The sequence below is a fragment of the Argiope bruennichi genome, chromosome 9, assembly GCF_947563725.1.
Source record: "Argiope bruennichi chromosome 9, qqArgBrue1.1, whole genome shotgun sequence".
Taxonomy (NCBI): domain Eukaryota; kingdom Metazoa; phylum Arthropoda; class Arachnida; order Araneae; family Araneidae; genus Argiope; species Argiope bruennichi.
In genome coordinates this window covers 66,529,610-66,673,788 of record NC_079159.1, presented here as the reverse complement: position 1 = coordinate 66,673,788, position 144,179 = coordinate 66,529,610, and the positions used below count along the sequence as shown (strand labels likewise).

At 29.4% G+C, this 144,179-nt stretch overlaps 3 protein-coding genes across 7 annotated transcripts; 1 reads left to right on the top strand and 2 right to left on the bottom strand.

Annotated features, from left to right (window-relative positions):
* Window positions 1-62,774: 62,774 nt before the first annotated feature.
* On the bottom strand, window positions 62,775-68,664 carry LOC129985153 (N6-adenosine-methyltransferase TMT1A-like). 2 transcript variants are annotated; one of them, XM_056095074.1, is made up of 3 exons: window positions 68,181-68,402; window positions 66,461-67,044; window positions 62,775-65,207 (listed from the first exon to the last, which is right to left on the bottom strand). In XM_056095074.1, exons 2-3 carry the CDS (start codon window positions 66,977-66,979, stop codon window positions 64,971-64,973), a joined length of 756 nt encoding a protein of 251 aa, XP_055951049.1. In that variant the 5' UTR covers window positions 66,980-67,044; window positions 68,181-68,402; the 3' UTR covers window positions 62,775-64,970. The 2 variants fall into 2 exon arrangements, with proteins under 2 accessions (XP_055951049.1, XP_055951050.1); XM_056095075.1 differs by lacking the exon at window positions 68,181-68,402 and adding an exon at window positions 68,567-68,664 and having other exon boundaries at window positions 62,776-65,207.
* Window positions 68,665-75,453: 6,789 nt separating this feature from the next.
* On the bottom strand, window positions 75,454-100,195 carry LOC129983679 (N6-adenosine-methyltransferase TMT1A-like). Of its 4 annotated transcripts, none has more exons than XM_056093258.1 (3): window positions 99,948-100,195; window positions 80,192-80,787; window positions 75,454-75,794 (listed from the first exon to the last, which is right to left on the bottom strand). In XM_056093258.1, exons 2-3 carry the CDS (start codon window positions 80,720-80,722, stop codon window positions 75,558-75,560), a joined length of 768 nt encoding a protein of 255 aa, XP_055949233.1. In that variant the 5' UTR covers window positions 80,723-80,787; window positions 99,948-100,195; the 3' UTR covers window positions 75,454-75,557. The 4 variants fall into 4 exon arrangements, with proteins under 4 accessions (XP_055949233.1, XP_055949236.1, XP_055949232.1 ...); XM_056093261.1 differs by lacking the exon at window positions 99,948-100,195 and adding an exon at window positions 90,816-90,929; XM_056093257.1 differs by lacking the exon at window positions 99,948-100,195 and adding an exon at window positions 85,634-85,770.
* Window positions 100,196-108,782: 8,587 nt separating this feature from the next.
* On the top strand, window positions 108,783-111,375 carry LOC129984970 (thiol S-methyltransferase TMT1B-like). The gene is made up of 2 exons (XM_056094908.1): window positions 108,783-109,301; window positions 111,178-111,375. The coding sequence occupies exons 1-2, from the start codon at window positions 108,783-108,785 to the stop codon at window positions 111,373-111,375; spliced, it is 717 nt and encodes a 238-aa protein (XP_055950883.1).
* The last annotated feature ends 32,804 nt before the right edge of the window (window positions 111,376-144,179 follow it).

The window sequence follows — 144,179 nt, the reverse complement described above, 5'->3', positions numbered from 1 at the left end:
ATTATATTATATATAATTAACGCTTTGCCCGTGTTATCTTGTAAACAGGATAATTAGAGTAAATTTGGATTTTAATTGGCTCGGAATATGTTGTCAGAAATTCAAAACTCTCGGACGAGTTCGTAAATGGCCCATTTAATTCAAAGGATGTGGAATTCATTTCTCTATAACTTTCTTAATATTGAAGATAGAAAAATAAATCCAATTAGCGCCTCATTAAGACGGACAACTTTTATATTTAAAATTTTTCTATAATTGCAACATCTTAGAATTTAGGGGCTGAAAAGTGATTTTCACGTCCTACATTTGACTACAGTACACTCCCGAGTATCCGGCCTATTGTGGCGGAAGGGCAGGAGAGATAACAAAAATGCAGGATAAGCCAAATTTCTATGAACTTATTTCTTTGCCCATCAATACCAGAAAACAAAGTTTTTATACCAAAATTCACTGTTATAATTGTCGTATTTTGTCAATTCTTATTGAGTACTGAACCTTCCATTTATTTCAAGCCAAGTAGAATGTAAATTATAGAAGCAGTTGCCAGAGTTTTTGCTGTTACACTTGAATCTAGTCTCTGTAAAGTGCGTAATTTCTCCTCCATAGTCACTATAACTTTCTTTCTGTTATCAACATTTTGAAATCTTCACTGTGGTACATTTAAAAAACATTAAGCATACCCTAAGAACAATTTAATAATACTGAATGTACTGTGCAGATATAATCAGGAAATCGGCAATGATTGAGGTCCGTTACACATTGGCGAAACAATGAACAACGATCAAAATTCTGCTCTTTCCCTTTCACAATTGGTACTTTGCACACTATTACACATAGGTGGATCATAGCAGACACCCACTTCGAATACCTTGGCAATGCTGCCAATGCAACGTCTTGCCTTCCTCGTTTAATTAAGACAAAAGAAATTTATGCCGGATAGTACGGAAGTCGGGTATTCGAAAGCCAAATACTCGGAAGTATACTGTATTTCTAATATTTTTTATTGCCATATAGTAACTCAAATGTAAAGAAATTAACCTTTGCCTTCTAACTTGCCGAGAGGATTTTTTTTCTTCTAAAATATGACGCTATTAGAATAAAATATCTCAACGACTGCAGATCTCGCAAAGAATATAACACTTCGACAAGAGAGATTCGGGTACATATACTGCGGTATTATAACATACATAACTTTCCATTTTGAAAATTTCATTTATTTTTTCATTTAATCTATAAACAATCCATCGAAAATTTCTCTTTAAATGTCTTTAATCTTCGAGCGAAACTCAAAAGCTTAAAACCTTGCAGATATTTGTTTTTTCAAAGACAAAAATATCTAATTCGTTACACATGTTTCAATTTTGACTAATATTTCCACACTCTAGAGTTATTACTCAACATTCGTTCAAAAATGACAACGTCAGATGTGAAATGATATAATGCAACCATAACAAATGTGTTAAGAAAATAGAAAATAGATGCAACGGGGAAAGCGGATCTAATCAGTTTGGTCTCAGATTCTCGTTTCTTTCTTGCGAAACTAATTTAAGAAAAAGGCATGAGACAAGTTTCAAATTCATGCCAGCGAAGCTTTTTCAGATTTAATTGCGCTAGTTACTCTAAAAATAGATTTTCTTGGTTACTTTTCTGCACATTTAACTATTTTAAACGATTATTGCTTCAAATATTGCCATTTGAGATCATAGCATTGTGCTGAAGTTTGTTTGGTATTTTTGTGTTCAAAATCTTTTGCAGAATATAATATTTTAGTTAAATGCAAGATGATATAGTATTTTAAAGTTGAAACAATTCATGGAATGTCAGCTGTACACTTATTTATTTGATATATAAATTTCATATTTATTTAAAATCCTCTTATTAAACTATAGAGAATTTGACTAATTTAATTTTCAAAGAAATAATTAAAATTTTTTTGTGTCCCACACTTGTGCCTAAAAATGAATACAACAATAGAAAACAGCAGTTTCTAAATTAAAAATAACAAAAAAATACATTTTTCATATTAAATAATTTTATTAAATAATATTAAGAAATCATTATTAAATTATTATAATACGTAACTTTTATTAAGAAACATGTAATTGTTATTTAAAAATCAATATGTAAAGAAGCAATTAAAATAAGCAGGACATTGAAACGTCAAAATAAGCAAGGCAAAGCATATCCAACATATTCAAATAATTGTAAGGGATTTTTTTAGCATTTTTGAGAGAATACATTCTACAGCAATCAATCTTTTGAATGAAATAAGGACCTTAAAAAATCATGCATTTACGATCGCTAAAGATACGACAAAAATATATACGAAAACATTTAACTAAAGAAACAATTCTGAAATACAAACAGTTTTTATATATAAACTGTTTGTATTTCAGAATTGTTATATATGTTATATATGTTATGTTATGTTATATTTCAGAATATATAAGATTTTTATATAAAAATTTGACTTTAAAATAATCAAAATAAATTCGAATTATGCAAAATATAATAACTTTATAATGATATTTCGAGAACAGAAAAAGAATATTCGAATCATGGATTCACCGTACTAAAAAAAATTTCATTTTACATTCATTTAGCCTTTCTTTAACATGGATAATCTAATATGATACTAAAGATGTGCCACAAATTAAAAAATTGTTTTAATTTTCAAATAACCATAATATACCCTTTTGTATAAATATAACTTTTTAATAATTACATTTCAAACGGCTCCCTTTAGAAAAAAATATTAATGAGATTGAATAATGTTTTGTATTTACTAAAATAAATTTTATATACTTTAAAACTACAAAACTAAAAAAAACCAACATAAAACCACAAGATAAATGCTTTCAAATTATTCGTTACATATTCCAACAGTATATCAAAACAATTCCATTAAACAATGCATCCCTATATTTATGAATCAAATGAATAATGGCATTCTACGAAAAAGACCTTTAATTCACCGCTATATCTATCACAAATTGAAACGGTACAACTAAAAAAAAGAACGCCAAACGATATGCAACAGAAATAAAAGCAAATCACTCTTCCTCATAATAAATTTCCCCGCAACCGTAGTGTACGTTTTGCAAACGATTCATTAGAGATAATCTTTGCGGGATCCATTTACAAAAGTAGTATATTCGAAAGATGGTGGGGGGATCTTCATGCCAGACCCTCCCATGCCATTTATAATAAAGGGAGAATCACTTAAAAAATCATTTGTTATCTTTTTCTAACTACATTTTTCGGGAAGCGTAGAGAAAAAACTTTTTTTCCTCCTTGTTTCTTTCTTTCTTTCTTATATATATATAAGAGATACTTCCGAGTTAATGCGGTTTTATGATTAAAGTGGTTTCAACTTAGTATCAAATTTCTTTTAGGAGATTTTGTATTGCTGGTTATTATGTTTTGGCAGGTTTTCTGTTTCATTAGAATCACGATATTTTTTTTATGGTAAAGTAATGTTATTGATATTGTAAAAACAACGGAATGGCAAACTGCAACCTCATGTTGCGTTTTGGGTTGCGTGCATGTGGTTTTGAAATTAATCTGATAGCAATTATTACAGTTTCACATACAAAGCCCGCACAAAGTGAAGTATAATTGTGCTTTTAGTTGAATATGTTTATTCCAATGGACAAAACTCTGAAGCCGTTTTCAGCCGTACGCAGCTGCTTATGCAGCTAATCACATCACGACGGAATGGCTGGACATATGATCTTTTGGGATATATTAGCCAAATGCGGCAAGCGATCAATGGTGGGTTTAGATATTTTGAGGCCCTAGGGACATCTTAACATTTTTAAGAGACATCTTTCAATAATTCATTCTCACATTTCAACCCATTTTTAATATATACATGGTTTATTTTTATTAAACTTTTTCTTGTTTTCTTTTTTGTCTAGATCTCCCGATTGTCCTATATTCAAGTTTGCATACAATTTTATTAAAGCATAGATTTGATATTTATAAATAATTTAATAACACGAACATAAAACATACAAATATGACCAATTATAGTTGAAAAATATTAATAATATTTTTTTATCAATTGAATTTGTATATTTTACAGATTTATTTATTTTGAATTAGAAAAATAAAGATTTTTTAAACGATTTACTTGCGACTCCCCCTCTCTGCCTAGCGGTGATAGGCAGCTGCTTAATTTGCTTAGTCGATAATTTATCACAAGCAGGGATACAATCAAGTAACTACTGTTTGCACCATCTAAAAGAATAAACTGAAACGCTGAATATTTCGGACCCCTATTATAATTTATTGAATTTTAGGAAAATTTTCATAAATACTTTTCTAGAAAAATTTAGCATTTAAAAATAAAATTTTGGCATCCGTTAGTTTTTATTATCTTTTTTCAAGTTTCTTCAGGTAATTATTCGAACATCTTTTCTAATTCAAAAAAATATCGACCAAAATAATATCATTGATTGATTTTTTTATTAACTTTTTTAGCTGGATTGGACGTTTTTTTCCTCCGACGATCTAGTCAAGGAAGAAAAAACTTCTACAGCAAGAATGATTTAGCATATTACCAAATCAAACCCAGGAAATAAAGAATCATGAAAATTTATTTAAAAAAACGTTTATGTGAAAGAAAAATCCTGCCAAATTTGTAAATTGCAGTTTGGCAACATATAGCAATTTTGTATTATTTTTGTGTTTGAATAGGTGGAAATTTAAGGGAAATATTCCGTTCAGTTTCAAATATAAATTGAATTGAAAACCAAGATGCATTGAAATGTTATTTCAAAATTTAATTCCACATTCTTTCCGCTAATGTTGACCATGGAAGGAATTGTCTAACTGTACTCTGGGCGTTATTGCTGAGTTCTGTTTGCAGGCATTGAGAGGTTATACAAGTTCTGCTCTCAAATGTATTTTTTCCTACATGTGCTATGAATTTTCTTAAAGAAAAAGTCTTGATTTCTATTACCAGACTTGTTGGAATTTTTATACTATACTTTCATTGGATGAATTTATAAACAATAACATCAAATTTCGCTAAATTGTCCTCTAATCCATCGGTCACAATGTCAACGTGAACTCTTTCAGTTACGTTGATGAAAAACTAGTTCTTGCAATTTTAATGTATTATATATTATTTAAAAAGGCATTAATCATGTAATAATAACAAAAGAACTAAGAATTATCAGCAAAAGTTCAGATATATTCTAAAATAAAAAAATACGATTCCCTTTATAATAAGCTAACATTACAAAAAAAGTCGATTTTCCTTTTTTAAGGCAAATTGGGGAGAGTTAAATTACAAAACGTTATTCTCTAATGACTTAAAATTCGAATCGTCTCTTCAAATAGAACTCAATTTAAATGGGAAATTTTTAACAGGCCAATTACGACATCAACAACCCAACACTGTTGTGATTATTGCTATTTAAGATAATTGATGTCTAGACATAGTCTCGTAAAATGTAATTTGCTGTCTTGCACTGTACGCGTTGAGATCTTAAAATTTAAAAAAATAATTAGTTTTTATCCTAATACAAAAATCAAATCTTTGAATGCAAATTAGTGTTTTATCATTATCAAATCTATTACTATTCGAAGTCTTTTCACATTCAGTTTGAAGTAAGATTTTTTGTGCTGAAAATTTAATCAAACGGCTTTCATTTAATTCATGCTTAAAAATGAATTTTAATGTGAATTTTCTAGATTATGCAAAGGGAAGATTTGCAAAATTTTTGTGAAAAATTAATTATAAAGCAATTAAACTAATGAATTCATACTAATACTAAAAACGACTGCTGTAATAGAATTCTCCTTACATTTTACAAACGTAATCTTTGAAATTTGAATTTTTAGTTTAATTTTCTCTGAGATAATCAAATTCGGTATGTTTTATAATTCTTTGCTATGGAAATAATTTGATAATCAAATTATAAAACGCTTGCAAGGAAGTTAAATCATGAATGGGGCTTCAATATAAATTGTTTTATAAAACATTTCATCTAGATGTTTTTTTTTCAATACAAAAATATTTTTATTTAAAAATGAAAAATATAGCATTAAAAGCAAATCGCAATGAAATGTACTGAAAAATAAGCTGGTCTCCCAAGGCAGCTAGATAGATCATATAAATTCGTAACGGGCACAAGTATCAATGTTAAACTATTTTTAAAAAAATCTTTTTAATATAACTTTTAAAAAAAACGAATTTTACTAATTTCTTTTAAAAGATACATTTTATCGTAGAAAATCAGAATTAATAATGAAACTTATTATATGGATTTGCAAAACCCCAAATAAAGCAAAGTTTTCCAAAAAAAATTAAAGCAGTCTCCAAGTTAATATGATTAATGTATGCAATTTCAAAAAATTAAATTAGTCAAATTATTTTTTTCCACTTCATTTCTTCTTTAAATAAATCAGTAAATAAACCTTTTTAAAAATCATCAAATCAACATTTTTCTTAAAAAGAAATTAAAACTACACAGTTTGTAAAATGGAACATTCCATGTTTCACAGATCCATAACAATATCTAAAACAGCTTCAATTTTGTTATTTTAAAAGAACAAAAATTCTAGTAATGCTACTGTATCAAAAAAAAAAAAAAATGCAAGCATTGTTATTCATTAAAGTAAAATAACCACTCATTCTTTCAGCTGCGTTATTAAAGCAAGCTGTGTTCCAAATAATCTAACAATCTTAAATGAGAATTATAAAATATTTTCCATCGCTGAAATATTTTTAAAGTTGCGAATAAAATGAAAAATAAAAGAAAAGCAGCACAATTTTCTAGAAACTTCAGAAATCAGCGAGAAGGGGGATTAGATAAAAGAGTAAAATTGACTCTTCTCCATTGTGAAGAAGGAGCATTAAATATACTTATAATACTATCGTGACTGGAGATTTTCGAGAGAAATGATGTTTATACTCGATGTAATAAACTACGCTAGACTTAAGACAGAGTGTTGCAAAATTTCCTCTCTTTTAGAAAACTCGGCTTTTTTTTTCTTTTTTTTTTTTGCTACGTAATGAATGTTTTCGCTTTTAACAACCAGTGCTTCAAGTAGGTTCTCGAATTAATCACGCAAGAAAATATTTTCTCCGTGATTCTGGAAAATAGTTCTCCAGTCGTACTTTATCCTTTTGGGGGAAGTCATAGAGTGGAAAAATAAAAATGGAACCTGGCAATGGAACGCAATCTTTATAAGATTCATGGAAAATTAGCCCGTCAGAACTTCATTTTGCACAGTTAGATGTGTCTCTTAATTTGACGAAAATATTTCATTTATCTTTTCGGTAAAAATGGAACGAAATAAAGGGAAAAAAATAAAATTTAGAATGCTGGAAAATTCGAAATTGAGTTTCGTTGCTTGGTGGCTTAAGCGAAGAGAAGATATGTGTCCGTTTTTAAAAAATTCAAGCGGTTAAGACTTAATTAAGTTCCAAGTTATTTATTATCTTTAAAAATATAATTGTTTTTATTTTGTTCACTAAATAAATTCTGCATTATATATAAAATGAGTGAAATTAAAACTCAAAGGCATGTTTTAATTTTAATTCAGAAAATAAAAGTTTTTAACTCGTCTCGAATTTCTTATAATTATAAACAGTTAGGTTGCTAAATAATTTAAATCTCATTAAGTTTGTATTGCTACAATAAATATTCACGAAAAGAATGGCATTTAAAAAAAATGAATATCTAAACTTTAAATATATGTTAAAAAGTTGTTTAATTAAAAGTAATATATTTTTTTAATTTATGAAAGTATCAATATAGTCTAAATAAGCTAAGTTTAGAAAATAAAGAAATTCGTTCTTCTGTTACAAAACATTGTAACATAATAATGTATTACTTGCTTGATTGCATTAATGATTGTATTCTGCACATGAAAAATTTTATATAACACAATTTAGAAATTGTTCTCGGTGCGAATACATTATCAAATTAAAAAATAAACATGACTGTTTTATTTTAATTTTAAAACGTTTCTGTTTTATATACTCTGCATTTTTATGATTTTATTTCACCGCTGTTTCTAAAAATCTAGTTTACAATTTGTGTATCATATGTTAAAAACAACTTTTATTTTATCTTCTGTGTTATATTCTTTTAATTTAAACGTTATAATACAAAATTAGATTCCCAGTTAAACACATTAAACATGATAATGCGTTAATCTGTTGCTTTAGACGGTATGCTGCATTAGATGAAAAATTTTATATGACATAATTTACAAAATTATTCTCGGTACAAATCAAATTATAAATTAAAAACAATGATTGCTTTATTTTTTTATTTTAAAGCGTTTCTCTTTTATTCTCTGCAATTTTATGCTTTTATTTGGCAGCTGTTTTTAAAAATCTAGTTGACAATTTTGTAAAATTGTATATCTTAATATGTTAAAAGAATCTTATTTTATCGTCTGTGCTATATTGAATAATGTTTCGAAATTCTTTCTAAATAAAATTTATAAGTTCATAAAATTTTATAGAAATAATACAAAATGCGATATACTTTAACTTAAAACGAATATAATAAGGAAATCCTAAAAATTTAAAATTTATTTTTAAAAGATTAATTTAAATATTCTTTTCATTGAAAAATTGTAATATGAAATTAGATTCCAAGATTAAATAGATTGAGAATTTTAATAACAAATAAATGATAAAATACAATTCATTAAAAAATATTAAGTAAGTATATCATGACTATAAAAAATTGTATCTCTAGAAATCTAACATTTTAAACTTTAAAATGATCTAAAATTGTTTTTTTATCTAGTAGTATACTTCGAGTTTATTATGAGGAAAAAAGTTTTAAATAACTAAAAAAAAATTAATGGAAATTCTAATTTTGGAAAAAAAATTCTTAATAAATATTTACTTCTTAAGAAAAGGCCACATGCTATATTTGGTATTTTTTATTCCAAAATCGGACAAAAAAGATCAAATAGAGTTTTATGTAATTTTTTGCAATATACTAATTTACAGAAATATGCCAGAATAAAAAAAATTATCATAGCAGTATGTCAGTTTATTATTGAAAGAATACTTCATATGACTAAGTTTTATTTTAACAAAATATCATGATTGTGATACAAATATAGCAAAAAACAAGCACATTCAGTGTTTATTTTAAAATATAGCAATTCAAGTTATAAAAAAGCAGTCAGGAATGTTTTAAAATTAATATCAACAAAAACCAATAAAAAAACTGAAGTTACTGAAAAAGATCCGAGTCTTATTATTCGATAAATTTAAATGTTTTGTAAAGCATGAATGTGGAAATAAGTAATACTTTTTTATTATAAGTATCCTGTTTCAATAAAACAAATTCTTTATCTCATACAAAATATTTGCGCCATTTCATCTGCAACTAACTCAATATTTATTGATAACAAGAAGAAGAAAAACATATCTAGAAACTTGAGTTATATCAATATTTCAATTTTAAAATCCACATTCAGTATTAATAAAGAATTTTTCTTACAAAAACATTCAAAAATATGTACGATCTTATAAATATTTCTTCCTTATATAAAAGACAGCAAAATATGGAAGCAGTAATGGCGTCTACTTCATTTTCTAGTACTCCAGAGAATAAAAATGCACAAATATCGTCTGCGTTCAGACGGTATCATTTCAATTTAAAAACAAGTATATGTTTATTATGCTACTTATTTGTTTGTGGCCATCGATTTAACTAATGGCGACTGCGAAAATATGCTGCGAGTTTCTATAATATCGTCTGCTGAAAGTACCAAATAATAAAATGCCCTTCTTTTAAAAGCAAAAAGACCTTTTAGGATGGAAATTTGAAACCTTATGGAGCACAAATTCGTAAGTAAATCTTTCTAAGGTTTTAGAAATGAAGGAAATTGCAATAAAGTATTTATTTTCCTCTGGATTTCAAAGCATATTTGAAAAGGGAATAATTTTTATAATTTACTAATAAAAGGAGCATTATGAGATGTCTGCTACATTTTCGTTGATGTTACAATATTTATGTATTATCTTGAAAAGGAATTTATTTTATGCAGAAGACAAATGAATACTTTTTGCTCATTGAAAATATGGTGAATTAATAGAAAAAAATAGCGCAAGGACTAAAAAATTATTCCCATTTAATGCATATATGCACACTGCTACGTTATATAGTGTTGTTGTTTTATAAATTTAGTTATTTTACTTAGAATTTTACCATAATCAAGAAGTTAATACGACTCTAATGGAAATCTTTATGAAGCACAAGAATTTAAAACATTTTTTAACAATTTTAAACTAAGAAATAATATGCCATTGTTTAGGTTTTTTTTACAACCAAATTGAAATTAAAACACAGAGCTACAATTAATAACAACTTGGGCATTCTTAGTTTAAGGCTGATTTGTTATCAGCTGGCTATATTGTGACCTCGTGCTCATTGCACTAACATATGAAAGATGCAAGAGCGATGCTACATTGCACAAAATTTAAAAGATCGCGCATTTATTTGAAGAACAAAATACGTTCCAGGAATATTTTTTAGTAAAAAATTAGAATAGGTGTTTTTATGATGTTAGAAAATTGATTTACATTTTTTTTTCTTTTCAATGCCTAAGAGTCTATCTCATTTATATTTATTTCGAAGTAAAAACTGAAAAAAATCGCTTTACTTTGAATTTTATGAAGTATCGACAGAACAGAGCCTGTGACTTTCACGAATGTCCGAAATGGTTGATAATTGATTTGCCTAGCAATTTATGAAGTGGCATTACAAATTCGGACGCTCTCTTCCCAGTTTCTCTAGAAGAACATTCTCTAGACTCAGATTATCAGAGAAGGACTAGAAACCCTTATTCTTAAAGCCTTTTAAACATGCTCTATTGATTCTAATCGTATGATCACTTCATAAATTCCGCACTGAGCTTCGAAAACTTATCTCCATTAAGACGTGTTATGTGACATCGAACGTTGTGGTCTATTGAAATTAGCATTCATTAATTTCAAGAAATCTAAAACTAAAGGTTCCATGGTCTCTTCCTGGAACTGGATAGCAATTGCCATCAAATTACAATTATGCACAATATATATATTTGTAAGTCCACTAGCACTTCTTACCGCCAAACTATTTTTCTACAGTCTCCATTTTGTGACCTATAGATTCAGAACCATGGGTTTTCTTCATAATATTATCTTTCTGGAATATACAACTCTTCACTGATTTTAACAATATCCTGAAACACCTTTTTAAGAATACTTGATGACACTCTGTTTTAACCCAATAACAGTATCCGCACTCCACATTGTCTTACAGTTAAGGGAATAACTGTAGCAAAAGGTCTACATATATATAAATCATATTGTTCAAGGCGTTTTCACGCTGTTTTTTGGAACATATCTTGTCCTGTACACAGGAAGAAATTATGTTTGTAGATACAATATTACGTCATGTAATGAAGGATTTGGGGATACAATCCTCACAGTCTAAAATTAGCTGGTTCTTCTTTTAAGAAACTCGTAAATTTAATTTCACATTTCAATACATTTTTTACTTGTTAAGGATTTATTTTTTGGGTTACCTTTTTAATTTTCATAAATTTGTGGAAATACATTTGTTCCTATTAATTTATTCTCCATCATCCATGTTTGTACACAAAATTATTGAAGCAATCATTCGATATTTATAAATGTTCTTGCATCTACGTAAAATTGAAGCACAAGAACCTGACCAATAATATTTTATAACATATTATCTTAGTACTTTATAATTCATAGAATTTTGGATTTGTTACAAGTTTATTTTAAGTAGCCATCAGGAAGATGTATTTTAATCGATCAAGTTGTGCCCCCATCTAAATTTAGCGACCCTAGGCAAGAACCTAGTTGGAAATCTAAGAAAAATTTTATTCCCTTATATCTAGAATCATTACGACTTTATCTCTTTAGATTCATGTGAAATAGAAGTAAATCTTTTACAAATAAGTGGTATTTCTTGTTCTGTTTCAACTTTTTGTTTTGAACAAATAATGATAATCGCTCCGATTTTGTTTTTAAGTGTAAAAGACTATGACCTGATTTTCTGTAAGCATCTCCAATAATTCGAAATTATTTCCAAAATCAGCAAATTCTTTAATACACATAAACAGACAATTTCCACACCCCTTCAATGTAATCTTTTCCAGCAATTATTCAACAAGTTACCGATTCTAGTCAATGATGATTTTGAGACATTACTCCGCAAAAAACATCCCATACAAACCTATTATTGCACAAAGTAAACATCGTACTCTAATCTTCCAAGTATGTAGAGGATTTTTCTTTAATTTGACGACATGTTATATTTGACAACATATTTGACGACATTGTTATTTTCCATACATTTTTTAATACTAAATTGTTTTTGAAAAGCTATATGCGAACTATTCATTAGATGAGAATAATGCAGCAGAAACAATTTCTTTCTTTAGTTATTTTTTAGCAATATGAAAATGATATAGAATTCTTTGAACATGTACTGCTGAGAAAATTGCAATGTCTGCATTTTTGCACAATCCCCGATTTATTTTGTAAAATATTCTTGATGTATGAATATACTAAGCGAAAACGATTCCAAAAATCTGCAGCTAAAACTGACCGAGTTATGAATCTTTGAATTCTATTATTTTAGACCAATCAACGTGCACTTCCAGGAAACGTCATGCTTTGATTGACAGACCTTTTTTTAAACAGCCAATGAAATGGCTTAAAATGGTCCAAAATAGTGATATTCCAAGACTCACAACTAAGCCAGTTTTAAATGTAAACTTTTACTTGTTAAAGTATTAGAATGGCAAAAATATTTTACTGAAAACACCGGGAAACCGCAAGAAAATTCGGCTCACGTATTTTTAGAAAATAATAAATAACTCATGCAACACGATATAAAATTCTAAATATTATTAAGAACCTTTTTGCAATGAAAAATATGTCAATCGCGAAAATGATTTTAAAATTAGCTATTAGACTACAAATAGATTTGACATCTGTATAATAATAAGTTTTGAAATTTCTTATTAAATGCAAATTTCATTTGTATCAGAACATTTTATCACTTAGACATTTTTAATGCATTGCCACCCATAAAATTAGAAATTCGGCTTAATAAACAAAAAAAATTGTTCTTGCCCTTACTTTCTTTGAAGTTTTTATTTCAATAAAGTACACCGGATCAAGTCTTATCAAAGACATGACCGAAAAACTGCGCTAGCGAAACGAAGCTCATAATCGCACAGTCACAGTTTGAACGAAAGAAAAAAAAAGAAGAAAAAAGGAATTTTAAAATAGTTGTAGGAAAAATTCTGAATTAAATTGCCACTTTCAGCCCTTGAAATGAAAGAAAAGTAAAAGAGTTCCAAAAACAATTTTCATCTCAGAATAATGGATAGCCATTTATGGAGTTCTAAATTCAGTCGGAGGGAAAAGGGTTTGGGGGACCGGGAAGGAGGTCATATAAAGGTGAAATCCACTACCTTCGATTATGGGGCTTTTGGATTTATGGGAGACAGGATGCACTTCATTTTCTTTAAAGAATTGGGGGGAATGAAAAGTTCTATTGATAAGCATGGATCCTGTATAAAAATGCAAGACAGATATGCGTATATATGGTCTTAAGTTTTAGACATGAAAATTTCAGATTTTTCAATTACACTTCTCAGACTTTTATTTCAATCAAGAATTTCAGCCGACTCACTCGTATATTAATTTAGTATTGCGCGTTTTATATTTAGCATCAATGTATAGTCCGAAATTTGATATATATAATAATTCGATGCCAAGGTTATTTTTTCATTTTTCTAGCTTGCTGTGTCTCACGGGGGAGGGGGGACACACCACGTAATTCCCGGCATGATGGTTGGTTCTCGCCATCCTTGTGGGTACACAAAAAGGCTGGAATCTAGCTCCCCCCCCCCATTGCTGACGGCACGTACTTCCTTCGGGAAGGGTTGTACCGTGGCCGATGATAGCCCTTAGTTCTCAACCACAGTCCCCACCAGTGTTGCTGTTGTGGCAATCTGGTCATTCAAGTTTCTCCGGTGTCTTCGGGCAGGTCGGAGTAACCGATTAAGATTTTTAGCTTGCTGTGTTTTCGAGTTATCGCTTTCAAATGCACGAGTAAACACATTTTTCTTTTTATGAAATACATAGTTACAATCATCACATTCATGCATCCACTAATCACTCCCCCGCATCCATGTAAAATTAGTATTTTATCCTAATGTCTGATTACCAACTATGGAAATTGCATGAGTTTAATCAGTATAGTTGATCGGGGGGGGGGGGAATCAAGGCCATATAACCTTGTTACTAGGACCTTCTGTATTTAAATAGCATTTGCTATTTGACAAATATTGTTTGCCAACGGATTCTAAAACCCTCTAACCCATGCTTTTATGCATGCGTTAGGATGGGTTTAATTCGTCAAAATAGGGGTTAGAGGGAAAATGAAAGGAGATGTTTGCATTTATCAATAAGGTAAATTCGGATTACTCGCAGACTAAATTAAGATAAAAAATAACACCAGAAACGACACGATACTCACATACAGATGAAAGAAAAATTGAATGAAAAAGTATCTATTAGGGAGGGAATCAAGGTCCAAAAACGATGAAGAATTCCGGAAATGTGCTCATCCTTCCGCGTCTTACCCCATGGTGTGATAGAATCACCGAAAAGTGGTCGTCTCCGTACACTGAGACGAGCAGTGGATAGGTAGACAAATCCCATACATGGTGTTTTTGATTTTAAGGTGAACTGAAACAATGAGATTCATCAAAGCACCAAAGACAAATTTTTTGACTATTATAACACTTTTTCTTTGCATATGAGATTGTCAAAAAGTGCTTTTAAAATTTTTTCATAACCATTTTTTGCCTTCGAAGTGTGGGAGTTAAATGGAACGGTTTTTTTTGGTGGCATGTGTAAGAACTGATGCTTCCAGCTAATGGTAAAGAATAGCTGTAGTATTCAATCAGAAAGCTCTAAAGAATTTGTTATTATAAACTTTAATAATTCCAAAAAATAGAAAAAAAATAGTTTAGTTATATAAGCGCCTCGCTTTAAAGCTACACTAGGGCTTCTTTGGAATGGACCTCGTAATTTTGAACCGCAGTCAAATGTCGAAGACAACAACTGAGCTGGCACCCCCCTCTCCAAGCTTCTACACCATAGCAAAGGAAGTTTGTTTAGCCCCAACGGATTTAATGTTCACCAGACCCGCTTACACATCGGTTATTCGGTGTAATTGGGTCCCAAACCTGAAATCCTCCAGTTCCGAAGCCATGCTATCGGGCTCTCCCCCCCCCCAAAAAAAAAAACATTTGCAAAACAGTTTACTTTCGTTGTAACTGTGGAGGCTTTAATCGAAAAATCGATTTGTAGAGACTATTGATATATTGCAATATACATACATACAAATGCAGACATCCGTTTTATAAAGGTTTAAACCTGAGTGATTTGACTGATTCTAGAATATTTTTTAATGAAGTTATCCCAGAAAAATCCTAATTAAAAAACAGAATGAACATATGCATTAAACGTTTTCCAAGGCAGAAAAAATAAATAACCAGGCATGAAAATAATATATACCCACTATAAATTCAATGAGCCTATATAATTTTGAAATTCACAGATTTAATTCTATTTGCTGTTTGTAGAATTATATCACAGCTGAACGTAATAAAAAGTGCCATTAGATGATTAATGGCATCCGTAGTTACATGTGACAAGTCAATGTGAAATCACATGAATTCAAAATAACCTAGCAATTTTGAGAAAGTTTTAGAAAGGCCTTCATATTTGCCAAAAATAAACATAAAAACTCCTTTTAACTCTATTTTATTTTGCAAATAAGAAAAAAGAAAATCCCGGCGTTAACATATCATTTAAATTTTTGCCATAAAAAATTAAATAACTTCCAAATAAAATAATAAATTCCCTATAAAGCATATAAAATATTTCATCACTTAATTGTTTAAAGCGAGTTTAAATGAAAAACACACCCAGTCACAGTAGCCCAACAGTTGCCATAACGGAAACAAAACAAAAACACACAAAAAAATATAATAACCATTTTTCGTAGATTAAAATACGTAAGTTGGCGGCAGATGCTTTGGAGAGTAAAGGGTTAAGAGGATTAGGGCGAAAAGCAGCTGTTACTTCTAGAGTAATCATGCCAACTCCGCCATGTTTAATTATTTTTTGAAACACCATGTGCGGTTTGCTGTTGCACTTTCCGAGTCAGAGGGGGGGGGGTAGATTTAAAAAAAATTTTAATTATGAAGAGTGACATTTTTTCCCAACAGTTGTTTAATTTCTGAGCAAGCGCTTATTTGTTTTCACAGCTGGCCATAGAAAAGCTTCCAAATTAACCCATGTGTTCCCGATGTTTAAAGAAAGCGATTACTTTTAAAGCTGGGTTTTAAGGGTGGTGTAATTTTCAGAAGTTAAATAATAAGTGTTTTAAATAAAATGTATGATAAATTAATTTTTGAAAACACTTAATAAATTGCATTTTTATATGTAAATATACCATACATGTGAGGAAAGAATAACGCTAATATTTTCAAATCACTCCTGCCTATTTTCAAGAACTCGTGATTTTGAAATAAATTTCCAAAGCATTTTTTTTTTTTTAAAAAGTAAGTATTTAAAATAGTATAAATTTTTTTTTGTACTGTCAGTAAAGTTGCCGTAAACTTAATTATTCTAAATCAAATATCGCTAGAAATTTATTTTCAATATTGCATTCATTTCAGCATGTCATTTTTACTTTCTAGTACACATAGTATAGAAGAAGTGTTGTAAACCTTAAAAAAAAAAAAAAAAACTGAACTTTTGATTTTGACGAATTTCCACTTTTTAGACCTTAATGAGTTCAATAAACACAGTTTTGGAATATGTCAAACTATCCGTCTGCCTATGATAAAGATAACTCAAAAATGCTTTGAGCCGGTTGGATGAAATTTGGTATAAAGTCTTTACACTGAATTTGTAGATTTCTATCAAATTTTTAACAAAATCTATTAAGTGTAACTGTGTAGTCCGGCTATTCGAATATAAACTAACGTAATAACTATAAATAGATGATTAGCTAGATAGATAAGATTTAATACACATGTTTGACATCTAAAGCACAGGCATTTATCAAATTTTGAGCCAAATTCAACAAGGGAATGAACGTCTGTGTGTCTGTCTATACTTTCAGGAACATGTAAACTCAAAACAAAGAAACTTAACTATATCAAAATTTATATTTTGTGACTGCAACTGTAGTTCTATGTAGTATTTTTGTATCAATTGGTTGGTAAAAAATACGCCCAAATTCCAAATTCAATTTTTGGATCATTAACCGCATGCCAGGAATTAATCGGAAAAAAACTCCCCAAGGATCACCGAACAGATTCAGTAAAAATGATAAATTTATGCCAAATATTTCGTAACTATTGTCGACCAATGCCATGCAAAGCGTTCTCTGGACTAACGCCTTTATTAGAGTATGCGAGAAAGCTTTGGGGAGACAACACACGTTTTTCTTTTTGATTTTTTTCGATTTTGCGACAAAACGTATTGCGTAAACTTGATTTAGTTTTACACAAAAGGCATCACTTTTTCAAAAAAAAAAAAAAAAGAAAGAAATGTTAATGTTGCTTTTTTTTTTATTAAATCACATTTTTTTATTAATCTTAATTTCTTGATTGAATGCTTTATATATTTTAAACTATTTTCTGATAAAAATGTCGAAAGCATTATCTTTCTTATTTATATATTCAAAGTAATAATAATTCAATATTTTTTAATGCATATCGAATTTTATTCATTAAGAAATGGAAATTCAAAGGCAACAGAAAATACATGTGAAAATATATTACGTGAAAAAAAAGTTTTATTATACAATGTTTTACATTTGTTGATGCCATTTTGGCGAAATTTCTATTCAAAAAGTCTTCCATGCCCGGTTTTTATTCTAATAATATAGCATTTTTATTAAAATCTGTTTATAATAAAAAGAAAGAAAATTTAATAAGTATTTTATCGTGTAAAATCAGGAAAGCTCATATTAAGAATAATTGCTTGAATAATAATTGTTAGAATAATTGCTGTCAAAATGATATTATTGCAGGAACGTTATATAAAAAAATATTATAATCGTTTAAATTTTTATGTCAGCTATATATGAATTGCGCATGCATTTATATATTTTAAGAAAACATTGATTTTTATTAGATTTAAACGCAAATATGAAATAGTTCAAACAGAACAAAGACATCGTGTCAGCAAAAAACTGTGGGGAAAAAAACCTTAATTGCAGAATTTTTTTTTTAAAGTTTTATATAAAAAGATAGCAAAACTTCATCACATTTACTAATAATATTTATTTCTAGAATAGTAAATTATTCTTGGAATAAACTAGATATCTTTATAAATTTCCGTTAAATTTTAATTGCTAGAAAGGAAATTTTTTATGCATTAAGAAAGCCTCCAAAAATTAAATTTCGCTATTGAATGTTTTATAATTGTTGTCCAGACGTAAAAATTTCATCTAAAAATCATCCTCTAGTGCTTTCTTTTCCACGTCTTAATCATATTTTACAACCTTCCAGTCGTTTTTATTAACATTTGGTCATAAATAGAAAAGATTGTTCACTTCGAGGCTTTCTTTATGAATGCAACCCAGTTCATAAAGTATATTTTTTCACACAGCTTGTGTTTTTCACTGAAGACAGTAATACCACTCTGTGCCAATTAAAGTAACTGTTTTTCCTGAGATATTAGATACTTTATGATTATGAGATTTGAGACAAAATGGTTTCTCACATAAACGTTTCTCTCGCGGGAAAAGTATTTAGGATTAATTGTGTCATGCTGAATTTATGTGGAAGTGATTAAACAGTAAGAAATGACTGAAATACCACTAAATTAATAACTGTAAAGGACACACCAGAGGCAATAGGCTAGTGTATAAATGCGCTAGTAAATATGTAATTGCATTTAGAAGTTTATTTTAAAAACATTGCCTGCTTTTAATCTCGTAAAGAATTACAACATTTGTCCATTAGCACGGGGCGCTAGCGTGCCAAGGTAACGGAAAGATTTGCCAGTATTTTGTTCCTATGTTTGCACGTTACCTCTGGTTTTTGGTACAATGCTTTATTCAGCATACATGAATAGAAGTGGAGCCAATATTTTAACTTGGCGACCGCTAATTACGTGCTGTCTGTACCAACGTGTGTCTGTGCCGAGAGCAGAAATATACTTGTATTACTGATTGTGGCTATCTTCGCAATGAGCACCTACTTGCCTACACCTTTGCCTCTAGAGTTTTAAAAATTCACTATGCATGCATTGAAGCTTTATGACATGATGCAAGTACATTAGTTATACTCCCTCTTTGAACATTAGTTGGAGCTCAACAAACCAGGAATGTGGGAAATACAACTTTATCACTTTTTGACTCAAAAAGGAGAAAAAGTTGTTGTTTTTCCACCTTCAAAAATTGTTTAAGAGTGGTTTTTCATACTATCACTCAAATGTACGCAGTGAACAATTTTTTGCTGCTTTCTAGTATTGTTCGCAGAGCGACAGCAATCAGCTTTTTGTTTCCTACCAGTTGATTCTTTTAGTTTTTCTTTTCTCTCAATTTTATTTCTTCTTTTCCATTTTCATTGATCCTGGAATTCTTTGAATTGAAAGTGAACAAGATTGGATAGCATCTATATATTAAAAATGAAAATTGAAACCTAAAAAAGTAGCTTCAGGCCATGATGTAGGTCTACAACCCTAATGTGTTATTAATAAAGCTTGTGGTGAATAGCATATAAGCCAGTTAACAACTACGCTACACGAGCATATACTTTTGTATCCTGGTTATATTACTAGACTGCGAACAACAAGGTCCCAGGTTCTATCCTTACGCATCTCAAACCCCTTAATTGGTGACCCGGACGTAATTTGAACACGCAACCCCTAAAAGCTATTAAAAGTTAAACAATAGAATTTGTATGGTAAGAATATTGGATTTTGTCTGTAAATATTTGGATGACTTTCTATTAGCGAATTTAAAGTCTAGAGATACCCAAAATTTCAAATTGTTATTTATGATTATAGACGAGAAGCATATAGCAAGTGATAGATTACTTTGTGCTTGTAAGAATGTGGAAATTTTGTAGAGAAGCAAAGAATGTTAAAACCTGAAAGAAAAAAATTTAAATCTTTATTAAACTGATCTATTTTTTTTATCTTTAATCTATTTTTGACACCAATTTATTTGATATGCAATGTAAAAATGATCCTATACCAAATTTGATCCAACTATTCATTCGATTTTTGGATGAACGAGTTCAAAGACAAATCGAGAAGCATACAAACATTTTGAAAATGGGGTTTTTTTTGGAGGGAAGTTTAAATCTAGAAGTCATTTTTTTTTTCACATTTACTATACTTCATCATTCAAATTTGAGAGCGTAACAAAAATCAGACGCAGAATGTCTGAAATGTACGAAACAAAAAAATTAACTGCGAACTTTAAAATTAAAAACAAAAAAAAGAAGAAAACAATTAGTCACTTTAAAATCTTTACACATCTGTGGTATGTGACACTCGTCACTTTTTACCAGAGAAAAAACAACAGAATTTAAAAAAATCGTAACGGCGCGTGTATGATTAATATACCTTTTATGCAAAGTTATTAAAGTCACAATAGCAAAACACGCAGGAAATTCATGGTTGAAGAACCTCTAGAAAAAGGAATTTAAACCTCATTTTTTAAAGGAAAAAAAACTTTGAGAACGTTTTTCACACTATTATTCTGTCATTTTTTTCTGTAAGAGGGGTGCATATGATTAGGATCGCATTTTTTTTAATGGTGATGAAATCTCTTAAAAGAATTATCTGAATGTTGAGTGCTAAGTCATGCGTAACTCGTATTTGATCAATAGTAGAAATTCTGCTCTAGTCATTCATCATTGTGCTGCATATTGAAAATTTGAAGGTTGTTTATTGAAAACACGGTACGAAAGTAATGGGTGGAAGAAAATACTTGTTTGAGAAGTCATAATAGTTACGGTTATCAAATGAATTGAATATTGTTTTTCATATATGCAACAATAAATGTGAATATATATATCTTTTAAAAGAAAATATAAGAAATGTGGTGGAATGATTATCTTGGCTTTAAATCAGGACAGAATAAGCAGATTCATATTTTTTTTTCTCAATCCTGGCTTTTCGAAATATTACAAGATAACTATTATACATCATCTTTAGAATCAATAAATATTCGTTTTAATTCTGTTTTGAATTTTTGTAAGAAATGGTAGAGAAAGATTGCTGTATGTTTCTAAGTATGTTACATTTTAAAATGTTTCTTCATTAAAAAAATTTAAATCCGATACTGCTGTAATATGTTTCAGAAAGAAACTTTAGAAAAAATGTATAATATTATATTATATATATGTCAAAAGTAACTCCGAACAATCAAAGCGTACGAATATATATCGTCAAAAATTATAATTATCAAAAATACGCATGCGCACCAAATATCGAGAAAAGGATTAAGAAAAGCACCATTGTGTAATTAAAATATAATAGTGTACGTTTCATTTTACTGTTATTCCAACTCCCATGTTCCCCTAACCTCCGAAGGCCAAGTTCTAAATTTTCTGTGATAAGTGTATTTAATAATACTGCAATTTGGTTAACGGGACTATCGTCCCTGAAGGGACATACCATCTTCAAGAGATATTTATGCGTGGATTGCTCATAATGAAAGCTAGTTTAAGCAGATCACTTTAGCCCCATTGGTGTTTTCAATGTTTTGCTATTCGGCGAACCCTAAACGTTAGAGTAGGCAGTGCAAGACACTTTCTGATTATTCCAAAAACTAGAATATTTATTCACTTCATGTTTTGTGCAAGTTTATTTATTCACCTCACTTTGTGAGAATGAAAAAATCGTGTCTTAATTATATATATATATATATATATATATATATATATATGGAGTCCGCTAGGACTAAAAATCCATTATTAGTTTACAAAGAGAAAGGAATTCACGATTTTATAATAATTCGAATTACTTAAATTCTTTAAACTTTTTGCACTTGGGATTAGTAATGGTTGATTCCTCTGTTTTAATTTGTTAATTTTTTTACTGCAAAATATTAATTTCATTTTAAAAGTACAAAATAATTGAATCTGAAAATAAACTGAATCAGCTAAAGTTCAGAAAATACACAACTCATATTTAATTTTGAAATCAAATGCTCATATTTCAAGAAAAAATGCGTGACATGAGAGTACAACATAAATGAACATGCCGTTTGGTATCAAACAGAGTACGCATTAACATTTGTCATGAGATTATTAATGTATTACAAATGAATAGACAATTTGATGATTAGACAAAATGTTATATAAATCTGCCATTGAGTTGAACTAATTGTCTCTTAGAAATCAAAAATTTATTTCTACCGCCGAAATTTCTTTAACTATAAACTGCAAAATCCCTCAGAGAAGAAATAAGTAATTTTTAAGATAAAAAAACGTTTGTAGAATTGAAATAAGCACCTAATAATAAAGAAAACAAAACAATTCTGATTTCTCGAATATTTTCATAAAAATTTTGTCTATTCATCAAATGAAAGTTTCATAAATTTGTAACTTTTTCTTATGCTAGACGTAGAATGATATTAATTTCATTTCATTTTGCTTTTCCTTTCATTTATTGTGTATTATTTATTAATATTTATATTAATACGATGATATTCATTGCCTGAATAATATCTCTAAATTGCGAAATATTTTTCAAAATTTCAATTAGATTTTTAATTAAAAATTGATCGAAATGTAAGCATTTTCTCCCAACAACATTCAAATACAGGGTGTCCCAAAAGGTATGCAGCGTCTATTTTTTTACAAATTCAATTCGGATAGAACACGTTAAGACGAGTATTTTGATATATAACAAGTGGGGTTGCCGAATATAGCGTCATAGTCTAATCAAACGAAAAACGTTAAATATGAATCCGGGAATTTGTATTCCAAATTATGATGCATTAGACGATTTCCCACAATGAAACCTTTCGTAGATGATTATGCAAATTCGTGGCAACCAATGAGAGGAAAAGTGTGCTGCAAGTGGCTATGCAAATTCCTGCAGCGACATACAAGGCTAGAAAACAGGCTTGATAAGAATGAGTCGTGCTTTTTTCGCTAAAATATTTCTGTGTAATGTGCGTATTCGTTGCGATTCTGAAATGAGTAAATATTCGATTGAACGTGTTTTCATGGAGCTGACTTATCATGCATTGCAATCATATCACAGTGTGGTGAAAAAAAATTCTGCAATCACCGCAACATAAACGACACGGCGATCAAAAGAACGTACGGAAGATTTAAAGAAACCGGTACTGTGTTGCACAGTGTGCTAGCGAAGAGATACGTGGAAGAATAGAACCTGATGTTCAGAAAGTGAAAGTTTTTGAATGACAGTGACTTCCGATTCTTGCATGGCATAAACAGATAAGCGATTATTGGTTTACGCAAGATAGTGCTAGATCTCACTGTATTTCGATCTCTCAGCTGAACATTTTCACGATAGACTGATCGAGTTAAATTCCATTATTAGAATGGCCGCCTTCCTACCCGGATCTTAAACCGTGTGGTTTTTTTTTTTTTTTTTTTTTTTTTTTTTTTATGGAGACGTTTGAAAGACACAGTGTATCTCATACAACCCTCAACATTGGATGACTTGAGAGCAGCAAACGAAACCGAGGTCAAGGAAATTTGAACAGATGCTTTGCAGAAAACAATTGAGAACTTTGATTCCAATCTTTGCTATTTTATTTGTTCGAACGGCCGACATGTCTGAAATCTATTGTATCGGAAGTTCTCAATAATCATTTATTTTCATTTGGTTTTGTTCTCATTTCTTGAAGTTTTCACGACACAATCTTCACATTTTAATTAGACTATGACGCTGTATTCGAGGACTCCACATGTTATACATCAAAATACTCGTCATGATGTGTTCTATCCGAATCTCTAAAAATCAGACGCTGCATACCTAGTGCAATACCCGGTATTCTCAGATAAACAATTTTTACATCAATTTAACATTTAAAAAACTTATCAATGATACTGATTTTATTTCTATGTAAGTTTTTTTTAATCTAATTTCAATAATTTTTAAAAATATCTTTAAATATATTTTATAAATGTAAACTAACTAAATAATCTTCTACTAAATTTTTAAAAAATAATATAAATAACCGACGAATCAAGAATAAAACTTTATGTTACAAATTAAAATTTTTGATTCAGAATCTTTATTAATTATTTTATTTTTTCAGTAGCTTTTAAATTAAAGAACATTTAAACATAATTTTGCTTTTTGTATAATATATTACTTTCCCATTCACACTTCCAATAATAATCTGGGATAAATTTTATTATTAAAGCGAATTTTTATTAATGAGTGTATCACAAAAATTTTAAAGAAGTCCGATTAAAAGTAGCTATACAACGATGAAGAAAAATACCAATCTGAAATAAAAAATATGTTTAGAATGAATTACTGAAAACAATTTTTGATGAATGAATAGAGCACTGAATATTTTCATCTGCTAAATATCACATTGTTCTTAAAATAAATACTTCTTTCGGTTCAATTGTGATTTATTACAAAAAAAAAACAAATAATTTTTATCAAAACGTATAAAATTATACTTTTTCACATATTTTATCGATTTTTTTTCTCTCCGAATCGAAGAACATTTCGAAATAACTTAGCACATTACGAAAGGATATATTTCCTAAATATGTGGAACATTAATTGCATTTCAGTAATTGTTGCAAAAGATTATAAAAAAAATTCTTTGGGGAAAATATAAATCTAATATGGATCCTTTTAAATAGAAAACATTTTTCCCATTTCAAGGCTTATTTTATATTAAATGGCGTTTAAAAGAAAAGAAAAAATACTTTATCATAAAGCATGCTTATTTTGCATTAAAATAATCCTTTTATTGTAAACAATTTTTCGAACAGATGCATCTTTTTTTCTACGAATTTCAGAGCGATGTTTTTTGAATAGATTCCTTACATTTAATTTAAAACAAACTATGTTTCAGTTAAAAATCCAATAAATATTTCTTCTTTAAGCTAATACAAAACAAGATGTTCTAGATTTTCAGAGATTAGTTTTATACTCTTAAGCCTTACAATCCAAATAACCTTCATATAATTTACTATTGTTTCAGTAGTTTAATATTTAGAATGTAGCAGATTTGTTTATCGGTAAATCAACATTTATTTTTAAAACACATATTAGTTGCAAAAATTATATATATATATATATATATATATATATATATTTTGGAGGTTGGATTAGAAAAATAGATTTTTCATCACTGTTCTTAATATAAATAACCACAAAATAATAAATTATGTAAAGAATAAAAACTGTTAAAAGGATTTTGTTTCAATATAATTGTTTACATAGTTTATTTTAATCTATATGAATGTTTTGAGAAAAATAATTCATGGGAAATATGGCTGAATTCTTCATTCACCTTTCATTTGTTTGCTTAGTAATATTTAAGAAACGTTTTTTACAATTTAATACGCTTTTCAAAAACTGATATCCGTTAAATCTTTTATATTTATAATAAATCTAGCTTAATGTATCAAATAATTATTTTTCCGTCACGCCTTTTACCACTTTTCAAACTAATTATAAAAAGATTTTATTTATTAAATGCACTTCTCATAACAATCCAAAGATATTGCAAATCTATGAAATCATGTTTAAAATAAATTTATTTTATTTTCTTAAAAAAACAAATAATAGAAAAAATCCGATTTTTCAAATGTTGAAATACGCAGATCTTGTCTATTATATCGAAACTTGCGTGTTTTTGGTAGCAAACGATATTTCGATATCAACATATTTAATGAAAAAAGTTAGAAAAGATTGACATGCATTTACTGCTCCGTGTTGTTGAGTATGATGTTTGAATTAAATCATTTAATTAAATTAAAAGCTACATCAGGGATTCTCAAACTGTGCGCATCTACAAGATTTGTAAAAATATTATGTTGAATAAAATCTATATCAAGCCACATATTATTAAATATTATTTTACAAAATTTATTTAACACATTTCAATAAACAATTTCAATAAAATTTCTGTGTGCGGTTCATTCTAAAGAGAGAATGCTGCTTGTCTCTAGAAAAGCTTAATGTGACAAGAATGAAACTAAACACAATGTTTAAAGGCTTGAAACTCTGAGCTAGAGATATTGGTAACTTAGCAAGAATTCACATGGTCCAATGCAATGAAGGTAGCAAAAGTATCATAACATGTGATTCCCAAATTCAAAGATAGTTTCTATAGAGATTGAAAAAGCATACTTTAGACCAAATGAAGTTCTCAAAGGAGAAACAAAGAAAAATTACAATTGATATTTAATATAAGCTGCCTTTGGTGACCAGCTGGTTTGCCCTATTGAATAGGTCTACTTTCAATTAAATCTGTTATGCCAGATTTAATGTCCAGAATTTCCCTTGGAGAAACACTTCTAAGCACCAAGTATCAGAAATTAAAGACATGTTATTTTAAAGGCCTAACATCTGTTCTTTTTCTTGTGTACACGACTCATCCAAATAGGGATAAGTCCCATGGCATCATAGCGCTTAAAAATGTAATTATTTGGTTTATTTATCTTTAAACATTCGCCATACTGTAACTTCATTTTCTCTTCCGTCGTGTAAACAGCTCGGATATTGCACAGAATATATCTTCATTAGCTTTCAACAATGGAAGAATATTGCAAGATTAAATGTTTTGATGAAACACTGAAAATGGTTTGAATTTCTGTGCAACAATGTGATCTATAGTTGAAAATCAAGCAAAAAATATTTTCAAAATTGCTGAAACTCAAAAAAATATGACACGAATATTAAGTTTATATCGTTAAAAAGATATATAGTTTTTAATTTTGTGATGCGATTTTTGTGTTACAATAATTTTTAATGTTATCACTAAAAACTCAAAAATCCCACTTAATTTTAAATTAGCTAAAATTCTAAGTACATTTTTTAAACTCGTTCCCACATACACTCTTTTATTCTCCGAAATACATGCGTGGGAAATTTGGCGACTCTAGGTCAAACGGTGCGATTTGTAGAGCGCCAACCTATACAGATACATGCACCTTCTTTATTATTAGTAGAAAGAGGGCACCAAAAGGCAAATATGAATACAGGTATCATTCGAATGGTTTCATCAGCTTGAACCTGAATATGAATTCGATATATTATAATAACCAATAATCCGCCATTATATTCTGCCAAATCAGGATGCTGTTTTAGAAATTATTCTGTTCAGATTACACATGAGATTTATTAATAAATCTACTTAATCACACCTTTCTAATTAAGATAAACATTTATTATCATTTTAAGATCTAAAGTATCGATAAGAAAACTAAAATCATTTACATGGTCCAAGGTCTAAGTCTTTTCCTCCTCATAAGGAAAAAAAAATGATCTAGACTTCCTTGTATGCCTTCTTTTGCAACAAATTGGAAACTCTTGCCTGTCTAAAAGAACGCCCATTCTGTGAAATGATTTAATTGATCAAAATACTTTTGAAAAGAAATCAATAAATTTAAGAGTCCTTCATTTCATTTTTCATACACACGGCATACTTGAAAGGGAAAAAAATATATTGATATTATTAAAAATAAGAATAAATTTAAAAAACAATTAGGTAAAAATTTAGATAAAAATTTTTATTATGCAAAGATAACTTTTTAAGGAGTTTAAGTTTCCCCATTCTAAAAAACTGTAGCTTTAATTGACATTAAAAGCAACAAAATTACACACTGAAATGCATCTTTTTACAGAATTCTTGCACTTTATTCACCAAAGACAAATTTGTTCAACTATAATTTTAAACGGTAAATATTGAAATCAAATTCAATGTTTTCGATTTTCTATTATACAAGTTAAAAGAACAAGCCTAATTTATCAGTGTTGCCAACTAACGAATAAATATAATCTTCAACCCCCTCCCCCCAACCAAATAATCTTATATTATTTAAATTTTCAACATAAAAATCTTAGCAATGCAAAGATACTTTCATAAGTGCAAATTAATTCTAGATTTCTGTATTTTTTTATAAAACAAAAATTAAGTTAATCCACTAGTCACAAACCCAGAAATTCCAGATACGAGAAAATAAAATATAAAAATCCAGATTTCCATTTATATCATGAATACAATAATAATATTTTTTGAAATTTTTTCTGAAGAAAGGTATGCCTGCGTTTTATTTTATTCTCTCATAATGCTCAGGAGGTTGCCGTAAAAGGGCCCCAAAACTTTCCAGCTACTGGTTATCCAACAAGAGCAAAAATCTGCCTCCTTTTTTTCTGATGACTTTGTTAACTTCGAGGTTGAGTGTCACACAATCCCCTTCCTTCAACCGATCCGTGTAAAGTCGTAACCGATTAGCTAAGCTCTGGCGAATATGAATAGGCTATTGGCCCTATCCCCAACTTTTTTTTTATCCCAGCTGCCCCCTTTCCTCGACACAAAAGCAGATGAGATAGGACTAGCTAGTCCTGATGGGCAGGGCCAGCAGATGGTTCGGAACAACAAACAGTCACAATATGTCATTTCAAACGTTTAACTATTTGAGCGTTTTAGAAGATTCATGTACACGAGGCTCATTGGTAGCTTTACACTTGCAAGTAGAAATTCTACTAATGTTGCATTTAGATAACTGAAATTAAATCTCTAATTTAATTAAAGCATGTGAATACGTTTGGAAGGAATTTTTTGAAAAATGTTCGAAAATACTTATGTTTTTGAATATTTATATGAAAAAAAAGGATAAAATATTTACGATACCAAAGTATGCTAGTTAAGTGATAAATGTTATTATAAATTCGGAAAAGATTTTTTTAATCTAAAAAGATGCAGCAAAAATCTAGTTTAGAGGTTTATCAAACGATTTTTGTAAAATTTTGTAAATAACTTAAGAATTATATTATCTAGTTTCTAACCTAAAAAATAAGCTGTATTTCTATCCATTCATTAAATATTGGGGTTCAATTGGACAATAACACGAAAGTTTAAATTTTTTTCTCGCATTTTTAAGAACTAAAACAACTATAAGATATTTCTAAATGAACAAATTACTGATTATGTAATTCAGGAACTGCAGAACATATTGAGAATTTACTATATCAAATTTGAATGAAAAATAAGCATTGGATTTTTATTTATCAGATTTTTTTGTAAAAAATTGTATCAAAGATTAGAATTTGAGATAAGGATGTAAAATAGCAATGAAATAAAATGTAAATTCAAATATAAAAATAGGTGTAACTTTACAAAATATAGACTTAGAAACATAATTCTAATGGTTTTATAAAGAAGTCTGTTCAAACATTAACAATGTTAAATGAAACAAATTTTATAAATTCCCCCAAAAAATCGACTTTTCAACGTAGTCACCGAAGACAAAAATATCCAGAGGAAAATGGACAGATAACCAAGTAAATAAATTAACTGTAAATACAACTGAATTTCATCGGTGCCACTAGGCTCTCCAAAATAATTTACAAATTCTGTTTTTCATAGCTCAAGAAAGTGCAAAGAATAGCGTGCTATTTCTTATACATTTTGCCATGTGAAAAATAGATATTTGAAAAATTCATTATAAATAGTAAAATTTGCTTCCAATTGTACTACATAGGCATTGTTCTAGCAGAATTCTAATCATACAAACTTCTTTTTAGCATATGTTCCAAATTTCAAAAACAAGTACTAAATACTAAATTTTACTTTAGAAAGTATCGGTAGGAATTAAATTTTAAACTTTGAATAAGAATATTAATGAAATCGAATTCGAAATTTGGCAATATAGCATTTTTTATACCAAACTAAGTTTTAAACTCTAAATAACAAATATTAATAAAAATTCTAATTCTTAAAATGTTTATAATTGAAATTTTGTGATGTTAGTTTACTCATAGAATTAGTGACATTTATTTATCCACACTTCCTAGATCAAATTTCATTAATTTTCTTTTTAGAAAATTCTAATTTCTGATTTTAAAAAGATTTTGTTGTTAATGTCTCCAATCAAAATTCTACAGGCATAGATTATTATAACTGACGAAGCGGTTAAATATTACAAATATATGTTCTGATTTCTAATGGGCATTTTTTTTAATTCTAATATCTTATGATTCACTGCAAACGATTTTATTCATATTTTAAATTGTTTATCATTTCTATAAAAGAATATACCATATTAATCTTCAAGCATAAAATTGCGATATTTGGATTTATTTATATGATTTAAATTGATTTCATGTAATAAATCTTAATTTTTGTGATAAGTAGTAGGCGTTTTAATATGAACAAGCGATTTTCCCCCTCATTCAGTGCTTGAATATTACCGCATTCAAATTTACTATGTTTCCGTCATGATTCCATATAGGTTTGCTAATATCTTAAATATATTTGAAATATACAAAAATAAATAATTTGAATATTTAAAGTAATTAATATGAAAATTTGAATGATTCACCTATTTATCAGCAATCAATATTTGACTGCTTTATTTTTACAGAATATTTCATGATATATAAATATGCTTTTAATTATTCGATAATTGTTTAAACTTTGCTAAAAATATCAGGATGATAGTTAAAACAAGAAAAAAGAATTAAAGATATTCTTCTGTTGAAATGATTAAAAATTAAAACTTTTTAACTGTGAACAATGCTGTTTAGGCAATTATTTAAAGTTGAAAAAGGAGCATAATGAAAGTTATCTCACTAAACGATATTTATTAAATTTTTTATCTTGAACTTAGTAACGGAAATATTTTTGCTAGAAATAAAACATTCATTTCGTTTGATGCATTCAATTAAAAACTTTATCCAAAAATTTATATAAAATAAACATATAATGTCGCATTACAATCATGTCGGTATTTTAATTTCTTGCCTTCCTTATCTGCGAAATTCTAACAAATCATTCTAAACTTAAAAAAACATATTACAACGTATAAAATAATGAACTTCGTCACTATTTATTCTTTTGAAAGCCTTCATTTTAACGAAGACGTTGCATTAATTTTTCAGAATTAATTATCTCGAATTTCAGAATCACATCAATTAGGCGGAATTATTCATTTTTACAGCATTCTTCGCCATTATTTTAAACACATCTCTTAATTTATTAGAACAAACTGAAAAATCGACCTGCGTTCTTTTATGAATATTAAAACACGTCTTCTCGCTAAATAATTGTAGGGTCTCTTATTCTCTGGCTAAATATTCTTAATTTAAATGGATTTATTCATATTTTTTTCCTACTAAAAAGACCAAGATTTGCGTCAGACGAATATATTCTGATAGTTCGTTCCAGAGGGATGGCAACAGAACAAACATTTTAGTTTTCCCTCATTTTCCAAAGAATGCGTTCTAGAAGAAGTTAGTAGTCAGAGTTCCTTTGAGGTTCTCTAATTTGCAAATATTATGCAGATTAAATTAATGTTAATTGGGTTAATCAGCGTTTTGAATGGTCCTTACTTTTGTTCATAATTGGAGGCATACATTATATGGACAATTATATAATAGGAAGAAATATTCGTAAGTGTTTGTAAAATGATGGTCTCGTGAAATGTTTAAAAAGCAATTTATCTTTCTTCAAAAATTATATCTTTAAAGAAAGAATTTCATTATTTTACGTACCAGAAAACTACCGAAAAATATTGCTTACATTATTTAATATTCTTTTATTCAAATAAATAAAAATGGATGAACAACTGATGAAGTATACATTCAGTAAAAATTCTAAATTAACGCCAATATTTAATATTTCATTACTATTGCATACTAATGCCATGTATTACGCTCTTTGGAATAGCACCTTTATTAGAAAATGCACGAGAAAATTTTAAAGAGATCACTCTCGTTAGTTCACATAACGCTCCTACATATCTTTAAGTAGCCACATTAAAATGTTTTCATTCTTATTGTACCATTACTGAAATGAATATCATTACATGTATGATTAAACAAATCTATTATTCCGTGTGCTTTCCAAAGTAGATGCTAAATTAAAACTAAAAAATATCTTTCAAGTTGTCAAAATATTGTACCTTCTAAACTTCAAAATATTTGATGCAATTGCTAATTCCACAAATCTAAAAATTTGTTTCAAATCTTTTTTAAAACCTGCATTCGGATCTACTTTTCTCTGATAAATAGATCCGAAATTATGGGAGATCTCGTATCTTTTTTCGTATAATGCTATTATTATAGTCAAACTACAGGAACTTTGTCAACTTTTTCATTGTCAAACAGCAATCAGAGGTGTTAAACTTAAAGGTAAAACGAGAGATTTAACTTGAAAAGTATTAAAACAACTTTTTCGTTAATTTAAACTATTCTAAAAATTATCTGTTTTCATTTATTTTCACAAATGTTACATCTAACATACAGCTTAATATTCGTGTTTAGATTACTCAACACTTTACTGATCATTTTTTTTTTATCATAGATAAAGTGAAACTCATAATATTAGATTTAGAGAAAAAAAAAAACTGGTTTAAGTTTACATTAGGTTTAGAGAAAAGAACTGTTAACCTACGAGTTAGGCTTATATTTTAGTACTAATTAACTAAACTCAATTAACTCATGAACTTAATTAGCAGCTTCATGGAGAGAAATCAGGAAAAAATATAAAAAACACTTTTAAATAAAGAATGACTAAATTATACGATTTTTTAAGATCTTAAATTACATTTGCTTATAAACTAAGTAATGAATTAAAAATTCATAAACTGGTATACGATCGTTAAAAACTACGAAAATTATTGAAATTTGATCTGATCTTCAATGAATATAATGATCTTTGAAAGTGTTTTTCATCAAATAACTGGTAATAAGATTTTGAATAAATAAAAATAGAAAAATCTTTCCTGATGAAAAAAAAAGCTTTTGAAAATTTTGCTAATTAATTAGCTTATTTTTTAGTTTAAATGAAAAAAAATATATGATTTAAAATCATATCGTGTCAAATTTTCTCTTTATTTTTTCCCTCCATCTAACTCTCAGTATTAAAGCAAAAATTCATTTCACTGGAACATCCTAAGAGATTTACTTAGAAGAAAAGTAGGCTTAAAGAAAATATTCTAAATGCAACTTCATTCTTTATTCTCTTTTTTTTTTACTTCTATTTTGTTTTTTAATCAGACGATTTTTTTTTTCTTTTCGTAACTGCTTCCTAGCGTGAAATCAAAATACATCACAGGAAAGAAGAAAAATATTAAATAAATAATAAAAAATATAGAGGAAAAATGAAACATTTAATTAAATTTTTTCGACTCGCCAAAATTCGAATTGAATAAATTTCATTCCTCACGCTAAACAGGGGAGCTTATATTTCCTTGCTCAAGACGAAACTGAAAAACAGTTTTTCCGGTTAATTTCCCGAATTCTCTAGAGAGAAGAAAGAGAAAATGTTGATTTTGATGAAAAGAAATACTCTTAAAGATGGAACAGAAAAAAAAAAAGTTTTCTTCGAATAAGATTCGAAGAGGCATCTTCTTCGCATCTTTACCATTCTTTGCTACGAAGAAACATGCAAACTAACAAAAAAAAAAAAAGCTTTCCAACTTTATAATTACTTTTTTTGTGCTATTGTTTGCATTCTGTTATAATTTGGTTCTTTTTTATCTTAAATGAACTAAGACGAAAAATAATTAGCATGGTATTATTTTCCTTTTATTTATATGTAATTAATTGGAAGATTCTTTATAATCTTTTCTAATTAATGCAGAACATATTTTATGAAGGTTAACAATCAGTAAATTACCAAATAATGTGTTGATATGTTGGAAAAATAACGTGTAACATGGAATTTATTGTACTGAGTGCGTTGTTAATTAACTAAACCTCTTTTTATTAGTTTATGTTTTCTTAAACAAAAGTGAATGCTCCTTCTAAATATTGGTTTTGCTATTCCTTTCAAGATCTGGTGATGGAGTTTCTGTTGTAATGGAATGACCTTATTGTGTTGCGAAATCTGAAATGAATAACAAATATATCTTTCAAATAATTAATTGAATTAGAGATATTAATTATATTAAAATAAAAGATTGTGCTTAACATTTGATTTACATAGATTCATTACACCAAATTAAAATTTGTATTTAAATTAAAGTTTATTTCGTATTTATTCGCAATTGTTTATATTCAGAATTTGCATCCATAATAGTTGGCTGTTTTGAATAAGCATAGAAATGGTTTGTTAAGATAACATAGAATTCATTTCAGTTTTTAATAATGAGACTGAGTTGATATTTGCTAAGCGAAGGTAAAATTTCAAAAATATATTTACAAATTCTCGATGTTTAAATGATTGTTCAACTTTTAAGCAAACATCGGCAATATACTGTTCGAAATAATACACACAGCAGTGATTTCTATTCGTAAGTAAAACAAACTTTAAAAGTGTTAGGACGAACCAAATTATTGCAGAATAATTGAAAAATTAAAGACTAATTAAAAATTAATACAAAGAATAATATATTGTGATTGAAATTGTTTGATGCAATCATGTGCAATAAATTCAACAAGCTTGATAATGGATAAAGATGCTTCACTCTACATAGAAACATGAAACATAGGCAAATTTTACAAAAAAAGTATTTTCAGAAATCACCGACATAATAACTAAAATTGTTCATTAAATAGCAGCACAGCATGATATCGCTAAGCGTAAAACAATTTCAGATATCATTTTAGAATCACCATTCCAAAAAAAGAGAGTCCCCATTCTTATGTGCATCTGCGCTCATATAATCTCCATGACATAGTATAAAATATCCTAGAAAGATTCGGGTCTCATCTTATAACTGAGAAACTAATAAAATTCTTGTATTTTCTAAAACCTTTGTTTTTGTTCTGAAATTCTTCGCCGTTTCTAAATATTCGCCAAGCTTCTTGTCAAGGTCTGTGTCATTAATATGGTGTCCATTTAGAAACATTAAAAATATCTGTAATTCTCTCTATCTTACTATGTGTGAAAGCAATATTATAGATTTGTAACAATATAACAACATTTTCTTCGTACAGCAAAAAGAATTAAGCAATGAAATGTTGAGTTATATGGAAAATAAAATAGATATATATGTCCTCAGATTTAATACAAGAATTTTCAACCGGTTTGATATTTCACACATTTTGTCAAGCACATATGTTTGTATTTTATGATAGCAATATGGGATTAACCAATTTAACAACCCGATATCCATCAAAAGTAATGCTAAGGAGTCAAATATAAATACAAGCTTTTTTTAACTCTCTCGTATGCTAAGTATACAGGGAGAAAGTATTGTAATCGTCGAAAAAAAAAAAAAATCAAACTCGAGATTTTGAAGAATTTCTATATTTTTAAACCGCTCTGAGTCCGAAAAACAATGTTTTTGAATTATGTCCGTCTGTCTTTCTGTGAGCACGATAACTCAAAAATTCCATTCAGTGAAAGTCGGTCAGTCCTTACTATTCGAATACTGAATTCGCTAACTTCAAAACAAAGAAAGCAAGATAGATAGAATTTGGTACACAAATTTAATAACTAAAGTATAGACACCTATTGAATTTAGAATCAAATCCTGTCAAATAATATTGATCATCAGCCGGTTTCACAATCACGTAAACACGCGACAACTCGAAACAACTTCAATATATGAAATTTGGTATTTGATTTTGTGATTACATTATAAATCCTTGTAAAATGTTGGTTTTGATCGATTCTGTTCATATTATACTGATTAATCGCCAAAAAAATCCGCCAAAATCGCAAGCTAATAAGTGCTTTCGTAACTATTGGTCAACAATGGCATGTTATTAATGATACATAAGTGCATTTATTAGTGAGTAGAAAGAAAGTTTTAAGTAAACTACTCCCGCCTGTTTATTTTAAATGGATTTACATCTGCGTTCCAGAAGGCTTGATTAAATTTCATCTATTAGATGAGCAGTTCCCAGTTTTTATTTCTCTCATGTCGCTTTCTTAGTGGTTTTATTTTCGGGTACCTATTACTCTCACACCCACATTTTCCAGCCATCCATTTGCACAAAAAAAATTCTGGATAAGGGATAGTTTCAAGATCTTGAAACTAGAACTTTTCAATGATTGTACTTCGCTAAAGGGTGGCACTCAGAAAGGTAAGCAGTTATTACATTTCCTAATTCCGTGTATAATCCGATTTTACCTATTGCTAATTTTAAATATCTCCTTTCGTTCTTCCTGTCACCCCTACCCCATTCTGATGAAATAAATGTTTCCTGACTCATGCGCGCTGAGTGTTCTCGAATTCGAGAATGGGCAATATCAGCGTTGAAATTTATTCTTCTGTCTTTTTTTACAATCCTGATTTATATCGATATTGTTATAAAAACAATTACACTAGCAAAGGAATGAAATTTACCTTTTGTCCACAATAACATTTGACACAAGTGATTCACAAGTATAGCAGATATTCTATGAAAAGGAAACTTTTACTTGCTATCTTGCGACCCTAGAGCTGTCTTTTTGGTATCATATTGAAAAATGTATTATTAAAATACGGCTTATTCGATCTACACTTCAAAAATCATCAAGCATTAAATCTAAAAAAAAAAAATTGAATTTTGATGAGGTTTTGAAAGCTCAAAACGACTATACACAAAATTAGAACTCATATAATTACCTTAAATGTATTCCCAATATTTTTTAAATTATTATTTTCACATCTTTTTTAGAAAGATATCATGATGGATGTTGCAACCCCGAGAGTTGTTAAATTTAATGCTCAGCTATTAATCGCAAATGCAAATCAAATCGATAATTTTTTTAAGACAATCGGTAACGAATTTTTGTCTAAACAGGGCGGCAAATTTAAAATTCTATAATTACTTTTACATGTTATCCATTACAAATAAGAACTACATTTTTCTGCATAAGTTATTTGCCTTGAAAATGAATTTAATGCGCTGTAACTTATAATTTCTGAAATGCACAGGAACAATACAATTATCCTTAATAAAATAAGACTTTTTCATCTAATTTTCATGCAATATCAAACAGTAGTGGTTATATTACCTATTATTATAAACCAAAGTATTTATTTATATGCATATATTATAAATCAATGATTCTAAAATCTAATGAATCAAATGTTTCGAAATTCAAAATAAGCATAAGATGCAAATGCATAAGAATATCATGTCTTTACACTCGTAAAAGCTAAACTGATAGTAAAAAGTTTCATTTCGATAGTAAAAACCTCATTCTTCTCTGAATACATGTTTATTTTAAGTTACTTCCAATTTCATTCAGAATAAATTCATGCACATGTGTACATGTTCCAAACCAGTTCCGAGAAATCATTTGATTAGCGTGAGTTAAAATGATGACCATAAAAATGGAAACTAGAAGCAACAATATCTTACTTTAAACACGTACTTTTAACGTTACAAATACGATCAGCTGAAAAGTCAGAAACATGGAAGAGTAGAGAAATTCAAACAATACATATTCAGCTTCATATATTCTTTCTTTTTTCCTCAATATTCATTTTCCCATAGGAAAGAAGGAACAGAACAGAATCTCGCATACTCTTAGTTTAGCTTACTTATATTAACGACCCGTTTGAAGCAACACTAGGGCTATTTTGGGACGGACCTCGTTATTTTGAACCACGGTCAGATGACGAGGTTGAACCACGGTCAGATGACACCTGAACTGACACCCCCCCCTCTCCACACTACACCACACCAGCGGGAGGGCGTTTGGTCAGGACAGATTTTACGTGCAACAGACCCCCTTACACGACGGTTCTTCGGTGGAATCGGGTCTCGAACCTGAAACCCTCCGGCTCCGAAGCCGAGACCTTACCACTGGGCCACCGCGGCCCCACTTGTCTAAAATAAAACTGCACCATTTTAACTTCTTATTTATTTATTATAATTTTTTTTTTTTTTTTTTTGAATTTCCTGCAGTATACATACTATCTCAATTAAGAATCCGAAGCTCAGACGATATTATTTGTTTTAACAGATTTCTGTAAAAATTACATTTCCTTTTTTCTTCCTGTACTACTTCTCCTAGTGCTTCACTACTCACAAAAATCTATGACCCAGAACCGAGCCATCACTTCATCCATCCAACTTTAAGACTACCCCCTCTATTTTAAATCTTCACCCCAGCCCACCCATAGAGCTCGATACTAATTTTTTACAATTACCGCGGCCTCTCGCATACTCTGAAAAGTTTACAAAAGGAAAGAAATTGGACATTGCAATTAGACAGGAGGAAAAAGCTTAGTGAAGCATTGTTTTACTTGCTTTAGTTCAGCGCACGTGATACTGATAAAGAAATCCTAAACGCATCATCTTAAGAACTACTGCATCTTTTAAATTTAAAAAAATAGCTCTAACAATACATTTATACTCCTGTTTGCCTAAATTAATATAATATAATCTCAGTCACTTTATGAGGATTTATCTTTAAAGCTATTTTTGAAAATGAAATTAGAACCTGACATCAGTGCGTCTCTTCCAGAATATCCAAGTGTTTATTAGTGATTATTTATATCTCGGTCCATTCACAAAAATAACGCAAGTATTTGATGCAACTTCCATGTTGTCCTAACTTCATATACAAAGCCTACAAATCATTCTAAACTGTGCATTGAAGATCTGTTATTTGGTTTATTGATAAGTTTCGTATGTTCAAAACGAACAGAAAGAATCCATTGCTGTCACTTGCTTATACAACAAGATACCACTTAAATTTTGCATCATTGAAATATCTTTATTTTCAAACTGTACTACTAAGTAGCGTTGATCAGCGTCATAAAAACACTAATGCCCTTTCTCGTTCCAATCAATTAGATTTAAAACTCCGATATATAAGCATTATACAGCATGCAGACTGCATATCCTGGATACGATAACATCGGCATGAAATGATTCCACAGATAAAAAAAGAAAGAAAGGGGGGATATAATTCTACAAATTATTCCTATATGTTGTAACAATCGATTTATTGCAAAAATCAATAAAAAATTCCAGATAAAAATTGATAGTCAATGTGAGAAAGCTTATTGGTTAATAAAATTTATATATTTTATGAACAAGATGTATATAATATTTCGTGATAAAAACGCTTTCAATGAGTGAATAAAAGTTCAACAGACCAATAGGTGACAAAAGTTACATGGGCCTATAGACGGTTACAAATAAATTTGTTTCAACCATTCTTTTTATTGTTCTCTGTCATACAATGAACCAATAGAAAGTTGGATAATCTTCGAAAAATTAGACTTCGAAATAATGCAAAAAATTTGTTTCAGCTTTTAATGAACCCCAAGAACATTCTTAAGCAGGGATATTATATAATAGTTACAATCAATAAAGATAAAGCTTGATATGTAATCTTTAATCTTTTCATTATGACTGAATTGCCACTCTGATCAAATTTTGAAATAATTTCATCAAAGGAAAGGGGTAATTTTGATAATTAGTCCATGAATGTGCCAAATAACGACATCATTAGTGACTTTTTTTAACACACATTGCCACACATATCCAAGAAAAGATTATATGCTTTTTTTAATCGGCTCTATTTATTTAGGTTCGGTTTACCAATCAATCTTATTATATGCAAAAAAATTTAAAGAAATTTTCATCGTGGAAAATATTCCTTCAAAATTAAACTCATTATACAGATAAATTGATTAGGTTTTATTTTAATGCAATTGAGTGCAAAGACCTCGAACATAGAGAAGTGAAAAAACTTCGTAGACAGATATAAAAAATATTCCCTTTATATTTCGCAAAGAAAACGCCAATAAAAAAATTATCAAAAAGACAAAAGATAGCCGAATAGAAAACTTCGAAAAAAGATTTATTTTTCGTATCTAGAATCCTTTTTCCAATGTACCTGTTGCGTTTGTTTTTACCTCATTTTTCTCGATTGAAACAAGAAGGCTTCTGAAAGAACGGAAGAAAAAAAAAAAGTCACATTCGGAAGAATCCCAGTTTTGTAATCTGTCAAAGACTACGTTCGGAACTGTTCTGAAAAGAACATTTCGAATGATGTTTACAAACTTTTTTTTTTCCATTCGTTGAGAGATGAAAGAAATGGACAGATGGTAGAAAAAGTTTTCAAAAGACCAAGGGACATCGGTATCTTATGCTTTGATTTCCTAAGAGATATTCCGCGAAATGAGATTATTTGAAGAAAATGCTAAAATATTTTTATGACAAAGGAAGTAACTGGAAAATCGTTTGCTTTTTAAAAATAATATGCGCATAGGTTTTTCTTCAAAGCAAGGGCAAAACTCGTTGAAAATAAGCAAATATATTCAAAAATGTAATGAGACTATCAACGATACATGATTTAAGAATTTTGTAAAGAAGTGATATTTCGAATGCATTTATATTTTCATTATACTGAATTTAAAAATCTTAAAAGATTTTTTGAAAAAAAAAATGAAAAAATAGTGCATGGTGCTGAAAGAAGAAAATAAAGTAGAGTGTACAATAAGATACTTAGGAAATAAACTATTAGGAGACCAAGCAATTTAAAATTCTTACACAATAATTTTGTTACAAAAAGTAAAGCTTAAAAGTATTAGTCATAGTGAATTTTGAAGAATTCATGCACATTTATATTCAGAATTTTCAATAGTATTTTTATCGAAATTCTTATTGTATAAAAAAAAGTTTTTATATTATTCTTAGAATTTAAATAAGGTTTTCTTTGTTAAATTTCCCCCTAAATAATTATAATCCAAAGACATCAGAGACCATAGAGTTACATTCCAAGATGGGTCCAAATACACAAAACAAATAAAATACAAACTAACCGCTTCCGTCTAATATATTAATAACATTAATTAAATAACATCAAATAACATTTAATATGAACTTTTTTTCAAGTAAATTATACTGAAAACAATACTGTAAATTATATTTGTCTAATAAGCATGGCTATTCTAATTGGTTAACTGTCTACAAAGTGCCGAAATTAATAAGCGAAATAGGTCCAATTTTCTGAAGTTGGGGGTTATGTTATTTTATATTTCTCAAAAACAGATAGATGAGGCGACAGACGACCTTTAATTGCGCCATAAGCTTTCATATAAAATTATAATTGACGAAATTGGCACAGCTGTTTGGGCTGGAGAATTAGTTCTTTGTCTTTCATAACTATTTTAAATATATAGGTGATACGAAGAATATTACCCTTTCAGTGCAAAATGCGTTGCAACTTGAAATTTTTTTTAAATCTAAAAACTTTTTTTTAAAAATGAGATTATTTTGATACGTACCTGTTATTAAGAATAACTAACGAACAACATTCTATGTTTTTATTTTTTTTAAAAATATTAACACTGATGCAACTTAAAAAGATCTGATATAGAATGTGTGTTTCATATAGAATCTCTACAAAAAGAATATATAAAATCTCGTTGATTAATTTTTTAATAAAAAGAAACGGCTGCCTTTTTCTGTTTTCAAAATCTTGAGAAAATGTATTATTCTTTTCCTTTTCCTTTCGGATTTCTATCACCATTGTTCTTAGTCAGAAACAAAACTATCTACAAGAAGATGTTGACTATCTTATTATATTTACTTATATATTATACTTACTAATATCGAAGGTAATTGAAATCATTTTTCATAACCACAAATGAGCTCCTCCAATTTGATAAATTCGTACAAGGTAATCTGAATGACCGGGCAGCCACGGCAGTTAATACAAGTAAAAAAATAAATGAAAATTTAACAATATCAAATGATTACTTTTTCATTCAGGGCAGCTGAAGAATTTTTTCCTCTGTTTGAGCGTTTTGTATTTTGTTTGTCATGAAAACTGCCGAATATGAAATTTGGACCATTTAAATTTGACAGACTGAATACAAAATTTTTTACAGATCAATAATTTTGGTGATAAAAATAACAAACAAAACATTATTTGCCTAGTTTGCTGTGTTTTAGAGCTACAGAATTTAAATATGCAAATAAACAGACCAAAAGATAATCAACCGTTCAACGGACTTCTTAATTTCCATGATCTAGCTTTCTTTATCCGTAATTTCTTGTAGATATACATTTCTAATCAAGATAGAGTATTCTAAATTTCATTTATCTAACTCTTCGTGTTTTTAAATTCTTATGCTCATATGTATATATACAGATACTTTTTGCAAGTATATTTCCTCTAAAATTCGATGGAAATCCATAATTTGGGTTTAAAAATTGTATAATATATTTAATCTCAGTAATTATTTCCTCTTTTTTGTTACGCTCAGATCGAGAAAATCCCCCCCCCCCCCGAAACATTCTCACATTACTTAATAAGCATTTTATGGACTCTCTCCCCGAAAAAAAATTGTAGACTTCGGACAAGACCATTAGCGCTTAGATTTTTATTTTCCCGCCCATGAGTGATTTGGGTTTCGTAGTATAATGCAGGAAATAAAGAATTAATTCTGCTTCCTATTCTCTGACTCACTAGAATTAAAAGTTGACACAAAATTACAATTTTAGTAATAAGTTCATATAATAGATTTCATTTATTTTTCGTTGCGTTTTTGAATTATCGCGTTGACATTCATGCGAATGTATACAAACCGATACACAGCTCAACCTCTCCACGGATTTGGTTAAAAATTGATAGTAATGACATTTAGATTCTAAAACTGTGTACTAAATTCTATCCATACAGCTCCTTAAGTTTTTCAGTTATTGTGTTTTCTTGCCCTCGACCACACAGAAAGAAAAATTTATGCGAATAGATTTCTTTCCACAATTGATAGAAATCTATAAATCTGATGTAAAGCACACAAACCAAATGTCATCCTTCCAGCTGAAAGCGTTTCTCGGTTATTGTGTTCCCACATAAAAAGGGAAACATAATTCCATGGGCGATAGATCTAAATCGTGAGAATTTATCAAAATCACTTGGGCAATTTTTTTTCACGATTGCTATACTTTCTCTTCGTATACGAGAGAGTAACCGGCAGAAATGATCTTCCCCAAGAATTTCTCCCATACTGTTTAATAAGAATGTTTCCCACAAAACGCAACCCCCGAGGGGGCACCTCGAAATGAGGATGAGATGCTTTCAGCATGGGGGTTGGATCTCGCCACCCTGGAGGGTACACTAACAGGTAGGGGATCTGACTCCTTCCATCGATGATGGGACGTACTTCCTTCGGGGAAGGTTGTATCGTGGCCGGTGACGGCCCTTAGGACTCAACCACAGTTCCCGCCAGTGTTGCTGTTGCGGCGGTCCGGTCATTCAGTTTTATGGTTTAAATCCGTGTGCCTTCATGGCGGGTCGGAGAGTCAGATGGTTGACTTCCCACAGAACGCCTTGCGTGGCATTGGCATACAATAGTCACGACATATTAAACTTTGGCATGAATCTAGCATTTACTGAATCTATCGTATGATTCTTGGCGAGTTCTCTGGAGATTAATTCCTGTCATGTGGTTAATAGTATCCGACAATAGAATTTGTGCATTAAATACATGTCCCCCAATCGATTGAAAACAAAATTTGATGCAGAATTACACTTGTAGTCACAAAATCCCATACAAAATTTGACATATTTAAGTCAGTGCGTTTTGGAGCTATCGCGTTTATATGCTTCGGAAAGGACAGACAGACAACAATCATTTTCTAGTTGGATTTGGCTCAAATTCGATATATGTCTACAATACAGGTGTTGAATCTGTGTACCGGATTTTGTCTAACTCTCCTTATTTTGTAGTTATGTTAACTTATATTCGAACTGCCAGACAGACAAACTTCCACTGAGTAGATTTTGCTGAAAATTTAACAGAAATTTACAAATCTGATGTAAGATCCACATATTAAATTCCATCCATCTAGCTTAGAGCGCCTTGAATTATCTTTGTCTCAGGCAAACAGACATTTTCCAAAAATGTGATTTTTGAAGTCAGGAACATGTAATTCGTCTGGAGTTCGATTATTATTATTATTTTGATGATAATATTTTTTCTGAACTTCGTAAACGAGAAAGTAAAACTATTTTCCCGGACTCGAAAAGACTTAAAAATGTGAAAAGTAATAACGAAATAAACATATTGTCTCTAACAATCTTACTAGCCTCACAAATCAATAAAATAATACCCTTTCAATACATCCACTATCCAATCTTACAGACCCAAATCTCAGCGAACACATAAACCAGCAGAAAAATTGAAACACTATCCGAAGTGTAATCTTCCCCTTAAACAAGTTTTATATCCTGTGCCTGGTACCCAACTGCTCCAACATTTATTTCCTCATTTTCTAGTCATTTCGGGCCACTGTCTTTATCCTAGGATATTTCGCCAAATCGATGTTTCAGGCAATAACTATACGTTTCCATTTCTCTAGAGGTATTGGATGTGACGACCCGGAATTTCACTGCCTTTTTTACATGGATGCAGAGATTTGATATTTGCAGTAGATTTTTCTGCTGCAATAGATGGTGGGTGTTTGTGGTTGGAATGGTTTTCGATCAGTTAGAGGATTGTGGGTGTTATTTTGGTACGATACGTTTGGGTGTAAATTTGATTATGACGTAAATAAAATATATCCTTTCCGTTTTCATGAAAATATCATATCTGAATATTTTTCAACGTGATCTTATTTATAAGCTGGGATATTATCTAGAAATTTCATGTTGCAACTTAACATGGTAAAAAATCTATTGAAAACACTCTATAGGAGAGACAGATTTAGAGTCACCAATTTTGTCATGTAATATCTTTTTCAATAATAGACATACAATAATAAAGAATTTTCCAAAATGTTCAATATATTTTTAATTAAAATAATAATTTTAATTCATGCACTTCGCTGCATATTGTTGTAAAAAAAAACATTACATTAATTAATTTTTTTAAAAAAATGATCTTTTTGGTGACATTTTTACTATACTGTTTTTCCTCAAATTTGAATAGTTTAACAATATTTTTAAAAATATTTTACAATAATATTTTTTATTGTTTTTATTATTGGATTTATACTGACTCGCTTTTAAATGTTTTGCAAGTTCATAAAGCTGTTACAAATAACTTATCTTTATAATTTCGTTTGCGCAAGCTTTACAACCTTACAATACATAAATAATATTATATTTGATAAGAATTCAAAATAAAAAAAATTAAAGCTGAAAATATGTTCGAGAAAGAAAACAAAAGACGATTTTAGGAAATCAATATATTAAAATTAAATGACCTTCACTTTAGGATTCTCGTTTATTTTTGAACATAATCATTTATTTTTTATAATATCGTTTGCATTAGCTTTATAAACTTGCAATTCGTAAATAAATAATATATGCGATAAGAATTTGGGATAAAAAAATAAAGTTGAAAATACATTCGAGAAAGTAAAGAAAGATTTTAATAAATCAATGCATTAAAGCTAAATGACATTCACTGTAAAATAGAGTTATAATTCATTTTTGAACATAATCTTTTTTTTTTTCTTATTAGCACTACTTTTTTCAACATATTGTCTTGCATCCGAGCTTAAGAAAATAGAAACTTAAAGTGGGTTGGTATAACGTCTCAGATAACATGTTTTTAAAGTTTTAAAGAATACTTTGGCAAGAAAAATATGGAAAACTATATTAAACACATTTTTAAAATCTTCAACAAGTACCACTTATAACTTTTTTTTTCTGCTAAAATAGTTTTTAAAAACAGCATTCGAAATTTTCAAGTATAGTTCTTTTAGAGAATAGACGCAGACTATATGAAAATGCTAATAAAAAATATTGACATAAAAGCTTCCTAGCTTAAAGTATTTCGTTTAAAATCATAAACATTATTAAAACTCCTAGACCATAACTTGATGGTTCTTTAAAATTTCAAACACACCGTCTTTTGTTTTAAAACGAAACATTTTTGCAGAGGTTTAATTTTTTTTCAACAAAGACTTCCTCTTTAAAGTTTCAACAAAGCTTTGAAAGCAATGCGCAACCTCTTAGATCATTTTTGAAGATAACAAAGAATTTTCGCTTTAATTAACTTATTTCAAAAGCAACCCAAGAAAGTTCATCTATTTCTAAATCTAAAAGTAAAAATATCCATCGTCATAAGAAAATTAAAAAAAGAAAAATTCCACCATCAACTTATTAACCATCTTTAAAAGTCAGAAATAATAGATCGCAGAGGATTCGATCTTTTTTTTTTAGTTATCATATTAAACATAATAAGATTTTTCCAAACCCATCTTCAAAGAAAATTCTAAGCATTAAAAAAAAAGCTAATCAACCAGAAATATTATAGACATCAAGATCATTACTGAAAAAGCTTATTATGATATTAATAAAAAAGAATAAAAAAAGATCTTTAAATTGAAAACCAGCTGCCTGGAATTAAAGTAAACAACTGAAAACTTTTACAAGATAATATCTCGTTTTTGGAAGAATTTTAATTAAAGATATTTTGGAGAGACCATTAGCTTTGGGAACTGAAGTGAAGTTATTGATTTTTTTTTTCTCTCTCTCTCTTTTCGTCTGCTTGCTTCCACAGTCTTTTCGAAGTCTTTTTTCATAACAGTATCTCTTACACAGCCATGTGTGTAAAAGATACTTTAATTTGGCATTTTTGATTAAATGACTTCTTAAGTAGGCGAAGTAATTAAGTTCTTGATGACACTTAAAATCTGGGTTATTCGATGCTTTTACCGTAATAAGAAATATGAAAAGTTGAAGATTTTCAGAACTCTGGTATAATAATTAAAATTCCCAAGGATATCTTTAGGAGATATTTTAAAAATTAAAGAGACCTCTTTGTGATTTAATTAACTTTATAGATTAATCTTTGATTATCTGTAATGGAATCCACTGGTTCTTTTTTCTTATATACGTTATCTTAAATAATTACTTTTAAATAGTATTGCTTTCATTTTTTGTTAATTTGCTATACATCCTTTGATTCAACTAACCGCCCTCAGCGACCAGTTCATTCGTCCATAAAATTGATTTTATAAGCTGTTAAAATATAAACTAAGAATGATTTAAAAACATTTACCTTGTCATTATATTACACTGCAAAAATATAGGTTTAATTTAATAAACTACAAATTACATCATTAATCTCATTATTAAGTAATCATTAATATAATTACATCATTAATAATCTGCTAAAAATTACAGCTCATACAAATTAAAAAAACGAGTCCCCTATGAAATAAAAACGGAAGTGAAAGTCCTATTTCGAAGCTAATGTCCAAGAAAAGTAATATTTTAATTTTCACATTGGTAAAAGCACGCAGCTGAATGTTTTGATTAATAAGTTTGAATTTCAGCATAACATTAAAAACAGTGTTTCAGATTACGCACCAAATTATGTTTAAAAGTTCATTAAAAAATTTTAAAAATTTCACAAAATGAAATTGATATAATTGAAAGTGCAATTTTTGGAGTTTGAAGATAATACAGAATTCATTTTTGTGAGACAAGATTAGTTTGATAATTTAAAAGAAAATATGAATGATATCCATTACCAAGTTATAGCGATTACAATTACAATTTTCGAGCTAGATTAAACCTTTTGAGTAACATCTATTTCTATCATCTTGATTTTTTTTCACATCGCCCTTCCTCTGATTCAAGGAATGTTTCTGATAACATGGCGAGCCCTCCTCCTAGCATTTCTTATACTTCTTTTTGCAGTTCCATTAATTAGATTTGCAAAGCAGTGAATTAATTGTCACTGTAAAAACACTCAATTCTGTGAAGCCACCTGACACATACTTACAGAAGCAAGTCCCCATTTAACTGTTGCCATTCGATAATAAATAGAACAATTTCTGTGCCACATACATTAGTGTTTATATATATGATAGAGATAGATAGAGATAGATATCGGAAAGCTTTAATTTTATTTAGATGCATGTCTAATGCTTTTTTGCAGTTCCATTAATAAGCTATGCAAAGCGGTGAATTAAATGCAACTTTAAAAGTGTTCAATGTAGCAACTTGAAATAAACCTTCTGCAGTATGTCCACATTTAACTGTTGTCATTCGAAATAAATACTAACCCTTATGTTCAATTTGTATAGTATACCATACATACAACTTTATAAAAATATACTACCACTATAAAATAATTTTTATAAAGTTGTATGTATGGTATACTATACAAAATATATAGCTACCTATATACATTTTTTTTTTTTTTGCTTTTCTTCAAAAAAGCAATCTTGCCACGATAAGGGTTAAGTAGGATTTCTATGATGAAATTACGAATAGATATCAGAAAGGTTTAACTTTATTATTTTATTTGTATATTTTTCCTACTATTGGCATCTTATACTAATCGAATAAAAATTATGTAACAATTTAATATTTGCTAAGAAACTTTTTTTTAGAAAACGATCATTTTTAATAGCCGATGACCAATGGACGCCTTGTAAACAACAAGGAAATAACAGAGAAATTCAAAAAGTAAACTTTATTATTGTTTAACGACGGATTCTAAAACCCTCCGCGTTTTTTCGCATGCGTTAGGATGGGTTTGTCAAAATAGGGGCGAGAGGAAAGATGAAATGAGATATTTACTATTAACAATAAAATCGGCTTATTCGCGGATTGAATTAAAATAATATTGTTACGATACTCGCATACACGTGAAAAAGAAAGTTGAACAAAAAAGTATCTAATAGGGTGAAAAATCAAGGTCAAAGAATGACGAAGAATTACAGAAATGCTTTCATCTTTCCGCGTCTTTCCCCTTAATGAGATAGAATCGTCGAAAAGTGGACGTCTCAGAATACTGAAACGAATAGTATGTAATAATATTCATTACAGTTAAATATATATTCCTTCACTTCCGCGTATTTGGAAATGTTATTAAAGCAGTTATTTTGATTACAAATGAGTGTTTTTTTTTCGAAAAAATAAATACTTTCATATTTTCATCATGCTACAACAGATCCTACTGACACGGTTGGCTTATTCTAACATCTTATAACTCTCATAAGGGCCACCCAAAACCTTATGAGAACAAAGCATGGCTTTTCAGGGTCTTAGGACAATAAGCAGGAACTCATTTCATCTCCCCTATTTCATAATGAACCGCAATATATCTCACCCCGGACTTAATCCTGGGTTCGTAGATTAGGGCTGTCACATATTCGGTTGAAATATAATCGCAAATCCCATGATTCCATTCGTATTCCAGACACTGGTCGATTAATTTTAATTCTTGCATTTCTCTGAAGAATGTAAACCAGGAGAGAAAGAATGGAGTTCTTTCAAAAAGAATCGTTTGCGCGTGTGGTCTTGTGATTAGTGGACTAATCACTTGTGGGGAGGGGATTAATTATGCAGAAATATTGTTATTAAATGTCTTGTTTCAGCTTTAATTTCAGTGAAACTCAGTAGGTGATTCGGTTTGCTGTTCTTTCTGATATCAAAGAAAGGAAAATCGAAATGTAGTCAGAAAAATATCTATCGCATTGAATTCTAGAACTATTTTTCATCTAATATATAGTCGTAATGTATTACAGTGCACTTTCGAGTACCCAGCCTAATCTGGCGAAAGGGCAGGTCGGATAGGCCGGAATTCTATGAAATCATTTCTTTGCCCACCAATATCAGAAGACAAACATTTTTATACCAAAACTCACGGTTGTAATATGTATTTTCTCGCTTCTCATTGAATACAAAGACCTCCATTTATCTCAAGCCACGTAGAATGTGAACGCGACCGTGGCCTATTGAATCATAGAAGCAGTTACCGTTAAAGTATCGAGTTAAAATAGAAGGCCCTGTACTGATAGTTTATTATATTATATATATATATATATATATATATATATATATATATATATATATATATATATATATTCTGCACTGCACGTTTCAAGAATTTATAAGATAAAAAGTAAATTAAAGGATATAAACTGTTCACATTTTAACAAATTCTATAATGCTTAATTTAAATGCTGGAAGCATAAACAAAATATTAACATAAATCGTAAATCTAATTCTTAAGAAGATTGACTGATTTCACTGATAAATGATACACAGATATGGAAAGGTAACCCAAAGACAAGAGTCAAAACTTAGTTGTTTGGTTGTGAAAACCAGGCCGGATAATAAGGAAGCCGGATAGTCGCAAACTGGATACTCGAGAGTGTACGATACCAACTTCCCTCCTCCATTGACCTAACATTCATTTTACGGAATAATGTTCCTTAGATTGAACAAACGTTGTCCGAGGACGACACGTTGATCTTAGATTAAGTGCAAATAAATCGAAATGAAATTTAAACGAAGGCGAAATTAAACTGAAGCGAAAAGTCTTTAGTACAACGTTGCATCTATGAGCTGATTAATTTCAGACAAATTTTCATGCCGTTGTAGAAATTGAACTGTGCATCGCATCTTCTGAATTTCCTATTAAAGAAGTAAAAATTCTCTCGGTAAGCTGGAAGGCAAAGATATATTACTTTACATCTGAGTTACTATTTAATATACTTGTTGATGTTAGAAACAGTCAATACTAGGGCTTAAAAATCACTTTTCAGCCCCTAATTTTTAGCATATTGCAGTTATCGAAAAATATTTGTGTTTAAAGTTGTTCGTCTTAATGAGGCGCTCATTTGGCTAATTTAATAAATTTTTCTATCCTTAATATTAAGAAAGTTATAGCGTAAGGAAAATTTTAATTCCCCACCATTTTCACTCCCCTATGAGCAAAATGAACTATTTACGCTCTCTCTCCCCAGATTTTTACATTTTTAACAACATATTCTAAGCCAGTCAAAATCCAAACAAAATTACTCGAGTTATTCTGCTCACAATCATCATATTATATAATTTTATACGAAGGGTGGTTTTGAGTTCTAGGGACCAGGATCGGTGAAGAGCTGGAGAAATTTTCCCGACGTCTTGTCATGAAAACCATTGCAATAAGTAGTCTTCCTATAGGAAGCTACCTAAACGAACTCTAAGCTTGAAATCAGTTAAAAGCAGAATCTATAAAATAAATGTTTGGAAAAAGTAGGATTTCGGAGAAATGATTCTCATTTACATGACCAAAGAAGCAAACAAATAATCATACTATTTGGAAATAATCATACCAGATGAAAAATTTCTCAATTAAGTAGTGAAAACCATTTTTTTTTTTTGGTTATTTGGATGATACTTTGAATTTATTTATATTTATAACTAGCTGCCTTTGATGATCAGTTGGTTCGCCAATAATACTGATTTTATTTAATTTTAAACTAAACTAACAACCAATATTTTTTAAAAATTCAGAATGTGATTTACAGACAGTACTTTTCATTATGGGAGCTTGTTATTAATAATTTGATACTGATGGAAGTCAAATATAATATAAAACAAGAAAACTAATGCCAAGTCTTATAAATAATATTTATTATTTTATACCAAATTAACAAATGATATTTTTAATTAATCTATGATGTGATTTATAGACGGTACTTGTCGGTTATAACGGTGACCAAAAGGCACCAATAAAAAAGTTCGTCAATTTGGCGATTCCAATCGTCAAATTATATAGCATGTGATTCGCTAGTTCAGAATTTTTCATAATAAATAATAATGCTCTTGAGAATATTTTTATAATTTGGCGAAATTTTTTCTTGGCGCTTTTTGGTCGCCGTTAAAACCGAATTGTACTTTATAGACATAACGCTTTTCATATGTGAAAGTTGGTTGTTAATAATGAATTTGATGGTGATGGACTATAATAGAAAATAAATATGAAAAAAAAAATTGAAATCTACTTTGTAAATTTCAATTTATCATGTGAGAATATTTTTTAAGTCAAATTATATAAATCAGACAGAAAAAAACTGTTCTCACATAACTCGTATTTATGAAATGGATGGATGGATGGATGGATGAAATGCGAAAATTTATAAAGCCAAAAGTTTATCAGCTTTTTTTTTTAAATTTTAACATGATGTAAAAATTATTTTTGTGTTGAAATATTTCCGGAAGGTATCTTGGAAAAAAAATACTAAAATTTCGCTTAGTTAAAATTCTATCAAAAATTTTAAAAATCACTTCCAGTTGCACATTCTGCCCTCTAAATTATATTATTATAATAAATAATATAACTCTAGATATAATGTTCTCGTCTATAGAGCCCTAACACACACACATTCATCCTTAGACAAAATATTCTGAAATAGGTCATCCAATAGATACTCAATAATTGGTATTATCATGTGGTTTTATTATATATTTCTATAACCATCATATCAAAAATGATCACCCCATTATATTTATCCACATGAAAATACTTCTGACAAACGATTTCAACCTAAAGAACTTCACCCACATCATTCGCCTCCTCGGAACCTGGGAACCATACCAAATAAAAATAAATGATTCGTGATCCAGATGAACGTGTTTTTCTTAATAGTTCGTCACGTTCCATGATAAAAATGATTTGGTTCCTTCGCGAGCGTTCCAGGGTAAAGTCCGAACAAAGGAAGAGTGGTTCACATGATGAATTGGTGGGTGTAGATTTGTAGGAGTGAACGATTAGGGACCACCTGGATGAGGTCGAGATCTTTGCGTTTCAAACGTTTAATTTTACGCTATGCGTTAGATTACACTGTTCACGATCTCAGGACGATTGATTTGCTATAAAGCGTAGTGCAAATATAACTCATATTGTATACTTGGGGAGATAATAATTTTAAAAAAAATTGAAATCAATTCGCAATTGGGCTGTTTTTTTGGGGGGGGGTGCTATATATCCTTAAAGGAAAATAAAAATTGCATAATTGGATGAAATAACATATGGTGTATGCAATTATGTTGAACTGTTTTTATTTTCTCTTATTCAAATAATGATAATTGCCAAAATATTCGATTTCAAATTATTGATGAATATCTATGTTTTAGACGATCCTGAATATGAAAAAAGAAATGAAATAGCATCTGTCTGTTTGAACTTCAACGCGATAATTTGTAACAAGCTGAACAAATAATGTACAGTCATTACGGCAATCTTTTTAAAATCAAGCTTTAAATGAAATTTGTCTATTAGAAGTTTGTCTGTCAGTCTGCAACATAATTCTAAACCGCAACAAGCTAAAGGAAATTTGGTTTCAGGTCTTGACTCCATAATTTTGGTCCTACATCAAATTTCTGACCTGACAGAGAGAAGAGAGTGAAGCGCATATCCAATTTTATTAGGTTATTCTACGAAGTTAAACATAAAACGTCAAATTGAGTAAAAACTGGAAGGGATAGACTCCAACTGTTTTTTTTTTTTTAAATAAAAATTATATTCAGAGTTGTAAATTCATCCAGTATCTAGGCAAAGCCGTCATTCTCTAAAATAGATGGATCAATTCACTATTATTAATGAAAATTTATTATATGATTAATTTATGCCTTTAACAATCAAGCATCATTCCATTTGGCGAATTTTACAAAAATGTCAAAATGTTCATACACAATGGAGAAGACATTTTACATTCAAAACTATATTTATAATAAATTTAAGAAACAAATTTTATATAAAATAATTTAATTTTCACAAAATTATAACAATAAAATTAATTTCAAAAATTTAACGGAATAGAAATTAGTATTCAAGATATATTTTCAGGAAAAAATTAATGACAATCATTAAAAAAAAATGGAAATACAAGTGAGCTAGATTCTTTTAAATGTATATAAATTATTTTGATAAGTCAGATTTGGCTGGTGAAAGTCACTAAAGAAGAAATAATTTCACAGACAATTTTGCCTATTAGTTAAACTTTCTTCAAAACAATAAATTTCCTAAGAAATTAAAACGTGTGGTGGCGGGAAACATTTCTTGTGATGGTCGGGACGACTTCACTTTAGTTTTATCATTTCACAGGAACACAATGATGAACCTTTCCCGGGGTGGGGAAAATTATTCTTCAGACGAACGTATTAAAATTTCTTTTTCGTCGGGCGCCAGCGTGGTGGTGAGAAACTTTTCTTGTGATGGTCGGGACGACGTCACTTTCGTTTCCGCACAAATTCTTTTCCGTTGAGCGCCAATGTGGTGGTATGTAAATTATGATGATCCATGCAGGAAGCAACAAGACAAATGTTTTTAGGATCATTTCCTTTAATAACCACATTAACACACTAAACAAACACAGATATTCACGCGCGCGGCTTCACAGTTCAGCATCACACCTCATTCTAATTACAATCGCAATGCACTATGGGATTATATATGGGGTGGCCTAATCAGGCAGCGCCATTTAGTATCCGAAAGAGAAGATAAGAGTAATGCAACTGCTACAAATGAAATTTTTTAAAAATTGCTTATTCAACTTTTTTTATAAATTATCACTTTTGGTAACCAGTTGGTTAATCGGGAATATTGGCTGCGTTTAAATACATTAGTGTTTCATGCCTAACTTGATGCGCATAATTCCATCACCAAAGTACTTTCAAGTATTTTATGCATAACTTGATGTATCTAGTTCTCTCATCAAGAAACTTTTTAGCATGAAATTGGAATAGGCAATATCTGTAGGCTTGATATCTGTTTTGTTTATTACGTCATTTTGTATGCAAATCTTTTAAATGAAGTCAAGTGCCATAACTTCACAATGTCATTTTAAGTCCATTCCTATCTTGTTCATTTATTTCTTAATTTCACACTTTCTTTCGTAGTACTGTTACTTCACTTTAATATTCTTCATATGAATCGTACAGACGATTCTTCTTTCTTGGCATTTAAAATGAAAGGTTATAACATGAATAAATATTTGATGAAGTAATGAAAACAGACTGAATTTCATTGCAACAATGTAAGTACTGTTGAAAAGTTATTCTAAAAAATTAAATTATAACGAAAGCGAGTTAATACGACTAAAAAAAGGTTTAAATTTTAAAATGGTAAAAATATTATGCGACATTTTAATAAACTAATCCTCGAAAAAAAATGCCAAAATTTTACTAATTTTTTATATAATTGAAATTTCTAAAGTATCATTTTATTCAGACAGGCGCATTTTCACTTTTCTCCAAAGTATATCTGTGCTAAGTTTAGCAGCTTTATGTCCAAAACGGTTTGACCTGTAGAACACCAAATACATTCACTTTTATTTTAAGTAGATATAGAAATTTATTTAATGTTCATATGATAATCATTAAACGTTCCGTGCCAAATTTTCAGAATCCATTTTCATTTTGCAACAGGAAAAAAACAGTGGAAGAGGTCTCCCTAAAACTTTCCAGAGAACGTTTACATGGCATTGGCATACAATAGTTACGAAATATACACCTTTGGCGTAAATTTAGCATGTTTACCGAGTCTATCGCATGATCCTTGGCGAGTTATTTGGCGATTAATAGTATACGAAAATCGAATTTGAGTTTTAAATACGTTTTCCCCAACCGATTGAAATAATTTTTTTTTCTTTTTTTTTTACAGAACTACAATTGTAGTTACGAAAATCTCATATCAAATTTGATATATTTAAATCACTGCGTCTGAGTTATCACGTTTACATGTTTCTAAAAGTACAGACAGACAGAACGATCAATCCCTTGGTGGATTTGGCTCAAAATTTGAAAGATGTCTAGAATATACATGTTAATTCTGAGTGTCAAATTTTATCAGGCTATCTTTTTTTTTTTTTTTTTTTTTTTTGTAGTTATGTTAAATTATATTCGAACAGCCGGAGACACAAACTTCCCCGGAGCGGATTTTGCTCAAAATTTGATAGATGTCAACAAATTTTTATGTAAAGACCATATTGTAAATCTTATTCATCTAGATCAAAGCGTTTTTTGTGTTATCTGAATCACATAGAGACAAACTGACATTTTCCAAAAATGAGGGAACTCGGGGTGGTCTAAAACAAAGATTCGACAAAATCTCGATTTCGTATTTTTTGACGATTACTATACTTTATATTACGTAGTTTATATAAAGTCTAAGAAAAAAAGGAGCATTAAAAGGAGCAAATTTAAGAAATGTGTTTAGTTCCAAACTATGTCTAAAAATATCTTTAAAGCATCACGTGAATATGATTATATGCTATTGCTAGTTCTCCAATAAAGGATGAATGTAAGAGAAGTCATAACCTCACAGGAGTTCTATTTCCAGAGCAGCTTATGCAGCTGACGGAAGAGGCTTAAGCTTGCAACGGTTAAATCTTGTCTTTCGCATTTTTCTTCGATTCGTTCTAGACTAAAGAGAAGCGAAACTAAATCCCGACTGATTACCTTATTAGATTCGCATTTTCCGCTGCGGAATGCTTCGCATTTATTTGCTTAAGACATTTTCAAGTAAGTATAGTATTTCTAATGAGTGTAGTACAGAAAAAAAAAAAAAAAAAAAAAAACGGTCACAAATAATGAAGAATTGCGACAAATCTTTAGATTTTACTCGTATTTGATTTCTTTCAGATATATAAAGATGGCCCTTTACAATCGCTTTTTACTCATTTCTTGATATGCCAGATATTTGAAATATTCCATCCCAGTTGTTTGTTATTGGTGGCAATAAAATATTTTAATATTTTCAGAAATTAATTATTACTAAATTCATTGATTTTACTGCAAATGAATTTATAAAAATTGACTGCAAAATTAAATAATTATGGCGATGAATTATTCATTATAATAAAAGAAAAATGTCTAGATGTTGAAATGTCTGTAAAATCAGATAACTGGATGTTAAAGCAAAAAATAGTTTATGCGAGATATTGAAAATAAAACGGTAAGAAAGTTAAAATTCAATAAAAATAAAAAGAAATAAAATTTCTAAAAATACATGAAAAGTAAAAACATAAATAATGATTACAATTATATATCAGATCTTACAGTGCATGCCCAGAGATTTAAAAAAATATATTCTGCGATATTAAAGCATATTGTTAATAACTTTATGTTTACTCCTTAGCCCTTTAAAGGACCCTTTTTTTCAAGTCATATTAGGTTAAAATATTTTTAGGATCAAAATTAGAATAAGAAAAGGGATTCATTTAGCTTATTAGATAAATTTAATTTGATTAATTAATTTGGTTAATTAATAATCAAGTAACAAATCAAGACACATCATTTTGTGTAAGATAAAGAACTGAAGCATCTAAGTTTGTCTTTCTAAAAATATTTGTCAGAACTTATGCCAACCTACATAAATTCATACAAAGATTGATAAATTTGGTGGGAAGCATACTTCCCGCGGCCTTAGAAGGGGTTAAACTAAGGGAAAAAAAATCAGTATCCCTTCAACTTTCTCACATACCCTCTAATAAGAGTACTTATGAATTATGAATTCTATGCCATTAAAAAACAATTATTACAAAAGGATCTCTTAAGAGTACGATCGTTGTTGATTAATTAATGGGATGTAGTGAATACATAAGGACCAGAAAACCAAATGTTTTTGCCTACTCTTTTTCCACCAACCTATTAAAATCAATTTGATACAGAATTAAAATTGTAGCCATAAAATCACGTACGATATTTCATATATTTAAGACACTGAGCTACCGCGTTCACATGATAGTGCTAATATAGAGCAACAACACAGTCAAATTTTTCACGGATTTAGTTCCAAAACTGATATATATCGATACCTTAGATGTTAACCCTAGTAGCACACAAATATTGTACAATATTGTGTGACATTGATTAATATTCGAAATATTATATAATATTGTGGAATATCATTGATTAATATCATATAATATCGAACAATATTGTGTGACATTGATCAATATTCGGAATGTTGTATAATATTGTGGAATATTGATTAATATCATATAATACCGAATAATATTGTACAATATTGTGCAACAGGCTGTGCTACCTGAAAATCTGTGCATCAAATATTATTCATCTAGTCCTCTTAGTTTGAAGCTATGTTCACTTCCGGGTCAGCAGGGCAAACTGTCATTCTCTGAATGTATTTCTATCAAAATTTAACAGAAATCTACTAATTTGTAATCGAGATTATATACCAAATTTTATCTATCTCGCCAAAACATTTCTTCTTTCTTCCAAAAAAATAATGTGTTTTTTGGACTTAGGAATGTCTGAAATGTAGAGATCCATCAAAATGCCGGATTCGAATTCTTACTTCGGATGCAGGAAAGGAAGAAAAAAAAAACCTTAATATGGGGAATTCATTTTATGGAAGTATATAATTTGATGATATCGTATCAGTACAAAAGGAAAATCATGCAACGGAGAAAGTAAAATAATTGAAATGAATTTACGCTCAATATGATGCAAGTTAAATGCGCACAAACAAATTAATTTTCAACTCTATTCTCATCTTGTAGAACAAAAAAACAAAGATAATGTAACGCAAAAACTCATTGTAACATATCGTACAGTTATACAACACACTGTTACTTCTTTAATGTGATGCGACGTGAACACACACTGTTACTATGACTCATCTAGTGATAAGTTCACATTAAATTAAAGAAAATAATAAACTGAAATTATTATTAATCGATATCAGATTTAATATGGCTAAAATCTAACGGCTAATAAAAGTGTCACTAACTTGAAGAAGGGACAATACCGTTTTCTTAGGTCAAATCAATTTGGAAAATTTGTGTAGAATTCTACAGCAAAAAACGAAGCAAAGCTACTTTCACCAGATGCTTCTACTTTCATGTATAAGATTATGTACAATTCGTTATCATTAAAAAACGCAGGTTGAGGAGACGAAGTAAATAACTTCTTCAATCATCTACGGTTGATTTTCCAATAATATGTTGAATTCTTTCAATATTTTGAATAAGGTGATCTCAATTTTGTTCATTGTATACATTAGTTTCCCTCATAATAATTTCGGGTACATTGGCCTTATTATTACAGAAAGAAGTTACAAATATTTAAAGAATTTTTTAAGTAATTGCAAATTTGACATGAAATAAGCATTATTAGTGAGATGGAACACTGTCGATTGCATACATTTAAAAATACTTTTCATAGTGAAACAAATAATTCCATATATATAAAATACTGTTTTTACATTAAAAATATGTTCCCAATTACCTTGCAGAAAAAGTGCCAAAGGTAATTGAGAACACTAACCTCTTTTTCACAATAAAATCCAAAAACGAAAACTTCTTCGTAATCGTTGTAGATTACAAATCTAGAAAAATACAACTTACCTTGTAAGTAGCCAATGACGAAAACGAATAACCAAATTTAAGAAGTTTCGGTTGTACTTATTCAAAACGCAGTTGCATCTGAAGTCAGCATATCCATCAAGCAAAATTCATGCATTTTATTCTTCTCTTTGGAATAATAGAAATGTATGTCCAATTCTTGAATTCTATTGAAAATTATTGTTGTGATCAATGCAAACCCATTCGCACCATTTCGTTGGAATTTACAATGTTTTGCATCCGTACAGCCAAATCGCTGTATTGCAAAACAGAACGAAAAAGGAACAAAACATTTCGGTAATGTTATCTTGTTGCTGCCGTAGAAACTTGGCATGAGTTAAGTTAACGATTCGTATCCATAGAAAATGGATCATGAGGTTATTTCAAACAATATCCCCTAAGCCAAAAGGTTTGAACAGACAAAAAGTCACACATCTAAAAGTGATTAGGCTTAAGCATTCGTACGGTCTTGCTGCCAGATTTATAACTGCATAAAATCTCAAGCCAATTCTGGAGAATTATTTTTAAGCAGCATTCACAAGAGGCCAACTAATGGGCGCAGGAAAAGGTTCCGCCCACATCAGGAAGATCACGTGACTGCAATGTACGATGGCAAGACACTGTTCTCCCATTGGAATCACGTGATTTTCCTGAGGCAGCGTGACCTTTTTTGCGTCCAATAGTTGGGTTCGTGTGAACGCTGCTTTAGAAAAAATCGAGTTTGCCAATATATCAAGTTTTTAAATCTAACTACATCTACTGCACCATATTAGAATTAATAAAAAGAAATTAACATAATAAAATTAGAGATCTTTAATATGAATATAAAAAGAGTATTTTAATCATCTTATGATTTGTATGCTTTATACTATCAACTGTTCAAGTCAGTTTGGTTACATTTGATTTTGTAGTTCTCGGTGTCGTTTATCCTTTTATGTAATTATTCGTCTCCTAATTGGATGCAATAAGAACTCTCTAAAAATCCACTTTTTTAGTCCTAAGATTCATCCATTTCTGGTTTACAATCTTTTATCACTTTTTTTTTTAAACCAAGCGATGCAATTATCGTACTTTCTGAAGCGATGCAAATTTCATACTTTCTGAAATAATCACTTTACATCCTGTGTTGCATCGAATATTTCCGGAGTTGTGTTCGCATACCTAATAATAAATTTACATGATGTCTTGCATCGAATATTTCTGAATTTGCGTTTGCATTATTAATATTTAATTAAACCTCCCGGATTAAAATTGCAAACCTTCGTAGAATTAGTAAGGAATTAATAATATTTTAATCTTATTTTATTTATAGATTATTTATGTTATCGTACCGATTTGGAGCTCTGCGAATACTACTGGCGGCAAACTTAATTTCGAATGACATGTTAACTTAACTATCCAAGATATAATATGTTAACCAGAAACCCAACCTCTTAGCTTCGAATGATATGTTAATACGTTCGTTGCCATGACAATACCTGTGATTCGGACCACTATTAAGATATTTGCTCTTTTTTAATTGTAGTAGAGAAGAAAATATCTAAATAGATAGTATGTATGAATCATAGGCGATTCACTTCTTGAGCAACGTATTAAAACAAGGAGATATAAACTAAACATTGGCTTGCATCAAATTCTACATTGACCGGAAACTTTTACCGTCATGCGAATGTAAGTGACACGGCAGACAACTTTTTAACCGGCAACTTACTACCCAAACTTCTATGCTGTATTATAGGCGAGCGTTAGATTTACAATAACTGGTACAGTTACAAAATTCTTTTTTTTCAGGGACCTATTCATCACTTCGCTTGAATGTTGGTATTGCACCAACCAATAATTGTTTGTGCCACGGGTATCGATATTAAAATAGAATCGATTCAACCACCAACATACACATCCATCCATGGAATTTTCAGTGAAATTGAGTTTGGAATCCACATTCCTATGGTCTGAAGGTTGACTACAGCCAGAATATACTTCCAGAGTTCTTCTTCATCAAAACTATCCGCTCAAATACAGTATGCTCTTCATTTATACTAATTTTTTTGCGAAGTATTTTTTTAAAAAAGGAAAATTTTAGAAATTGTTATAATAATGGATTTAGTCCAGCAAACTTATAAAAAAATATTACATGCCAATATTCTTTTTTTTTTTTTCAATAAAAATATTTCACAACTCTCAATAAAATTTCAAATCAGAAAAACTTGATTCCATACTACTCTATTTGTCTCAATCGCAATCAGTGTATATTTTTTCCAAATATGCTGTAGTTTTTGTTATAAAGTCATTATAAATAAGAGTTCTTAAATGATCAATGCTTCTATTATCTCAGATCAGAGTCAAAGGAATGATCAACTATGTTATTTGTTCTTTGCTTATGAAGTAAAGAAGAATCTTCCAAAACAAACAGTAGTCCTTTACACTCGGACAACAGTAATAATTATAATAGGGACTAATTACAATTAAGTGATAAAACAATTATTAAGTAAAACTTGAAACCATACAATGACCATAGATTTGATTTGTTATAATGAAGTTCTGTATTAAATCTACATAAAGAACATGTTGCAATTGATTTCATAATTCTGAACCACCCATAAATATCTTGAATTGACTGAATTCCAATCTTAAAACTTTTTTTATCATACTAACGAGAGAAAGTTTATTCTTACAGATTTGGAATGCACCAAGCTAATATGATTTTTATTAATCCAGATCACAAATCTCGGATACCAAAGGCAGACTTTGTCATTACCAATTCTTGGAAAGCCAACTTGACAAAAAGAAATTACTTTTAATGACACAGCTTTATTTTTACTAATTCCTGCAAATTTCAGTTAGTTGAATAATGATATTTAAATCTGAGATTAAATTTTAAAGAAAAATAATTGATTGCAAAAACATTCATCGCCATTTTTTATGCAAAACTTATTAAATGGATGATTGGATTTTACAATAAAATAGTGAGAAGATTATTCAGATTTCATTTGGTTCATTAGTATTCCATCTAGAAACAATAAAAATGGAATGAATTTTGAAATTATGAATGATAATCAGATGATAAGATATCTGATTCAGTAACTTACTTTCCACTATGCATTAAATATCAAATGAACTACATCCATGTCCATGTCAAATATTTGAAAGAATTGAATGTCAAACAAAAAAATCTTTAATCTTGAAATAAAAATTTGAGAAACACTCCCCACAACCTTATGATACTAATGACATTAATTAATTTCCTTCAATGTGTTTCTTTAAAATTTGAATAATATTTCATCTGAAGTATAAGATATTTAATAATTTAGATATTGATAATGTTTGGAAATTGCATTGTGTTCTAATGACTTTTGGCTTAAATTAAGGAATTTTTATACTCCAAGTGATAATCAGACTTTATTTCTTAAAATAATACATATAGAAATACTTTTATGAATAAACCTTTGATTTGATAAAAGAAAAAAGTACATAGGTTTAAAACACATTATAAACGTTTGTAAAATAAATAACAATATAAAAAAGCTTTTAATTATATTTTTTAAGTACCATAAATAAGCATTAAGTAGATGCCCTCAGTCAATAATGGCACAGTTCAAATTTTTTAATAAAAGCATTAAAAATATAAAATACATCTATGCCATTTTTTTTTTAAATTATATGACTATATGCATGAAAAACATATTATCAATCATCTAAAAAATTATAAAGGTGAAAAATAGAAAAATTAAACTTTGATTCTAATATAATTACAGATATGCAAGTCTTTGTACTAATTGATATTGTATTTCATTTGCTTTTAAATGGTTAAACTTTGAATTGGTAAAATTCCTGATATTACTTTTGCAAGTTAATTAATATACACTACAATTTATTTTTTACTATCTGATAAAATTTAAATACTAATTTCAATGTTAAATGCTTGTATACTATTGTATTCAGATCATACTATTCATCTTCAAACAAAAATAAATTTAAAAAATTATAAAAAGAAAGAAAATCAAATATAAGACTCTTTTTACTTTAAGTTAAAACTATTACAAATTTTAAAATTAAATTTATACAAAAAATAGAGAAGTACAATACCAAAAAATTTAAGCATACATAACAATACAAAACATAGGTAAATAAAAAAATACTAATGAAAATAAAGCAATATAAAAAATGCAGTACATCACAATGTATTTTTTTATAAAAATTTCAGCAATTGGAAATATAAAGCAACAATTTGCTATCCAACCACAGATAAACTTATAATAAAATACTTTTCTAAAACATAACACATTTCTTTCTTCTTTTCTTGAGTGAATCAAATATTCTGTCAACAACAACAAAAAAAATTAACAAGCTTTCCTAAATACAATCTGAATATACTACAAGTTTAAGTAGATTTTATTTATGATTTTGTTTTTAGTGCAACAGCAGATATAATTATTTTTGCATAAGCTTCTAGAATTTTAATCCAACAATATAAGATTAAATAAATTTTCTATTTTTTAAATTGATATATGGATACTAATTTTTTACACTGCATGCAAGCAAACTTTCTAGAATGTTTGGAAATGATTTGTACTTGAGTTGTCATTTAAAAGAAATGCAAAACACAGCACAAAATGCAATAGCACTATATAAGTAGTTGTAATCTCTTGAAATACTCTGGGTAAAAGTGAAGTTTAGTGTGCCCCTTGCTGTGCCAAGGATGCCAAGTCACCAATGAAGATGGTGGACAAAGGAAACAAACACTTCTGCGGTTATTAACATTTCTTCCAACCAGTTACGATTAACATTTTCCGCAATATAATGATTTTTTTATTGATAAGTATCATTTTTTTTCAGACCGGAGTGCGGAGCAAAAGTTAGAGCATGAGATGCCTTTGACATCTGTAAAAGGTACAAGGCAAAATTTTCTAAAACAATATCCTACGGCTTCACTAGCAGCGGGAGTGGGAACCTAGTAGCTTCGCTAGCACATTGAACATTAGGACTGTGTGGATAACAGAAACAGCACATAACACATAGAAAATAAAAAATGAAGGACGGTATAGGAACGGATTTCAGAAGGAATTTTAAAAAATTAATGCACTTACTTGATTTATTTAACACACACTTAGAAGCAATCAAATCATTCTCCATACAAAATTTCAAGCAAGCATCGTTTCCTTTCATCAACTCGTAAAAAAATATATGTATCCACTCGCCCTTCATCCATTCCACAGGTTCGAAATATTGTCTTCCATCCCATTTATCCGACATCCATTGTTGCACAATTGCCAAGATAACAAATTATCATGGGAACCAACCATTACATCACCAAAAGAATAACAAGAACTGCGAAGAATTCCATTGCAGCTGACTTTTAAAGTAAGAATTCAGATGATTTTTTAAAGCGCATACTGACAATTAAAAATTGCAAAAGAATAAATATTTTCGGTTTGTATTCACAATAAAAATAAAATTGCAGTGTCTTATTAGTTGTAAAAAAAACTTTTAATTATAATAAAGAAAATTAAAATCTTTAATCGATATTTTTTTTATTATTTTCAATTTAACATTTTTCTAAAAATAGTTGTAGTTTATGTACAACTCAACCATTGTAAAAAAATAGTAAACAAAACAGCATTAGGATTGCTAGAAGAGTATTCCGTTGGGTTGCCATATTTGCGACAAACTCGAGGGCACACTAATCTTCACTTTAACCATATTCTGTTTATTTTGTGGCAATACCAACAATTTGTGGCCTCACAAATAATAACAAAGTATTTGGATACTTGTTTTCACATACAACACTGGAAAATCCATTTTTTCTTATTTCCTCTGCAATATCTCGATCTGGAAAGCATCCATCAAAATACAGATGCCACAGAGGAGCTACAAATCTCTGGATAGTAAAGCTCCACTGATCATGCGGGAAGGCAACATGCTCAAGAAACAGAAATTTACCACCCTGTAAAAAATATATAAAATTATATGTTACAAAAAGAATGGTCAAAAATTTAAATTCTGTACTACATACAAAAGAATAAAAAATATATAGCATTCTAAAAATATTTCCCAGTTAAAAATTAATGTATTCTAAAATGAATTACTCATAATTTGTAAAAAAAAAAAAAAATTAAATATGTATATTCCAATTTATTCATAAATAAAAAAATTTATAATGTAATAAAATATAAACAAACCATATATTACAGTAATTGCGGGTGTTTTATTTCAATCAAATTGATATGTTGGGCTTTTTCTCATAGTTAGTGTGGTTGTTGCTATAGGTGCTAAATTATAGAGTAAAAGGGAAGTGGAAACATGTAAATGTACAACAAAAATAAAAACATATATAAAAAGAACACTAATTTACATACTAATTTAATTTAATCTTTTATCTAAATACTCCACAAAAAAATATTGTTTTATTTATAGTACCTAATGCCATAGCTTAAGGAAACTTGGAGTAGAATAAAAAATATTTTTGAATATAGGAGTAGAGATAAAAATAAAGATTATCATTCAACAACTATAAGAAGAATTCTATATCCTTTATATCTGAGAGTTTCAGTTAAAAAATAATATCACTAAACTAAAATGAAAAAAAAAATTATAACTAAAATATAATATCTTTATTAATTAAAATATAACTTAAATTTGCAATAATAAAAACCTATACATCTATCTATCTATCTATCTATCTATATATATATATATATATAACAACAGTTTTTAAAAAGCATTTTATAATTGGAAAAGTGATTGAATATTACAAAACTAAATTTAATAATCAATAAACTAATTTAAAAAATGATACATAATACAAAAATTTTGTAATCATTGAACAAAATAAATTCAGCAGAACTAATCCTTTTTGCAACATTTATTTATAATCGAAAATATGTTTTTTTTCTTTGTTTTGTTTTTCTTTAAATATTTGAAACATTTAAAATTACAGCCTTATTTAAGTGATATTTCTATTTCTTGATAAAACATTCAGTATCAATTAATTCAATAGCATTTAGCAACAAGCAATAATGGTCAGTTGCAAAAATGATAATGTACTGCAGCCTTATAGTTACAGCATTTGGCTGATTTGAAATGCATTTTGATTACTAATAATTATGCCACTAAAAAATTATCAATATTTATAAGTTTCAAACTTCAAAGCAAAAAAATAATAAAAAATAAATACATATATAAATTAAATACACTTACAGGTCTTAAAACACGTCTCACTTCACTCAGTACTGATTGAATATTCTGGACAGAACATAGAACAAAAGTGCACACTACAACATCCATAGAAGCATCTGCAATCTCTTCCATATTTTCTGCCATGGCAGTCACTGTTTTTTTGTAAGTAATTTGCGGATATTTCTTTTGATTTTCTTTAAAATATGTTTCAAAGGTTGCATTCATGTCAAGTGCAGTTAGGTTTGCATTCTGAGGATAAAACTGCAAATTAGCTCCTCCTCCAATGCCAATCTCCAAAATATCTAGAGGCAAATTTTTCTTACGATCAGCAAGGTGCTCATTCAAAATATCAAAAGCACGTTTCCTCAATGGTGTCAACCTAGGATTGAAAAGAGGTCCAAGGCATCTCATGAAAATAAAGGAAAACCATTTATCTCGAAATCGTTTACTAAATTTTAAAAGTAAAACAAATGGCAGCAAAATTGAGAGTGATGACATCCACCATATAGTTGATAATGCACCATACACAACAACTTCCATTATTACAGATTTATTTTGAAACTAGTAAGTCAAAGTCTTGTTAAGTAACTGAAATGTTGGCAAATCTAAAAAATAAATAAATAAGAAAAAAATTAATGATTAGATAACTAAGCAATGCTAAAAACATAATTTTAACTTTAAATCTCTATTACTATAATCTACATACCTTCAGAATTATTAATAAATCCCTAACTATATGAAACAGTTCTTTAAAATATCTAATGAAAAACTTTTTACCAGCAAATTTTGATGTGTTATACCTGAAATTAAATTCATTCAATTTATTTAAGCAAATTATCAATTAAAAAATTAATAAATGATTTAATTTTTTTAAAATAAAATTTTTATTAGTTTATTAGCTTTATAGTATACAGATTAAGAAAGATACTGTTAAGATCTTAGAGTTAAAATGTTTGCAAGACGTAACACCTAATAGCACGAAAATTGCATATACATAAACAAAAAAGGCATCTCCCCTTCCTAAACTGTATATACTATATAAAATAAAGCTTTCACATTGAAAAAAGTGAATCATAAATCTTAATCATATATCAAAATATACACATCAATCAATATATTCTACAAATTATTTATATTACTTTGATTTATTTCGAAATTCATATGTATATATGAACATATGATTAGTGCTGTCACATTATCAAATATTAATAATGTATTCTATCTAAATGGTTTCAAAAGGAAAAGATAACCTATCAACAATAATAAGAAAATAATAATAATAATACGTACGTTTAAAAAAAATTTCAACTGTCTATGAATCATATGATATAGTTTTAAAAAATGTCAAAGAAATTTATCAATGTCAATGCTCTCTTAATACTTATTAATATACTTCAGAATATACTATAGCTTATGTGTTAAAGAAATTGTTATTTTCTAATTTTTTTATGCCAATGTCTAAAGAAAAAAGAAAGTTCACAAAGAACCATGCCAATACATGCAATAAAAGATAGATAGAAAGAGTAAGAAATTCTTTAAAAATTGTTCTCACAAAACAATATTTTGAGGCCATTAACCTCAAAATTTTACTCAGAGTTTCGACATATAACAACAAAAAGAGGTAAAATATTTTGACAAAATCAATTGAACAACCAAATCAACAATATTTACTCTAAAGATTCAATTCAGTAATAATAATTAAGGATCATTATCAAGGATAATAATAATTAAGAAATAATACCTGATGATTATTACGCATTTAAATACAGAGCAAAACATGTACTTCGACACCTCACACTTTTCAATCCTTCTACAAGAAACTAAAAACGATGAACTGGATTAAGTTTTCCTCAATCAACGGGAGGTCCAAATGACGCCTCCGGCAAATATAAACGAGTTCACAAAAATACAGGAAACGCAATTAAAGAGACGTATCTAGCGATGCGTTAAATGACGAACAATGATTTCAAAAAAACAACTAAACAAATAAAATTAAAGGAGAAAGAACAATAAGCGAACATGTATGAAAGTAAACTTAAGTAAGTATGTTAAGTAAGTAAAAGCAAAAAATTAACTGAGAAAATGCAAAAGCCAACTTCCAAACAAATAAAATTTTAAAAAAATCACCTTATAATGGATCACATTTTAAATGGAAAATAAATTTGTCCTTAACAAAACAAACAGACGGATCTAATAACTTTTTAAGAATCCACTTTTGTTTACCATGTATATTGTTGCCATTCAGTATTCGATAAATGTTATTAAACTTTTTCCTTCAAAAATAATTGCATTCACATATTGTCCAACTGGAGCGTTTTTGTGAATAATGCTGAGAATTTCAGAGGAAAGCAATGTAATAACATCAAAAAAAATTTTTTACATAAGATATCAATTATTTTATTAAAATAAAATAATTGCGATAATCTTTTTATTCCATATTGCTTCTTTGGCTTTCAGGTGGTTCGTCAGGGTAACTGTTTGTGAAACGTTTTATGCAGTTTAATTTCAATAACTTCCTAGCAAAGTATGCTTTAATTTTAAATTTTGATAGAAACTGAACTTAAACAGTTTAAAAAGACTTATACCAATCTGATCATTGTGTTATTCTTATCCCTAATTTTCTGCCATATCACTTAAAATTTGAAACAAAACAATACAAATGTTCTTGTTGAAATTAAATGTATTTATTAAAAAAAAAGGGTAATCAACATTAGAAGAGAATCAACATCATCAGCAAGAGAATAAAAATACAAAATGAAATATTTATGTCAACAATAAAAGGATTCGATTTTCATAACACAACTGTTGCAAAATAAATAAAACAAATAATATTTGTTCCAAAATCAATTAAAATAAGTAAAAAAGCTATACCGCAACTATTGTGATACTATTAAAAAAACAGTTTTTTTTTTTTTCATTAGAAGTATTAAGATAGCGTAAAAGTCAATTTTGAGCAGTAATTTTCGGCAGTAATAAAGGAAAAACAAACAAATTTTGCTTACTTTTTGGTTAATTAAAATTCTAAGAATTAAAAAATACCATTCCGAGTGAAACATTTCCCCTTTTCAAATTACATTTCCACTAAATTTGGCAGCTTTAAGAATAGTAATCTGTCCCACAGATTACAAAACAGACAACATTCTTCTTTATATTTATTATTAATCGCCTTTGACAAACAGCTGATTTGCTGAGATTATTGCTATATAAAATTTCACCTTTATTGTATTTAACTTAATGGTTTACAGCAAAATGTTTTTAAGCTTCACATTTTTACAATCGATCTTTCAGGAATTTTACGCTATAAGTGGTAGTCATTGCACAGTAGTTAATAAAAAAAAGGAGAACATCTTTGTAATTTTTTTCATATTTATTATAGCATCTTCACAAATTTGGTGTCGATGGAAATAACTCGGGATGACAGTTCTTTTTTTAAGATAGACAAATTCATTAGCCGGGTTAATTAATAATTAGCCACCACCGACAAACAAAAACAAAAAAGGCAAACACTTTTAAACTTTTAAATAGTTGGTAAAAAACTGTTAATTTTTAACATGATATCTTGCAGTATTTTAAGACTTTCTAGGTCCATTAATGCTGTGCTTACGTCATTATTTTGAACTTTTAAATACTTTCTTAATTCCAAGACTTTTATGCATTCCTTTAAATAATGATAAACTATTCCGATTCCTTCACAGATGCAATTAATTTCCCTCATTGTTCCAAATATTTGGAAGTATGCAGAAAATCATCCAAGTCCAAATAAAATTTGCATTCTTAGTGGATAGTATTTCCTTAATTTTAATTCTGGATTAGGAATAAAGTTATAAGTTCTTCTTCTTTTTTTTGGATATATATCATCTATCAAAACATTACAGCTTTATTTCGTCTCTTAATTCCCATTTTAACACTATTTGATTTGGGGACAATTATATCCCCAAACTCTCTTTCGGTGTCGCTAGCTTTGTACTTTGATTTGCCCTTTCGTTACCATTTATTCCAATAAGGGCCTTAACCCAATTTAATTCGATCCACTTGTTTTTTTTTACATTTTTTTTTAATATTTTCTACCAATTGTTTATACTAATGGAGTAGAGAACGAAAATCCTAAAATGAATTTAAATTATGATTATATGAAAATAAATGAAAGAAATTAAGAAAGTGGTAAGTGTAATGTGATTATGATGATAGTATCTTCGTAACAGTGTAGAAAGTAAGTATAAATGCTTATGTTTGATCAACGGAGACATAACGAATACAAAATATTAATGTGCTTATTTTAATTTTAGAGGTAAATAAAAATAACAAAGGCAATTACTTAAATCACATTTTAAATTTTAAACTAATTAAAAAATTTCTTAATTTAATTATTTTCTACTTTTTTGTCTTTAGTTTATAAATCATTATTATGATTATTTTAAAACATTAAAAAATATTTTGCTCAAATTTATTTCCATGTGTTTTTCAGTACTGAAAATATTAAAATAAAATATCGCTATCGAGGGTAACAAAATTTGAAACAATATCTTTGAAAATAAAAATGTCATATTTTTCCGATTGTTTATTCATGAAACTGTAAAATATATCCGAAGCAATAAATTATTTTCATGAGTTCTAAATAATATGTTATTTAAAAAATAATTTTCAGCTCGTCCATTAAAAATTTATTTAGAATAATGTTTGTACTATTCTTTGCTATACAAATAAATAAATCGAAAAGAAGTCTTTATAGTTTACATTTTATAAAATTAACTTCTGCTGTTTCCATTTTAAAACAAAATATTAGATATAATGGATGCACTCATTTATTTATTTACTGCCTTCTATATTATGTATTTTCAAAAATAATTTCGAAGAAGAAATTATATATATACATAAATATATAAATATTTAACAACTCATCTATTTCTATTATTATAATTTCGCATTTTTAGTAATTAATTATTATTAATTACTGATTTAATTTGACAAATTAGAGTATCTAATATTTAAATTTGTCCACCCTGGTTAATCTATACTTATACATATTTTATGGAAACAATTTAGCTTGATTGCAAAAGCAAATTATTTTCGTTAAATCGTTAAATTATCGTTAAATGTTTATTAAAATTGAACTTTGTTATTATTATTATTTATTTATTTTCATTTTTTTTTTTTTTTTTTTTTTTTTGTATATGAAAAAAGTAATCGTCAAAAAATTAGAACAATTCACAAATCTTCATGTTTCAGATCGTCGTGAGTTCGAACCCCCCCTTTTTTCGGGATTATGCCTCCTTGCCTGTTGCTCTGTTTTTTTTTCTATGATTACGATTTCAAAAAAGACTTTATGCTTGAAGGATTAAATTTGACATATGGTCTTAACAGCAAATGTGTTGATTTCTATCAAATTTTGGAACGAAATTCATTTATAGAAAATCTCTCTGTCTGTCAGTATGTTCGTGAATATACGAGAACAAAAACTAAAAAACATAAAGATATAGACAGATTAAATTTGTTATTAATGTTTGGAGTCTAAAGGTGGGAATAAATTCCATTAAAATTGGCGATCTTTCTATCTATATTTTTATACCCACAAAAACACAATATTTCATAAACTTAACAACTTTATTATACGAAATTTAGTTTAGAGTTTTAGCATCTAAAGTATAAATTCTTATCAAATGATCATCCAAATCTGCCAAAAAGGTGACCATCCTTTGTTCTAAATTTTCGCATGCATGCATATACAATAGTTCAAAAACATAATGGCATGACAGAACTTGGTACGTGAACTTGAGACAGGTGAAATTCTTTGGTGAATTTTGGTTCCAATTGTTTGGCAAAAAAGGCGATCAAAATAAATATTTGATTTTCTGATAATTGCGTATTAATCATATGCAAGTTATATATAGATAAAAAAATCCTTCGAAGATCGCACACTAAATTCACACCAAAGATCGATATTCCTCAACTATTGTTCGCCAAAGCAATGCAATAATTAAACAAGTATCTTTTCTTTACTAATTTGTAAATCTTTTCTTATTATATCGTTTCTTTTTGCACTTTATATCTTACTTATTAATTAATATTTATTTAATACTTACTATTTCTTACTATACTTTATACGTCTTTTCTTTAGTGTACTGTGTAGTACACAATTTTCTTGTGTGGAACTCTAAAAATGAGAATCTGAGCATTGATGGTGTTCACAAATTGCCTACGGTCCACAATTTCATACGCAGAGGGAGGTTTAACAACTTTCATTAGTTTTAATATTTCTCGAAAATGTTTGATGTGTATAAAAATACATCAGTTTATTAACATCAATTTTGAAATTTAAATTACGAATATTATGTAGTAAATGAGACAATTCATTAGATTTTTTTAAAGTCGTTTTTCTGTTGTTGATCTTCTTTCAATCTTATCAGATCTTTCGTTTATCTATACTTATAAATAAAGCTCAATGTGTGTGTGTGTGTTGGCGCTCTACAGGCCAGGTCATTTGACCTACGGCTACCAAATTTGGTACATGTGTACCTTAGAGGTCGGGAATGTGCACCTGGGGTCTCTTTTTTTAAATTTTTAATTAGAATTTTAATTATTAATTAAACACTAACTTTCCCGCCAAAAAATCTTTTCATTTTCCCCACCGCCAAATGAGTAAGGCTTTAGTTTTTCCCCCCAACAATAATGAGGCTAGAGTTAACATTTTTCGGCCGATTATTTCAAACGATTCTGTTTATTTTCTTAATATTTTATGCATTTAAAATTAAACATTATTAATTAATCCATCTTTCAGATTCATTCTGAAGTACTTTTGAATTAAAATAACACAGAATAAAGAAAATTATAAATGTCTAATCTGCATAGCGTTACCCCAACTGGCGTAGAAAAATTCATGCATTTGCTTTACCGTAACAAGCGTTGAAAATTCACGCATGCGCATTGTGTTCTGATTGTTGACATGACAACCATTATCAACGGATGATTTAAATTATTTTTAGGTTAGTTGCATGCTTTTGTAATTAAATTGTATTTATGATAGTTATATATTTTTTTGTATATGTTTATAGTTTTAAGTAGTTTTTTTTAACCTGTTTTCGGCCGATTATTTTAAGCGATTCATTTTATTTTCTTAGTGTTTGATGCATTTAAAATGAAATATTGTTAATTAATCAATCTGTTCATGATGAATCTGAGAAAATTTTGTTGACAAATTCTTGAGATATTACATAAATTAAGAAAGATATTCTTTAGTGCCCATAAAGTTTAAACGCTCAGTGACTCTGTTATCAGTAATCATATTATAAAAAAATGCTTTGTTTCAGTAAAAAATATTATTATATTAATTGCAGATTAATTCTTTCCACTTTAATTTAAAGCATAAATTCTACGAGAGGTAACAGAAAATTAGAGAGATACATATTACGTTATGACTGAAGGCCTTTATAATATTATGAGTGAATTATATGACTATCAAAATTTGAAGTTTTAATATATTTGATGAAGAATCTATTAAAGTTGGAATTGCGTAAAATATTTAATTATTAAAATTTCAACGAACATTAAGATTGGCGAACCGGCTGGTCGCCAAAGGCGGCTAGTTAACTAATAAAAGAACAAATAAAACTTAAAATTTTTTAGTTCCGCTTTCATTATAAAATATTTACTCCATATACGTCAAAATGTATTCGGGAAATCTGGGAATCATGATGACAAATATTCTATGCTGTTGCAGATAATCTGAGCTTATTTATAATAGGGCTTTTTTCGAGAATTTCATCATCTCATCAATCAAAATTTCATTATATATCGTTTTATATTTCTCAGAATGAGGTTAAGTGAAGCAAAGAATGTTATCAACAGTTCTAAGAATTAGGATGACTCGTGAAAAGTGTTTTATAGCTTTTATTTATTTATTTAATTTGAAGTTACCATGCTGTAAGTGTTTTACTATGTATAACACATTCAATGAATGTGCAGTGAAAATTGTCAATCGTTAAACGAAATCAGTTGGAACGCACACTAATGGAAACTATTTTCCAAAAATGCAATTGTTATTTTAAACCATTCAAATTATACCCACTTTGAATACCTTGATGCTACCTTCATTTCGAAATGTGCGAACATTTAATAATGAAAAATAAACTCTGAAATATTTAATTTGAGGTGTGTGTTTTATCCTTTTTTATTCCAAAAAACCTAATACCGCTTCGGTGTACATTTTGTGTCATAATAAAGAAGAGATACTGAAAAATATTTTAATGGATATAAGAAAAAGGGACGTCAAAGATTCCTCCCTGTTAGCACAAAATGTCCAACAACATTATTCCGGTATCTACACGATGTTGGTCGGCATTAAGAATACTGCCCAACATCTTGAAAATGTCGTACAATATCTTGTGCTAGTAGGGTTGCATTTGGCAACAAAAATGAAGGTTTTAGAAAGTACAGAAATTATGACGGTATCTCAGGAGTCATGTTTGCAAGAACTTTTAAGATTTTTTCGATGATCTATGGGAGAAACATATATAAAACGAACTTAATGAATTTTATTTTTGAAATGGGATCCTGAAGTAAGCTCTCTAGCTACAGTCTGAAAGCTATTGTGCTATGCATCCATTTAATTAGAAATTTCCTATTTGCATGTGTATTGTTGATTTCTGCAAGTGTTGTATTTACGTATGTTTTGTTACTTGCGTTTCGTGTTTTCTTGTGAAGTAAAACATTATCCATTATCAAGCTTTTAGGCTTTCACTGTACATAAACCGAACGAATTTTTCGCAACAGCATTTAACTGCATTATTATTGATGTCTTAATGAATTTATATATAAAGTTTCAAGTATTTAAAGGTATTTGTAACGGAGTATTCGGTAACAATTTTATCAGGATACTTATTCCGAATTTTCGCCTTCCAAATTTATAAGCTGAAATTAAATTATTGAAAGTCGCTATAATTCGAAATAAAACTTACACATAATCCATAAACTCTAGTAACTAAAACAGTTAGTAATATGAACTAGACTTCTAATGATGACACAAATCAAAAATTCTTTTTTATGCACAAGACAGACAACAACAACAACAAAAAGAAAAAGCAATGTGGTTACACGTAATTGCAATCTGATGATGGTCAATGAGTTACTTCGTAGCTATTCCGATAATTTGTGGCCTTGCAACCAACCACATATCTTTAGGATGGTGCATCTCTATTACAACGTCTTTAAACCCAGTCTTTCTAATTTCTTCATCACTTTTTCGTGTTAAAGTGCACCCGTTAAAATATATTTTCCACAAGGGGGCAGCAAACTTCTGTAGCGACGAATTCCAACTCGATTTGGAGTATAGGACGTGTTCCACACAAAGAAACTTGCCACCCTGCAAAGAAAAAAAAAAGTAAATTTAAACAGAAAAAAAAGTTATTCAACACTCTTTTATTGTGCTATTAATTAGATACCCTAAAATTCATATAATCTTACAAAATTAGGAAAATTTCAGCTTGTTACAAAATTAGGAATATTTCAGCTTGTTAGGTAGATTCCTATCGGAAGACTACCTATTGCAATGGTTCTCATGATAAGACTTCCGGAAAATTTCTTCAGTTCTTGATCGATCATGGTCCCTAGAACACACACACACACACACACACACACACACACACACACACACACACACACACACACACACACACACACACACACACACACACACACACACACACACACACACACACACACACACACACACACACACACACTTGGGTATTCATAGATGAATTTTCTTATTGCAAACGCCTGAAATCTTATGCTACAATATTTACAGGCACTGTGAATTTCTTTTAAAAAATCTATTTTGTTTTGTTTCTACACAGAAGCGTGTTTTTAAGGGGTATTTATTATGAAAAATACCATGCATTATTATATGTCCACATTACATAAAATTCAATATTTTTTAATTTTATTTTTAAAAAATAGAAATAATTTTATTAAAATTATTGAACCTATACACATATATTACACCAATATAGAAGTTGTTTTAGAAGCGACACCATCCTCCCCCAAAAAAGTGTTTTGAATTTTTTTCAGGGGTAGGGTTGTATCGAATCGTATTTATGAATCTATTTATGATTCACATCACAATACATATTCGTTTTGCTAATAAAAAACAAATATTTTAGAAAATAAATATGTTTTTAACACACACACACACACACACACACACACACACACACACACACACACACACACACACACACACACACACACACACACACACACACACACACACACACACACACACGTGTATAACGCTTTGCATTTTAACTGGCTCGGAATATGTAGTTAGAAATGTAAAAATCTCGGACGAGTTCGTAAAAGCCCATCTAGCTCAAAGGGGTGTGGGGATGGTGGTGGTGGGTAGGGGGGGGGGTGAAATTTTCATTTAGCTATAACTTTGTTACTATTGAAGATAGAAAAATAAATCCAATTATCCAAATTAGAGGTTCATTAGTGAAAACAACTTTTGAATTTAAAGGTTTTCGATAACTGCAATATCTTAGAAGTTAAGGCCGAAAAGTGATTTCCACGCCCAAATTTTGACTGTTTCTAACAACAATAATTTATGTTGCTAGATAGCAACTTAGATGTAAAGGAATCTACCTTTGCCTTCCTGCTTGTCAAGAGGAATTTTTATTTATTTTGTCAAAATGCCTTTCCCTCTAATCTTGGCTCAGCAGTAAATTTTGAAACATTTCAAAGATATGCGTATACTTCCAATGGAAAATTGTTAAACAAAATTGGAACAAAATTATATTTTTCATTCAATAAAGATATTGCGAAAAAAATTGAACAATTTTTATATAGTTCTTCCCTTTTTATTAATCATATTTAGCAAAACATTCTTGAAAAACTAACTTAAGAAAACCCCCTCTCCTATGAAATCGAAACTAGTTAGATTATGTTGCCTAGAATTTATCTATTTTAGACTAGTCAACGCCTAACTCGAGGAAAGACTATTTATTAAATAGATTTTCGTCCTTGAGGCAATCACTGAAATGATCTAAAATCGTTTAAAGCAGTGATATTTAAAGCACCATGAATCGATCAGTTTCGGTCATAGAAGAATGGAGTTTTTTTCTTCTAAAATATTAATTTGTCCATTTCTGTTATTTATACTATCCATATTTATTATACTAAATATGACTAACTAGATAGAGAGATTGTAAAACAAAATTTAAACTTTGTAATTTTTTGATCGGTAAATTTATTGATTTGGATATCAGAAAACAGAATTTTTTTCCGTCATTTAGAGAATTAAAATGTTAATTTAATTAATGTTTTTATTAATGTTTTTTTTCAATGCTGATTCTATAGGAGTAGAAAAAACTGTTTAATAGAATAAAATATTCATTTTAATCAAAACTATATAATTAACCTTTCGGCGTGTTATTTTAAAAATAAGTAAAAAAGAAGGTTTTTAGAAATAAGTAAAAATAAGCCCAGAACTTTCCAATTAATCGAATTCTTATTTGTATATTAAAAAAAACCTCTTATTATTATTATTAAATATTTATTTATTATTTTTTTTCAAAAATATATCACTTCAGGCTACTTGAGATACATAGGAGGCAATTTGTGAGTTTTACCACAAATGAAGGTTAAAATTAATAAACATTAACTCTTATCTGCAAAATGAATATTCCTTTTACAATCCATTATTTATTCGTCACTTTGTTCATCTTGTCATTTTACTTAATTAAATTTTAAAACAATGTACCATTTTCAAATTTAAAAAAAATTATGAAAATGACTGAAATGAATACAAATTTTTTTTTAAAACTGTATTTCTATGTTTGTATCTACTACTATATGATTCTCAACTTCGTCTGAAAATTGTAAGGCGAATGGAGTAAAGTGCGAGAACTAAATAAGTGTGTCATCCATATTTGTTCAAGCACATTAAATGTTATTATTATAATAAAAACGTCAAATGAATTACATTTAAAAACATATTTCAGAATGAAGCTAATGTCAATGTCCTCTCATAACCTGATTTGTTTCACTTTAATATCAAATTGCAAACATTTTGTTTTTAAATCTTGAAGTAATTCTAAGTAAATAATTTAAAGACTTTCTAGCAGCGCGCTTAAGTACCTGAAGTGATTTTTACGATTTCGTATGAATTGAAATAAAAAAAAAAAAAACCCGACCCAAATAGAATATATCATTTGAAAAGGAGTGAAATAAATTCCTAGCTCAAGAGGTTCATTAACTGTACTTGTTCGTAAGATTCATTAAAAATATATTAAATGCGACTTGATTTGTAAATTTTTTACTAATTTCAATATTTGGCAAAATGTGCTATATTTCTATATTGCACTCAAAAGTGTTGATTTTCTGCATAAAATGGTGTAAAAGTCGTAATTTGAAAAACATGTGAAGTCATTCCACAAGATGTACTGTTAGCACTTATTGCTTTAATCCTAGTTTAAACCAGCAGTGGTGGTAACATAAAGGTGTTATCCCAGAGTGGACATTACATAGGTGTACAATGTTATGAAATATTAATTGGTATACAATAGTTATGAAATATTAACCTTTGGCTCGAATTTAGAATTTTTATTGAATCTATTGTGGCGGATTGGTGATGAGCGAGAATAGAATCTGGGACCTTATGGTTCGCAGCCTAGTAACATGACCACAATACAAAAGCAATTGCTTGTGTAGAGTAGCTGTTAACTGGCTTATAAGCTTTCACCACAGACTCTCCCTCCAGTGAGTCGGAGGTGAGACGAACGATATGGCTGTTGAGTGGTGATGTATTTGCTGTTAATTCTAATGCGCCTGTACGCATTCGAGTAGCGCCAAGCGTCATGGCGAGCGTGTGTGAGTGAGTGGCTGCTGCTGCGTCAAGTGAGTCTGAATACTTTGTGTTGCTGCTTCAAGTGAGCCTGGCGACTTTGGTTTTGCTGTGGGTAGATGGCGTCACAACAGCTGTACGAAGGTTGAAGGATCACATCTGAGGTCACCAATGTAGCGAATTGTGATGAGTGAGGATAGAACCTGGGTCCTTGTGGTTCGCAGCCCAGTAACATGACCACAGTACAAAAGCAATTGCTCACACTATCGTGCCATCCTATTCGAGTTAGTTAGAGATTAATAACTGGCGTTCGGTTAAAGTATTCCGAGAATTGAGTCGCCTTTTTTCGCCAACTGATTGAAACAAAAATTTAACGCAAAACTAGTAGTCACAAAATCTCATACCTAATTTGACACATTTAAGTTATTTTGTTTTTGATTCGTCGCTTTTACATGTTTCTAAAAGTGCTGACCGACAGATGGTCAACTCCTTATTAGATTTGACTACAAATTGGACAGGTGTCGAGACTATAGATATTAATTTTGTGTATCGAATTTTATCTGTTTAGGTCTGTTCGTTTTGTAATTATTATGTTAACTTATATTCGGATAGCCGGACAGACAGGCTTCTTCTAGCAGAGTTTGCTGAAAATTTGACAGAAATCTATAAATTTAATGTAAATGCCGTATATCAAAATTAATCCATCTATATCAAAGTATTTTTGAGTTATCTTAGTCACAGACAAGCCGATTCACAGATGGACATTTACCAAAAATGTGTTTATCGAACTCAGTGAGGTCTAAAATGTGGAGATTTGTCAAAATCTCGACTTCGAATTCATTGACTTATACTCTACTTTCTCTAATCTACGTATATCAAAAAGTAAAAAAACATCATGAATATTGAACTATACTTACAGGTTTTAACACGCGTTTGATTTCATTCAGAGCAGATCGCACACTTTTCACAGAGCAGAGGGTATAGGTGCAGATTGCAACATCAAAGGAATTATCATCGATCTCATGCATATCTTCGGCCATGGTTATAACAGTTCTCTTGAAGTTGACTTGAGGGTACTTCTGCCGGTTTTCCTCAAAGTATGTTATGAACGATGGATTCATGTCCACAGCGGTCAGATTCGAATTTTCTGGATAGTACTGCAAATTGGCTCCTCCTCCAATACCTATCTCCAGAATTTCTAAAGGGGTGTTCCTCTTTCTGTCCCCCAAATGATCTTTCAGACGACTGAAAGCCTTTTTTCTCATTTTAATCATTACAGGATTCAACAGAGGGCTGATGATAGTAACGAAGAGCCATGAGAACCACTTATTTCGAATTGATTTGCTGAATTTGAGAAGAAGCAAAAACGGTAGCAACCAGGAAAGTGAAAGCATCCACACCGTTGCGGTCAGCGCTGTGTAAATGACAAATTCGATGTTGGCATCCATGTGTGTTGACTACTTTGTTGAAATGGACAGTTGATATTTGCTGGAGAAGTGGTTGTTTTGTTGATCTGAAAAAAATAATAGAGAAATTACTCAGATCTAATTTGAATAAAAACAAGGAGTGAATGTGTACCACACCAATCTTAACGAAAATGATCTCTACAAGAAGAAGAATCGTTATCCAAGTTCTCTTGTTTCGATTCTAGAGACACAAAAAATATGAAAATATAGATACATTAATTAGGTTCAATCATTGCAAAGTTTAAATGTGGGTGCTGTGTACCAGTAAAAGTTGAGTGTGTATTACATGGATTGTTAACGAACAGACTCTGTTCAATGATGGTGCTCATTAACAAGCCAACCATTTTGATTCTAGAGACCCCAAAAAGTAATGGTTCTGTTATATTAGATGGAATTAAATTATTGTCACGATTAAATGTGAATGCTACTCCTATTTGTTAGCATTCATGTTCACAAGACTTGTTGATAAGGATTATCGAACAAGCTATTTCGCTTGCAATACTGTCTTTCCAGGCTATAAAATCCTCTATATGAGTTGCGTTTCATCTTTGTTTCTATATAAAAAAGAAAAATATGAAATGAATGATAACTAAACAATTGTAACTTAGGCGAAAATGAATTAACTTTTTCTATATTTTCTTTCTTTATGTAGTATTAAGTGAAAACTAAATGTCAGGGAAAGCAAAACATAACAGAAAAAAAGTTGCAAAATACATTCGAATTTAGTGCACCCAAGAAATAACTACATGTCAACTGCAAGTTCCTGGGTTTTATAAATGGAAAATTTAATAATAAATTCATTCATTGTATTCAATTTAGATTTATAAAGTACTAAATGTCATCCAAGGCAAAATATAACAGAAAGAAAAGTAGTGAAGCACATTCCAATTTGGTGCACCCAAGAAATAACTACATGCCAACTGCAAGATCCTGAGCTTCATAGATGAAAGATTAAATGATAAGTTCACTCAGTGAATTCAATTTAGCTTTTATAAAGGTAATAGCAAGCCGAAATAATGATATACACAGTATTGTTGCAGAGTGAAGGTCGGGATATATTCTACCAAATACGCGATTTCAATTCGTATCTAAATGACTTTTTGTTGGCTTGTTTTGCTCTAACACCTGTCTAGAAATATTGATTATGTTTTATGTCAATATATATTTTTTATATTTATCATGCCTCTTAAAGATGGCTCGAGAAAGGTGCTGATATTTCAGATTTTGGATCCGCATTCATATTTGTTCTATTTTAAAAAATTTTAAAAATTGTGTGCCTGTTCAGTTTCCTGTATCCATGTGCCCTCTCAACACAAATTTCCATTGCTTCAATAAATTAAGCTTTAATGTAAAAGTCTAAAAAAATATATAATTCAATTGCGGAGTCGCAAAATGAAACTTCCATGTTAAATCATTATAACAGTTTGTATATTGGACGAATATCATTAATTATTTATCATAAAAAAGTTTTTTTTATAAATCCAATAAAAATCAATAAATTATTATTGGAAATAAAATGTGACGCTGGTTGTACACCAAATTATAGAATATAAATTACCAAAGCAGGAAAATTATAAAGTTTGATTATTTCATTTTTACTTCTGAAATTAAATTTTAACAGTAGTTACCAAAGAATATGCATAGTTATAATAACCTTAAAACCAGGATGAAACACATAATTATAGATATAACGTAGGAATTAACATGATATCATAGTATTAAGTGCTGGCAGGCATTTTAATAAGCGGCATCTATTGGAAAACATGCGACGTATCTATATAAACGATAATGGTTTTGGGTTTTACCAATTTACTATTACTTTATTATTATCATTTTGAAAGTTTTTTCATTTAGTATTTATTATTGAGTTATTCAGTGTATGAAGACCCCAATCATGGAACACTCCAAATTGCATTTTCGACATTCATTTTTTTTTTATTTGAAGAAATCTACTTGCCGAAACCCATCAGATACTTTTAGAAACTTATGGTGATGCTGCTCTATTATATCCCAATTGTCGGTTGTGGTTTCAACGGTTTAAGAGTGGTGATTTCGATGCCAATAACAAAGAACGGCATGGAGGACCAAAACAATTCGAAGACAATCAGTTGCAAGACTTTACTGGGCGAAAATGGGAAAAATTGTAGAAAACGAGGGAAAATATTTTGATTAATATATATTCTACCAACTTTTCTCAATAAATGCCTTTTTAAGTAAAAAAAAAGAAAAAAAAAAGATCAAAAACATGCAAGTACCTTATATTTGGATGTAATTGTTAGGAACGTTGATTAAAACAATGCCTTAAAAATAATGCGTAAATAATAGTCCCGAATTCTGTAGTTACAATTCAAAACCAAAAATAAATACCCGTTTAAAAAGTCTAACTTTAGATTTCATTGGAAAAAAATACAGCAAGATGCATTAAAATATTATCAAACGAAATAAAATTTTATTCAGTTAAATCGAGTTAAAAACAATTATAAAATCTTATATTAATAGGCTTCGTAAAAAAATAAAGGAAAATGCTATAATATGAGGTAAATTTAAACCATTAAATTCAAAAAATAAAAAAGTCAAAGAATTTCAAAATCTGTGTTTCAAAGGTAAGTTGCATTTGTTGTATGATAAAAATGCGTTTACTACAAAGTAAAAATTCTACTTTGAAATTTATGCTGGAAGAAAACAAATTTTTCATAATAAACTCACTTTGGCAAAAACAAGCAATTCAACAATTTAAGAAAATAAGAGATTTTTTTGTTAAAATTATAAAAAATAATAAAAAAAACATTTAAATAGTTGTGTATAAAATTAATTAAAATCAGAGGAAAAAAACTGAATGAAAATAAAGTTGCTGGTAACAAAAAATAATTGGTTAAAAAAATCTTCAAATGGTTAAAAATAGTTATTGTGAGATGAAATTTTGAAAATACCAAGGGATAACAGAAAAGCTTACTTATTTCATAGTTAAACGAAGTTTTTATTAATTTTGACCTTTCTGTTGTCTTGAAAAGTGCAAATTCCTCCAGCATGAGCCAAAAAAATGCATGTTTGTATAAGGCAATCACAGCACAAACACACTTACATTAGTTTATATAAATAGATTGGTTTGGATGGCTAGGATTCTTTCTTGGAATTGTAACAAAATATATATAAAAAAATTACGTAATTTTTTCAGAACGCTTATTTTTATGCAATAAAAATAACACGTTGCTTTTGATTGTACCTATAATGATTAAATTTTGTTTTGGGGTCAAATGTAATGTCAATTAAAAATGACAGCACTCTCTTTTGACAAAATATTTATATTTATTTGCCGTGGATGCATTACTTTAGAATGCACTTTTCGCAAACACAGACAAAGTACAAATATCAAATCATTACAATAATAAGATAATTGTGTAGTATAACTATTTTATATTATGAAATATATATTATGGAATATAAATTATTAATTAAAATGAGTCGACATGAAAAAATGTATAAATGAATTTGAACATATTTTTAATGTTCATATAAATAAGCAAAAAAATGTACTACATTTTTAAAAACTCAATTTTCTTAAAACCGAAATATATGTTAAAAGCAAATACAACAATATACATGAAAAAATTATTTTGCTATCATTAGAAGGACAACTTTAATTTCACCTTACATTCATGTACTTTAATGTCAAAGCATTTAAACATGTGTGTGTGTGTGGGGGGGGGTTATGAAATAAATCATTTTAAAATTCTTTTTTACTGCAAATATGAAAGAAACATTTACTAGCATATTAGTCTGTGACTTTATGACAATAGAAATTTACTAAAAAAAAAACCCGCTTAATTAAAGCGGTTTGAAAACTTCCAAATAGATATACTAGTAGTTATAATAACCAAATAGACATAATTATTTCAATCAAAATGATTAAAAACAACACTTCATATTTATAAGAGGTATTAAGAAATATTACGAAGAAAATCGAAGCAAAGACCTGTAATGATATAAAAATATACTTTGTAAATTTACTATCCATATCCTTACCTGTAGTTTCTTTCCAATCATTCATTTATTACTTTAAGTCACAAACTGTGTAATTTAACGTACGAATTCATCTTAGTATAATCTATTAATAATAAACACACCAAAACATCGCAGACGATAAAATTCCCAGCTCACATTCGAATCACAAGTACAAAACATGGAAGGAACTAGAACTTAACAGTTATTCCACGTGCTACTATCACGTTTTTCCGGTCTTGATTTGGAATAATGCCAAAACATTGTCTTTATAGAAATTCGGAGATAGTTTGTCGTTGCTCAGATAAAAAAAAGAATATTAAATAAACAAAAAAACCCGATTTCGATGATACAGGTGAAATGATAAAAACACGTCACCGGCTCTTGGATAGGTTATTTTTGGTATGTTCTACAAGCTGTTCTAATAAATTTTCTTTTTATATTTAGCCACAAAATTCAAAGCATTTTCCAAATCGGAATTATACGCATATCTCTAAACATTTAGAAATTCGCTGTTGTGTCACAATTAGAGTGGATATTCCTACCATTCAATTTTATGTGTTCCATGTTTTCCTACAGATTAAGAAAAGATATAAATCAAGCTTAGATATATTCTGGTATTATAGATATATGCTGGTTAACAATGCATGCTTTAATGCACGTACAGCCAGTTTCTTGGTTAAAAATGGCATATTAAGACGCCGTTATAAATGTTAAATATAAAAAAATTATATATTTTATACTTTGGAAAATTAATTATTCCAGAATATCAAGTATATTTGTGGCAAAAAAAAAGTTAGATCAGAGCAAATAAAATGTCAGAATTCCAATAAAACTTTGAATCTAAATAACAATTGCATATATATCATAAATATAATAATAAAATAATCTTACATCGGTTTTCAGAATTTATCAATCTGAAGGTATAAGCACAATACTCCTTCGAAATCAAAGTTAAACATTCACAAATAGAGAGTCCTTATCCTGTGTTTGGCACACTTTAAACAAATTTTGGTTTCTGTATCCTTAATTCCATAACTACAATCAAGGAATAGAACCCTAATATGGAAGTCATTGTGAATCCTTGACTTTGAACTTTAAAGCGAAGCATTCTTATCTTTAATGATAACATTTAAGTGCATCATGTATTTATTAGGTTTAGATATGGGCGGAAAATTTAAACTGGAATGATTACAATAAAAGGAAAAATCTATTAATCTCTGAATGACTGAATAAAAAAATTTATAGTTTAATGACACAAAGATTTGACAATTTAAAGAAACATACAGGCTACAGCAAATATCTTTTCAAACGAACCAATTAACATTCCGTTAGTCGCACCTTATCTGACATATACGCGATTTTTCAATAACTCGATTATGCTACGTCTGTTAAAAATATCTTTTTTGCTAGTTCGTTTTGGAAAAAATGTATTGTGTTTTTGTTTGTATCTACTTTATATATCTATATTATTCTATTACTAAACTATATTATTTACTGATGTTAACAATATATACTGGTGTATCTGGCAGTTACAGCGTGACCACATTTATTTGAAAAAAAAAAAAAAAACTCGACTGACGGAATATTAAAATTCATATTATAAAAATAATTAATTAATATCAAGAATTGCAACCAAATTGTTCATTGAGAATCTGGTTGGTTCTCATTAAAAAGGAGTTTGGTTCATCATTAAAAGAGTTAAATGAACGAATTCAAATTGTTGTGTTTCTATTGTTTCTAAATGTATTCATTATCGTGTTCGTTTCACTATTTTAATATAAAAGATATTCCTTTGATTTGTAGGAGCATAAATTGCAGAAAATAACATCTGTGTCTGTTTCATTTTCTAATTTATTCAACCTTTAATACATTAAAAATAGTCGGAAGCTTTAGCAGAAAATGAATACTTATTAGCTCCGATATAAAAATAAGCCTGAGCTGATGCGTGTTTCTCCATCTGCCTGAGATAAAAATTTTACCAATTCTACTAAACTGTAACACTTTAGTCATAAAATGACAACAAAACATGATTATTAAATAAATATAATGCTTTTAGAAACACAATAAAATTATAGAAAATTCACATTAGTAGCTTTTTTCTGGAATGTTTTTTTAACAGGTAAGGCTGGAAGAAAACATATGATCTATTTTATCTCTCTTGTTAACTCATCACCGGAGGGAACCTCGGATCTGAAGATGCGAAGCTTCCGGAATGGTGGTCTGTTCTAGTCATATCTAGTCTCTAAAGTAAACCATAGTGCTTCTCGAATTTAGAATTATATTTTGTAATATATATTTATAATTTTGTATATGTAATAAATATAATTTTTGTTATAAACTTAATATCTTATTAATGAGCTTCTATTTCTCCCACATTATATTTAATCCAGTTTTTCATTAGTCTGAGGATAACTCTAAACTCTAATAATTTTAATAAATACTATTTTTGAAATGGAAAGCACTCATTAGGGAGCTGCAGTACATATTTTTTTTAAGTTTTAACTATCTTTTAGTGTTTATTTTATAATTCATTATTATAGATATTATGGAATATGGGAATGGAATTATTTCAGTCTGACTAATAAGTGATGCCAATAGAGAGTGAATAAAGATTTTACTAAGTTAAACGATTAAAAATATTTAAGCTCTGAAAACATTTTTAGAAAGTATATTTTTCTAAAAATATACAAATGTAGAATTAAAAAAAAAAGCTAATACATTAGGAATTGAATGATTTCAATTTTTCAAATACGAACAATTGAAGTTAAATAAAAGCCTCTGAACAAAGAAAAAATAGTCTAGATAAATGTAACGTTATTTACATGGAAATAAGTTTTTCTGCTATTTAGAATAAGATTTTTTAATTTTTATCTTTCAATATTACCATTCTATAGTTTTATTTGATGCTTCAATTTTTCATCAATGGTATGATTTATCGAGTCGATGCCATCTAACAATTCCAAAAATAAATATATATTTGTTCCTTTGTGCGGCTATTTCTTGTCCTCGTATTACAATTATTATTTGAAAATATGTTATTGTTTTGGCAATGCAGTTTGAGATTATATAAAAAAATTAACCAGCTATAAATATAAAAAAATGGGCTATAGAAATTACGACAATAGGAATTGGAGCCGTTGATAGTGCTACGTATCAGAAAAAAATACAAATTCAAAAAGTTTAAATTTAAATATTCAAAATTTCGACCACCTACTTTTAATTCTAATTACATTATTGAAAATATCTCGGGCAAAAAGAAAAAATGTATGTGATATGAAAATGTATCTATTTTTTTCGAAATATTTTGGATTTATAAACGCATTTCATATATCTAACAACTGATTAAAATCCAGTTTTCTTCAATCAAAATTTTATAACAAATTAAAATGTCCTCTGATGATAAAGTGAAATTTCCGATAGCAGATTTCAATTTTTTTCAGCCCTGTAATTTCGGCATTTTCACAATACTTGGTTTTACGACAAAGAAACCGTCTGCCATGTACTCTTTTTACCGACATCAAAGGATACCACATAGTAAATATTTTTTCAAGCGAATCATGAGGAATAAGAAAAAAATGTTAGTTTTAAGATTCTTCAAATGAATTTTAATAAATAAGTAAATTTCATGTAAATTTTATTCAATAATTATTATTTAATATATACGCTTATTTGTTTAAGGGAGGAGGGGGGGGGGTAAAGTGTCAATTTAACAAATATTCGTTTCCAACGCAATAAGTTATTGTTTTCTTCGTTAACGAAATCAAAAAAAATGTATCAAAACATGTTTGTCTAAATAATTCTATACAAGTGTCTACAAAATTCTTTGTATGCCGAAATTTCTAGAGAATGTACACGCCCACAGCATCAAAAGTGTAGGAATTAAAATGAGCGTTATATACACTTGTTAATTCAAAAAAAAATATTTCTGACAATAGATGAAACAACAGAATATAAAATATCAGTTTTTATTTGAAAAGAAAATCTAGTCGAATTAAATGGGTTGCTTAGATGTTATATAGATTGAAATATTTTTTTACAATGAAGTATGAAAAGCATTTACTGAAAATATTTATTTTATATACGAAATGCAAAATGCTGGAGTTTTCTATTAAAATTGACCGGGTTGGAACCTTTTGTTATTAAAAAAAAGATATTACAGAATTACTTTTAATTGCTCTGGCCATTTAAATGCACCCAAGTTCGATTTTATGAATTTAGCAAATGTATCTGAAGAGCTTAACAAATTTTAAAATAAAACAAACTCTTTATTCTTGTTCTGAACTGTTCTTTTATTCCAGCCTTGCAGGCAACATAGGGACAACAACAAAAAAACATTTTCACCCTACATCCAGTCAAAGATCATATTTTGAATAATATTAGTCTTTATAAATAATAAAAGGAAACATGTGTGTGAAAATGCTTTTTGCATCAGCTTCAACAATATATTTCGTTGTTGCAAGGAATTTTAAAGTTTTTTTTCTTATTTCATTTAACACCCAATTGAGTTATTTTCTTCCATTGTTGAAAGTTCAAGAAGAGAGATGCTGCATTATTATTTACACACAAGAAAGTGAAATTACAGAGCACCGACATACAATTTGCAATTAGAAGGTATATATCTGGAAAGGTTACTATTTTAATGATACAATGGTGTTATCGGACGTGATTCCAAGAGGAAGGCCCGTTTAGACAATAAATTGAACAAATGTAAGACTATTAGAGTAACATGACTATAATGTCCAACATAAAAATGTTTTCTTGCGAGAATCATGACAATCAAAGTTATGCATAAGAAATAGAATATGAATTACACACCACTATTATTTCAGGCGAATAAGCTGATCGCTAAAAGCGGCTAATATTTCATAAAGTATATGACTCTTTATACTATTATGAGTCATCAAAACGAACGAAAGAAATCAAGCTAACCGTCTTGTTCATCACTAACAAACAGTTTTTGCTACATCAACTTTTTAAAACATGTAGCAGAGTTTTTTTTTTTTTTTTTTTTTTGAAAAAGCAAGTATTAAAACTTTAAGTTGATCTTTTTATGCTCAAAAAATATTAAATGGGAAAGTAGCAATAAATTGTCCGATTGTTCTGATGCCATAAACCAATATATAATAAATACAAAGCAAAAGCACATTGAACAATTTTATTTGGTTGTTCTAGAAAACAATGAACCTAATTATATGCGACATAATTAGGTGCTTCATAATCTTAAATTACCTTCCTTTCTCAAGATTTCTGGAAGTCAAGAATCCAGCCATTCTCAGCATCGAGCTGGGGAAAAAGCAAGGTTAAGAGAAAACTTAGTCTTAAAAAAGAAATAACTTAATTATGAATATACTAAATAAAACTTCGAATAACTAGCAAACGCTAAAAATATTTTTATAATGGGTGACATGTGAAATATTGAATAAAGAATCAAATGGCGGTAGTTAAACTTGTTTGATGTCATTTTCAGGTTGTTATGAAATATACCGACGAATCATACTGAAACAGCTGTTTCTCTTTTAAAATATCGACATGAATACAGAAGATAAACGCTCATAAATCAATTCTATACAGCAGTTAGTTATGCAAAATAAAACAAATTCCAATGAATCTATTTTGTTTTGAAATTGGCATTCCATTGAAGTCTAAAGTATAACAAACATTTCATCAACTCAAATATACAAGAAACTTAAATAACAAAATGTATTTTTTTTTTTATTCTGATCAATTTCACAAAATCGTCTGCACTATTTGTAATTATTTCCAAAATGAAAGCTTTTAATACATTTTTACAAATTAGTAATATAAAGAAAGTATAAAATTACTCGAAGAACAAACTGTCTTATTTCCACAATAATTTTGAACCCATAATTAAATCCATGTTTTCAATCTCAGCTTAGTAACTATAAACTGCTTTGGCACATAAATTTAAAACTACTTATTGGACATTTTACGAAGAAATGTACATTTTCGCTTCTTTATAAATACACACAATCTTTTGCAAATATTTATTATTATTTTTAAATATGTGATCCACAGTGGGGTGGGGGAGGTAAAGATGCGAAGCAAAACTCACCTCAAGCGTTCTGCCTTCGAAGAGCAGCGTTTTCATTTTGCTCCGAGACGCCAAATCTGAGGTAATTAAAGTTAAAAGTAAATAGCTCTTTTGTCTGTCTCTAGGGCTTAGAACTTTAATCTGCGAGGGACCGTTTGTGGTTGAAACCAGATTATTTATAGGTCAGGATATTATTAAAAAAATACTGTGGAAATGAGATTTTATTTGTAACCTCACCAATCTAAACGTGAACATTTAGCAATTGAAATTTCGTTATTTCGTATTATTCCAAATGCAGAGTGTTTGGCGAGCGATTAGTGAGCGTCTGGCAATGAAATCTACCATAGTCTTGAATCCTATACTAAAGAAGGATTGCGGCACCTATTTTAATCACTTTTTAAAATTTAATAAACTTATACCTACTTAAACTTAATTTTCCAGCAAGTTTATATCAAAACCAGCAGAAGTGGTCTGCTCAAGACTTTCACTCATACTCTCTAATAAACGTGTTATCCTAGAGAAAGCCTTTCATGTCACTGGCGTACAATTGTTACGAATATTAACTTTTGGCGCGAATTTAGTAATTTTATTTGAATCTATCACATGATCCTTAGCGAAGTATTTGGCGATTAATCCTTGGTATGCAATTAATAGTACCCGAAAATTGAATTTCTGTTTTAAAAGCGGTTTTCCCAGCAGATTGAAACAGAAATTTGACACATAACTGCATTTGTAGTCATAAAAATCACATACCAAATTTGATATATTTAAGTTATTGTGTTTTTGAGCTATAAAGTTTACATGTTTACAAAGTGCAGACCAAGTGGATGGCCAATCCCTTGATGGATTTGGCTTAAAATATGAATTGTCTACATTACATATGTTGTCTACATTACAACATTTGACAGAAATAAACAAATTTGGTGTAAATGCTTTAGACCAAAATTCATTCGTCCGTTTAAGTCACAGTGTTTTTGAGTTATCTTTGTCACAGGCAGACAGAGGTCATTTCCCAAAAATGTGTTTTTCGAATTCGAGGAGGTCTAAAACGAGAAGATTCGTCAAAATCTCGAGTTCGAATTTTTTGACGATTACAGTACTTTATACTAAGTATATGGGAAGTTAAAAAGGTTGCCTTCTTAATACCTTTGATGAAAAATGAGCGATTATTTGTACATTTCATATATGTCATGGTGACTTGTTTTAAAGTCTGAAACTCAGGTTCGAACGATCGCAGACTCGATTAAAATTCTTATTTTTACATGAACCAGACAAACGCTAAATCCATTGTTTTCAGCTACAATATTAATGAAAAGATTAACTCTTTGCACTCAGTTGTTGCGTTTTGTATCACGTGTATATACCAGGGAAGAAATAGAAAGGCAAACCGTCTATTTGTATTTGTGTCTTTGTTGTATTTGATTCAATTTAATACAATATATTATACAAATCTGTAATGTTAGTGATAATATCTTATGTTGAAGATACATCTTATTACTGAGTATTTAAATAATTGCATACACACGTTTTCACAGATTTTTTGTTGACAGATTATCGCATAAAATGTGATAAGAATATAAAATTTTAACATAAACATTGCATATTAATTTTCATCTCAAATCCTAGTTCCATGTGTGTATTATCAAATTCTCAGATACTCATTCAGGTGTATTCAACTCTCGAGTTCAAATTCTCTATTTCAAGACTTGATTATTTGATGATAACAGTACTCTCGTTTGCTTACTTGGTAAAAAGAAAAATATTTATAATGAAGAAATACAATGTTTAGTGAAAATTCTGTTTCCACAAGCATTCCATTATCGAAGCTATAATGTAGAGGGCTGTATGGAATAAATATATATTTAGATGGTCTATATGGATATGTCTCATTTCTTGATTTGGATAAAATATTCTCCCGTCTAGGTCACAGTGTTCTTGAGTTATCTTTGTCAAAGACAGATAGACAGAAGTCACTTTCCAAAAATGTGTTTTTCGAACTCTTGAAGGTCTAAAACGTGGAGATTCGTAAATATGGATTAATAAATATGGGATTGTCTCATTTCTTAATTGTAATCAACTGGCATCATTAAGAAGAAATGAGTTTAAAACACGAAACATTTGATCAGTCGAATAAGTTGGTGGTATATAAGTTTATTTATTGAATAAATATATTTATAATCAATAAATAAACTTATATACTACAAACAGCAGCTGTGGATTAAAATTTATTTGTTCAGTGTAATCGATGCTATAGTGTTGAAATGTATGTTGAATATTAATTTGATCCGAGTATCGCTGTCGTCTTTTTTTATGTTGTTGAAGGAATTATTATCCTCTTCAGCAAGTCACCAAAAAACGTATTGTTAATGCATTCAACATTAAAGCATAAATAAAAAGAAACGTAAATAAATTATTTATCCTTCGATTTTTGTCTTTTCTTTTAGAATCATCCATATCGTTTGCATTTGTTTAATTTTCCAAATGATATGAATGAATATGCAATGTTTGAAAAAATTGCATATTCATTCTTTCATAAAATAGATTAAATAGTAACCCTCTGAAACCTTTTTTTTTTTTTTGCAGACGCTGAACAAATCATCTAAATATGTATACTTTATGCTTCTGAAAAGTTTCTTAAAGTAAATGTGTAAATCTTTTTTCCTTATTTCGTTGAAATTTAAGCTATTTTTTAACCAAATACATTTGATCATTCACCCACATAATAATGCACCAGCTACTTAATTTATAACTACTTTCTCTTCAACAAAATTCATACATGTTTTAAGAAATTTTAACAAGAATTTGGATTTAATTTATTAAATTAAAACTTAATTCCACAACCAATTCTTCCACTTTCTTATGCTATGAGAAACAATTTTTTAGTTAAAATATTTATACAAAGATTTATTTAGAAGAAAAACCATAAGTATTTCAATTTTTTTTTACAGTTAAAATGTTTATACAAAGCTTTATTTAGGTAAAAATCATATAAAATTCATTTTTTTAACTGAGCCGAAGTAAAATGATAAACTATAACATCCGAAAAGATATAAAGTTAACATTCTGAAATATGTGCATCGTCCCCATTTGGAATCAAACTTTTCAAAGTTAATTATACGTTCAGAGATTATTTCCCATTTGTCGTCTGCTATTTGTTCACATTTGAAAAATATTTTTCTTTTTTTTTGTGTGTCCTTTGTTTTCAAGTGCGCAGTTTAAAGTAAAATGGAAAGAAGACAAAATATCGATTGGAAGCACCAAGAACATTTCTATTTTTTTTAATCTATTCGAATTTCTTGCTAAATTTGCTCTTTATTATTTACACTTGATTAATTTCTCCAAAGTTATTCGTTTGCACTCTTTATTTTTTTATTTACTTTTTTTTTATTATCGTTTGGTCGTTTTGTCTGAAATCAAAATGACATGCGTTTGGCGGTAAAAAAATGAAAATGGTGTTTTTCTGTGGATTAAAGTTAGCATCAATTTTAAAGGATTTCAACAATTTCTAAAGCAGAACGTTGTTCTGGAGATTAGTTTTAAATGAAAGAGATGAAAAAACAATTCCAATAGAATTCCTATGAAAGTTGACAGCTAATCAAGAATGCATCGCCAAATTAGAAAGCTTAAGAAACTCTCTCTTTTTTTTTCTCTCTCTCCATTCCTGTTGTTGCCTAGAAAGATATTGTATTAACAGGGAACGAATTCAAAAGAAGATAAAGAAAATATTTTAATTAATAAAAAAGAGAATAAAAGCTCTCAGAGTTAGAGGCTTAAATTCTATTTACTAAAAATTAGGAGTCCTCTGATTAATGGAGATCTAAACGTCACGTTTTTATTTTGCGTTGAAATCTGCGAATTAAATTTAAAAAAATGAATGAACAAAACAAAACAGCCAGGTATTGATTTTGATAAACCTGTATTAATGTCAAAACTTTCTTTGATATTCGACGGAATGTCCAGCAATAATTACTTGAATGTAGAACATATTACACTATTCAACATCGTATTATTTCAGGGAAAAAAATTACCATTTCATAGGAGTATTCGACACAGTTAAGAGTTTAAAATTACATATTTAAACATATTTTTTTAAATGCTTAATAATCTTCGAGTTGCATATCTTTTGCAAGCTCATGAGATTCTTTGTAAAAATGAAATCTATGTAGGACTTTTAACATTTCAATTAGATATTGTATGACCAGAATTACAAAATAAGGATTGATATTTTCACAGCCACACTTCCAGAGAAATATCTGGAAGTTCTGATGTGATGACAAAATGTCAGTTTTCAATGCGATGTTCACTTGATTGATTATTTAAAATGTATTTTTTCATAAAATGACTGTATTAATTCAATTAACACAACTATTTGATTTGTTTCATTATATATTTAAAAAAAATCAAGATTTCAATTAAGTTTTTATAGCATTATCTTTATTCGGTTTTAATATAATTTAAAAACACCAAATAACCGTATTTTACTTTCCCTAAAATGAAATGCGAGAAAAAAATATTGTAATAAAAAAAATGATAGCTAGATTTTGGCACATTTCTACGTTTTAATCTTCCTGAGTTCGATAAGCACTTTTTAGATTTCTATCTGTTCATCTGAAAACATATAAACTCGCTCGAAAACGCTTTGAGCTAAAGGAAATACAAACTTTTTTTTTTATTTCTATCAACTTTTGAAATGAATCTGTCTGTCTGTTTGTCTGTGATAGACACTATAATTTAAGAAATAATTTCGGAAAATCGCTTTTGACAAAATTGTAAATGTGTATTCAATTTTGAGCTTAATCCATCAAAAAGGTGAACATAAAGCAATTTATGCATTCGTTATATTCGTCTAAATTCGCATATGAATATGATAATTAAAAAAATATTTTAATTTATATAAATTAAATTTCGTCTTCCAATCTTCCAACAATTATAGATTTTTTTTTTAAAATTTGAAAACAATTTGATTTTTAAAAAGTTATTCAAAATTCATAATAGATTTTCCTTCTTATTCAAAAGACTGTTTATTGCGTCACTGCAGGCAAAAGTCAGGAGAAAGGGGGGAGGGACTCTCTCTCTCTCTCTTGCGAACTTGCTGTGACCTTTCAAAGTTTGATGCCTGTCTCACCATTATATGTTCAGGAGATATAATGTATTGAGTAAATTAATTGAGGCACGTTTCATTCTTCATACAATTCGTTCTTTCACAGGGATTTACTTAAGCTACATTTTGTTATAAAGATAGGGTGGCCTGGACTACCCTAAAATGGTTTGAGCACGTGATCACATAGAATAATTTCGCTTCAATTTCATTTCAGCTGCTGTTAGAAATCATCCATTATGGTAAATGCCTGATTCTCACTTGTATGATGAGTATGAATATCATTTCCATGAAAATGACTAGAAATGATCAATTATGGTAATTGTCTGTTTCTCACTTGTATGATGAGTATGAATATCATTTCCATGAAAATGACTAGAAATGATCAATTATGGTAATTGTCTGTTTCTCACTTGTATGATGAGTATGAATATCATTTTCATGAAAATGACTAGAAATGATCAATTATGGTAATTGTCTGATTCTCACTTGTATGATGAGTATGAATATCATTTCCATGAAAATGACTAGAAATGATCAATTATGGTAATTGTCTGATTCTCACTTGTATGATGAGTATGAATATCATTTCCATGAAAATGACTAGAAATGATCAATTATGGTAATTGTCTGTTTCTCACTTGTATGATGAGTATGAATATCATTTCCATGAAAGTGACTAGAAATGATCAATTACGGTAATTGTCTGTTTCTCACTTGTATGATGAGTATGAATATCATTTCCATGAAAAAGACAAGAAATGATCAATCATTACAAACGCCTGATTCTCACTTGTATGATGAATATGAATATCATTTCCATGAAAATGACTAGAAATGATCAATCATTACAAATGCCCGATTCTCACTTGTATGATGCTATGAATATCATTTCCATGAAAATGACTAGAAATGATCAAATATGGTAATTGCCTGATTCTCACTTGTATGATGAATATGAATATCACTCCCTGGAAAAAGACTAGAAATGATACGTTATGGAAATTGTCTGTTTCTCCCTTGTATGATGAGTATGAATATCATTTCCATGAAAATGACTAGAAATGAAGAATTATGGTAATTGTCTGATTCCCACTTGCATGATGAATATCATTTCCATGAAAATGACTAGAAATGAAGAATTATGGCAATTGTCTGATTCCCACTTGCATGATGAATATCACTGGTGTTGTTACCCTAATAGTGGAATAGTGTTGTTACCCTAATTTAATATACCTCTATGACTGTGAGGGATATTACTGCAACGGTTGGAACAGTGAAACCCAGTGTTTTCAGGATTATTATTCAGTGAAATAAATTTGGGATATTTTTCTCTCCAAAACGGAAGGCGCAGACATAAGACGGCACCTCGGAAAGACAAATTTCTTGTACGAAATAGTAACACATCTTCGTAAAGTAAGTAAGAAATAGTAAGACATCTTTCTGGTGAGCACTGATTCTTCAACAATATAATGAAGGTTTACTGAAGGGGGAAATGGACAAAAACACTAATTCAAAAACAGTTTTTAACGACTGCAATGAAGAGGAAACGCTTACATTAAGCCAAGAAATATCAACTCTGGACTGCACAAGACTTTAATAAGGTTATATTCAGAGACGAAATGCATTTTTTTTCAAGGATTTCTATTAGCAATTGTCAGGAAAAGTGCTAGAGATTTCATCCAGGAATAAGATCTTAATCTAACAATTAAGCATTATTAAAGAAATTCTTTAAGATTATTCTATTTCTAGAGAACTTGACAGTTTAATGCAATTTGACGAAATTATGAAATCTGAAAAAAATCCATTTGAATACTAGAACAAAATAATTTGCCTTTAATGCAACAGTTCTCTGGTAGTAATAGCGAGTTTTAACAATATCTTGCCCCATGCCATAATTTTATAAAGTTAAAAAAAATTAATTAATAGTTTTGGATTTGTCTGGTATTTTTTCAGATGTAAATCCCATCAAAAATTTTTGAAGCATTTTTACGAAATGCATGAATTAAATGGATTTCTCAACCAAGACACTAAGCTACTAAGACAATGTCGTTGTGGAATATTGTATAACATCGAACAACATTATACAATATCGTAAAAAATCTTGCACAACCTGAGTAGCGATATTACGTCCTTCCACAAAATTAAGAAATATAAAGGAAATACAGCTACTTTTTTTTTTAAATCTTGAAAGACTAACTAATAGAATGTGTCATTAAAATATCTTCAATACAGATTTGCTTTATGCATTTCATACTTCAGAATTCGATTGGACGAAAAAATTTTTTGTTTCAGTGAAATATTCCAAAAAATTAATTTAGATTTTGCGCTCAATCTTAGAGGGCAAATTTACCATGAATGTTTTTTTTTCTAAATCAAGAAGTAATCGGAATCTAAAAATGGTAAGTGAGTAAAACTTGGTGGAAAGTTAAGTTCTTATTTCATGTCCAAAACATTCATTAAATTATTAATTGTTATCACAATTCCTTTGTTGGGAGAAAATGGTATTTTTACCTGATATATATATATATATATATATATATATATATATATATATATATATATATATATGTCAATTTTAATCGGGATTGTGAAGTTCTAGATCTAATGATAAAGAAGAAAAATGATAACCTTGAAGGTTATCAATAATGTTCCAACAATAAAGTTACGAATTTGTTTTAAAAAAAACACAAGATAAAAGGTTAACAAAGAGTTACATTCCACTGGATTATTGATTTTGCAATGCAGCTTTTTTTTTCTAGGATTTGCTGGCTCAAAATTTGCTATAGTATTATCAATTCGTTTTAAACAAAATAACATGAAAAAACGGCTAACTACATAGGATAGTTAAAATTTAAAAAAAATATTAAACTATTTAAATTTATTAATAAAATTTTCTGTTATATGTATTAAGCCAAATTCCCCAGGTGATTTATGGCTCAGGTAACAGTAAATCCATAATTATCAGTCCTTCAACATAAACCTGCAATGCTGATATCAGATGATAAGGAAAGATATGATAAAATATTTTTAATGTAAAATATCCAAATTAAATTATATCTTTCATGATATATGGTATTTCAAAAAAAAAAAAAAAGAGAGAAATAAAACTTTATTAAAAACAGGTGCTTTTTATTTCTGATCTAAAAAGTATAAGTTCGTACGCTTTAATTATTTTCTACTATTTAATGTTTAATGCATCACTTTAATTATTGGGAAATTCAAATTCAACTCAAATTCATTATCAGGGGTACAATTGCCACCGAATCCAAAATTTAATTACTTTGATTGATTAATTAACCAACGAAGTAATGATGATTAATTAATCACTTTATATATCATGATTGAGAATGTAGATATGTACATATTGTTCGAAGGCACTAGGAAGGTAAGCGAAAAATCGACTACAATTTTATTTTTACAGAGTTGTAATATGAGTAAGTCATAATAAATTAAAATGTCTAATGATTAATCATTTAAGATTATCATATTAAAAAACAAAACAAGTTTTAAATAATTCATAACAACAAAATAGCTAGTTTAATTAAAAACAGCAAGGTACTTTTTTTATAGATCGATATTTTGTTGTTATTATGTTGTGCCATCTTTCAAAAGGGCAACGTCTGTATCGATAACATAATTCTTCTGAAAAAATACAGTTTAATTTTTTAAGCGATTCTTTTTTTAATACAGTGTACTCTCGTATAATGTAAATTTGTTATGGAAATAAATATTACATAAAGGAAAAATCGAAACCGTATTTCGCTCAAGATAAAATATTCAGTGGTTTCATCTTTATTATTTATAAAAAATAATATATGTTGCTCATATATAAGCATTAAAGAAAACAGTTAAAAAGATTACCATTTATAAAAAAAAATGATAATACATAAGCCAGTTTAAAGATAGAAGAGAAAACATTTTTATTCAGCTTTTAGTTATCAATGTAAACTATTTAATTAATGTTAGCAATCTGTTCGCTAAAAATAATATTTAAAACTGATCCACATATTATTAGAAACATGCGAATTTACAACTCAGATAGCTGAACTTACTTGAAACGATTCGCCCAATTATTCTTTTTAAACATAACATGATTTCCTCTAAAGCAAAACATGAATTCACAATGTATCGAAGGCCAGAATAGCCTGGGTGGTAGAGTGTTGAATTCACATCAATTGGATAGTGAGCTTGAATCCCGCCGGCCGAAGACTCCCCATGTATGTGGTGGCTGGTGGACGTATAAATCTATCGTGGCCACCATGTCCTCCATGTAGAAGGTACTTGTTCAGAGTTGATCGTTCTCTGATTCAGGTCTAAATTACGATCTGTGAATGAGAGAATAAAATGCGTGAATGAAGTCCGCCCAATAAAACGGGTTGTGACGCATGAATAGCTAAGTACTACTCTTGGCCCTAGATGGCGCTACTGAAGCAAGAGATGCTCTCTCGGCTTAAAATCGAAGACTTTGTCAGCGGGCTTGTCTATGACAAATGCCATAAGAAACAATAACCATCCAATGTAATATAATTTTCTCTTAATATATTCCGTGATGCTTCTGGGCTATTTAATTAATCATACTTTACTAAAAATTAAAAAACAAATTTTTGAAGTTTTTTCCAGATAAATAAAGAGTGAAATCAGCTATATTCATACACGTTTTATTATCTTTTATTAAGCATAATATTTCAATATATGAAAATTATTTCGAAGAATTTTCTCGAAAAATGTGGAATTTTTATCATACAGATTTTTATTTCTTTTTAATATCTCAAAATAATTTAGAGAAAACTGAGTGATTTATGTATCATTTTCTTGTGATGGTTGAATTCTGCAAAGACTGAAATTCACAATTTGATTCTATTTGTACATATTAGCGAAGTGAAAAACTTTGGAACAGAATTTTAGCATAAAATATAACAAGTAATTTTTTTTTTTTACATCAATATTCTTAAGTTATCTATCAGTCAAAAATTTTCTATAACAAAGCGCACGTTTGTGAAAAAAATATCTCTGATTTTTTTAATTCTATAAGAGAATGCTATCTCACCTTTTATATGTTCAAATGACGTAACTTCTGATTTAACTGTAACTTTCTTCTCTTTTAACATCTTCTATTCTTTCACAGTTTGATGAAACCGTGCATTTTCTCGTTCCTGAATTTTGGATTAAAAAATCGTAAGACTAATTTGAAATTAATTACTAAATAATTTATTAATTAAATGCTGAATTACTTTTTCATAGCAACCTGCTGAATTACAAATGGATATTTAATTGCTGAATTACAAAAAGGAATATGATTGCAATATGAAGAGTCATTACATAAGGTTCTTAAGATTAAACTTTCTTATTAATAATTAGACATTCTAAAATTTTTATTAAATGATTAAATTTTTAATTCCGTAAATAGTTTTCTGGATCTTATGTTCTCATTAAATTTTAATATATATAAGAACATTAAAATTTAATTATTAATAAAGATTTTTCTCCCGTTTAATCGAATATTTTTCACTTATTTAAATTATTTCGTAACAAGTTTTCTAGACTGTTAACGAACGATGTATCGGCATTAAAGGTGATTTATGTATCTTGTTTAACGATTTTGATTTATAACTTTACCATTTTGGTATTTTAAGAATTAATTTTTTTCTGTTAACATTTTTATGAGTTAATTTTTTTCAGTTAACATTTTATCAGTTATTTTATAGATTTTTATCAGTTATTTATTGGGATTTTAGTTTTTTAGTCCTTATTCAATATTTCATTAGTTAATTTTGAATTATTTAGAAAATTTATTATCAGATATTAATTTCAACGATTTGATTCATATTTATTTTTAATTACGAGAAAAAATTTCTAATTTTTCCTATTCTAATTTATTTTTAATATTTATAGTGCCATCACAAATAGCTGAAGACAAGACGATTTTCGCATTCAATCCATTTTTTTTTTTATTTCTTTAATGAATCTGCGATCTTCCTGTTTATTAGTTATATGTCAGTATTCACTGTTATATGTTTAACTACATAGTACACATTTGTCAGTATTTGTATTTCTGCTATTTTTATATTTTAGCAGTGAATACTGAATAGCTTATGAAATTATTTAACATCTTATTTCCTAACTTGAAGGAAAAAAAAATTTTAATAGCTAAATTTAATAAAAAATTAATGTTTTTTATTAAATTTTATTAGAGTGAAATTAAAAATTAATTTGCGAAAGCGTCGTGGAATTTTCAAGTCTATTTTGGATTGATTTATAAATATTTACAAATTTTTTCTTGATAATTGAAAAAATATATTGTATATGTCAAAATCGCAATGACAAATACTGCGTTTTTAAAAAAAGTTTCGCAAAATTCTATAAACTAAATATATGATTGATATAAATTATTATTTAAAAGAAATTTCGAAATAAGCTAATATTTAACAGGGTTTTGTGTGATTTACTTAATCTATTAGAACAATAATAAGAATTCAAATAGAACGATAAATAGTGTAGAATTGGCGTAAGTAATTCAAAAAAATTAATTTAAAAAGTTTTAATAAAGGAAATTAAAATTAGTTATCATTTAAAAATTTTAAAAAGATTACTCAACCTAAAACTAAAAATGTAAGAAGAAATTGTCTCATTTATTCAAAATTGGAATAATAAAAAAAATTTCGAAGTCGAATTGCGATTTTTATTTGAACAGCAGCTACACAAATGTAAAAAAAATTATTATTAGATATATTTAATTAAATTTATTAGATATATTTTTGAAATATTTCAGTTATTATTTTTTGAGCCACAAGTTTTATTTAACAATAACTTATTAAATTTTAACTATTCAAACCATTCTCAATAGAAATGTTCTGCCAAAAAATGCAATCAATAAATTCAGTTGATTTAATTAAGATGTTTTAAAAATTAATCCAAAATAAGGGGAGTATAATTTTATAATTTTCATGTTCCATGACATAAATTTAGAATTTCTTATTCGTGCAAACGATTTTTGTATAATCTGCCGTCATGATAATTTTTTTAGCATTCTTTTCTATAATTTATTCATTTTTTTTTCATTTAGCTATATTTAGTAGATAAATAAATAAATCTACCATTTGCATTTGAAAGATTTATTAAATAAGTGAGAACAAAAAAGAATATATTTTTCTTGAATATGGATGGCAACATGCAGGTAAATAAATTGCGTAGTTAGATATGCAGATTTTACTTTCAGTTAACTTGAATGGCAACATGCAGATTAAAATTAATTATTGTAAATATGGCTCTTTTTTTATAGGATAATTGAAATGAAGAAGTAATTATGTTTTTAGTATATTATATTTCATTTTGTGAAGAGTTATGTTCAGACGAATCTAGAGTTTTTATGTAAGAATCAGATTCAAAAATTCGACATAAAATCTATTCTATTTTAGATTAACTCAAAATTTAAAAAGTTACTCATGAAATAATTAGCAAATCAAAATTATCACTTCGCTCTTAGAATTGATATAACGTTTTAGCAAATTGCAATAAAATATTTCATTTCAGTAGAGCTGTTTGGCTTTTATAATCAAATCAGATTTGGTTATCAACCATAAAATAACTCTAATGGACATGAGAGAAGTCATATCATATCACTGACTCTCCAACCCGCCCGAAGGCACACGGATAAATAATACTGAATGACCGGACCGCCGCAACAGCAACACTACTGGCGGGGACTGTGGTTGAGTCCTAATGGCCATCACCGGACACGGTACAACCCTTCCCGAAGGAACGAAGGAAGTACGTACCGTCATCGATGGGAGGAGCCAGATCCCCCCACCTTATTGTGAACCCTCCAGGGTGGCGAAATCCAAACACCATACCGGAAGCATCTCCTCCTCATTTTGAGGTGCCCCCCGGGGGTTAAATAAAATATGAGAGAAATTAATACTTCAATAAATTATTTCTCTTCATTTTTTTTCTATCCATTTGTAAGATTAAACATACAATGCAGCAAAAAATCTTGGACACAATCCAATTTTCTAGCAAATTTTACTGGTATCCAAATTAGTTGTAAAAAGCATAACATAAACGAAATCACCGTTTGGTTCAAAATCAAACAACGGTAAAAAAAAAGCAGTATTTTTCAATCAAATAAATCTTAAAATGAACTATTTACTCTTCTCATATATCCAAATACCGTTTTTAAAACCAGAGGGTGCGATATCCCGAAATTTTTTTAGCATACTCTCTAATAACGGTATTATCTCGGAGAACTCCTTGCATATTATTGGAATGCAATAATTATGAAATATTTACTTTTCACGTAAATTTAGCATTTTTACTGAATCTATCATGTGACCTTTGACAAGTTTTTTGGTGATTGCTCCATGGCATGCGGTTAATAGAACCCGAGGGGTGTAATGTAGCAGGCCACCACACAGTGCAGCCTGGTTAACATTAAATCAGCTGCGGCTTTGTCTCCTTACTTGTGCATCTGCACTTATGTTTTTTAACTGTAAATTTCAGAAATATTGGATGACTAGAGATCTTATGGCGTCAAAGCCAATCTTCTGGGCAGTTGTTAAAAAGAAATAAATAGTACAAAATCAAATTTGTTTTTTAGATAAAAAATTTCCTACCAATTGTTAAAAAAAAAAAAATTACACAGAACTACATTTGTAGCCACAAAATCATATAACAAATTTTATATATTTAAGTTATTGCCTTTTTGAATTATCGTGCTTACATCTTTCTTAAAATATAGACCGACAGATGATCAACCCGTTGTTCAATTTGGCTTAAAAATTGATAGATGTCTACAATATAGATGATAAATCTATGCAACAAATTCTGTCTATCTAATTCTCTACGTTTAGTAGTTATTGCTTAAACTTTTATTCGGATGGACTACCGGATGGACAGACTTCTTCCGAACGGATTTTGCTCAAAATTTGATAGAAACATAAAAATTTGATCGGAAGACCGTAAACCGAATTTCCACCGGCTATCTTTTTATCTTTCTATACATTTATCGTGCTAAATTTTTATCTATTTATCTTTTTTAGTGAATCTATCATGTAATTCTTGGCGAGATTATTGGCGATGAATCCCTGGTATGCGGTTAATAGTATCTGAATATCGAATTAGTTTTTCAGACCAATTTTTCCTTATCAATTGTAACAAAAATTTTACACATAAACTACATTTGTAGAAACAAAATCCCATACCAGATTTAATTTATTTAAATCATTGTGTTTTTGAGTTATTACGCTTATATGTTTCTGAAAGTATAAATCGACAGACGGACAGTTGCTTTGATGGATTTGGCACACAATTTGATAATTGTCTACACTGTAAGTGATAAAATGGTGTACCGAATTTTATCTATTTAGCTCCCTTTGTTTTGTAGTTATTGTGTTAACTTATATTGGAATAGTTGCAGATATAAAATTCTTTCGAACGGATTTTGCACAAAATGTGATAGAAATCTATAAATTTGATGAAGACTGTATACCAAATTTCATCTATCTAGAGCAAAGCGGTATTTTGTCTTTTCCACAGACAGACGGGTGGACATTTTTCGAAAATGTGTTTTTGGAACTCAGGAAATCTAAAACATGGAAATTTGTCAAAATCTCGAGTTCAAATTCTTTGACGATTATTATACTTCGTATCCGAGAAAGTAAAATCCTACCAAAGCATGAGAAATAAAAAAAATTATTTTTATAAATTGACAAAAAAAAAAACAAAAAAAAAAATGGAGGCATTGCTGAAAAATTTTAATGGGAGCTAAATCAACGGTACAAATCTGATCTATTTTTCTTTTGTTTCATTTAGCGGAAGAAGAGAGTGTTTATTTTTAATTTATATAAGCTCTTGTTCTGTGAAACGATAAGCAGCTGGAAAAAAAAGCCATATGTCGTTTGGTGCTAATCTAAGTGATGGTCGGAAACACGTGACGTGACACGTGAAACAACTGGCAGAATCTTACCTTCATTCTGATATTTGCATTTCTATGATTCGCAATTAACAGACAATTCCATCGGCATCTAGACATCCTATAAAATACTGTGGAGAGACAGCGTTCAGACGTATTAAAGCAGTAATATGAGTGCTTACAACAAAACTGCATGATAGAATGCAGGTAATAAACAAGTCTTATGTTTTAATTATGTACAATGAAATTATTTTTAAGGTGAGCGGAAAATGTGCACAGCTGATTTTACATTCATTATTTCGCTCAGTTTGGATTTTAATCTTTATTTTGTCGCTTAGCTTACCTGGTCTATCATTTCTTCATTATCTGTTGCAGACTTCGTTTATCGCCATTCAAAGACAGCACTGAAATAGTACTAGATCTTTTCCAGCGATATGAGTTCCTGTAAAATTATAAACCAAATATCTGAAATAAGCTGTTTTGAATTAAATAATTTCTATGAAAGTTACTTTAAATAAAACGCTTAAGCTTACGTTCAACATATCTTTGAATAATCAATATGATTAATTGATTAATTGAAAATATGAAAAAGTATGGTAGAAAATGCATGCTATAAAACAATTTTACAACTTGTGACATAAATTTGACTTACTTGCATGAAATATCATACCGCGCAACTTGTTTTGCGATCATATTTCGTCAATTAATAGTGTTAGATGCTAAATACAGTTTTTATAATATTTATTATGTAAATCTCTGAATTGTAAGTTTCAAATTCTATAAAATCATTACTTATTTTTAATATCAATTCGTAGGTCCATTAATTAAATGCATTAAGAGAATCTATCCTTTATAAGTCCTGCAACCCCCCCCCCCCGGAGGCACCTCGAAAAGAGGATGAGATGCTTCCAGTATGGTGATTGGATCCAGCCACCCTGAAGGGTACACAAAAAGGTGGGGGATCTGGCTCCTCCCCTCAATGACGGGACGTACTTCCTTCGGGAAGGGTTGTACCGTATCCGGTGATGGCCAGTAAAACTAAACCACAGTTCCGACCAGTGTTACTGTTGCGGCGGGCTGGTCATTCAGTTTTCTTTATCCGTGTGCCTTCGGGCTGGTCGGAGAGTCAGTGATATGAATTTATATGTCCTGCGTATCATGTATTTTTCGAACTCCGGCTCCATTGTGACTTTTGTTTCTAAGTTGCACGGGTATTTATTTTCCCATAGAATCAAAACGTCGAGGTGCCAAATACGTTATCCCCCCACTCCCCCCAATATATAAGCTCGCTCTTCCGTATTTTCTACCTTCCTATTCGATACACTAAATGTGCTCTCGACATGGCCTTAACAAAGACATTTTGAAAAAAATCTAAAAATTGGATGACTTCTTTGAAGTTATGAAAAATAAAAATTGTTAAAAAAGACTCAATGACTGCTCCTCCAAGTCATGTTTTTCTCGTTTTGCGATTATCCAATGATAAAACTTTAATCAAGTTAGACTATATCCACCAATAATGAAAAAGAAGGCACATATATGTGTGTGTAGCCGTCTGTTGCCACTTTATGGACCAGACCGTTTGACTTAGGGCCAATGAATTTAGAAAAAATAATCTTAGAAAGATAGGAATTGATATTTTCAGTAAGTTTTTAAAAATTTTAATTAAGGAAAATGAAGCTAATTTTGACTAAAACTTTCGAATATTACTACAAAAAATTTTCATACTATTTATAATGCAAAAAGTGGTCAAGTTTTTAAAAGTATTCTTTTGTATGATTTCCAACAATACATTTCATTGTCTCAATAAGGCGAAAGATAACGTACAATTGAAAATGAATGACCCATATAATAAAGTTTTTAATGGCGCGATGATGTCAATGAGTTCAACTTCATAAGAAATGTTTAATAGTAGAACTAACAGAATAGTTTTAAAGCTTTCAAAATATAACGTTTTTGGTTGTGTAGAGCACCAGATATCGTACACTTCTTGTACCAATTTTTTGAAAAATAATCTCATAATAATCTAAATAAATAATATAACTACATTTATTATAGATTATATATTAAGCAATCCTTTAAATAATCTAATTTCGAGTGCATAATCTGCAGTGTACAACAACTTTTACACCTCTCTAATTGTTTCATTTTGACGATTCTGTATGATATTGTTACGAACTTGTAATGCTGCTTCCCAGCATAGTTGGTTCCATAGGAGGTCCCAGAGCTTGGCGACAAACTTGGCGACCATTTGGCGACGATTTTGGCAACTTTGGCACCAAAATAGATTATATCCGAAACATCGAGAATTTTCCCGATCCGTCCAGTAGGAACCGAGTAACGCCTCGAACGTTCCTGATTGGTTGAGAGGCTTCTAGCCCCGCCTCCTGAGACCTATAAAAGGAAGCAGCCGCAGCTGCCGGAGTAGTCGTGAACCAGTGGAGTCGACGGTGAAGAACTGGTCTTCACCGTCGACTCCACTGGTCGTGGCTAGTGCTGAACTAAGCTGTGCGCTACTGCCAGCAGTAGAGTCTGTTGTATGCTGCACGTCTCGGCTGAAGATAATCGTCTTCTGTGCTGTATATAGCTGTCGTCTTTGTGCTGTCCTGTGTGTCTTCATGTAAATAAACGCGTTGTTTCTTTTTCTATTGCCGCCTGCTGATTGAGCGTTCTCCACACCATATCACTTCCACTATCCAAACGAATCCCGAAAATTTCGTGACAATATTCTTATTTATGCAGTAAAGTGTAAAATAATTTATCGCTGTTAACATTTGCAAAATCTTGCTGTAAGCAATCTTGTTTTGAAAACTGAAATATACTGAAATATAGCCTTTTGCTTTCAGATTCAAAGGCTATATGAGATTAATATTCAAAGGCTTTGTCGAAACTTACATCCTCTTATTTCTGCTTTTAGGTTAACAAGGCCATCTTACCCCTGACAAGTATTATTGTGATCTGAACTAAATTTACATCTGCCAGCATGGAATTCCTCATTTACCCAGCAGTGACGATAACACTGTGGATGCTTTCCTTCTCTTGGTTGCTTCCACTTGTCATATTTCTCAAATTCAGCAAGACATATCGGGACAAATGGTTCTCTTGGGTCTTCTGTAAAGTCGCTGGACCTTTGTGTGCTCCTGTATTGGGAAGAATGAGAACGCGTGCGTTCGATATTCTAAAAGAACACTTGGCAAATAGAAAGAGAGGTAGCCCTTTGGAAATTTTGGAGATTGGCATTGGAGGGGTAAGCAATTTGCAGTACTATCCAGAGAATTCTAATCTGACTGTTCTGGACATGAATGAGTCATTCATCAAGTATTTTGAGGAGAACCGCAAGAAATATCCGCAAGTTACTTACAAGAAAACAGTAATTGCCATGGCAGAGGATATGCGAGAAATTGATGATAATTCCTTCGATGTCGTGGTATGCACCTATGTTCTTTGCTCAGTGAAAAGTGTTCGATCTGTACTGAAAGAAGTTAAACGCGTGCTGAAACCTGTAAGTATACCAATAAAAAAACGTATTTTAAATATATTTTATGGAATCATCATTTGGTATTTTCACATCACCGGTAACGCTTTACTTAAAGTACTCAACTGTAATTCCGAATTAACTTATTGGATTTCATATTATTAAAGGCTTTACACTCACATTATGTAATTTAAAATTTAAAAAAATAATATGTAAAAAAGCGTATTTTAAATATATTTTATGGAATCATCATCTGGCATTTTGACACCACCGGTAATGTTCTACTTAAAGAACTCAGCCGAATTAACTTATTGGATTTCATATTATTATAGGCTTTACATTCCTATTATGTAATTTAAAATTTTAAAAAATAATATGCAAATTAAAAATATGAAAAAAATGAAATATCTAAAAATACAAAAATAAAAATTCTAAAAAATAAATGTGTAATATGTATCGCTGAATATCTGGGAATGGATACTAAACTGCAAAATCTATTTGTAAATATCTGAATTAAATGTTTTCACGTGATTAAATATATTGCATATGTTCTGATATTCTTATATGAAAAGCCTAGTAAAGAATGCAGAAGAAAAAAAATATTAAAATATTATTTTAAAAACGAAGTTGCTGAGATATATAACTAACCCATGCCATCTCAATAGAATTCAAGGGTGTATATTTTACCGTCAGATTCAATTTTTTTTCATTTGAGTCTATGTTAAATTTAAAATATCTTTAATTAAGGAAACGAAATTACGCAATTTGTGACCAGCTTTGTCTGCACGGGCATTTATTACTTTTGAAATATGTACAACCAGAACAATGAGCTACGAAATACATTCCATTAATAAGTTACAAAATGCATTCCTTTACAGATTTTGATAATATTTTTATATCTGGTTTATATTCCATTTATTCAGCTAGAAGATATATAAAGATCTGCAATAAAGCATGCTGTATTTCTCCATCATGACTACTTGTTCTGCGAATTCGAACGTCATTCTGTCATTATCGCTATTGAGCTCTTTTTTTTCTTCCCTTTTAATAAACATTGCAAAATTTGTTCCATAAAAAGTTTTATTGGAGATGCATTAGTATTTTATCAAGTAAAAGTAAATGATTGAAGATATACAGGGGTTGTCCAAAATAATGGGAAAGCCTCGCTGAAAACAGTGACTTACATATGTGATAGCATAGGGCTAAATTAAATACGTAAATGACAGTTTTTATGTACTATATTGTTGCTTATAGTCTCAAAGGTGTGTAAGAGTGTATTACACATTATTGTCTGCTTAATTTCGTTTCGGGTGAAACTAAAATGAGAGACTTGTGAAAGTTCTGAAGAAGAAAAATAGTGAAAGCTCGTCTGGTTGGTGATCGATAACCTTAATGGTGCAGCTGTTGGGGATATCAATGGGCACAGTGTCGAAAGTCATGACAGCATGCAACCATCACGGTGAAATAAAATCTGGTAGAACGAACTGTGGAAGAAAATCCAAACTCCATGTGAGAAGCAGAGGACATTAAGGAGGATTGTGACCTCCTTAATGTCCTCTTTAGTGTACAATGTCACAGAAGGAAGACTACAGCAACAAAAGTGACTGCTGATCTGAATGAACATCTACAGAACCCAATGTCGACCCATACAGTTTGAAGGAAATTTCATCAGAAAAATATTTGGGGCAGAGCTGCGATTCCAAATCCCTTTGTTATAGATATAAATCGGAAATGGCAAGCCCAATAGTGCAAGGACCATAAAACCTAATCTGCAAATCAATGGAAATATTTCTTATTTTCCAATGAATACAGATTTTCCATATACCCCTCCACGGAACAGGTTTAGGTGTGACGAATTCCTGCAGAAGTCTACAATCCAAACTGTCTCCTTTCTACCGTGAAGTATGGAGGTGTTTGCTTAATGGTTTGGGGCATCATCCCGTGGTTTGGTGTAGGTCCACTTGCCACCCTGCATGGACAGGTCACTAGCAATGACTATGTCCCTCTTTTGGCAGACCAACTGCATTCTGCGGCGCAAACATTGATTTCGTCAGAAGACTGCACATATCATGATGATAATTCCCCGATTCACAGTAGTTGAACTGCTCATTCATGGTTGAGGGAACATGAGGACTCACTTTCCGTATCCTGCACAATCACCGGACTTGAGTATCATAGAGCACAAGTTGTCTGTTTTGAGAGAAAGAGTGATAGATCATTGTCCACCTCCTGGGTCTCTCCGGTTGTTAGAACTGTTTCTGCATGAGGAAGGCACAACATTCTTTAGCATCATACAGAACTTGTATTTGTCCATTTCGAGAAGAATTCAAGAGTTTTAAATTGCAAAGGTCCTACCACACCCTGTTAGGTGCAAAACACAATTACTTGTATATGGGCTTTCCATTATTTTGGACAACCTCTGTATTGATAAGTATGAAAAAAAAAATGCGGTTGTGCAACTCAATCGAATTTATGGAAACCATATTACTGTCAGATATTCATTCTCTTTTTACAAATTTATCTCCCCCTTAACGAATTCTTTCGCCTGCGTTTTTTGAACGAACATTTTTGAGAAAGAACATTATTTTTTCAAACAGAAAATGCAGAATAGTGGAAAATTATGCTTAGTCAATTTTAAAACTTATTGGCAGATGATAGCAAGTATGTACGAATTTCTATTTGGTGGTCGATAGGTTTTCATGTATTCCAACAATCGCCTTCTCGTATTCTTATCTCATATTCTTTTGTTATCGCTAGAAAAAATTTTAAAAAAAGGTACAGCCGAATCTTTTTTTTTTCCATGAAAAATAATTTGGATATTTTTAGGATATCTACGGGAAGCCTTTTGCTGCATTGGCGTATTTCTATTAATTACAAATTATGATTGACAACTGTATATAGAAATATATTATACATCGGCGAATAGAAATTTCTGAGCTTATTCTATAAGGCCTATGAGTGTAGAGTAATTAATTCTTTGAACTCATGTTATCATTAATTTCGATATTTTTTTCGATCAAGTGTTTTACATTCGGTAAAAATCTCCTTTTCTTCTTTAGCGTACAATGTCATATTCATATTTTTTGTTTTTCAGGGTGGTAAATTCCTTTTCGTCGAGCATGTAATATATCCCAATGATCCTTGGAAAGCTATGTTGTAACACTTGACTTCTCCTCTGTGGAAAATATATTTTGATGGTTGCAACTTAAACCGAAAAACTGATGAAGAAATAAGAAAAGCTGGATTTTCGGATGTTGTGATGGAAATGAATTATCCTAAAGACATATGGCTCTATATCCGATCAAAAATTATTGGAATAGCTACCAAATAGTTATATGGTCCAGATTGTTTGAATGCTAAATGTGATTGAACTGTCTTTCACTTTTCATGTCTCCATTTCTTTGAAAAATATTTCCATCACCAGTAGTACCCTTATACATGTTACTAATTAATCACTCGTAGAGCAGATATTTTGATCTTTCCATGATGCCGTTTTTTGTTTCTCAATATTCCAATATTTAGAGTAAAATTGTTAGCATCGTGTTTAATCATATCTTACGAATTTTGTTATATTTTATCCACTCTACGATGAAGTTTGGATACTTTAAATATCTAAAAATGCCTTTGTGTTATTGACATGTTTGTAAAACAAATGGGGGAAAATAATATTGAATATATTAATTTTCTAAAGTATTCATTTTGAATTCTTCTAAAAATTTCATAATTGAATGTATAATTCAGTTGTTAAATTAATTATGGATCACATTTAGTAATATTGAATCTTAGCGCTTATGTTATATCAAGTAATGCCGTTAAGGTCAATTTAGTTATACAGGATCGAATGTTCTGAAGCAGTTTTTAAGGGATCTCATACATGTAGGAATATCATTTTTAAAGGATTTCATACATGTATACTTAGAGGTTACCTATAGTTACCTATAGGAAGAATATTGGTGGGGCTTGAGGCCACTCAACTTTTACCCAATCAGATTATTCAGCTGAAATCGAATGCACTTCATTGGTTTTAATAGAAAAATACCTCCTCATTTTAAGGAATAGCCAACTCAAAATTAAAACGATTTTATATATATTTTTATACAGTATTTTTGTATGATTAAAATATATATATAAACGCAACAACTGTTGCAAATATTACTCCAATAAGCGAATGTAGCACACGTTCTACCCTCAACACTCAATACGTTTTTTGGGCCTGAATATTGAGAAAAATTGGTGATTCTCAAAATTGCAAAAATAGTTGATTACCATGCTGAAAATTTAATGATGGTTTAATTGAATGATCACAACAAAAATGAAGATCTTTTGAGAATCAGTTCCAGTATCTTCTTCAGATTTAAATCTATGGTAACACAAATCCCCAATAGTATATTAAACTCCAAACGCTCACCTGGAAAATTAAGCATCCTTTTGAAGTTCACCAATAAGGATAAGACATCGCCAATGAAAATGCCAACCAATGAATCGTTGTTATTTTCCGAAGAAAATGTCGTGTCTTCAGTATAAGACGGGAACTAATGATAAAAAAAACGAATATAAATATTCTTGGACCAAAAAATCATACATTAAATATGCATCAAACTGAAATATATGATGAAATATTTTTTTACTTAAATTTTAAAACTATTTAAAAATTGAGATAATACACAAATTTGTGACATGCTTCTTGATCTAAAATTTTCCTTACAAAATTCAGACAATCGTAAGAATTTAGGAATATATCTGGATAATATTAATTTAATTTCTAAGCCTTTGTAACATTAACTACTTTATAAATAAAATTATTGGAATAACCGGAATTTTCTGTTCAAAGAACACTGTTATCTTATTTTAACTGATACATTTTGATTTCCTCTTGGATTGTAAAATTCTTTATCTATAGGTAAATAGAAAAAATGTGTCCTTTAGCTTTATCGATTTTCCAAATGATGATAAGATTAAGTCTTATTTAAGTTCAGGGTTAAGGACTATCAAGGTCTTGCATCTACTCATTTTTATTCGATATTTGCATCTTTAATTCATTTACTTTTTGGAATTTTTCGATCTTTTGTATTGTTAGAAATTTTTTACACATTCTATTTTTAAATATCTGGTATTACAACGTTTAAAAATATATTGTAATCACAATATAATAATAAATTATAATTTCTTCATTATTACATTAAGACAGAGGTATTTGTACATAATTAAAGAACTTATCATTCTTTTTGAAAGACAAAAAAATGGCTAAAAATAGTAAATCAATAGAAACTCTTTGCCCTTTGATATTGAGTTTGCTATCTCTTTATAATATAAAAATATATAATAAAAAAAGAAATGAAATAAATAATTGCCAATTCTTTGATGACTTTAGTTCATAATGTCAAACTGCATTGCTCCCAATATTATACGGAAATTATATCCATTTTTAGAAACCTTGTTACTAAACACATACGCATAGATTATAGCTGTACGTAGTTGGTAATATTGAACACATTAATTAATAGAGAATGTGACGAAACGTGAATTAAAATGTATAGAAATCTATTGAAATTCTAACGGTGATATGATTGCTAGTGACAAAATAATAATAGTCTACATTTAAAATACGTTTGATAGCTAACGAGATTCATCTTTTCTGGTAACCAGTTTAAGTTATGAAAGATTTACATGTTATAAACTATTTGTGTAATAGTTGATAAAAGTATTTTTATGGAAATAATACAAATCAACTGGTTGGTTATACGATAAAAATTCCAATAGGATCATATTAATATGATCTTAAATATTAACGCATTATTTTACACACAAATACGAATTCACAAAAACAAAACGGAGTCGAAGCAAAAAAAAAAAATGCACTAGCAATAAATAGTTGTAAATAACCAAAGTGCTTAGAGAGGAATTTCTTTAACTAATTATGTCTCTCATCTGTTACTTCCAATTAACTTATTATTGATTGCTTCAACTCTGGCTTCCAACTTTTTAGAATTTCCAAGAGAGGGCAGAGAAGCTTCTAAAAAGGCCATCGAAATTTCAGTGCTAATTGAGTTATTGCTAAGATTCTCGAATATTCGGGATCTATTATTTTTCTGGACAAACTCTTCGCCAAGATCGGGACTCATTGATCTGGCATGATTGTCAGTGTTGGAGGTATTTCAGCGTTGTTTAATCTAAAACTATCTAACTTATTGGTTAATCTAAACCTAAACTTATTTGTAAATCTATCTATTTTTCTATCTTCCTTACCAGATAACTTATTGCGCAGGGAAGCAACAATATGAATTCGTAACACCAATTCATAAATACACAAGTAAATATATGTATATATACAAGGGAAGCACTCTTAACTACTACAGCTCTACAGGAAAGATCGCTTGAATTATATCTACCTAAATTGGCATCGATATACTTTGGAGGGTGAGAATCTGCACCTTAGTATAAATTTTAATTTGTCGTATATGAAACATGAAAGTACAGGGTGTTCATTAATTATTGTTGGGGTTTCCGTACCTCATAACTTTCGAATAAAAAATATTACGCAAAAACCGATTACGTATTCGTAAATTGCAACTTAAAGAATTTTATTAATGATATTAAAGAGTAAAGCTTGCACTTTGTAGGCATTCAGCTGAAGGCGATTATGTATTCGTAAATTCGTTGAACAAATTTTGACTCGAATTGAGGATGATGAAAATTACCTTCGGAAATGGTTCTTCAGTGACGAATCCACTTTTCATGTGTCAGAAAAAATGAATAAACATAACTGTAGAATATGGGGCTGGGAGAACCCGCACGATTATCGAGAATTGGAAAGAGATAGCCCGAAGGTGAATGTTTGGTGCGCTTTATCACATACTGAAGTTACTGGACCTTTCTTCTTTGCTGAAACAACAATAAACTCCGTGACATGCCTTGACATTCTGGAAATGTATGCGGTTCCTCAGATGTAGCAACATCAGCCAGTTGTGATATTTCAACAGGATGGTGCACCCCTACATCGGGGCATGATTGTACGTGACTTTTTAGACGAGAACTTTCCCGACAGATGGTGTGGAAGAGGTGGACCAATCCCATGGCCTCCGAGGTCACCAGATATAATACAGCTGGACTTCTTTCTATGGGGGTTTGTCCAGAACATTGTGTACCAGACCCCTGTGCCTTCCCTTGATGAACTGAAGCTCAGAATTGCTACTGCGATCCAAAATGTTACCCCACAAATGCTGGAAAACACTTGGAGGGAAATCGAATTTCGTCTCGATGTGTTACGAGCCATGTGAAAATTCATTAATCTTTTTAATATCATTAATAAAATTCTTTGAGTTGTAATTTTCGAATACATAATCGCCTTCAGCTGAATGCCTACAAAGTGCAAACTGTGCAAGCTTTATACTTTAATATCATTAATAAAATTCTTTGAGTTGTAATTTAAGAATACGTAATCGGTTTTTGCGTAATATTTTATATTCGAAAGTTATGAGGTACGGAAACCCCGACAATAATTAATGAACACCCTATATTGTGATCGTCAAACAGTTCGAACTCGAGATTTTGACAAATTTACATGCTACAGTTCTCCTCGATTCCAAAAAACTTATTTTTCGAATTCTATCCATTTATAAGTGAACGTGATCATTGAAAAAAATGTTTGAGCTCGATGGATAAAAGTTAATATTAAGTCGTAATTTGAAGATTTTCAAGCAAACATAATCAGTTTTCATTGTCATTGCCTCTGGCGGAGTGCTAGCGAACTGTGAAAAATGATGCATTACTAGAAAACGTAAAATGGAAAATTTGTTACACCATTTTTAGCATATAAAGCGTAGATCGTATCAAATTTACTCAACAATCAAATAACTCAAAAACGTCATGAATACTCAAATAATTATTTTATCGTTTTATTACAATTATAGCTTTCTGCCAAATTTGGAGAATAATGATTCCTTGCCCATCCAGAAGAAGCTATTTTTAAATATATTGTGAGGATAAGCAGCTGCAATTCCAGAGCAGTTGTCTGCTTTTATTTCAGGAACAAAACAAATTTCGGTAGAAGTTTCAACCAGTCGAGGTTGGCAACCGATGACACAGCTGAAAATTTTAAACTTTCGCAATTTAATATCATTCTACATTGGTATTTCGTTTGCGAAATTAAAAATTAAATCTTCAGACAGCAATGTTTTGAATACTGTGCACGTTCTCTTTTCGTTGCGGATTGATGCACACAGAGTTGTAAGTGAGAAATTTGATCTTCTATCTTTACTGCAGGTAAATGAAGAATAACATGCTTTATTCTGGAAATTTTCCAGTAATTTTTCCAGTAAAATCCTTCAAAAAAAGATTTTCCCCCTAGCTATTTCTCTTAGTCTATTTAGTTGCTTGTTCTGTTCATAGAATAGTCTCTGTTGGAAATTTATTTCTTAGAACTGTTCATAGAATAGTCTCTGATTGGAAATTTATTTCTTATTATTGCCAGTTTGGTAGCTTTAGATCAAATAGGATCCATATAACATACACATTCTCCTTTTCTAATAATCAAAAAAGTTAATTTTTGAAATCGAATATAAAAATTTTGATTTTAAAATAATGAAAACTAGATTTTAAAATTTTAAATTTAAATTATATAGTCAACGTATCCCGATGTTAAGTTAACGAAGTTAAAGTACCATTGCTGTAAACTTTACTTTTTTAATCACTTAACTGATATTTGAATAAAGAATAAAAACATATTTTTGTTATTCGGTTGTGTATCGTTAGGATCAATATACCGGTACAAGAACTGATAACATTTTTTTTTCTAAACATGATCAGTTGATCTTATTTTAGACACTTTTCACAGACAGTTTTTAATAGCAGATTGAAAATTCAGGGAAACATGTATTGAAATTTGAAATCCTGTGATGAAAATTACTACAGGTATATTATGGATAACACGATTATTTGTGGGCATTTTGTAATTATTTTTTAAAAAGTTTTCTAAAAGATTTTTTTACTGTTTTTTCTTAGTTTTTAAAGATTTGGATATATATATATATATATAGTAGACAATATATAGAAATGCTGAAACTAAAAACAGCGAATAAGAAGAAATAATATGAAAGGCCCAATAATAGTCTAGTATATATATATTGGGCTTTTCTTATTATTTCTTCTTATTCATTGTTGTTAGTGACAGCATTTTCTTTTTTAAAGTGTCACTTTTACTGCCATGTAGTTTTTAATTCACAGAATTGAAGTAACGATTAATTTTTCCATTTTTGGATTTGACTCTCCAGTAATTACACTCATGATTCTAAAAGATATAAATAAGTATCAGAGTGGGATTTCATTCGGCAGTGTTCAAAATGATGTTATTGGGAAAATCTTACATAACGTAGAAAAACATTTAAGATATTTTAATAAAACTGGATCATGTTTTTAAAAAGCAAAACGGAGGAATTAAATCTTCTCTAATACTACTTTTAATCTTCTAGTTAATTAAATTGTTTAAAACAAATTCTGGTAAAGTTCTGACGTTTTGTTTCTTACATTTTGGGGATCTGATTAAGAAACTGAGTTTATCCTTAAATTTTCCCTGGAATTTTATTTCCAGTCATAAAAGTTTAAACAAAAAGTATGTGGGAAAAGTATAGGGTGTTTTTTTTTTTTTTTTTTTTTTTTTTGTAAATTATAATAACTTATTAATTTTTGATAAATTTATACTAAAATAATTTACACTAAATATATACAAATACGCGCATGCATGTATTTTGATCATTATTTGACTTTATAAAGTCATTTATTGAGAAAAATTGGTACAATATATATCAATTAAAATATTTTCCATCATTTTCTATAACATTTTCCCACTTTTTTCCAACAAATCTCTCAATTTATTGTCTTTAAATTGTTTGGCCCTCCTGGCTATTCTTTCTCATTGGCATCACGACTATTTAATCGATGAAACCAAAACCGATAATTGGGATATGACGGATCATCATCATTATAAGTTTCTAAAAGTGTCTGATGGGTTTCGGCAGGTAGATTTCTTCAAATAAAAAAAATGAATGTCGGAAATGCAATTTGGAGTATTCCATGATTGGGGTCTTTACACACTGAATAACTCAATAAGACTAAATGGAAAACTTTCAAAATCATAACAATAAAGCAATAGTAAATTAACCATAAAACTATTATTGTTTATATAGATACTTCACAAGCTTACCAATAGATGACGCTGATTAAAATACATGTAAGCACCTAATAAAATAATTAACAATTCTTAATAACTAAGATAAGATTTCAATTAATAAGAATACTTGTTGTATATGATGATGGCCATATTTTATCCAACCAAGGCCGCGAAGAATAAAAGCTGATAAAATGTATTAAACAATATATATATATTAAATTACAAATTTGTAATGATAATTTATTGATTATTATTGATTTTGTAAATTATATATTAATTGTTACTTACAAATTTTATCCAATTCTAGATCAAAAAACATTAAAATCCTTCGATAATTTGTCTCTTATTTCAACAAACATCAATGCATTCTGCCAGGGATTTCATCGTTTATACATCGACGACTCTATTATGGTGGACGCTCTCGGTCACGTGTTTGCTTCCATTTGTGATCTTTTTAAAACTTTGCAAGCCGCTTCGAGATAAATGGTTCTGTTGGCTTTACATAAGACTTATAGGACTTATACGTGGTCCTGGACAAGCAAAAGCTAGAAAAATTGCTTTCGGTCTTCTGCAGACACATTTGCCAGACAGAAAAATGAATGCAACTTTGGAAATTTTGGAGATTGGGGTAGGTGGTGGACCCACTTTGTCTTTATATCCAGCGAATACGAATCTCACCGTTCTGGAACCCAATGTGTCGATGGTAAAGTATTTCGAAGAAGCCCGCAGGAAAAATCCTCATATTAATTATAAGAAAATTGTGATTGCCATGGCAGAAGATATGCACCAGATTGACGATGATTCTTTTGATGTTGTTGTGGGTATATATGTACTTTGTTCGGTTCAAAGTGTTCGATCTGCACTGAAAGAAGTAAAACGTGTATTAAAACCTGTAAGTATAATTCGATTTCTTTCTTTCTTTCTTTTTTTTTTTTTCATTTTTGTGTGTACTATAATAAAGAATGTTACAGATCTTGTATTCTAGATTCCACTACTAATCTCTATTTTAAGACAACCAACAGTAACATTGACTCTAGTCTAAGAAGCTAGTATGGCTAGTGAGTAAGAGTACCTAGTAAGGCTCAGAGCCTAGTAAGGCTAGTGAGTAAGAGGCTAGTAAAGTAGCAAGAGGGCTATGCTAGGCTAGCTCTCATGTTGTATCGACTCTAGGTTAAGAGAACGTCAGATGGGAATGTTGGAAATAATAGGCAATGTATTTTTATCCGAGATTCAAGATTATCAACTTCGGGAAATGAATTTAAGTAAGAAAATGGCAGTAATTAATAAATTTAATTATATTTTTGTTCAGCAATTACATATTTTTAGTTTAATATTTTATTTCAAAATAATTTTCTCACATTTTTCCTACATCTCTCACATGGCTTTAAAAATATTTCCACAAGTGTAATCAAACAATAAAAAAAAAGCAAAAAAATTCAACATTAAAACATAAGACACCTTAGAGAAAGTAAGACTGTTATCTGGAAAGTACTGACCTTATAGTGGCTTTATTCCACATTAAAGAACTTGGATTCTTTTTAGTGCCTTTTAATTAACCGAAAGAAGAAAGCATGTAACCCCGTGCCATGAATTCCTCTAACCTGTGTGGCAGTGTAATGATCTAATTTTTGTGGAAATTTTCGTTAAATCGACATTAAACGTTAAATATTTATAAAACTGGGGGCAAATTTTGGGATACTTTTCAGTAATGCATTGATTTTAATCCTGGGCATAAGAATACAGCTTTTATACCATGACCGAGTCAATAACAGCTTGTTGTTAGCTTAGAAATAATTGTATTAAAAGGAAGTCGCTTTTTGATTTACAATATATATCTTAAAATTAGATAGGAAATAATCTTTCATTAAAATTATAGACAAAGGATATAAATCTACTTTGTCATTATATTGTTTCGAATTTGTAATATTGCTTCCCTGCGCAGTTAGTTTTTTTGTGAGGAAAAATATTTTATAGATAGATCTAACGAAATGCTGCATGAATGTCAGGTCAAAGACCTCCAACCTTAGTGGCGAATTTGGCGACCCTTTGGCTACGACTTTACAGACAAAAATAAAGGATCCAGAATACACGAGAATTGTGGCGATATACCCATTAGGATTCGAGTTCCAGGGATTGGCTTTCAGTGGTAGTGGTGTGGTCGGCTCTACAAAAATCAAGTACAATTTCCGGTGATTGTTTTATAATATTCGATGGTAATCACAGAACCTATAAAAAGCGAAGACGAGCCGAGGAATAAGTAATCAAGTTGAGAAATGTGAGCAATTGAGCTAAGTCTCTCTATGGAGTGTTCATTTCCAGCAAATTTTCTCTTGACGCTTTGTACTGTTATGGTTGTTTATTTCTAATTTCTGTTGAATCAATTTCTAAAGTTTTGTGCATGTTTTTTCTCTGATTTGTTGTCTGTGCATCATGCATTCGTGTAAAATCGTTTATTAATCATGCTTTACTTCTCATAGTGGATTCACTGGACAGTTTTTGTAACAATATTACCATTCTGCCAGTTGCAATACTTTATTATTTCTGTATGTTGTTTTTATCCTTTTGCTTTACTTTGATAGATCGATTTCAGTTATGTTGTATTTATTTTCAGGGTGGTAAATACTTGTTCGCAGAGCACATCATTTTCCCTGATTTCAATTGGATATCTGTGTTGCAGAATTTAACCAATCCTCTCTGGAGCACATATTTTAGCGGTTGTCATATAAACAGAAATCATGATCAGGAATTAAGGAAAGCTGGATTCTCAGACGTTGCAACTAAATATATTTATGTAAAGGAGTCCTGGCTTTATGTCAGGTCGCAGACTATTGGAATCGCTACAAAGTAACGGCTTCACCTTCTTGGAATTTCGGCTAATAGTGACTGCATTGATTTTCATCTTCTACTTCCAGTTTTAACAGAAAAAAAATAATAATAAACATTTTTATCGTCAATTCAATTGCCATTCATGTTGTTATAAATTATGATAAGACAAACTGAATGTATCGTAGAAAATAATGTGGAACTACATTCCCTAAGGATGATTTGCTTCATTTTTATAAGTTTAATCACACTATTGGAAAACAACTATATTATTTTAAAAAGAATCTTCTATCTTTTATTAGTATATATTATCTTTTAAAGTATTTTTTTTTTAATATTCAGAGCCTAAAACGCAAAATTTATTTAAAAATATCTTCTTTTTTTAAAAAGCATTTAGAGCCTAAAACGTAAAATTTATTATTTTGCAATGCATGAAATGAAAGCGAATCATATTTAAGATCATGTATATCTCATAATTATATAGCTGCCTTTTCTCAATCTCTTAGTTTCAATTGTTAAAGACTATTTTAAATCAGCTTTTATATAAAAATTATTTAAGGACAGTCGTATGCACAGTAATTTCAGTCACAGTTTTTGTCCAATATAAGCGTTCTCGTAATGTTTGGCGACTTTCCTCTACTAGACGTTTGCGTGTGCTTCGTTTCGCCATACAATAATGTATTTTATGTATATATAATGTGAAATTACAGCAGTCTGATATTTTCGGTAACTTTTTTGATAATAAATATTTAATAGAGATGTCTGAATTCTAGCGTGCCATAATTCCAATTGCAAAATTTATGACTTTTCAATGAGCTGTTCTTTGTTTAGATTTCTTTCTAATAAATTTGGGAGTTGTTTCTTGTGGCTTTAATATATACATAAAATAAACATTGGGAAAAATAATCATCTTGTCCGTTTTCTGTATCTATTTTACAAATGACATCTCTAAAGAAATAACATTCTCACAATAATTTAATTTTTTTTTTTTTTTTTTTACAAAAAAAAAAACATATTCATGATTTTTATATCATTTTCATGGAAACAATAGCTACCAGAAAGAAACAATGCTTATTTTTATAATATATGCCTTTCTAAACGGTTTAAATGGGTGTCACTGAAAAATTTTTATATACTAGATTCAAATTTTAAAAAAAATTCATTCGATTTGTACTAATAGACTAAGCTTCTACAAATTTTACTAGATTTTGTTTAAAAATTTAACTTCTGAAGATTTCTGTTTCCAAACGTATATTTAAATCGTATCATCACATTTTGATAAAAAATTATAATGAAATATTCGTCATTTCTTTGATTGATAGTAATTTACTACACAAGTAATTCTGTGCTTTTCTTACTGCATCGTCAGTTTCAACGTGATGATAGAATAGAATCAGTATAAGCTATATAATTATTTCTAAGAAGCTTTAATATGGAGACGTGCTGTGTAATATAAAATTTGCCATCACTTTTTTTGATTAAAAAATATTCAGAATCCTATTACCACTAAAAGATATTCTCGCCACTCAAGAATTAGAATGTGATAAAGAAATTTAAGATTTTTATTATTTTTAAATAATTAAAACTAAGTTTAAGACAATTATTTACAAATTTGAAAGTACATGTCCTTCTGAACTATTTTTGTGAACAAAATATGAATAAACAAATTTCGAAAAATTACATGAACGATAAGCAAAATAGGTAATTGAGGGAAAAGCTTTATGAATTAAATCATTCAAAAGTCGAATTTTACCATATTTCATAAATAGTCCTTTATTGACAGCATTTACCCATATAAACCTAATGAAGACATCTGACAGAATTGAATGCTTCGGCAAACAAATCATTTAATAATTGGACATATTCTTTTTATATTCTCTTATACGAAGTTTAGAGAAAGTATTGCAATTGTCAAAAAAATTCAGACTCGAGATTGTGGTAAATTCCCACGTCTTAAACCACCCTGAATTCGAAAAATACCTTTTTAGCATTATATCTGTCTGTCTAACTGGGATCAGTCGTTACGGATTGCATGAAACATTCATTAAAAATGCCAAATTCACATTAAAGATCAATATTCTGAATTTTTGTACACCAATATCATGGAAGTCATTCGTGGCCTTACCCAAACGGGTACAAGGGGAAGCAATTTTACATAAATGCAGAAATAAAAGTCAGAAAACTCGAGAAATTCAGTTATGGTGTTAGGCTGGAATGAGATAACACAACCAATCCATATCTATTTCCTTAAATATAAAGTATATAAAAAGAAAGTATTACAATAGTAAAAATTCCTTCTGAAGATTTTGACGAATCTACATATTTCAGGTCTTCCTGAGTTCGAAAACCACATTTTTTGGAATTATGGCTGTCAGTCTATCCGTAAACACGATAGATAATTCAAGAACTTTTTGAGCAATATCAAATATATCCATTCAAGAGCTAATAAGAAGTCTTTATTGTTTATTTCTTCTGGAAAAGATGGCAGCTGTTTGTTTGTTCAAATGTTCCTTTGTTGGAGTAGACATAGTTGACATGCGCCACTACAAACAAATCAACTGATTTTTTTGAAACTAAAGGTTAGAGAAAGATTGAAAATCACTGTATAAGAAGAAGTGGCAAATAGTTTGCCAATTCCAAATGAAAAAAAAAACAAAAATTAACTTTTAGATTTAAGTTAAATTTTTCTTACCTACATCTACTTAAACTTCCGATTTGAATAATGCCGAATTTTTCTCTCTCAATTGGTGATCGGATGCATATGTCTGCATAGGGTCAAAAAATTGCAAGTGAGCAAGATGATAGTTTAAAAGGATATTCTTGTTGAATTTTTCTATCGAATTACTCAGAAACATTACACATTTTTTTATTCTTGTAACAAAGAATTTTTTTTACAAAATTTTTTCTACATTATGACTGAAAAGAGTTGTAGTGTTTTATGCCTCACATGGGCTTTTCTATTCTCCAGTTTCGTTTGGCAGTTTGAATCAAGATTCCATAATAAATTTCATTCATTTAGAGTGTTCAGCGTTTTTAGTTACTTCCTTTACATAATATAGATAGAAAATCTATTCTCTAATATACGTGGTGAGAAGAAAGCATTATAAAGTTTGGAAACACAGTTAAAAAGTGGACACACTAAGAAAAACGCATAAAATATATAGAAAGTAAAAAGAGCAATAAAGGACGAAAAATATAAAACATTTACTTAAAAGCGGCGGGGTATGGAGGGCGGAGGCACGCTCGCCACTAGTCGCGTCTAACAGCGTGAAACTTAGACTAATCATAGTTTTAGACATTAGGTTATTTTATAAGTACAGTTAGTTATAATATTGATATGTGTGTGTGTAACAATTGCATTGCTTTATAACTAAAAGAAGACACGGAAGATTTAGAAGCAGTCGCAGCACGGGTCAAAGTGGATTTTTTATTTTTATGGTTAACAATAAATTATACGGCCCCTAACATCATCTCATTATACTTCATCGCTCATTTGCCTCCCCTAGCGAAATCTATTGTAGTTTTTGTTCTAATTTATTTTTTCTTATTTTAATTCAGTTACGCGAGGCAAGTATCTGATGGATGGAGAAAGGGTGGGGGACGAATGGTGGTATATTTTATTATTCTTTTAATTAATTAATATAATAGGAGGATATAAGGAGGATTGTGGCCACAAGAAGGAAGACTACTGCAACAAAAGTGACTGCTGAGCTGAATGAACATCTACAGAACCCAATGTCGCCCCATACATTGCCGAATACATTGGGGCAGAGCTGCAATTCCAAAGCCCTTTGTTATAGATATAAATCGGAAATGGCAAGCACAATAGTGCAAGGACTATAAAACCTAATCTGCAAATCAATGGAAATATTTCTTGTTTTCCCATGAATACAGTTTTTTCATATTCCCCTCAACGGAACAAGTTTAGGTGTGACGAATCCCCACAGAAGTCTACAATCCAAACTGTCTCCTTTCTACCGTGAAGTATGGAGATGTTTCCTTAATTGTTTGGAGCATCATCTCGTGGTTTGGTGTAGGTCCTCTTGCCACCCTACAAGGACAGGTCACTGGCAATGACTATGTCACTCTTTAAGCAGACCAACTGCATTCTACGGCGCAAGTATTGATTTCGTCAGAAGACTGCACATATCATGATGATAATTCCCCGATTCACAGTAGTTGAACTGCTCATTCATGGTTTAGGGAACATGAGGACTCACTTTCCGTATACTGCACAATCACCGGACTTGAGTATCATAGAGCACATATGGTCTGTTTTGGAAGAAAAAGTGATAGCCCATTGTCTACCTCCTGGGTCTCTCCGGGTGTTAGAGCTGTTTCTGCATGAGGAAGGCACAACATACTGCACTTTCCGTATACTGCACAATCACCGGACTTGAGTATCATAGAGCACATATGGTCTGTTTTGGAAGAAAAAGTGATAGCCCATTGTCTACCTCCTGGGTCTCTCCGGGTGTTAGAGCTGTTTCTGCATGAGGAAGGCACAACATTCTACTTAGCATCATACAGAACTTGTATATCATACAGTACATGTATGTAACCATTTCGAGAAGGATTCAAGCATTTTAAATTGCCAAAGGAGCTCCCACACCTTGTTAGGTGCAAAACACAATTACTTGTATATGGGTTTTCCATTATTTTCGATAACCTCTGTATTTATAAGCATGAAAAAATGCGCCTGTGATTCATAGAAATTTCAACACAATCGTATTTATGGAAACCATATTATTGTCAGATATTCATTCTCTTTTCTAAATTTATCTCCTCTTCAACCAATTCTTTCGCCTGTCAACGCCAATTTTTGAGAAAGAAACATAATTTTCTCAAACAGAAAATACAGAATAGCGGAAAATTATACTTAGTTAATTTTAAAACTTATTGGCGGATGATAGCTTGTATGTATGAATTTCTATTTGGTGGTCAATAGGTTTTCATGTATTCCAACAATCGTCTTCTTCTAATCTTATATTCTTTTGTTATCGTTAGAAAAAATGCAAAAACCTTCAAACGAATCCTTTTTTCCCTCAGGAAAAATAATTTGGATACTTTTAGGATATTTACGGGAAATTTTTTACTTCATTGGCGGATTTCTATGAATCACAAATTATGATTGATAACCATATGTAGAAATATACGATATATTGGCGGATAGAAATTTCTAAGTTTATTCTATAAGGCCCATGAATGTAAAGTAATTAATTCTTTAAACTCATGTTATCATTAATTTCAAAATTGTTTTCGATCAAGTGTTTGGCATTCAGTAAAAATCTTCTTTTCTTATTTACCGTACAAAGTCATATTCAGGGCGGTAAATTTCTTTTCGTCGAGCATATGGTATATCCCAGTGATCCTTGGAAAGCTATGTTGCAACACTTAACTTCTCCTCTATGGAAAATCTATTGTGAAGGTTGCAACTTAAATCGAAAAATTGATGAATAAATAAGAAGAGCTGGATTTTCGGATGTTGTGATGGAAAGGAATTATCCTAAAGACATATGGCTCTATCTCCGGTCGCAAATTATTGGAATAGCAACCAAATAGTTATCTATTCCTGATTGTTTGAATGCTAAACGTGACTGAACTGTGTTTCATTTTTTATGTCTCCACTTCTTTCAAAAATATTTCCATCGCCAGTAGTACCATTACACATGTTACTAATTAATCACTCACAGAGCAGATATTTTGATCTTTCCACGATGCCGTTTTTTGCTTCATAATACTCAAATATTTAGAGAAAATTTTTGGCATCATTTTCAATCACATCTTACGAAGTTTGTTATATTTTGTCCACTCTATGATGAAGTTTGGATACTGTAAATATCTAAAAATCTTTTGTGTTATTGACATGCTTGTAAAATAAATAGTGCAAAAGAATATTGAAAATTCTAATTTTCTAAAGTGCTCACTTTGAATTCTTTTAAAATATTCATCATTGAATGTATAATTCAGTTGTTAAATTAATTATGGATCACATTTAGAAGGATTGAATCTTAGCGGTTATGTTATATTAAGTAATGCCGTTAAGCTCATATCAGTTATACAGGATCGAATGTCATGAAGCAGTTTTTAAGGGATCTCATACATGTAGGAATAACATTTTTTAAAGGATTTCATACATGTATACTTAGTATAGTAACTTAGTATATTACCTATAGTAAGAATATTGTTGGGGCTTGAGGCCACTCAACTTTTAAACAATCAGATTATTCAACTGAAATCGCATACACTCCATTGGTTTTTAAAGGATATTATATAAGATTTGATATCATTTTTCGAAGGATCTCATACATGTAATCTTGGAAGTACTACCCCGAGGAAGAATACAATGGGGCTTGAAGTCCCTCAATATTTACCTAGTCAGATTATTCAACTGAAATCGAATGCACTTCATTGGTCTCAATAGAAAAATACCTCCTCATTTTAAGCAATCACGAACTTAAAATTAAAAAGATTTTATATGCATTTATATACAGTATTTTTGCATAACCGAAATAAGTAATCCTAACAATATTTGCAAATATTACTCCAATAAGCTAACATAGTATACGTTCTGTCCTCAGCACTCAAAACGTTTCTGAGCTCTAATATTGAGAAAAATTGGTGATTCTTAAAGCTACAATAATAGTGGATTACTATGTTGAATAGTTTAATGATGGTTTAATGGAATGATCAAAACAAAAATGAAGATATTTTGAGAATCAGTTCCAGTATCTTCTGCAGATTTAAATCTATGGTAACACAAATCCCCTATAATATATTAAATTACAAACGGTCACCTGGAAAGCTAAGCATCATTTTGACATTCGCCAATAAGGATAAACCATCGCCAATGAAAATGCCAACCAATGAATCGTTGTCATATTCCGAAGAAAATATCGTGTCTTGAGTATACATAACCAAAGGCAGGTACTAATGTAAAAAAATGAACATAAATATTATTAGACCAAGAAAAATAATTGAATAGGTATCAAACTGAAATATATGATGAAATATTTATTGACTTAAATTGAAAAACTATTTAAATTTAAATAATACACAAATTTGCGAGATGCTGATTAATCTAGAATTTTCTTTACAAAAATCAGATGATCGTAAGAATTTAGGAGAATAACTGGATAATATTAATTCATTTTCTAAGGTTCTGCAGCAGTAATTACTTAATAAATAAAATTATTGGAATAACCGTAATTTTCTGTTCAAAGAGCATTGTCATCTTATTTTAACTGATACATTTTGATTTCCTCTTGGATAGTAAAATTCTTCATCTATAGATAAATAGAAAAAATGAGTACTTCAGGTTTATCAATTTTGCAAATAATGATAAGATTAAGTCTTATTTAAGTTCTGGTTAAGGACTTACAATGTCTTGTATCTACTGATTTTTATTCAATATTTGCTTCTTCAATTCATTTACCTTTTGGAATTTTTCGATTCGAATGCACGCTAGATCTTTTATATTGTTAGAAATTTTTTACACATTCTATTTTCAATTATCTGATATTACAACGTTTAAAAAATATATTGTAATCAGAATATAATAATAAATTTTAATTTCTTCTTTATTACATTAAGACAAAGGTATTTTTACATTATTAAAGAACTCATCATTCTTTTTTAAAGACAAAAAAAATGGCTAAAAACAGTAAATCAATAGACACTCTTTGCCATTTGATATTGAGTTTGCTATCTCTTGATAATATAAAAATATATAATAAAAAAAGTAATGAAATAAATAACTTCGAATTCTTTCATGACTTTAGTTCATAATTTCAAACTGCATTGCTCCCAATATTATACGAAAATTATATCCATTTTTAGAAATTTTATTATTAAACACATATGTATAGATTATAGCTGTACGTAGTTGGTAATATTGAGCACATTCATTAATAGAGAATGTGACGAAACGTGAATTAAAATGTATAGAAATACATTCAAATTCTAACGGTGATATCATTTGCTAGTGAAAAAATAATAATAGTCTACATTTAAAATACGTTTGGAAGCTAATGAGATTCATCTTTTCTGTTAACCAGTTTAAGTTATGAAAGATATATATGTTATAAACTGTTCGTGCAATAGTTGATTAAAGTATTTTTATGGAAATAATAGAAATGATCTGGTTGATTTTACGATAAAAAGTTCAATAGGATAAATATTAACGCATTATTTTACACAAAAGCACGAATTCACAACAATAAAATGTAAATGAAGCCTAAAGAAGAACAGCACTTGTAGTTAACAATAGTAAATAACCAAAGTGCTCAAAGAGAAATTTCTTTAACTAATTACGTCTCTTTAGTCATCTGTTACTTTCAATTAACTTAGTATTGATTGCTTCAACTCTGGCTTCCGACTTCTATAGTTTCCAAAAGAGGGCAGAGAAGCTTCTAAAATGACTATCGAAATTCCTGTTCTAATTGAGTGATTGCCAAGATTCTTGAATATTCGGGATCTATTAATTTTGTCGCCAAACTCCTCGCCAAGATTGTGACTCATTGATCTGGCATGATTTCAGCGTTGGAGGAATCTATCTTAAACAACTTTCCTTACCAGAGGACTTAATACGCCGGGAAAAAACAACAATATGTATTCGTAACACCAATTCATATATAACAATATTCATTCACTTTTCAGGAGGGGGGGGGATCTGCATCTTAGTGTAATTTTTATTTTCTCGTATATGAAATATGAAAGCATTATGGTTGTCAAACGGTTCGAACTCGAGATTTTGACAAACTTACAGTTCTCCACGACTCCAAAAAAATGTTTGAGCTACATGGATGAAAGTTAATATTAAGTCGAAATTTGAAGATTTTCAAGCAATCTTAATCAGTTTTCATTTTCATTGCCTGTAGGGGGGTGCAAGTGAACTGTGAAAAATGATGCATTAACTAGAAAACGTAAAATATTAAATAAAAAAAATTGATACAAAATTTTAGCACCTAAAGCGTAGATCATATCAAATTTTGAGGCGAAGTCATACGCATGTAAATACGATAACTCAAAAACGTAATGAACACTCAAATAATCAAATGAAATTTGATTATTTTATCATTTTATTACAATTATAGCTCTCTGCCAAATTTTGGAGTCGATAGATAATCTGAGCATTTGTGAAGCTCACAGCATTATCCAAGAGACACAATTTTTTTGCGGGAAGGTTGCATAACACATTTATAACTAATGCGCGATGAAGTTTTGGTGAGACCTCTCCCACCGGTTTTGTTGAATTAATTGTTTTTCCTTCTAATTGTGAATTCTATTTTAATTATAAAAATTTTTGTCCGTTCATGCTTTAACTCCCAGTAATATAATGACACAAAAATAATTTTTGCTCCTCTTTAAAATGGTGTAGTGGCTTTAGCGATAGTAAAATAATTTGCGTGTAAAATTTTCTGAATTTTGACAATTTTTTTAAATGCATTTTTCCTTAATACTCAACAATAGATTTTATTTTTGCAAAAAAACTCAATTATCCACTTTCATTGTTTCATCAGATATTTAATCGTGTGATTTTCTTCTAATGTTGAAAGCTAATGGAGAACGATTATGGTATGAAAGATTATGCTTATCGTATCAGAAAGTAAAACTACATTATCGCAAGACATTTTGCAGTTTGTAATAAATTATACAGAACTTATATTTTCGAAATCATTGCGATGTTATTGAATTCGACTTCAAATATGAAGAGGCTTTTAAACGACAAACAGAGCAGACATAAAGTTATTGAAAAAAAAAACCACTTTAATAACTGCCACAATTTAGTAGATAAAAATACTTTCTTGCTATAAACATGAAGTTATGCAAACGATATTTAATTGAAATGAAATAAAATCAATATTCTCGGTGAAACATATGGTTGCCAAAAGTGGCAGACAAAATATAAAAACAGATAGAACAGGAAAAAAACATGTTGATTTAACAGTTAACGAATAAAATTTTCAAGTGAAAAATAACAATTAAACAGAAGTGATATGCAAGAACAGATAGATATATCATGCTATTTTAAAATATGTTACACAAATAGAACACAAAATTAAATTTCAAATACAAAATCAAAATACAATCGTATTATGAAAACTTCACATGCCACTTGTCTATCGGGACTAGAAATCCTCACTGTCTATAATTTATTCCATACTCTATTTATCTAAGTTTTTTATAGACTTTTGCAACCTGAGATTTCGTTGATGCATTGAAGTTATTTGTTAGACCTCTCCTATTATACTCTTTTATGCTTGAAAATCTACTATCTATTATAATCTCGAAAATGGTTTTCGAATTGTTAATCCTCCTACACAAAATATTCGAATTTGAGCTAGAAATTCTTCAGAGCGCACGGAAGACGAGTCAGAATCCTGGTAAAATACAAATATTTAATGAATGGCAATTCAAATAGTATGGTGCGATATATAGAGCAAAATTCCTTAAGCCAATCATTGTTTTCTATAGCATATGGAGATGAAATATCTGCGCTTCTATTTCATTGCTGAACTCACAATTTATTTCAAATCATTGGGGGAAAATAATGGATTTCATTCTTTTAGTATTTCACCCTCCTAAGCAGTTTTTAATCTCATCAGGATCTTTAAAGAAAGTACTTTTATACAAACATATATTGTATATATTCTTGTTATATAACAGCTCCTGGGTAAAATATATTATGAAAGAAGAATAAACATATTTTAGAACTAATATTTAAAAAATAATAAAGTAAAAGATTAAACAAACCATAAATAATGTTTATTTAGCACTAATTCAATGAGGCACTAAGGCATTTAGCCATAATTCATTCATTTTATTTAATTCACAGGAATATCAACTGTGTTTAATTTCATTGAATGTCTTATATGTGATTTATATTTAAGATTAACTCGAAAAAGTATTTTGATGATTAAAATTAAGATAATTCATAAAAGCGTGTCATTTTAATAACCTTAGATTTGTTCATTTTACTGTATAAACAAACCTTCCGAATGGAGTCCAAGTCCCACGAAGTCACAATGATATTAAAAACCAAACTATCTGAGCCATCTACCTTCTAAATGTACATTGTCTTTCACAATACTGTAACCAAAATCTAGCTTCTACCAACTCGCCCTAATTTGGAATAATCGAACGATCTGAACGCCTTTGTAGAATTGGCGGTAACTTTGGTTGAGTCTAAAGGGCCATCACCTGTCACGCCTAGAATTCCTGCCAACACCTATAACTCCTTCAATTAGAAGCACGTGTCGTCATTGACAGAGAATCGCCGACCCGATACCCACAAGAGTGACGCGATCCAACCCATACACATGTAGATTCTTATCCCCATAATTGAGGTGTTCAATGTGGAAAATTGCGGTATTCTAACGTCATTTCTTTTATCCCTTACATAAATTGTGCAGAAAATAATCGGAATCTTTCTTTATTTCTTGGTTATCAATAATAAAGAAATTCGTGCAATTAAATATTTAATGAAACATTCGATTTTAAAACGAATAGTGAGGATTTCCTTGCTACAGTAGAAAATAATGTTTAAAATAATACAATTTTTTAAATATAAAAAAATTTTGTATTAAAAATATTACATGATTAACAAAACTTTAAAACAATTATATGAGAACTAAGTTGGTAACATTGAAAAGAATATTTTTTATATTTAAAATTTTTTAAAAATCTGAAATTATCATGATGAAACATTAAAATCCTGGTTATTATTTAAATAATTATAATTATATTTAATTTTTTAACGCAGCGTTACGAAGAGCACATTCACTCTTTACTCAATATCTTTGCTCAAAATTTTAAATCAGACCTAGTTCAGATCCTGTTCAGTTCCCTAATGAGACCCTGTTTGGCCTGAACAGACACTCCAGGCATATCCATGCTTTCTTCTTTGATATTATTAAACAAATAAATACTTGAAAATGAATGCAAGAATTTTGATTTGATAAAAGTTAAAGCATTGTTTTAAAATTTTAAATTAAGGAGGCCAGTTTATATGAAGCCATACAACATTTAAGCGATACTACTACTGTATATATTTTATTTTATAACAATATTTTAATAAAATGTAGAAACTTAATTTTGTTATTTAAAAGCCTGATCAACATACCCAAACAAAAATAGGACATCTTTCAATTCCCAAATTTTTCAGAGGGAAATAATGATTCCTTGCCTGTCCAGAATAAGTTATTTTTTAATTATTTAGTGAGGATAAACTCTGCACTAATTTGGAGACACTGCTCTGGAATTCCAGAGCAGCTGTCTGCTTTTATTTCAGAAATAAAACAAATTTCGGTAGAAGTTTCAACCAGCCGAGGTTGGTAACAGATGACACAGCTGAAAATTTTAAACTTTCGTAATTTAATATCATTTTATATTGCTGTTTCGTTTGCGAAATTAAATATTCTATCTTCAGAGGTTTTTGTTTTAAATACTTAATTGTTTTAATACTTTTCATTCCGGATTGATGCACACAGAGTTGCAAGTCAGAAATTTGATCTTCTATCATTACTGGAGGTAAATGAAGAATAACATGCCTTATTCTGGAAATTGTTCACTAATTTTTCCTTTGAAATCCTTCAAAAAAAGACTTTTCCCCCTAGCTATTTCTCTTAGTCTATTTAAATGTTTGTATAAAACTGTTCATACAATAGTCTATGATTGGAAATTTATTTCTTATTATTGCCAGTTTGATTACTTTTGATCAAATAGCATCCACTTAACATACACTTTCTCCTTTTCTTTTAATCAAAAAATTTAATTTTTGAAATCGAAAATAAAAATTTTGATTTTAAACTAATGAAAACAGGATTTTAAAATTTTGAATAAAAATTCCTTAGTAGACAACGTATCTCGATGTTAAGTTAAAGTACTGTGATTAAAATTACTGCAGGTGTCTCATGGATAACATGCTTATTTGTGGCCATTTTCTAATTATTTTTTTTAACGTTTACTAAAAGATTTTTTTTACTGTTTTTCTTAGTTTTTGAAGATATGTATATATATAACAATTTTCGGAATCTTGTCGGCTCTTTAATATCTAAGCATTATTTTATGTGAAGCAGAATGCAGTTTGAAGACAGTGAAGATACTTTTAATTTTGTGATGTCGTTTTTTTTTTTTTTTTTTTTTTTTTTCATTTTGAAGAAGCAGGCATATGTACAAGCGATGAGCACATAGAGCGACATAGAAAAGGAATATGAGGAAAAAGCTCTTGGACATATTTTATCCGTTCACGCTGAGCGTTGAAAGTATCGGCGTTTAACCGATTCAGCAATTTTATAAAGTTTTTCTTGAATAAATTAAGTAGAGAAAGTGGAATTGGATCAAGAAATAAGAGAATGAATTTACTATGGGCTAAATTAAGATAAAATCTTGGAAATTAATTTAATTGAAATTAAGAGTTTAAAACGACTGCAATGTTATTTATACCCATGATTCTTAAAGATGTTAATAAGTATCACTGTGGGATTTCATTTCGCAGTGTTCAAAATGATGTTATTGGGAAAATTGTAAATACGTAGAAAAACGTTTAAGACATTTTAATGAAACTGTAACACGTTTTAAAAAAGCAAAACGGAGGAATTAAAGATTCTCTAATATTACTTTTAACCTTCTAATTAGTTAAATTGTTTAAAACAAATACTGGTAGAGTTCTGACTTTTTTTTTCTTACATTTTGGGGATCTGATTAAGAAACTGAGTTTACGCTTAAAATTTCTCTAGAATTTTATTTCCAATCATTAAAGTTGAAATAAAAAGTGTCTGGTAAAATTGGGTTTATTTGTCAATTACAATAATTTATTTACTTTTGATAAAATTATACTAAAATAATTTACACTAAATATATATCAAATATAAACTAAAATATTTAATACACTAAATATATACTATTAGGTGCTTGCATGTATTTTGATCATTTTTTCACTTAATAAAGGCATTTATTGAGAAACATTGGCACAATATATATCAATTAAAATATATATCCCATTTTTTAATATATCCCATTTTTTTCCCAATAAATCTTGCAATTGATTGTCTTTAAATTGTTTGGCCCTCCTGGCCATTCTTTCTCATTGGCATCACGACTCTTTAATCACTGAAACCAAAACCGATAATTAGGATATGACGGAGCAGCATCATCATCATCATAAGTTTCTAAAAGTGTCTGATGGTTTTCGGCAGGTATATTTCTTCAAATAAAAAAAAAGGATGTCGAAACTGCAATTTGGAGTATACCATGTTTGGGGTCTTTACACACTGAATAACTGAATAATACTAAATGGAAAACTTTCAAAATCATAAGAAAAAAGCAATAGTAAATTAACCATAAAACTATTATCGTTTATATAGATACTTCGCACGCTTACCAATAGATGACGCTGATTAAAATACATGTAAGCACCTAATAAAATAATTAACAATTCTTAATAACTAATTTAAGATTTCAATTAGTATGAATACTTCTTGTACCAACCAAGGCTATATTATATATATATAAGCTTATTATGTTTGAAGCAGAATGAAGGCTCGACAAGCAATGAAGAGACTTTGTACTTTCAATTTCGCTTTATTCTCTCCAGGGAGACAGGCATGATTTATTTGTAAGAAGGCGCGGAAGAACACGTCCACAACAGCGCCGAACAATGGCTAGTCTTATATAACATGGGATTTCTGGCCACGTGTCAATTAAATAATCGTGTTCACCTTGGCAAGGGCAACTGATGGCGCAGTAATTTTTCACGGCTTCAGTTGAATTAATTAAATAAAAAGTGGACTGAGATCAGGAAATAAGAGAATGAAATTACTATGGCTAAATTAAGTTAAAGTTTTGGAAATTAATTTGGTTTAAATTAAGAGTTTAAAATATCTGTATATTATATATTATATATATATATACACATTTGTAATGATAATTTATTGTTTATTATTGATTTTGTAAATTATACATTGATTGTTATTTACAAATTTTATCCAATTCTAGATCAACAAAACCTTAAAATCCCTCAATAATTTGCCTCTGGTTTCAACAAACATCAATACAGCAATGCATTCTGCCAGGGATTTCATCGTTTATACATCAGCGACTGTAATATGGTGGACGCTCTCGGTCACGTGTTTGCTTCCATTTGTGATCTTTTTAAAACTTTGCAAGCCGCTTCGAGATAAATGGTTCTCTTGGCTTTACATAAGATTACTGGGATCTGTACGTGGTGCTGTACTAGCAAAATCCAGAAAACGTGCTTTCGATCTTCTACAGACACATTTGCAAGACATAAAAATGAATGCAACTTTGGAAATTCTGGAGATTGGGGTAGGTGGTGGAGCCACTTTGTCTTTATATCCAGCGAATACGAATCTCACCGTTCTAGAACCCAATGTGTCGATGGTAAAGTATTTCGAAGAAGCCCGCAGGAAAAATCCTCATATTAATTATAAGAAAATTCTGATTGCCATGGCAGAAGATATGCACCAGATTGACGATGATTCTTTTGATGTTGTTGTGGGCATATATGTACTTTGTTCGGTTCAATGTGTTCGATCTGCACTGAAAGAAGTAAAACGTGTACTGAAACCTGTAAGTATAATTCGATTTTTTTCTTTGTTTGTTTTTTCTTTTTTGTGTGTATTATAATAAAGAATTTTATATTTGTTTTGTAGATTCCACTGCTAAAGTCTGTTTTAAGAAAACCAACAGTAACATTGACTCTAGTCTAAGAGGTTGTTAATAAGGCTAGTGAGTAAGAGTACCTAGTAAAACTAAGGGGCTAGTGAATAACAATACATAGTAAGACTAAGAAGCGAGTAAGGCTAGTGAGTAATAAGATTAGTGAGTAAGAGATTAGTAAGGCTAGAGAGTAAGAGGATAGTAAGGTCACAAGAGAGCTATGCTAGGCTAGATCTCTTGTTATATCGACTATAGGCTAAGAGAACGTCAGATGACAATGTTGGAAATGGCATGCAATGTATTTTTATTCGATATTCAAAATTATCATCTCCAGAAATAAATTTAATTAATAAAATGGCAGTAATTAATAACTTTAATTATTTTTTAATTCAGCTATTACTTATTTATAGTTTAATATTTTATTTCAAAATAATTTTCTCATTTATTTTTCCTACATCTCTCACATGGCTTTATAGATATATTTCTACAAGTGTGATCGAACAATTAAAAAAAGCAAAAAAATTCAACATTAAAACATAAGACACCTTAGAGAAAGTAAGACTGTTATCTGGAAAGTACTGATCTTATAGTGGCTTTATTCCACATTAAAGAATATGGATTCTTTTTAGTGCATTTTAATTAACCGAAAGAAGAGAGCATGTAACCCCGTGCCATGAATTTCTCTAAACTGTCCGGCAGTGCAATAATCTATTTTTTCTAGAAGTGTCAGTTAAATCGTCATTTATCGATGAATATTTTTAAAACTTGTGGTATATTTTGCGATACTTTTCAATGATGCATTGATTTTTATCCTGGGCGTAAGAATACAGCTTTTATATCATGACCAAGTCAGTAACAGCTTAATAACTGTATTAAAAGAAAGTCGCTTTTTGACTTACAATTCATATCTAATTATTAAATGGGAAATAACTTTAATTAAAAATATAGACAAAGGAAATAAAGCTACTATGTCATTATATTGTTACGAATTTGTAAAATTGCATCCTTACACATTTAGTCTTTTTGTAAGGAAAATAATTTATTGATAGTTCTAACGGAATGCTGCATAAATGTCAGGTCAAAGACCTCCAACCTTAGGGGCGAGCTTGGCGACCATGTGGCGATGATTTTACATACAAAAATAAAGGTTCCAAAATATTCGAGAATTTTGGCGATATCCCCATTAGGATTCAAGTTCCAGGGATTGGCTTTTAGTGGCAGTGGTGTGATCGGCTGAACAAAGAGGAAGAACAATTTCCGGTGATTGCTTTAGAATATTCGATGGTAATCACAGAACCTATAAAAAGCTAAGACGAGCCGAGTCATAAGTAATCGAGTAGAGAGACGTGAGTAATTGAGCTCTCTCTTTGGAGTGTTAATTTAAAGCTTCTTTCTTACTAATTTCTATTGCAGCAATTTCTAAAGTTTTGTGCTGCCTTTTTCTTTGACTTGTTATCTGTGCAACATGCTTTCCCGTAAAATCGTTTATTAATCATGCTTTACATCTCACTGTGGATTCACTGAACATTTTTCGTAACAATATTACCACTCTGCCACTTGCAATACTTTACTATTTTCGTATGTTTTTCTTTTCTTTTTCTTTACTTTGAATGATCGATTTCAGTTGTGTTGTATTTATTTTTAGGGTGGAAAATACTTGTTCGCAGAGCACATCATTTTCCCTGGTTTCAATTGGATATCTGTGTTGCAGAATTTAACCAATCCTCTCTGGAGCACATATTATAACGGTTGTCATATAAACAGAAATCATGATGAGGAATTAAGGAAAGCTGGATTCTCAGACGTTGCAAGTAAATATATTTATGTAAAGGAATCCTTGCTTTATGTCAGGTCGCAGATTATTGGAATCGCTACAAAATAACAGCTTCATCTTCTTGGAATTTCGGCTAATAGTGACTTAATTGTTTTTCATCATCTACTTCCAGTTTTAACAAAAGCAATATACATTTGCATCATCAGTTCAATTGCCATTCATGTTATTATAAATTATAAGATAAACTGAATGTACCGAGAAAATAATGTGGAACTACATTCCCTAAGGATGATTTACTTCATTTTCATAAGTTTAATCACACTATTGGAAAAAAAAACTATATTATTTTAAAATATATATATCTTTTAAAAAAAATATTTAGAGCCTAAAACGCAAAATTTGTTTATAAATATATCCTTTTAAAAAAAACATTTAGATAATAAAAAGTAAAAATTATTATTTTGCAATGCATGAAATGAATGAGGATTACATTTAAGATTATTTATTAGCTCCCTTTTCTTGTTCTCTCAGTTTAAATTGTTAAAAATTATTTTAAATCAGTTTTTATGTAAAAATTATTTAAGTTTACATATTTATGTTTTTACGTAAATATATTATAATTATATTTTTATTCAATATAAGCGATAACCCGCTGTTTCTGGTAATGTTTGGCGACTTTCTCTACTAGGCGTCTGCGTGTGCTTCGCTTCGCCATTCGCTAATGTATTTTATATTTATATAATGTGAAATTACAGCAGTCTGATATTTTCGGTAACTTTTTGATAATAAATATTTAATAGAGATGTCTGAATTCTAGCGTGCCATAATTCCAATTGCAAAATTTATGACTTTTCAATGAGCTGTTCTTTGTTTAGATTTCTTTCTAATAAATTTGAGACTTGTTATTTGTGGCTTTAATGTATACGTAAAATAAATATTTTGAAAAATAGTCATCTTGTCCGTTTTTTGTATCTATTTTAGAAATGACATGTCTACAGAAATAACATTCTCAAAATCATTTTTTTTTTTTTTAACAAAAAAACATATTCATGATTTTTATATCATTTTCATGGAAACACAAATAGCTACCAGAAAGAACCAATGCTTCTTTTTATAATATATGTCTTTCCAAACGGCTTAAACGACTGTCACTGAAAAATTTTAATACACAATATTCGAATTTGAAAAAGAAATTATTTCGGTTGCACTAATACACTAGGCTTCTACCAATTTTACTAGATTTTGTTTAAAAATTTAGCCTCTGATGATTTCTGTTTCCAAACTTATATTTAAATCGTGTCATACCATTTTAATAAAAAAAAATTATAATTAATTTTCGTCATTTCTTTGATTAATAGGAATTTACTATAGAAGTAATTCTGTGCTTTTAGTATTGCATCGTTAGTTTCAACGTGCTGATAGAATAGAATCAGTATAGGCTATGTAATGATTTCTAAAAAGCTTTAATATGAAGACTTTCTGTGTAATATAAAATTTACCATCACTTTTTTTGATTAAAAAATATTCAGAATTCTATTACCACCTAAAGGATATTCTCGCCATTCAAGAATTAGAAGGTGATAAAGAAATTTAACATTTTTATTCTTTTTAAATAATGAAAACTAAGTTTATGACAGTTATTTACAAATTTTAAACCACATGTCCTTCTGAACTATTTTTGTGACCAATATATATGTACTCAAATTTCGAAAAATTACATAAACGATAAGCAAAATAGGTAAGTTTTATGAATTAAATTATTCAAAAGTCGAATTTTACCATATTTCATAAATAGTCCTATTATTAACAGCATTAACCCATATAAACCTAATGAAGATATGTGATAGAATTGCGAGCTTTGGAAAACAACTGATGATTGCTTTAATCCACATTAGAACATCATAAGCGAACATAAACAAAACGAGATTTTTGTTAAATCTGCATGAAAAATTACAGTTCTTGAACTTGCCGCTTGGCAAGGTTAAAAGAGGCGCAAGAACTTTGAAAGGTCTGCCATCGGAATGATTCTGGGTAAATGATACTTTTGGATAATTGATTAAAATAAATTTATTAGACTAAAGATATGCTATCACTTCAAACTTATTGCTTGCTGCTGATAAATATTGAAAATGAATGAAGTATTATTAAATTTACTACTGCAAAATGCCCTTTTGGATTCTGAAATTCCCCTCTTCTGCCTAATTAAGCTAAAAAAAAAGAAGAGTGTTTTGTTATTGTTATTATTATTTAAACAGGTATTTTTTTTTAAACGAAGAAGTTGGTATATCTTTAATTGCTACTCCAAGGCAGCGTTGCGTGTTTTGAGGTCTAAGGTCATCGGAAAACAGATATCAAGGCTCAAAACGTGAGTAACAAAGCATTTCCAAATTTTCTTCTGGTAATTTCTGACTTCTTTGTGATTCGCCAGTCGGTGAATAGTTCCATCGCCAAGGACCCATTCTTGGGGGGTTTTTTCGAACAATATTCAGACAAAGTGATTGAATGCAGAAGTAAACAGTGAAATTTTGATAGGAGTACCTCTAACAAATCTGCAGGTAAGAACAAGTTTATCAAATAAAGACTTTTTACTAGATAATTTATCCTTAGCTAATTCGAAATCTTTCAAAAAGCGCGGTAGAGAATGTATTACAGTTTCTTTTCTTTTAGTTGTTTCTATTAACTTTCCTTAAGATTTATTGGGATTATTTTTTCTAGTAGTCTTTGACATTTCGTTTTGATATCAATAAAAAAATGCCAAAGAAGCTCTATTTGCTGTAAAAGTGAATTTTCACTAGATGTTTTGATAAAAATAATGCTATTGTTGGGGTAAGCATTTCGCACTATGGATTATTATAAAGAACAATTTTTAAGGAAATGAAAAAACTTTTTAAAGTTTTTAATAATGCGAAGAAGTTGCTATTTGATGTAAAATAAAAAAAAGTAAAATTTGAAGGTTATCAGAACATGTCTTAAGATGCCGCAAGGAGGAAATTGCATCTAGAATATGAAATATTTTATTCTATTGCATGCTTTTTCGTTCATCTGATATTAATTAATTAGCCTTAATTTTCTATAAATATCAAACGTTTAGAAGTTGCTATTATTTGGAAAATATAGAATAATCTGCTCTGGATTATTTATTACCAAATTTAGTAAATTTTAATTGAATAATCTTTATCTTAGAGACTCATGCAAAAAAATTAAATTTAACAAAGCTATATCTAGTCTAATCTTAAAAGGTCTAGTCTATAAAAGTATCATTAAAAATTCACTTAGTAAAATTTTATTTCTGCTTTATACGAAAAACTTGCTTAATAATTGTTAGTATTTTAAGAAATAAATTGTTTTACAGTTTTGCTGCAACAAATGCATCATAAAGTTTTTCTATAGAAAATTGTTTTTGAATATTACCAATGATTTAATTTGATTTGATTTAAATCATGAGTATGATTCGAATGATACGATTTGATTTGGAAGACTTAATTGTACTTTTTAAAATTATCTCCCAGTTTTCCGATCAACAAGATTATCATATATTTTTGTTCATTTATTTTGGATCTCAATACAGGCCATAAATACAGCCATGGACTTTATCATTTACACGACAGTGACTATCTTTCTATGGGGGCTTTCAATTTCTCTCATGTTCCCATTTGTGATTTTCCTAAAGCTGAACAAAACTTATCGGGATAAATGGTTCTCATGGTTTTTCGCTAGAATCATCGTGCCTCGATTCAGTGAACCATTGACAAGATTGAGAAAACGTGCTTTCGACCATTTGAAAGAGCATTTGGTGGAGAGGAAAAGGAACACCCCATTGGAGATTCTGGAGATTGGCATTGGAGGAGGCGAGAATTTGCCTTTTTATCCAGAGAATTCGAATCTAACCGTTCTGGACACGAATGAGTCGTTTCTTAAGTACTTCGAAGAAAATAGGCAAAAATATGCGCATGTTACTTACAGGAAAACAGTGATCGGCACGGCTGAGGATATGCGCGAGATTGATGACGATTCCTTCGATGTTGTGGTGGCCTCTTACGTTCTCTGTTACATGAAGAATGTTCGATCCGCTTTGAAAGAAATCCAGCGTGTGCTGAAACCTGTAATTACATTTCAAAATTACTTCCACAATTTCTAAATGCTATAAAAATATTTCATTTGTGATTAAGTATTTTTATGTCTTTATTTATATTAAACTAAAAATCGGCTATTGTAATAATTATTTATTGGACTTAAACTAAGATCCCCCCCCCAAAAAAAACAGATTATCGTATATCTAATTCAGAAATATATGGTCGCATTGGTAAAGTCTATTTTCCTAAAATCTTATTTTATTTTCAAACTGCAAAAAGTAATTAAATATTCAATGAATTAGAAATCAACAAAAATTGTCTTTTTCAACGCTTTCGATTATTTTACTATTAGTTTTAAAATTTTTCTTTCATTCGAATAAATCTTTTAA

Excerpts from the sequence above, each read along its gene's own strand:
- LOC129985153 (XM_056095075.1), bottom strand. The coding sequence starts at position 66,979 with ATGGAAGTTGTTGTGTATGGTGCATTATCAACTATATGGTGGATGTCA. Across the intron at positions 65,208-66,460 it reads TGAGACGTGTTTTAAGACCT|GGTGGTAAATTTCTGTTTCT; the intron begins GTAAGTGTATTT and ends TATTTTTTACAG.
- LOC129983679 (XM_056093258.1), bottom strand. The coding sequence starts at position 80,722 with ATGGATGCCAACATCGAATTTGTCATTTACACAGCGCTGACCGCAACG. Across the intron at positions 75,795-80,191 it reads TCAAACGCGTGTTAAAACCT|GGTGGCAAGTTTCTTTGTGT; the intron begins GTAAGTATAGTT and ends TTTTCTTTGCAG.
- LOC129984970 (XM_056094908.1), top strand. The coding sequence starts at position 108,783 with ATGGAATTCCTCATTTACCCAGCAGTGACGATAACACTGTGGATGCTT. Across the intron at positions 109,302-111,177 it reads TTAAACGCGTGCTGAAACCT|TATGGAGGTGTTTGCTTAAT; the intron begins GTAAGTATACCA and ends TCTACCGTGAAG.